At 38.9% G+C, this 144179-nt stretch overlaps 1 protein-coding gene and 2 long non-coding RNA genes across 4 annotated transcripts; 2 read left to right on the forward strand and 1 right to left on the reverse strand.

Annotated features, from left to right (window-relative positions):
* The first annotated feature begins 9367 nt into the window (after nt 1-9367).
* Nucleotides 9368-13523, forward strand: LOC125386686. Its single transcript, XR_007227045.1, has 2 exons — nt 9368-9722; nt 12797-13523. It is a non-coding gene; the product is annotated as an uncharacterized LOC125386686 (long non-coding RNA).
* Nucleotides 13524-15551: 2028 nt separating this feature from the next.
* On the forward strand, nt 15552-110227 carry LOC125386760 (GDP-D-glucose phosphorylase 1-like; the record flags this gene model as incomplete). Its single annotated transcript, XM_048413890.1, has 5 exons — nt 15552-15761; nt 18473-18753; nt 21560-21662; nt 109588-109869; nt 110180-110227. Coding segments are annotated over 5 exons (924 nt in total), but the record flags the coding sequence as incomplete, so codon positions are not given.
* LOC125386733 lies at nt 67172-70716 on the reverse strand. Of its 2 annotated transcripts, XR_007227124.1 has the most exons (3): nt 70268-70686; nt 69810-70135; nt 67172-69711 (listed from the first exon to the last, which is right to left on the reverse strand). It is a non-coding gene; the product is annotated as an uncharacterized LOC125386733 (long non-coding RNA). The 2 variants fall into 2 exon arrangements; XR_007227123.1 differs by having other exon boundaries at nt 67172-70135; nt 70268-70716.
* Nucleotides 110228-144179: the final 33952 nt, after the last annotated feature.

Here is a 144179-nt window from a genome sequence, read left to right on the forward strand (position 1 = left end):
ATTCCATAACAGGGAACCTAATATAGAACCCTGTAGGACACCCGGGTAAACTTTCCTCTTCACCGTCCCTCCGCTGTTACGGATTACAATCTTCCTGTCTTTCAGGTAGCTACCTAGAAGACATAAAAGCTTCCGGGGCATCCCTCTCGCTTCAGCCTCCAGCAGAATCTTATTCCAGTAAGAGCATTGAACACATTCTTAATATCCACCGCTGCAAGCACACATATCCGTTTTTTTCTTCTGAAGCTGTCCGCCAATTCAACTACCCGGCGCAGCGCGTCCACCGTGTTCTTCCTCTTGCAAAATCCAAACTGGTTTATATGGAAGGGGTCGAGCCCCAGCTTTTCCTTGGTCAAATTCTTGAAGGCATGTTCCTAGACTTTACTAAGTGTTGGCAACATACTGATCGACCGGTACAACGATAGTATTATGGGGTCCCTACCCGGTTTCCGGATAGGTACCACCTTCGTCACCTTCCATATCGCAGGTATCCTTTCACTGAGGTTTACTAGATTTCGTAAAATTTTAAAATAACTTTATTTAAATCGGCATCCTTCGAAGTATACCTAAAATTTTTTCGGTTACGCCTCGTCTTTCTCGTTTTAAAATCATGCAGGACATACGTATGGTCTGACGCTATCCACACATTTGCTATTTTCTCTCTCACGTATTTCTTGGCCAGTCTTCAATCCGTACTGATCACATCGATGAAACTCGTTCTCCCGTTCCTACGGAACGCATAGCTTTCCCTCATATTGATGGGTACGATACCATTCTTTACCAACATATTCATTGGACTCGTCTCCCAGCGATCAGTTCTCTAGCCGCCCCACGCAGTAGTCTTCGTGTTAAAATCGCCGGCGATCATCACTGAGGGATAACTCTTCCTGTTTGTCTGGATGATGATCTCCATTTCCCTTAAGTATTCGTAAAATTCTTCTGGTTTGACATTGGGGGAATAATACCCCGAAAGCAATGCACGTCGTTAACAGTAATGCTCACTAGTCCGTTGCTGGTTGTCACAGTACTTTCATCTGGATGTTTTCCTCTGAACAGGATCACCCACAACGATGCATCACCTTTGTTATCGTTACACCAGTAAGCCTTCTGTTGATAAAGCTCAGTGATAAGGACCACGTCGACTTTAGTTTTGCAGACATACTGATACATTAGCTCTTGGGCCAACCTACACCTATTCAAACTTTAAATTAGGATTATTATCTTCTAAGTCTATTTCCTCCTCTCATCGTATCCTTCACCGCTGGACATGCCAGTGATCCTGTTATATGTCTCAGGTTGTCTCTTCTCTCTGCCGCGCAGATCGCACATCTTGGCTCTTTGCTGCAGCCGTTTATAGCGTGATCCCTATCGTCACACCTCCGACATAGCTCCCTCCTTGTACTCAGTACCGTACACATTATGCCCCAGCATGTGACATCTATAGCATCTGAGGACATTCGGGATAACTCTGGCTGTTGCTATTGTCAATCCTGTCCTAATCCTGATGGTGGATTTCTCACGTGGAATGCTATTCACTGGAGCTACCACCATCGCCTGCTGGGTTCTCAGCGATTTTATCTGAATTCATATTTCCTCCTTGATGTCCAGCTCGGTGTCCTCGGTCAGCTCCTCCCTGGTAGCAATGGGATCTATATTTTTTATCTCAATGTCTCCCTACTTGATATTTCCATGTCCTTCTTCATGGCCGTCTTCAGTTTCACTGCAACCTCGTGCGCCGGTACCTTATTATTAATTTCAATCAAGATGTGCCCTGCCCTCGTCTTCCTCACACCAGTTGTTTCCTTGAGTACTGTAAAGATATAGAAGGGATTCGGAAATACAAATAATTTCCTTTATTTAGCACACAACAGTTATACATATATCTTAGACCTCGAAATCCTACTCGCACGCACGCTTGTTGTCAACCAATTCTTCCAGATACTTCTAACGACTTACTATTGTCTTTTGTCCCAACTAAGGCCTGGACGCTCTTCGACGCTTACACACACATTCACATGTACAGTGTAAATGTATCATGTTCCTAACACGCCTCCTTACATTTATACTGTACACTTAATCGTATTTACATGCTTTGAGAAATTATGTAACAGAAACTTTAACACTTATTGCTCTATTTACATTTCTCTTAGTTTACATTCATCCATGACCTAAACCTTTCGAATTTCTCTCTACACAGTGCCTTCGTAAAAATATCCGCAGTATTTTCGTCTGTACTTACTTTAAGTATGTTTATCTTGTTCTCCTTTAAGCACTCGTGAACATAGTGATAATGAACTTTAATGTGTTTAGAATTTTTTGTAAAATTTCCATGCTTTGCTATACTTACCACTTCAGAGTTATCCTCATAAATTTGTACAGGGTTATCGTCTAAATTTACATTGATGATTTTCATAATTTCCCTAATAGACATTAATTCATTCGCCGCTTCCGGTAGAGTTACATACTCTGCATAGGTCGAGGCTTTTGTCACACACCTTTGTTTTTTAGACTTCCAACCGATTACATTTCCATACAATCTAATTACATATCCAGAGTCGATTTCCTATCTAAATGATCTCCTGCCCAATCAGCGTCCACATAACAATCTATCGTTTCACATTTTTCATTCCTTTTATAATCTAATCTTAAATCTCTAGTCCGGTACAAATATTTCAATATTCGCAAAGCATATTTAAAATGTATCTCATTACAATAATCTTGAAATCTACTCAAATAATTCACACTACAACTTATATCGGGTCTGGTATTTACACTAATATACAACAATGTGCCAATTAAATTTTTGTATCCAATATCCTCTCTATTTATCTCAGCTTTTTCAATTTCTAGCTTGGTCTCCATAGGTGTACAGTACAATTTGCCATTTTGTAACTTATATTTGTTTGCTAATGATTCAATGTATTTCTTTTGGCTTAATCTCATTTCATTTTTCAAATAATCATACTCTATATTTATTCCGAGATATTCTTTGACTTCACCTAAATCTTTCATTTCAAATCTATTAGTTAATAACTTCTTTACACTTTGTATCTTCCTTTTGTTTTTACTACAAATTAGCAAATCGTCTACATACATTAACAAATAAACAACATTTTCTCCCTCTCCACGTGTATATAGACACAACTCTATGTTATTCTTCTTAAAACCTAATCTCGTCACATACCTATCAAAACACTCATACCAGTCCCTTGGACTTTCTTTTAACTCTTAAAGCGCTTTCGATAGTTTACAAACTCTATTCGTTCCGTCCGTATATCCCTTTGGTTAATTTACATATATCTCCGAGGTTACTTCACCATTTAAAAAAGCAGTTTCTATATCCATTTGCTCAATAATTAATCCATTTTGACAACAATATGATAGCAATATCTTAAAAGTCTGATTACTCGCTACTGAGGAATATATGTCATCGGCTACGTTTCTTTGTTGGAATCCTCTTACCACTAATCTAGCCTTAGACCTGTCATCTGATTTTCTCGTATAAACCCATTTTACATCTAATACTTCTTTGCCTTTTATCCTTTCTACCAATTTTCAAGTTTTATTCTCATAAAGACATTCTATTTCCTTATCCATAGCTTGTTTCCAATCTTCGCTATTTTCACAACAAATCGCCTCCTCAAATGTACAAGGGATATCTACTCTACAATAATTTGCATGGATTTCACTAATGTTTTCTTTTTCTGGATACCTTACTGGATTTCTCTTATTACGTGTAGATCTCCTACGGATGTTTAAGCTTCCAGGACTGTTATCATTTTCATCTTCCCTACTTTCTAACTCTTCCTTATTCACGCTTACCAATAAATCATTATCCTCAATGTCATCGTTATCTTTATCGAATGAATTCTCCATAAAACCGACACATTTTGTGTCTGTTTCTATGACCTCTACACGTCTAGCTACTGTTATTTTCCCACCTAATAACACTCTGTAACCTACTTCACTATATCTTAACAAAATTCCCATGTCTGCCTTCTTATCCCATTTAGAAACTGAGGTGGTATGTCGTGATAGGTGCAGAAGGAATACTCCGATGTTCAACAAAAAGTTTATTACTTATAACAATCAACGAGTCAACAATTCATACGATTCACACTTAACGATTAACCATCGAGAGTTTATAATCGCGTGTCTCGGCTTGTGTTTGCGTCGCTATGATACTGAACCTTTCGCACTTCGCGGCTGGAGGCAGAATGACTCCTTGTTCGAAACCGAACGGATTCTTTTCTTAGTTGCCCTTCGATATCCCTACTACACACGCGTTTATTAGATGTACCGCGGCGGTTGCCGCGCGTGCATTCTTCCAAACATTCGGCGGAAGAACCATAGGAATATCGATGACACATTAGGCGCGTCGGCCTTACGCTTTGAAGATATAGCGCTTTGTGTCGCGAAGCCGTTGGAAAGTTCCGTGCTCGTGCGCCGCCACAAAACTCTTTTTTGTTCTGATCTTCTTACAAAAACTTTACTTCCATATAGATGTAGATTTTCAACACTTGGTTTTCTCCCGAAGAATATTTCAAAAGGTATCTTTCTCTCTATAGTATTTACCAGTATTCGATTTTTCAAGTATACCGCTGTACAAACTATTTTCGGCCAGTACCTTTTATATACTTTCGCTTCCGCTAACAAGCAACGTGCCATGTCTATCACTGTTCTATTATACCTTTCCGCTGTCCCGTTTAATTCATGTAGGTAGGTTGGGCAATTATTTATTCTGATACCTTTATCTCTAGCAAATTTATAAATTCGATTATTTAAATGTTCTTCTCCATTATTGCATCTCAATATTTTTAACCTCTTGCTCGTTAAATTCTCGGCTTCATTTACAAGCTGTACGAAACAATCAAAGACCTCATCTTTTGATTTTATACAATAAATTCTAGCTATTTTACTATAATCATCGATAAATAAGATGAAATATTTCTCTTCATTGAATCCGTTAGTCTTAAAGGGACCGCACACGTCCGTATGAATAATTTCCATTATCTCCCTAGCCTTGGTTCGATTATTTTTGAATGGTAAATTATGCATTTTACTTTCTATGCACACCCTACATTTCAAAAATTCCTTTTCAAATTCATTCGGTATACCAGTCACTAGCTGCTCCTTACCCAAAATATTTAAATATTTAAAATTTACGTGTCCTAGCATCCTATCCTATGCCATCTTTCCTTTTTACTCATACGTTCGGCACTGTTTGCTAAGTGCTCCTTCCCTTTCAATATACTTTTCATTCTATATGTTCCATTTTCTTTAACCGCTACCGCTGTAAGTTTATTGTACTCTTCTATTACTTTTGCAATATTTCCTTTTGAAATAACCGTGTTCTTATCATCTGTTAACTTGCCTAAACTAATCAAGTTTGCGGACATTTCTTTCGCATAAAAAACATTATTCATATTTATTTTATTTTGCTTTCCAAATGCTTCAAAATAGCTTATAACATTCCCTACTTTTGTTGCCTTTATCGATCTATTATCGCCTAAATATATGTCGGGTTGGCGTTAAGATTTGAGTTAGAGTTGAGGGCGTGAAACGAATCCCTATTGGCGCTAGACGTGATCATTATGCAATAGAGGAGATATTTACTAGTGCAAATATGACTATGATGGAATTAGACAAGTAATCGCGATAATTAGATACTCGAGAAGCTAATGACAATGATTCTAGGCTCACTAACGAATCCGCGGTCAAGGGGATGACGAACTCTACTTTTCTTCAGCGTCTAAGTTGTACTCAATGTTAATGCACGAGGCAATCACTACGTATCTGAGAGTTACTTGAATCGTCTTTGCGATCGTACCGGAGAGTGGTTTTCCATCACGGTAACGCTGTCGAGGAAAACTATGACGGGTGTGCCCAAGGGCACGAAATCATCGGATTCGTGGAGAGAAGCCTTCATTCGGAAAGTGAGGGAAATTGGCGTTACTGTTGATTGGTCAATTTCCATGTTGGTGGTTAGGGAAGGGTGCTAGCCGCCCTTAAGAGAAAGTTCGAGAAGAGGAAGCGTCGTTGGTGAGAAAAATAGATTTCTCCTATTTTCTCGTAGTTGGGACGAGGACTGTTTGTCGGTTTGAAGGACTTTAGTTAAACAGATCTTAAGATTTATAGCAGGTCCTCGGGCTAGCTGAACATGTACTGTGGAGACGCGTCGACATCTGGTAATCATCTTACTCAAAGAATAGAGTCTGCGTGTGGCGAACCACGGGACAGAAATCGTTGAAATGCTTACCGTCGTGCCCCGTCCTAAGTATTTCTTTTAAGGAGAGCTATAGAGTTACTTCATGCCTTCGTTAGACAAAACGTTCATCCCTTGACCGCGACTACGTTCGGCGACTGGTTGTCGCCTCGAGCCCGAGCTCACTATCATAAATCTCAAATAAGTACAGTCGAATCGAATGACAACAGTTTCTTAATTCGGCTATGGTGAAATCTAAATTACAACACTAGGGGTCTTCCCAAAGTTCCGAAGGGAAGGTTCCAGTATTCTTTCATCTCCGACATATATATTTACCGGTTCTTTAAGGTCGATAGATTTATCAAAATAATTGACATTATTAATTATGTGATCTGTACAACCGCTACCTAATAGCCACATTATTTCATTAGCACTTATCTCGTTCACCTCACTGCTGTGTGCTGCGAGCGCTGTTGCTATTGGCATGTCGATTCGAGATTACTTCACGTTCCGCACGAGAGGCGAGAGACTCGTATTTCAATTATGATCGTTATTACAAAATTTATTAGCAACTGACAGAGTAACGATACAGAATGTTATAACAGAATAGAATAGAATGTCGAGTATTGACTTGGGAGGGTTTTTATATCAAGGGTTTGGTTCCTGTGGAGGGGTTATCGCTGGATGCCGATTACATTAGCATCCTATTACTGCTTAGTTATTGTTTCGATGGCTAAGGTATATGAGATATGATTATCCTATCGCTGTATTCCCGGGACCACCGTGACACTATCCATGTGCCTGTTTTTGAGTTACCATGCTCGCTCGTGCCGGTTGTTGATTGACGATGGAAATTTTCACATCGCCTGCTCGTATTGCCTTTGTTTCCTCTTCCTCTGCTGAGACCACGTGTTGACCCACGCCAAAAACTGTTACTGCTTCCCGCTTGGACGCCATTTTGACACTCTCTCGCAAAGTGTCCTACTCTTCCACATCTGAAGCATCCTTCCTTTTTTGCAGAAAAGGCGTTGGATTGCATTTCTCCTCGATTGGACTTATTTTTCTTCTCCGCTATTTCAATTTTATTTTTTACATACGCTACCGTTTGATTTTCTTCTTTCAATGCATCTATTATATCCGTTATGTAGCTGTATTCTTCGGGTAACGTATTCAGCATATAATTTAATTTTTCCCTCTCACTCACTTGTGCACCCGCACATTTTAATTCGTTTATTAATTTTTCGAAATCGCTAAAGAACGATGCTGAATCACTGTAGTTGTCAAGTCTTATCTTTTCCAATCTCCTTCTGCATACGATCTGTAGTGCCGTCGTCTCTTTCAAGTACATTTCATTGAACTTTTTCACTATCTCATACGCCGTTTTTTCTTCTCTAATATATTCCAATTGTCTATTTGTGATGGCACTGTAAATTATATTTATTGCCTTCAGATCCTTTTTGTCCCAGTCTTCACTGTCGGTTTCGGTCTTCACCCTAGTTGTGACAATCTCGCATTCTTTATACCTGAGAAACATCGTTATTCTTTGCTTCCACATACCGTAATCCTCACGATCGAATATAGGTATCATGATTTCCGATCATGATTCCGATAAATGATTCCTTATCTCTTACTCAAGCGTTCCTACGTGCTCGAAGTATATCTTTCCTCTTTGTAACCTTTGAAGGTTTCTTCCTTTACTGAAAACTCACTCGAACTAACTTTCAAGATTGAAAACCACGCACTAAATAACTTGCAAAACTATGAACCACGCTCTACTACCATGTAAAGATATAGGAGGAATTCGGAAATACAAATAAGTTCCTTTATTTAGCACGCAACAGTTATACATATATCTTACACTCTAAAGACGTAATCCTACTGGCACGTACGCTTGTTGTCAACCGACTCTTCCAGATACTTCTAACGACTGACTATTGTCTTTTGTCCCAACTAAGGTCTGGACGCCCTCTGACGCTTACACACACATTCACATGTATAGTGTAAATGTATCATGCTCTTAACAAGTACATCTTTCGCTCCCACTACCTCTCTGTAAGAATCTAACCAGTTAGCGTCCTGGCCAACTTTAACCAGGATCGCTTCGCTCTTTCCCCTTGCTACTATATCCCTTCTTTCATCCTTACCACTTTTATTTCTCAGTGCCTCCTCATCGGTCTTATCAGCTACACTCCTAATCCCTCTTCGCCTGACGATCGCCGTCCATTCACCCTCGCTTTCGGCATTTTGTCTGTTCCTACCACATGCCTCGGCATATGATAGCTTCTCTTGCCTCGGATTTCTCCTATTAGTCGTTCTTCTTTCTTTCAACGGCGATATTCCTTTCCCTTTTGCCGACTGGCCGACCTTGGTTTGAACGGCTGCCGACACGCCAGCGCGGTGTATTCACTCTTGTTCCTTAGGAGTCATCTGGGTGGGCACCATTCTCCTGTCACGACGTTCCCTTTTCATTTCGGCGTTGGTGTCGATCCAACGCCTCATATTCCTTATTTCCCTTGTATTATCAGCCTTCAACTTCTCCAGCGTCGGGTCACCCGACATTGGGCAGATCTACTTGTAGATAAGTAAGTTGAGTTACACTTGAATTGTGGACCAGTGAGTTCAGTTCGACTTGGACTTTGGAAAAAAGCACATTGGCCACCCCGTTGACCGTGGATTCGTTATTGGGCCTAAGATCATTGCCATTAGCATTTCGAATATATAATTACCACGGTTACTTGTCAAATTCTGTAATAATCATATTTGTACTAGTAAATATCTTTTCTATTGCGTAATAACCATGTCTAATCCAAATGAAGATTCGTTACACGCCCCTAACCCTAATGATAACTCGGCATGTATATAGGGAAAAATTGCTCAAAACGTTGATCCTGATGACATATTTCAAGGTCAGTGAAATCGATAAGTTCATCCACGTCGTAAATAATTGCCAATAATCCTTGTATAGAAGATATATTAATATTATGTTATTACTACTAATATTTCTTCTTTGCAATTTGATATGGTAGGTACAAATATCACTGCATATCATTTATAGCTATACATGATAGGTATATATAAGAGAAAACAATAAACATGCAATTGATAAACTTTTACAAATTTATCAGAAAGCAAAGCTGCAACGAAAAAACATTATCTTTAATTTTAACTCTATTTTTATTTCAAATATAACTAGTATGCTTTCTTAAAAATCGTCAATTACATAAGATTATAAAAATCGGCAATTTCAAAAATTCATACAGTTGCCTACGTATGTATGTGCGCAATGAGCACGATCCTACCTGAATCAGATCAATTAGTACGCTTACTTACGTCATGCTTTACTTTACGATTTCATTGTATCTCATCCACTTGGTACGGATAGTAATAGTACGTATAATTTGAGCTTTTTGTTTCAGCTGAAAATCGAATTCGAGGCCTGATTCTTTTCGAATTACATGCAGCCCACGCAGACCTTAGTAGGAGACATACAGAAATGGAGATTTTAGTGCCATTATTGGTAAGATGAAATATCAAATTTGACACATACTTAAATAATACTACATATTTAAATAATAATATATATGTCGATGATGAAAGGACACCGGAGCCTTCCCTTTAGAATTTTGGGAAAGTCCCTTAACACTTTAATCTAGATTCTACCATAGCCGTAATTAAGCAATTGTCGTCATTCAATCCGACTGTGTTTGTTCGGGATTTATGATAGTGAACTTGGGCTCGAGGCGATAACCAGTCGCCGAACGTAACCGCGGTCAAGGGATGAACGTTTTTACCTAACAAAGGTATGGAGTAATTCTATAGCTCTCCTTAAAAGAAATAGTTATAGCGGCACGCGACAGTAAACGCGTGTAAACGACAATTCTAACGGTTTCTGTCCTGTGGCTCGCCACACGCAGACCCTATTCTTCGGGTAAAATGATTACCAGATGTCGACGCATCTCTACAGTACATGTTCAGCTAGCCCGGCATCGGAGTGCGCCGGCTGTACGCCGGCGTGGTGCGATCGAGGCTCCTCTATGGAGCTCCAATCTGGGCAGAGGACCTGATAGCCAGCCGCCGCAGTCTTCTGAAGGTCAGGAGGTTGCAGAGGACGGCGGCCATCAGGGTAGTGAGGGGCTTCCACACCATTTTTGCGGCAGCAGCGGCGGTGCTCGCCGGGTTCCCCCCTTTCGAACTGCCGGCACTGAGGTGTCGCGAGATTTACCTTCACACTCGGGGTCTGTCGGACGAGGTCGATCCGGTGGGCGCCGACGTTGAGGGTCGGGCTCGACGGGCCCTGCTCGACAGATGGCGTGCTAGGCTCGGCATGAGAGCAGGCGCGCCGGGGCTAAGGGTCCTCGAGGCCGTCCTTCCAAACTGGGACGTTTGGTTGTACGGGGCCGGGGCCCCCTGACTTATAGGGTGACGCAGGTACTCGGGTGTCCGTGCGGATTTCCTCCACGTCAAAAAAAAAAGTTATCGCTTCTTTCAACCTCATTGAAGTGCTTTATTATTCTAATCATATCGAAATATTATATTCATAGTTGTCATTTCATTCTCAAGTTTTAAGATAATGTGAAAATTTTGAGACAACATTCTGAAAATCTGTATCTATGATGTTATCTTGCATACCGTCTGTTGCGAATTATCAACTAAAGAGCGACCGGCCAAGCCCAACCGATTGGTCGATATCGCGTACCTTGAATGACTTAATACTCAAGGTGGAGGAGGTTTAATAGATCGATTGTTAGTGTATAAAAGTAAAAGTAAAATTGTTGCATAAAAGTAAAGTTTGATGTTTTGAACACAGCAGTTGTAAGATCTTGTTGAGAGTGAAGTATTTCACCCGCACGGTACGACGCTCTGTTGGTGACTGTCCTAGTATGTCGCTGATTTCCCCCATCAGCCGTTGGGTCTCGTCCATGCATCGTGCCTTCCGGACCGGGGGTTTTCCCTGGGGTTTCTCCCTGACCTCTGAGTCATCAGATTTACAGCTCGAGGAGGATAGGTAATTCGAAATTTCTCAAAGAACGGATAGGTGCTATCCAAGGCATAAACGAACGGCCACTCGAAATCCCGAACACCGTTTCAAAGATCATATAAAGTTTTCGAAAACCTTGATCTCATCGTCTGTGATTTGAAAAGAAGCTAAAATAATTTCTGATAAGGCTAAGTAGGTGGCCTATTACTGCTCTTATAAACATGGATATGTAGCGACACATGAGTCATAGGACGATTCGAATCAGGAGTGACTTTTATTGTTGTACCTTAGAGTATCGACGCTGTTTTGATTTGCAAGGTTTAAGAATAAACAAAATAATTGGATAAAAACATTATCGCTGTTATGAATAATCGTCAACCGGAACCACATATGACCTTCTGTAAATCCATCGGACAATATAAATAGACGGACATCCCCTCTAGGGAAAGGAGTCTTTAGAGCGAATTAGTATAGCGAAGAATATAGCGAGCAGCATAGCGAGTCATACGGTAGAATCAAGTGAGCGATGGTTACGACCGACATGCACTATCTCTGTACTTGTACTTAAAATGATTTTAATATAATTAACTATTACATTTTTACTACTCGTCTCTTTAATAAACTAACACGTTAATACTTAAAGTACTTAAAATTTTGTCCACGTTGACTGCCGTTCGTTGCAAAGTTCGTTACAAAAAGTTGTATAGTACTCAATTGTTCGAGGATATTTGTCTACTTATTCGACTATTTCGTAACGAATGTTAGAAGCGTAGAATATTGTACTTATTAATCATTTTGAAGATACTGTCGTCGCACAGCAATTTTCTATAAAATTTTGGAGTATAACAACTTGTATGTACTATTTTTATAAACAAAATAACTGATAAATAATTGATCATTTTTAAGATCATGGATCCGCACGTGAAAAGTTACGTTGTCTGTGATAAGCTGTTGACTCATGGACTCAGAAAACTACTAGTCAAAAATAGTCAATAAGGAATTTTTGATAACATTACTAATCAGTAGATTCAACACTATTGGTCTTTGTTGAATATGTAGTATATTTGTATTGTACGTGCGAGGGAGAGGGAACGTAGAGCGAAAACACAAACAAGTATGTATCCCCTCCCTAGTATTAGAATACTAGAATATTAGAATATTTACATAACTCTGCTCGCCACATGGGCTACTCGCCGGAGGCCTAGGGCACGAGATTTCACACTGCACTTCTCTTTTTTCTCAACGGAGTTCTAGGCCATCATACAACGCTCACATATATACTATGGAGGGGATACATACTTGTGTATCGTTTCTCTCTACGTTCTCACGTCCTCACTCTCCACATACAATACAAATGTACCATATATGCAACGTACTTAATCTACAAAATACATTTTTTGTATTATCTTCGGTTGCCTTTGTTTCTATTTCTTTCGGTAATATACGCGTGTTCTAACAGTAATTATAGTTATAAGGGGCTGAAGCATTTTTTACATAATACGATAATTATACAATATTAACAGACAATTACATAAATTGTGAACAAAAATTTCTGCCATCATTTATTTGCACTTTACATTAACAAGTATTTGAAGGTTTGTTTCTTTTTGCAGCAGGAGTCAAAGAAGTATTTAGTTGATGGCTATCAATTACTGAAGTACGAACCAAAAGTTCTACCGGAAGGAAAAATAGCTCAACATGCAGAACAAAATTTACACGAAATAAATAAGCTCTTAAAACGATTCAATGTAACATAAACTTTATCAGTACGTAGTTTGCTAAGTAAGTTCTACGTTTGGGAGTAAATATTAAACGAAAAACAAAACTGTATATATACATAGCCTTCGTAAGCAACAAACATATCGAAATAAAATTGTTAAAAAAATTTTAATAAGTATAATTACAAGCGGTAGTTATCATGTATTAGCATTCTTTGATTGAGGAGTTCATTTTTAGCACATGTTAGAAAAATTAACACATGAATCAATGATATAATTTATATTAACGTTCTCTTAATTTGGTAAGTAATTTTAGAAACTTCTAACGAATCAACAATCTTAGTTCTTCTGAAAGGGATACGACGATAGAATAAATTCTCCACATGCTTTATATATATTTTGCCGGCAGCGAAAAATACTGAAAAAATACCGAATGTACAACAGAGAGGGATATAGTAGGGGTACAATACAGTACAGGGCGGAAACGATAGAAAAAGATTAAAAGTTTATGTATCAGGGAATATTACCGTTGCAACGACAAACCTTCTTTCTTTTCGGTTCCTTGTGAAAAAAGATTTTGCTACTGACGAACCTTTTTTGAATAAAGTGAGATCGAACATGATACAATTTGATTCATATTTATTTATCTAATTAATAATTCGTTCTTTCTAATATCGTTTCTGGTAAATTCAAAATAATTTCAATAAATAAATAAATTCAACAATATTATTATTATAAAATAATAATTTACTATTTTGTGTACAATTTATATAATTCATATTTAATTTATTATTTATTATTAATAATTTACTAATACTATTAATGAAATAGTAAAATAATATAACTATAATATATAATTATAATAATACAAAATTATATATACAAAATAATATATAACAATAATAAATAATTATATATTATATAATAAATAGTATATAATAATATACTAACATATATGTATAACTGATTTGCTTTATACATATATATCATATATGTATCATATATACACATATGTATGAGAGAGGAAATTTCCTCTGTGATATTATATAGATATATATAGAGTATAGCTATTTTGCACGTATCTACAAATTTTATATTGTTCTTTATGTAGGTTCCAAATTTATGTGGTAAAAAACAGAGTAATGCAAGTAAATTATGACTGGCAATACAAAAGAATTGTAATAAAAAATTGTTAATTTTTAACTCGCAAACATAGACCAGACAATATTCAGACTTTGCTATACTACATTAGAAAATGGAAGAGCATAAAGAAAGCAAATAAGATTCAGAAATGAAAGAAATAAAAGAAAACACAAAAACATCTAGAAGCACAGTGAAATATAGAAAATATATTTACCGTAGTGATTATTATTTGTAAATATAAAATAATTATTAGGAATTCAAGTGTCCTGCGACATTTGTGCGTGTTTGATGAATGAGTATATGGATGTCGCTGGCGTGCTGTTTGTAACATAGCGTTGATACACTTCTTGTTCTCTTTCCTTATTTATGGTTTTCCATTGATTTTTCGGTTCGGCATGCGTAGTCTAGGAAGTCGACCCTTGTGCGTGTTTTGTAACGAATAGACAATATAATCGACGTGCGCGTTTCCAAGTTTTAACAATGATTTTCATAATATCAGATAGTAAAAATAACAATGAAAAGGAAGTAGAAGAAAATTTAAATCAAAATATTCCCAAAGTTACAATGGAAAAAAATTGTTCTTTTATATTTTTCAACAAAAAGTTAAATCTAATACAAGATTTCATTAAAAATTAATAAAATTTCAAATTAACATCAGAATGAAAAAATTAATTCAGAGATCAAACATTAAAATAACAATTTTTTAAACTAATTATCTTTATTTACTTATACTTACTAGCTTTAATACCACCATGAGAAACTTTTAACAGAGATCAACAAATTCAATATGAAATACAAATTTTAAATGTAACTTAATGTCTTCTTTTAATTTCTTCTTTGTTAAATTTTGTACTATTAATTTTTTATTAATGTATTAACCCTTTGCACTCCTATGTCGAGTATGACTCAACATCAGTTTTTATTTCAGGAGCTACTTTGTCGAGTCTCACTCCACATTCTTTCAATTCCACCTTTTTTTGTGAAATGTGCGAAAGAAAACAAGGATTGCATCCTGGAAATTGTTTCAAGATACACTTAATACTTACATACATAATACATACACTTAAAAATTACAAAATACAACAATAGCGTGAATAAAACTGGTATTTCAATGATTTTGTTTCTTCCTTTATTTATTTAAATTGTCTTATTTTTTAGTTAAAGTAAATTTCAAATAAAGCACTTAAAAGCGTTAGGAGCTGCTGGTAACAAAATTGAAATAAAATTTGGAGTGCAAAGAGTTAAACATATTTTCTAATATAATAAAGATATCATGCCTTAATTCTTTAAAAAAGTCATATCATAACTTTCATGTAACTAGTGTTACAGTAATACAATGATATTGTTAATTAATAAGATCTTAATGTAAAAAAATTATGTAATACTATCATATTGTAGATTAAAATACCTAAGATAAAAGATAAAAAATAAATATTTAACCACATAGTTTATACCTAAAATAGGTGTGGTTAGTTGTGCTAAATGATTTCATATTATTTAAATCTACATAACAAAATCCGACACAGTGATATTCTACAATTCTTCTACTGAAGCAAATTGTGTTTGTAGTGAAGATATTAAAAAAGATGAGGAATCTAATTTTGATTTGGTTTTAAAAGAAAAGTGGATGGAAGCCCAGAAGAATGAAGTGTTTCGTTATATATTAAACATTCAAGATTCGAAAATATTGGAAGGCAAATATCACTTTTTAGTCCAGGTAATGTTATTAAATAATTAATTATAATAAATATTTGTTTAATTTATTTTTAAATATTTTTTAGTTGTTACAATTTTGTTTAAGTAATATAGTAATTTACAGGATAAAATATTTCACATGTTTTTATTGTTCACTTGTCATATGTGTAAATGTATGCTTTAATTTTACCATCCCTTGCATAAATATTCGTAAGATAATTTTCTGGTTCAAATTTTAATAATTACAAATATGTTTTGTGTATTAATGTCATTAATACCTATAAATCTTGTTACGTATGCTTATCTCTTAGTTTTAATACTTACAAGTACAGTTTGTTGATAACTTATAAAATAAAAATAAGCAGACAAAAGAAAAATATTTACAAAATCATTGACAATTTACAAAAATAAAAATGAAATAAATATTATGTAACTGTAATTATATCTAATAATATAATATAGATAATATTGTTTATTCTAGGAATTTTTATAAGAATAAAATTATATAAATTAATTTTATAGTGCAAAATCATATATAAAATAACAGTTAAAGAAGTAGCAATGAATATATCATATTTGTTATTATATTGCCAAGACAATATCAGGATTGTTTATTTATTAATCAATGTATTATACTTTTAGGAATTTATATGTATTAGTGAAATGAAATTATTTAATGTTTTTTGATTTATGATTGTGAGAATTATAATGTCTCTCTCCCCAATTGTATTTCAAAGAACTTATAATCCTTTAACACATTGGCATCAGAGCATTTAGAAACTCATCTATATATATCATTCAGGTTCTAGCAGAGGAATCCAAATGACATATATGTGAGTCATGGTGCTAATGTGTTAAGTTACTCTAGTATGACTTAGTTAATGTAACTATTTAACACAATGAAAAGAAAAAAATAATTATATCGATTCATATATATGTAAATTCATAATTAACAAATAACAAGGGAACTGCAAGACATTTGTATTACTGATTTAGTTAAAATTCTGCATATGGGAAGATCCTCACTCTGCAAAAGTATTCCATTATAAGGGCAAAGATCCAATATTTTTTGAAACATTAGTGATTGAAATTTTACTACTACGCTAAAATGTGATTCAACTGTGGTATTTAACAAACAATGCGATAGTATGATGGTAATCCGTTAAAGTCCTATGCTAAGATTCAGGATTCAATTCTTCTGTATACATATAATGTCTGTTTTTCAATATTTTTTTATTCTATCTTTTATTCTATTCTAGTTTTTATTCTATTTTGACATAAATGTTTCTTCTCTTCTTACCTTATTCTTATGATAAATAGCATTTTATATATACAATCATAAATATAACATTTATAAAGGAAACATAAATGTAATATTGTTTTTTCTGCATAGTAAATAAATTTGAAATACTGTAGTATTCAGTACTTTAATGTCCATAGAGTGCATGATATATTGTTAGAAAACTTGTAAGTAGAGGAGTTCAATGATGAAAGTTTTGGCTACCGCCAACCTCACATTCAGAAAACTTAATATTTGAGAAAAATTATATTGCGTGCCACAGTACATTTATTGGAGTATACAATTGCTGATTAACCAGTTAGCTGTTGTGCCTTCTTTGAAAACTTTGAAAATTGTGTACCTAAAATGTATCACAAAAAGTAAGCGATGAAGTATAATGGCCAAATACAGAGTATATGTGGCTGTTATAATATAGAATTAAGTTGTAATGAAATGACGGTTTTATTTTTTAATTTTATTACTGATATGAATCGCCATAACACAAAATATTGCCATTTTCTGACATGATGAGTATTCCCTGGTTAAACATGCCTCCATGCTATAAACGTTGCCTATTACTAAGTTGTTGTGACTAGCATCTCGTTAACATCTTTTTGCAAAAAAGATTAATATGTGTGCGTTGCCACAGTGCTGGTTGGCAAAATGAGTTGGTATTGATCTGGACAATAATGTGGTTACCTATGGTATGCCCGACCTACACAATTTTATCTATCTTCTCAGCATCGGACATTTATGGTGGCTGAGACTTTGTTGGAAGACTTCTGAACTCATTAGCTTGTACCTGTACCTGTATCTGTTTGCCAATAATGTACTTTATCTTCCAATGGGATGTTGCACCTTCATTTGTACATTTAGTCATTAACCAGATCTTGGAATACTTGTGTCTTGTGAATATGACTTCCATTAATTTAATCCATAGAAATTGTGGTTAAAAATTTGCAAAATATCTAAACATTGTAAGGAATAGAAAATTAGTAAAATAGCAGCTTTTATCTAAAGCTACTTTTATCTAAAAAGTATAGCCAGTGAACGGGGTCAAAAGAGTCTTACAACCGAATTTATGTAATGGTGTGCCATATAATAGTTTACCAAAAAAAAACATCTTATATCAAATTTCAACTTTTTTTCTCATCTAAAAAATAATTGATCTTATACCGATGAAGATAAAATAGTAATGTATATTAGATTGATTCTTATATGTACTGATATTTTCTATTCATAAGACATAGGCATTAAATGTCTAAAATATTTAATGATTCAAATTTTTATAAAAGTTTTATATGAACAATCCAATTATATATTGTCCTCTGACAAAACATACCATACAAACTTGTTTTAATCATTATATAAATTTTCTTTATTATTGGTAATCTTATAATAAATAATATTTACTTTTTTTAATATTTAATACTGACCATTTTTATTAATTTTAGCTAAATATTGATCGCGGTTATAAAAGAAGATCTCCAGAAAGTATTATTTCAATGAACCAACCTTTCAATGAGAAAGATTTTAACTTTACAAAACTTGTGTCAGAAGAACAAATAATGAATTTAAATAATACAGACAAAGATGATATAATTGCAATTAATGCTAGTCCGATTGAATACTGTCATTCTCTGCTGTTGCCACAAAGATGTAAACAATTACCTCAACTTGTAACAAAACATAGCTTAGTGAAAGCTGTTGAGTTGTTTTCCTTGAGTTTGTCTTCGTAAGTATATTCCACCTTTGAAGCAAAAATAACAGAAATTAAATCTTTAATTAATTTATAAATACATATGTTGATTGTTATAAAGTGCAATGTCAAAGGAAAGTTAATAAAACATACACAGTACTCTCATAAATTTCATTTTTCTTAATAATATTTATTAAGCATTATTCAGTTAATAAAATAAGATTATTGTAGTAATGCATTATGAGTAAAGAAGTAATTATTTTATGATTCTATTTTATTTTTGAAACTTTAATTGTTATAGCATAAAGCTTAATCAGTGATGCAATTCCAATTTAATAGGAAAAATAAAAATTTTGAAATTTTGGCATGATTTATTAACATTTTCTGACATTTAAAAATATTTACATTATAACTATTTACAATATCACATTGTTGTTTACAGTTTATAAGTATTTTCAATTAACCTTATTGTATCATTAAGCTTTTAACCTACAACGTCGTGTTAGAGACGTGGTATATCCTTCGGGCCAAACATAAACAACACGTGCACTTTGTACGTGAAACTTTGTATATTTGTTGGGATACATGCGACAAATGCTTTTTTTTCTTGTCCGCATTCGGAGGTGCAGTATATTTTCTTGAAAAATATTAGAAAGGTACCCCTAAAAATAACTTCAAAAAGAATGTTAAGCGTTGTTGAGGACATTGAAAGTTCTGCTAACATCGCAAAAAGTGATTTAATAGATATTTTAAATAGTGATAGTGACAGTAGTGATATTTCACTTTCTGTACGAGAACGTTGTAAGCGACTGGTTATCGAAGATGATACCGACGACGAAGATCACAGTAATCATCAACAACTAGAGCTATGGATTTGGAAAGAAGAAACTAATGTACCAAAAATTTGAAACTATACAGAGATTTGTGGTATAAAAGTGGCAACTTTGAGTAAGTTAGGTGAAAACAAAAAAGAAGTAGATGTTTTTAATATAATATTTGATAATATATTTTGGGAAAATATTGTTATGGAAATGAATCGATATGCAAATCAAATAATGAACAATGAAAATAAAAAACTAAAACTAGACGAAACTTGGTTTCCTGTAAACTGTGGTGGGATCAAAGTATATTTTGCACTATGTATAATAATGACTGAAGTTAAGAAACCAACAATACAAATAAATTGATCTAAGAGAGCAGTCACAGAAACTCCAATTTTCAGAAAAACGATGTCATTCAAAAGATTTCTGTAAATAACTAGATGTTTGCATTTTGCAGATAACAATTTGGCTAACAATACAGATAAATTATGTAAAATAAAACTTTTTTTAAACCTTTTTTTTGAATCAAAGATTTATAAGAAGTATATACAACGCAAGAGGACATTGTTACCAATGAATCATTGATGAATTATAAGGGACGCTTATCCTACAAACAATTTAATCCATTGGGAGGGACAAGATCCGGTATAAAATTTTATAAATTATGTGAGTCAAAATCGGGTTATTGCTATGATTTTAAAATATACATTAGTAGTGATAAAATAAATTCTAGTGACAGTGCATCCTAAAGTGTTGTCAAAGAACTAACTTGAATTTTCCGACTCCCCCCCCCCCCTCCTGCATTGTCCATTATAAATAAACCGACGCAACCAGAAACAGTTTAGTATCTGCGAGTATTTACGAGCATTTTTCTGTATCAACGAGCGATCCAAGTGTTATCACGAGTTATTTACCGAGTTACGGGACGAGTATTTATCCGCGATTTTATTTTGCGATTTATACTTTGTACTAACGACTTAGCGAATATGGGCTGTACATTAATTTATTATTTTAAATAAATTCGACGGTTACGACAACAAACGATAATTTGCAATAAATCTCATGGTCAAACATCCATATATACCTGTCCTCTACAGTTGTACGTTACTCATCAGAAGAACGGTGCGATTTGCACAACTTTGGTGCACTGCCGTTGGTTATAGCACGCGCTATTGGAACTTAAATCGCAAGGCAATGGATTAACTATCTTGGATTTGTGCAACATGCAACAATAAATGTCTTAACCGTTTGAGTCTCAGGGGTCGAAAAATCGCGAACAGCGCGCTAACGCTTGTCTTAATCGATTGCGAAGAGAAACAAGCGGCGCAATAACGCTCGTCATATTTGTTATTTTTCTGACATAGTTTATAAATATTTCAAGTTTTTGTAAAGATATAGAAAGGATTCGGAAATACAAATAATTCCCTTTATTTAGCACACAACAGTTATACATATATCTTAAACTCTAAAGACCTCGAAATCCTATTCGCACGCACGCTTGTTGTCAACCGACTCTTCCAGATACTTCTAACGACTGACTTTTGTCTTTTGTCCCAACTAAGGCCTGGACGTCCTCTGACGCTTACACACACATTCACATGTACAGTGTAAATGTATCATGTTCCTAACAGTTTTGTTCAATAAAAATTATTGAGAAGATAACAATGAAATACAGAATACCGTCAGTCGTCCGTAGCGTTCAAATGTACTGGGACCTTTCGACACAAAATCTAAACAGCGCGATCGCGCTGCTTGGGACGCAAACGGTTAAGTTTGTGATTTTATTGTTCAATAGAATCTAATTGTGAAATTCTGATCAAAGAAATAATATTACATATTTCAAAATCTAATCCATATTATATTTATACTTACAATAAAATAATATTTTTAATCTACTATCTTAAATAACCAAGAGCTTAAATATATTTGAATTTTTGATATGAGATCTACAGAGAATAAAAAAAATAATTGGAGTAAATAAATAACTAAAACTTAATAATTTGATAATATGTTGTTTGCAGATACATCAGGGTGGCTTTTAACAGTCTTTGTGCTTTTGCATCTGTGAACCATCTTCATTGGCATTTATACTACTTGAAATGGAGGATGTTACTGGAATATATTGTAACTATATTTTTATTCTTTTATTTCTTATATATATATATATCCCACTAGTCCAGTCGAATTACATCGAATTAAATTATATCCATTTCATTAAAAAATTCAAATTGTTGTCCTATCGTTTAATGTGTTCCTATTGATAATTGAGAATGAGAATCTGTTCAAGGTAAGAGATTATTTTCAACAATACACAATCAGAAGTGGTATAATTGTAAAAATCAGTCTCTTCTCTTACTTATTGGCATATATCTGGGGACTGAGTGGAGATAGAGGAAAATATTAAGAATGAATGTTATAGGTGATTAAATAAGCTATAAAATGAGTTGTGTTTTGTTAAGATAGCAGCACCAATTGAACTGCAATTTGGATAACAAATTATTATTATCACACAAGAATATCTGTGTGAAAAATTAATAACTTACCGTATTAACAAATTATAACATGTGTTACAAAGTTTTATTCTTTTTAAAAAAACAAATGAAAACTTTAAAATTCATAATTTTGAAATAAACTTATTTTCAGGGTGGTAAAAAGGTGTTTAAGTATACTTATACTTAATTATAATTATATATATTATATACTTGATTGAATGCTGAATGAGGGAGCCATTTTTTATTGATATTCTTGCTGTTTTTATATATATAGTGAATTGAGTAGTTGCTATGTCAAAGAATCAAACGATTGGAATAGGGCAGTCATCACGATAATCACGAGTATCAGGATATTATTATAAACTATGGGTGCTTAATAAGAATGTTATGTTGCTATGACAGAGGGGACACATGGTACTCTGTTACTTCCAATTGTATTGATTTCTTTGTGACTTAAACACTCATAAACAATTGAAACATTTAATTATAAATAAATGGAATAACTCTAGAAATAACTACTTAACAGGAATGGCATTTCTTGAATTAAAAAACATTTATTATTTCTTTATTAAAATTTCATAAATCAACAATTTCACATATCGTTTTTTTTTATTTTTTTTATAACTCGCGAAGCCAATTTTATTTACTAAATATTGTAATAATGATAATAATGCACACGGTGAGCAAGCTAAATTATACAGTTGTATGTACAAAGAAAATTTAAAAGAAAAGTTTTTAGTATTTATATGAACAAAATGATGAGTCAATAATCGTAGCTTTTGTATAAATCATTATTCGCTGTCATAAATAAAATGTGTACAATTATCATGGTTAGAGGAAATATAAGAAATTTTTTGACTATACAGTAGTACTACGTTTATCCAAACGACTCGAGAAACAAGATCATTTGGATAATAAAAGTTCACTCGCTACCTTTAACAGCTACTCTTATTATAGTAGGATAGTGGATACCGGAAGGTAGTGACTCTACCTCTCCATATGATTACTTATGTCTTGAAAACTATTTAACTCTTATTACTATTTATTTGTATAATGGCTGCGTGATATTCGTTTTATATCAGTTACTACAAAATAAATGAATAAATAAAATTTCAAATAAATGAAGAGGGTAATGAAGTCGATTTATAATGCTCAGGTCTGCCACGATATCTTAGCTTGGTGCTTTCGCTCGGAGTGAAGTTTTGGCTTGACTTTCAACGAGCTCTTATCGAATTTTTAATAGAACACTGGATAAGTAATGATGCTGCACTATACATAAGAAATAAAATTATTCATATAAATTGTAATAAATGCTATGAATATGAAGCTAATGCAGAACAAGTAGTGAAAACAATAAATTATAATTTAATAAATTTATATATGCTTGTGGTTTCCCTTCATATCAAGTTGAAATGAAGCAGCAAATTTGAAACGTGCAGTATATATCTAACGTTTAGAGTAATACTCATTAAAAATATCTTCAAACAAACCAGATGGGAAACTAAAGCATAAACGCAAAAGCATAAAAAATTGGCTAAAAACTGTAACATTTCTAGTTTTAGATTGTTGTGCAAAAAACTTCGACCCCAGATCCACAGAAAATCTATGGGAATTATTAAAAAGACGAATGTGTGATTCGTATGTTCCATCGCTATCATCGGTCACTCATTGAATTGCATAATAGAATTAATAGAAGCAATGCGAGCGAAAATGAGGAAGAACAAGAGGACTAAAGTGGTAGGATGCAGAATACTGGGAAACGAAAAGGCACTGACAACATGTCTTGGGAATGCTAAAAAAGTAAAACAAGTATGACATAAGAAGAGTATAAAAGTATAAAGAGCAGAAAAAGAAGAGTATAAAATATTATGCAAAGAAAAGAAGAACAAAGAAAAACAAAGGCAGAAATATGGGCATATGTTAATAAGAAGAGAAAGAAGAAAAGCAAGACAAGTGCTCATATAAAGATGGAAGAGTGGAAATAACATTTCAATGACCTATTATAAGATAAACAAGGGATATGCAGGAGAATTAGAAGAAAGGGAAATAGAGGATTAAATAGGAAGAATAAACAAGAGGAAAGCAGTAAGCAGAGACAAGATAAAAATGAAGCATGAATATATGGTGCAGGAGAAGCCAGAAGGAAACTAAAAGAAATAGTAAGAACAATCTGGAATGAAGAAGACCTCTCAAGAGATTGGAGAAAGGGAGAAATAACAGCCATAAATAAAAATGGTAGTAAACATGAAGTATATAACTACAGAGGGCTATTACTATTGAACACTGCGTATAAGGTTTATGCAATGATGTTAGAAGAAAAACTAACGAAAAAAGCAGATAAGGATTAACGTTATTACAAATCGATTTTCACTACGCCATGCCGTTGAAGATTATTCTCCGTATCACCATAAACGAAAACACAAAAGGTGAAAGAATAGAATGTGTAGAATCTATAAGAAAACCAAAAGATGAAGTGAATTATGTTTTTTCCGCTGGAATATCAATCAAGAAGTTATCATCCTAGATTATTCAATTCATCAATTGTTAAGAACGCCTCAAAAAGTGTAACCAAGGTAGGCCAATATAGAAATATATCACACTCACGATGGATGATGAGACTGCGACGTCATACATTGATACGAACTTAAACTTTATATTTCAAAATACCTACTTAAAAGAATCAGAAATCATCTCAAAAAAGGAAAATAAAGACTGAAAGTAAATCTAGTTTTGACATGGAAAGACTTTTGGAAATTCTTCAAAAACTAGATAATTATAAAAGAGAAGGAACGTACTTCGCTTTAAAGCAATTTCATGGGACTCAAAAAGCCACAGATTGGATGTTAAACTATGAAACAGAGTGGGAAAAATTCAAGATCCAAATTATGAGTAGAAAATCAAGTGCTTGAAGATGTATTTGGAGAAAATAGCACTGGAGTGGTATCAAACAAATCTGTTGAAGAACAAAGAATATAATTGGGAAGATTGGAGGACTTCATTTTTCAAAGTTTTCAGCAATAAAGTTTGGTCTTTATCACGATACGTGTATAATTTCAAATATATTTCAGGTTCGTTCGTTGATTACGCTAAAAAAAAAGAACGCTTAATATTTGAAAAAGAGAGGAAGACTATTGAAAACACAAGAATTGGTTTGATTGTTATGAGATTATCTATTCACATTAAGGATAGAATCGATAAAGAAACGATACTCAACAGATGATTTGATAAAAATTTTGGGACAGTATGAAGATAATTATCACAAAAAAATTCAATAACGAAGTTCAGATGAAAGGAAAAGAAATGCAGGAGATGAAGGTATGTCTTGATAGAAATTAAAATCTATCATTCGCGAAACTAGCTTTTGTGAATCACTGAATTTTCCTGGCCGATTCCATCCGGTAGAATTATGCAGGAACATAAACAAGAATGTTCAGAAGAATTTCAAACAGGTAAATTCACTTGAGATATTCGCATCCGAAAACAAGAAGTCAATAAGATTGGATGAGAATGAAAAAACTAAAAACCCCGGAGAAGTATATAAACCATTGATAAAACACCGAGTTAGAATCAATGATCAGAAAGATGTTAAAGGTGTTTATGACACTGGAGCCAATGCAAGTTCTATTAACCAAAAGATTGTTGATCAAATAAAAGCAGATCTAACCGAACATAAGAGTATTTTCAAAACTCAGTGGCAATGACTCACGAGTGTCCGGGCGAAACCGCGAATGAAGATAAATAAAATAGAAGAAATAATGGATGTTTTTGTGGTACGCAACGATAAGTTCACATACCACCTTGTCCTAAGGTTGGACGCCATAAAAAGTTCAAATTAATACAAGATAAGGATTTGAGAATTGCTCAAAAAGTTAAAAAAAATTGTTATAGAAAGATAGATCACAAAGAAGAAGAAATAATATCCGGGAAAAATAAAGAAAGAAAGAATGATCAGATGAGAAGAGAGATAAACTTCATTGAGTACATGGAGAATGATAAATTTGTTGACAACCTTGAACATTTAAACAGACCAGAGAAAAAAGAAGTGCTTTGTCTTATAGAGAAATACAGAGAGGTATTCGTTGTAGCGGCACATGATTTAGAGGACAAATCAAATCATGTTATTGTTCTGTGCCGGAGCATCAAGACCGTTAGAATACAAGTAACGTAAACTCCGGGCAGAACAATGTCGCCGCTACAGGCAACCGTCGGGTCAAGACAAATTCAAATTTTTCGACTCTCCTCCGACCAGTATAAATAAACAGACACGTTCGCGGGCGAGCAGAATATAGTACAGCATCGAGCGAATGTACACAGAAATCATCAGCACTAACGGGTATCTCCGCAATACTTGTATATTGTGTACGTAGAGCTATTTAAGGAGCAGAAATACATATAACAAGCTGTGACAGCAATAACTGCTTTTATCATTTCGCACTATCCTTAACGTGTTAAACCTCTACATTGGTGACCCTGACGTGATCGTCGTGACAGGCGTGATCGTCGTGATAGGCGTGATCGACGTGATATAAGTGAAAGAGGTGACTGTGATAGTGCCGCTGATAGACCAATCACTTTTTTTTGTGTGTGTGCCTAAGCATGACGAGCAATCCCGCCATTGCAGCCCATTCGCTGGTCCGCGTGCCTCCGGTAATGCCTAAGAACATGAGACTCTGGTTCAGCATACTGGAAGAGCAAATGAAGGCAGTGGATATAACAGACGATCGGGCGAAGTGTAGAGCCCTCGTCGGCTGCCACGAGCCGCAATACCTAGAGCAAATCGGGGATGTGTATTTGTCCCTACCAGCCGTCGGGCGGTAGGCCGACAAGCCTCAAGGCCGAACTAACGCGCGCCCTTGAGGAATCGAATGACGAGAAATTCAGAAGGTTGATGGAAAAGGAAGAGATCGGCGACAGGAAACCTTCGAAATTTTATCATGATTTCAAAAGACTTGCCGGTCCTCTTGCGTCAGCCAAGTTTATCCTCACTCTGTGGAAGAATCGCCTACCAACGCGGATCAGGTGCTTTCTGGCTGGAGTCGACGGCGACGACGTAGCTAGGATGTTGCGGATAGCTGACGAGGTACACGAGGATCTCAGAGGGCGACCGGCACGCACCTCGTTTGGCGACCGTTGTCGAGCAGCCGGCACAACCCGAGACAACAAGCGAACCCTGACTTTCCGTCGTCAACGCCCTGAGCGAACAAATATCTCAACTGCGAGCGGAAATGCGCACGTCGAAGCGCGAGCTTCGTCCTAGGCTGCGACCCGAAGCGGGAAGGCGTAACCGGCCGAGATCAAGAGAAAGACCGAGAGAGAGATCGGGAAACCTCGACTTCTGCTACTACCATCGAACGTTCGGAGACCGGGCGTACAAGTGCCAGTCTCCGTGCAAATGGATGCAGGGAAACGGGGCCCGCCGTCCGTAAAAGCGGCAGACGACGACGGCATGGGCTCCCGCCGCATTTTTGTCACCGACAAGGCGACGCTGACGTCCTTTCTCGTGGATACTGGGGCCGACATAAGCGTGTATCCCCGCAGCAAAATACACCCACCAACCAACGAACAGATGCGAATACGAACTGTTCGCGGCCAATGGGACGCGGATCCCGACGTACGGCACCATCGCCGTCACCCTCAACCTGTCCCTCAGAAGTGCATTCACATGGCGATTTGTGATAGCCAACGTCCAATCACCCATCATCGGTGTGGACTTTTTGAGCCACTATGGGTTGCTCGTGGACCCGCGAAACAACCTCTCATCGACACGAGGACTCAATTGACAGCAAGAGGATACACCGGCACGACGGATGGAGCGTCCGTAAGAAATATAGTCGGTGAATCAGTGTATCATCGACTTTTGATGGAGTTTCCCGACCTAACTCGTCCATCTATTTTCGGGCGTGAGAAGATACGTCACGGGGTAGTACACCACATCGAAACCACACCTGGCTCACCAGTCTACAGTAAACCCCGTCGCCTGGCCCCCGATCGCCTCAAAGAAGTCAAGATGGAAGGAGCATACGACTGCCGGCGGAATTTTTTTTACCAACAAGACAGCAGGCCACAGCGGAATACGCGAACCGGCTTAAAAAACGAATGGAAAAGGTCAGGCCGCAACCGGGCACGCGTCATGGCGAAAGGAAAATTTTCATTTTCAAAGAATTGGATTCCTCGCCTTACGTTTTCTTACGCCACGACGCGACGGGTGGCCCTTTACAGCCTCAATTCGATGGACTCTTCAAAGTTATAAAAAGGGACAAAAAAACTACGTTATAAAAATAAACAATCGCGACGAGCAGTTTCCATCGACCGTCTAAAACTCGCGTTCATTGTTCCGGATGATTTAGAAGATAGAGGCGTCGAATCTCGTAACATATTGATCTCCGTAGATCAAACGAACAGCCGCGATGGAAACGGCACAAACAGCAACGATCAAACCAGGGAAGAAAACACCAGGGACAGGTATGTTACGAGATCCGGACAAAGAGTCCGTTTTCCCGACTAGTATCAGGCAGAGTTTGGATAACAAAAAAACCCGCAAATTATCAGACACAGGATATATCCGCAACTTTTAAAATAACGACGACGAGGAGATACTCGGCCTAACTTAATAAAAACGCTAGCACTGGTAGGGGGGTAATGTAGCGGCACATGATTTAGAGGACAAATCAAATCATGTTATTGTTCTGTCCCGGAGCATCAAGACTGTTAGAATACAAGCAACGTAAACTCCGGGCAGAACAATGTCGCCGCTACAGGCAACCGTCGGGTCAGAACAAATTCAAATGTTTCGACTCTCCTCCGACCAGTATAAATAAACAGAATATAGTACAGCATCGAGCGAATATACACAGAAATCATCAGCATTAACGGGTATCTCCGCAATACTTGTATATTGTGTACGTAGGATTATTTAAGGATCAGAAATTCATATAACAAGCTGTGACAGCAATAACTGCTTTTATCATTTCGCACTATCCTTAACCTGTTAAACCTCTACACGTCAAACACAAATTTGACGTGAGAACTGTGAAACTCCATATATAAAAAAGACCATATAGGTGTTCGATTCCAGATCTATTGTAAATATTCTTAGAATGAACAGATTGTAAGTTTTTTGCATAAATTACATTGATGGCATCTTGGTTTTTTCTGAAACATTCGACCAGTATATCGGGCATATAGAGCTGTTGATGAGGGCTATTAAGAAATAAGGCTTTCACTTGAAACTGGCCAAATGTAATTTTGCAAAAAATTCAGTGAAATATGTTCGTCACATCATCGAAAATGGCGGTGTGCGACCAGGAAAAGATAACCTCAGAGCAATACGCGTATTTGAACGTCCAAAGAACAAAAGAAATGTAAGACAATTGATAGGAAAAATTAATTTTTATTATAGGTACGTAGAAGATGCTTACAAACTCTTGGGATCACTTCATTACTTACTGAGGAAAAATGTGGAATTTAGCTGGACTGAGAAATGTGGGAAGTCATTCCAAAAGCTTAAGAAATATCTCTAAGTTCGATTCTATCAATATATGATCAAAATCAAGAAATATTCATTTATACAGATACAAGTGGGGATCGGTTTAGGAGCTGTTTTGAAGCAACCCCGAGACAACGGAATATTACAGCCTATTGCTTACTTCTCAAGAAAATTGAAACTGACAGAATCGAAGAAGAAAGCGTTCCATCTCGAATGTCTTGTTATTAAAGAAGCGATTCTGTATTGGCAACATTGTTTAATCGGCAGAAACTTTACCGTTTTATCATTTTCATTGATTATTTTTGAAGCGTTACTGTTTATGATAATAAATAATTATTTACACAAAAGCTGAAAATATGGATTCACTTGAGCTGTGACTCAGCTTAGTTCTTTAGTGCATGTTATACTTACCGTCATAGCGCAAAATTGGTTTTCGAAATTGAAAAAATGCAAAAAATGCCATTCTTATTAAGTAATTACCGAAGAATCGAAATAAAATATCTTTGTTCTGGAATTATTCCACATGATTTAAAAAAGAAAACGTTTCTCTAGGACCAATTGGCTCTAAGATCAATCTAAAAAAGAATCGTCAATACTAAACAATTAAACAATAAAAGATGAAACATGTGCCATTTTAAAGTTTATTACTTGTATTATATGTGGATTGTTTTTCGTACTGATTGGATAGAAGAACGTTTGCAGAGTTGTTTGGAGTGTACAGTCCCGAGAACTTCAGCGTTGCGGGTGTCACATAGAAGACACAGAAAATCGCGAAATTAATAGATCACCGGTTGTCTCCTCACGTCGTAGTTCGAACTTTTCGCAAGGAAGGTAAAAATTTCGGACTTTAGATATGATAGTAAAATTTATTATATGAATCCAACAGAGTAACGGTTCAGAGTGTTATAATAAAAGCGTATTAAGTGCTGAATTTGGGAAGGTTTATATACTAAGGTTTGATTCCTCTGAAGGAGTTATCGTCGGGTGCCTAACAGACGTAGCTGTCCTGTTACTGTCTGGTTATTGTTTCGATGACTGTGGTATGCAGGATGTTTTGTCAGCCGTGGTTATCCTATTACTATCTATCTATTACTATACTATCCTATATGCTATATATTCAACATGCTTCTTTACATTTATATTTGTTACAATAGTAATGTATTGTAGTGTCGTGTACTATTATGATTAGTTTATTTATTATAAATGGATTAAACAGATGCTGATTAAATAGGAAACGATGGTTGTTCAACGTGAACTAATAACAACAACGTATTATAATTAAGACAACTAGATAATTAATTAGCAATTCTCCTTACCACGGATTCAACTCTCTCTCTCTTTCTCTTTATTTTGTTTAAATTTCAAACTATATATATTTATATATAAATTTTTATATAATATAAATATTTATATTAAAATTATAATTTATTTATATTTATAATTAATAATTATATGTTAATATATACTTATATATACGATAATTCATTTTTTCCAAAAAATAATGCATTTTTTCACAAAAATATTATATTTAAAAAAAAAATATTAAATATTTTTATAAAATATTATATTATATCATATTATATTATTATTATATAATACAATATAATATAATATATAATATGTATATATATTTAATATTTTTAACTTAAATAATAATAATAATAATAATAATAATATTTATATAAATAAACATAATAAATTAAATTTAAATCAATATATTTATACTCTATAATAAATTTAAAAATTTTTTATTTGAAATTGAACTAATATTAATCTAATTCTTTAAATAAATTATAAACGATAATAACATATTTCTAAAATTTTTTATTTTTAATAAATATTCATATTAATAAATTTATATACTTTTAATAATTTTTTAAATTTTATTATTAAATCAAAAAATAATTAATATATTTTTTAATAAACTATAAAAATTTTTAAAAATTTAAAATTATTAAAGAATATTTAAATCAACATTTATATAATAAGCTAAGTTTAAGCCTACAGTCCCTATAGCTCTCACCGTTCCTACATCTCTAAGAATTTCATCATCTTTCGCGGTGCCTAGAGTTCCTACAGTCCCTATAACTATCGCCGTTCCTATATCTCTCAGAGTTCCATCATCTTTCGCGGTGCCTAGAGTTCCTACAGTCCCTATAACTATCGCCGTTCCTATATCTCTCAGAGTTTCCTACAACTCTCAAGGTGCCTACACGGGCTAGAGTCTCCTACGGCTCTCGCAGTATCCAGAAGTCTGACAGCTCCTATAGCTCTCAAGGGCCTAGAGCTCCTAAAGCTCTCCTTCTCTCATCTAAGAACAATCCTTCTCTTCCTTATCTGTATCAACCCTTTGAGTGCTAAATACTCGCGGCCTATGCCGTCCGTACGGACGGCGCGCGTCTAGCACTGACGATCGCTGTGGACGGAATACTTTTTCGTTAGAGTGAACTCTGTTGATTGACTATTCAAAGCGCAAATCGTAATAAGTTATAGTAATCCTTTTGCACGAGATTAAATGATTCAAGAGCATTATTTTTTAGTTATTTTTAATTGTTTATTATAAACATTGAAATTTACAGTTAACTAGAATTTGGGTAATAAACTAGAAAACAATAAACTAGAAAACTAAATTTAGTAAATATAACACAAGTTAATAATTTAGTTGTGTGTGAAAAATTCAGTGCTTGAGAAAACTAAAAAAACCAGATGTAGAGTTTTCTTACAAGTGGTGACCACTTCAACAATAACGAGGCACTATTGGCATTTGTTTACTGCCGTAAGGAATGCATTTATATTTATTTCACACAAACGTAATAGTATTACTTCTGCGTAGGTGTTCGGAAAAATTGAAAAACCCATACATGCGTCCTTAGTCCATGCCGGGCACTTACAGAAAACGCATATATATATATGTCCTCAGTCCACACCGATAAATAAATAAAATTTATAGTTATTTTAAAAATATTTAAATCAACATTTATATAATAAGCTAAGTTTAAGCTAATAGGCTCATGCCCTATCGATAAATTTTTTAAATTTTTATATAAAACCATATTTCTTTCAAATAAATCAAAATAAATAAATAAATAAATATTTTTTAAATAAAGTATAACATAAACAATAATATTTTTTAGAATTTATAGTTATTTTAAAAATTTTATTATCAACATTTATATAATAAATTAAATATAAATTAATAAATCTATATTCTATTAATAAATTTTTTAAATTTTTATATATGTATATATAATTAATTATATATTAATATATATGTGGTATCTAAATGGGTCTTAGAGGAAAGGACAAGTAATGATGTTTTGATTTAATAAATAATATTCGAAGCAACGAAATGATTACAATGCTGTCGTACGTCTTATTTTCATACGCGGCTTTCGACTTCCTGATTCACACTCTCCGGCTTCTACGCTCGCTCGCTCTCGCTTCTCAACTCACACTGCACACCTATTCTATTTATTAAATTTATATTTAGATCAGAAATTTTTCCAAACTGAATAAAACTAAATAAATAAATTGAATATATAAATCTAAATAAACAATAAAAAAATAAAAATATAAATAAATATTTGCATCATCTAATTAATCTTATTAATAAAAAAATTTCACTTACTATATTTAAAGAAATTGGAGCACCTGAATTATAAATACATATTATAAATCACATTATTGATATTGAAGGTATTAAATTAATTAATTCTTTATTGATAAAAATATTTCGTCTATTAGTTTGTCTATAAATTATGTTAACTAAATAAAATAAACCAGAAGAAACTAACCCATGAGAAATCATTACTAATAAACCACCTAATAAACCAACCTTTAAACCCCTTAATATTCCTATAGATATAATTCCTATATGAATTACTGAAGATATAGCAATAATCAATTTTATATCAAATTGAAACAAACACATTCTTAAAATTAATATTCCAAATAAATTAATTATTATTAAATAATAAGATAAATTAATAAATTTATTTTTAAAAATTAAAATTAAACGTAATATTCCATATCTCTCTAATTTTAATATAACTGAAGCCAAAATTATTGATCTAAAAAATGAAGCTTCTACATGAGCTTTAATTAATTACCCATGAAATATATATATTGGAATTTTAACTAAAAAAGATATTAATAAATAAATAAAATTAAAATAATCAAATTTGAATTCTTTAATTTCTAATAAAAAAAAATCATTCTACACTGGTGTCACGTAAACTTGTGACTTAGATTATAAAAAAAGAAGGTTGAGCCGTAGCCCAGCTCTTAACATTCTGTTATCAAACTTTATTATAAATTCAATGATTACAATAGTTTTACATGAGTAGTATAATATTCTGAATCAGAGAAAGCTGAACAAGAACTGCCTGAGCTTGCTGAAGATTCGGCTTATATATGTTTTAGTTTGGGCATGTTGAGGGGCTCGGTGTAGGTTATGATGATGATGAAGTGGTGCCGTGTGCGAAAGAGTCCGAAGGTAGGGGAGAAAGTCTTATCTCTGACGTAGTTTAAGGTGTGGTCGATGTCACACACGCGTTTCAGCACTCTTCTTGTAGCACCACCTTTTTTACCACCATGCGTACGGAACACTTGCATTTTTCTGTTTTACAAAACGCTGCGCATGCACATACTCTCACAATAACTCATATTCATATGTATGTAAATACTACGCGGATAATCCAGTGTAGCACACAAAATTACGTATATCTCAATAGATAGTAAAATTTAATGTACCAATATAACAGAGTAACGGTTCAGAGTGTTATAACAGAGTGTCGATGAGGAATCTGTCTCTTTCTCTGTTTCTTCGTTGCAATACGATTGACAATAATCTTCAGGTAGTGGTGCAGTTGACTCTAGGTACGTTTTCTCCGGATTCTTCGTTGTTTGGTTTGGGACCTTTCCTTGGTTAGCGAATAGAAAATTTTTTTTCTAGAGCAGCAGATTTCGGCTACGTGTCCGATTCGTTGACACTTGGAACATTTATTTTCATGCGGTCACCTGATGGTTGGTTAGATGACTGAGTAAAAGTTCGTGATCGTGGATCGGTAGCATTTCGTTTCGATACTGGCGTAGTGCTGTTAGATTGGTTCTTTCGGCGGTTGGTAACACGATTTACTTCTCGTAACCATTGTCCTCTGTCGGCTGCTAGTCGTTGGGCGAGGTTCAGGTTTCTCGGATCGCTAGTAAATTGAGCAAATGTGTCTTAAGTGTTTCGCATTCTTCAATATCCATAGCTACGCGTCGTGCGGTTTTCGTTTTAAACCGCGTAATTTAATTCATTGAGCTGTTGTCGGAATCTGGAGTTGAAAGATTATACGCTTTCTGTTGCTCCTTGCTTTAAATTTTTCAATTTGTCCCAGCAGTTACTAATAGTGGTTGGTGCTGATACGTGTTGTCTTAAACACGAATATAAGTCTCCAAGCGAGTTAATATTCAGGTATCGTATTTTTTTCCGCTTTTTTTTCGTCGGTTATACTTTCGATGAGTATAAGGTCAAATAGTAGCTCTCTATCACTTGCACACTTTGTCATGGCTCTTACTTTCGGATTGATAGGATAAAGTCTTCCACAATTACGTCGTCTTGACCCCGTACTGTTTCAACAGTACGTATGACCTTTTCTGCTTGGACGCCTTGTTCTTCGTCGTAGCTGTTTCTTGGTCCAATTGTGACGTGACTAGTTTTACTTCGTAATCTTTGTAAAGCGTCTGATCCGTCAGTTTCGTCATCTGTTACGTTATCGGTAGCGGTTTCTAAAATGGATGGTCATCTGTGACTGGTCGGTTCCGGTGTCGTATTTCAATTCTATGGTTTTTGCAAGATTACTATTTCTTTGGAGCAGTTTCTATCGCTAGTTTCTGTAAATTGTTTCATACTTTCAATGATTTCATCGGTACTATTTCTAAAGCTTCTATACTCGTGAGTTAGGCTTTGAAATTGTTCAATCAAAGTAGCAATTAGTTCGCTTTGCTTTTCGGTACTTTTGTCAGTTGGATTCATGTTGAGAGGCATGACACTTTTAGCAGAAGAAGAATCGCTACCTTCGGAACGTATTTCGGCTCTACTGTTTACATAGTGTGCGAAAGCCAATTTACTATTCTTTTGACCAAGTAGGTGTCCGTGCTCCTTCGCTATAGAATCCGTGGAGTTTCCGTTGAAGTTTCCTCTTGCAATTGCACATTATCTTGACAACTATAATATTTAGAAGAATGTAGTTTTTTAAATTCGGGATTACTTAAAACGAAAATGATGTAATATCTGTTTCCCTTTTGAACGTTTTTTAAAGACGAAAGATAGGAACCAAATCTCTTGTGTCTTTTTCCATTTAACGATGTTATTAAAATTATTTTTATTGTTGCAAAATCATGTTATCTTGATTAATAAATTATTTCTATATAAAATATTGATCGTTAAACTTTGAAGTAAATTGAACTATATAAGAACATGATTTCAACACAACATGTGAATAAGAATAAAATAAATAAAAATAACAATTTTTACATATGCTGTAAGCTCAGTCCCAAGATATGAGTCAATGAGTAAAAAAGGATTCATTTTTACAATTATACTCTTAACACATTCGTCGTCCAGCGTGATTCGACTATGTTTCCTGCGGGGCCCAAATCCGACCGCCGATACGCAGAACGTAAATAGAGCGATAAGCGGGAATTTATTGTTTATCGCCTTCGATTCATTATAAAGAAAAGATTATTTAGTTTTGAAATGGAGAAAGCGATAAGCTTTCCAGCTAGAGTGTTCCGAGGGATCTCATGGCAGATATCTCAGATCTTTCATTTAGTCGAGAAGCATACTTGTAAGACGTACATCAGTGATTTTTTCATCTTCAAAATGTTCAGCAAACAACGTGAAAATACATTTGAAAGTGAGAAGAGTAGCGACGACGAAATAGCGAATTTTAGAAGAAAAGTTATAAATAGAATTTCATCGAGTTCGGACTCGGATATTGAGGAAGCATTTGCAGGCGAAGACATCAAAGACATGTTGGAAGAACTTGCCATAGACGAAGAAGAGAAATTCAACTCTATTGATAATTCATTGAACAATATTCAATGGAATGAATTCGCTAACAGGCAACAGACGTTTCCGTTCACCGGAAAAAGCGGACTTCTGATGGATTTGCCGTTTGACATTAGCGCAAATAAGTGCTTTCGTTATTCGTTGATGAAAAAGTGCTAAGCCTTTTAGTTACAGAGACTAATAGATATGTAGAATAAAAATTACATCAACATGAAGTGATCGATCAAACTCGACATAGGAGACGGAAACCCACCACTTCCAAAGAAATTATAAAATTTATCGAACTAATGGTTTGGATGGGTCTAGTACAGACACCGCTTGTTACATAATGTAATCGTTTTGAATTGCTATTAGCAAAAAAGTTTTACCACTCATAAACATATTGATAGACAGTTACAAACAAATTTTTTCACCAGGCAATATTATAGTCAACGAGACAATGGTTCCTTGGAGGGGACGACTAACATTCCGGCAGTACATACCGACGAAATCACATAAGTATGATATAAAACTATACAAACTGTGTTTCACCGAAGGTTACACATGGTCTGCAAAAGTATATTCTAGACGAGAAATCACCGGAAGTAAGCAAGTTAGCATGGCTGAAAACGTCTGCATTGAACTTGCAGCTGAATTGCTAAATGAAGGACGAGCTTTGTCCGTCAACAACTTTTATACGAGCTATCAGTTAGCAGTGAAATTTTTAAAGTTTAGGATGCATGTCGTTGGAACTGTACGGCACAAAAAAATATATGCCCAATGTATTTTCGAGCTATCGCGGGGAGACGCGGTCGTTAGAATACGCGTCAACGGGAGTCGTAAATTCCTGTTACGATTAGAATAATCGACACCACGAATAGTTCGATCCCCGTATTTCGGTTAGGATAACTCTGAGAGATATAGGAACGGTGAGAGTTATAGGGACTGTAGGAACTCTAGGCACCGCGAAAGATGATGAAATTCTTAGAGATGTAGGAACGGTGAGAGCTATAGGGACTGTAGGAACTCTAGGCACCGCGAAAGATGATGGAACTCTTAGAGATGTAGGAACGGTGAGAGCTATAGGGACTGTAGGAACTCTAGGCACCGCGAAAGATGATGGAACTCTTAGAGATGTAGGAACGGTGAGAGCTATAGGGACTGTAGGAACTCTAGGCACCGCGAAAGATGATGGAACTCTTAGAAATGTAGGAACGGTGAGAGTTATAGGGACTGTAGGAACTCTAGGCACCGCGAAAGATGATGAAATTCCTAGAGATGTAGGAACGGTGAGAGCTATAGGGACTGTAGGAACTCTAGGCATCGCGAAAGATGATGGAACTCTTGAGATGTAGGAACGGTGAGAGTTATAGGGATTGCAGGAACTCTAGTCACCGTGAGAGATAATGTAACTCTCAAGTTTATTCTGATGTGAATACGGAGGAAAGCTCGGTATGGGTGTGCCCAAGTGGGGAGACGTTCGAAATGTTGGAATATTAACAACAAAATATGCACCCATTATGATTTCAAGCACGAATTCTACATATCATGGATGTCTTCCGAAACAGAAACCTTTGGTGGTAATTGTATGTAGTATCGTGGACAAAAGGCCTAAGATATCTGCCGAATCGTAAACAATGTTGCGAGAGCCGCGGCATCGTCGGATACATCAATGTGTCGTCGGTCCTTTTTAAGTGGATAGTTTCGTGGAAAGGGCCCGCGTGACCCTGGCCACGCGCGTTTTGGGACACGTGTCTCGAACGACGGGAAAAGACAAAAGAGACGTTAAAGTTAGTATTAGTTGAGAAGCCGGAGAGAACGGATGCAAAAGGTGTGCAGAGTGTGAATTGAGAAGCGAGAGCGAGCGAGTGTAGAAGCCGAAGAGTGTGAATCGGGAAGTCGAAAGCCGCGTCTGAAAATAAGACGTACGACAGCATTGTAATTATTTCGTTGCTTCGAATATTATTAATTAAATCAAAACATCATTACTTGTCCTTTCCTCTAAGACCCATTAAGATACTACATAATTTTGGGGGCTCGAGCCGGGATCTAGAGCGCTAAGTGACAAGTGAAAGTGATATTTCGGAACGATGAGTGACTACAATGCAGGAGAAGCAGATTTGACTGACGAGCAGGTGGCTCAGATGCGAATACCTGAGTTAAAAGACGAGCTGAGAAAACGACGGCTGAGATTAGCGGGCAGAAAGCGCGAGCTGGTAACGCGATTGCTGGCTGCGGTACGCTTAGAGCGGGAACACTGTGCACGAGAAGAAGACGACGACGACGATGATGTTTTAGAAGACGGCGACGACGATGATGTTTTAGAAGACGACGATGACGATGAGATGGGCGTGATTGGGGACCGTTTAGACGGCAACGGTCCAGGGAATCACGATCTCAGTAGTCAAGACGGCGGAGTTTGGGTGACTCCAGTGGTAAGACGACGAAGGCAAGACGAGCCTAAGTGCACGGTGTTAACGTTTGAAGACGTAAAAGACTCGTTAGGAAAATTCAGCGGAGATGACCTACCGAATGTGAGCCAATGGATAAGGGATTTCGAGGAAATGGCGGAAGTGTGTGGCTGGTCGGACATCCACATGGTGGTTTTCGCCAGGAAGCTTCTCACAGGCTCTGCTCAAGCTTTCGCACGCCAAGAACGATGCACGAAGTCCTGGGCGAAGTTTAAAAAGGCGTTGGCAGATGAATTCCCAGACATAGTGAGTGACCGGGAGGTACATCAAGAATTAGCACATAGAACGAAAAGAACAGACGAGAGTCTGCTTCAGTATATGTATAATATGCGTGAGATTGCGGGACAAGGAAGAGTCGATACACAGTCGGTAATCGACTATATTATCCAGGGTATTCCCGATGAGGTCGCGAATAAAGCCATACTATACGGGGCCAGGAATATGCAGCAGCTGAAGGAACGCTTCAAGCGGTATGAAGCGATGAAAAGTGAGATGAGGGCGAAAACAAAATTTGGGGAATGCAAGGACGATGAAGCGGAACGATCAGCAATACGGAAGCAGTCGAGGCAAACGAGGAGTGATCCCAAAAGGTGCTTCAATTGCGGCGGTGACGGTCACTTAAGTGTTACGTGTCCAAAGAAAGAGAAAGGTGTGAAGTGCTTTAGCTGCAACGAATTTGGACATGTTGCGGCGAAGTGTACTGCACGACCAAAGGAGACTTACGTCATCTCGAGGCCCGAGATGAAGGAGTACGTGAAAGAAGTGTCGATAGATGACTGTAAGATTACATCGTTAGTAGATACGGGTAGTGATCTCACGTTCATACGATCAGACGAGTATGCGAGGTTAGGATCACCACCGCTAGGAAATTGTAAACTTAAGTTTGATGGTTTGGGTTCCGCTGACAATGAGACCTCGGGTGAATTTACGAAGGTAATGACAGCCGACGGGCAGGCTGACGGTCACGAAGACGCGTCGGATATATTGAGGGTCAACGTGATAGAACAGTTTGACGAGATAGATGTAGCGCACATAGAGGAACCTCACTACCGTGAAGCGATTCGCGATATCGTTAGGGGGTATAAGCCAGAGAAGACGCGGGATGTCGGGATAACCGCGAAAATCGTGTTGAAAAGCGACAAACCCATAGTACAAAGACCGCGAAGACTGGCGCCGTCTGAGAAAAGAGAAATAGACGACTTGGTGAAGTTGCGAAAAACGAAGGCGATTTTAAGTGTCAGGTATGCCATAGGCCGGGCAAAAATATGGAGTACGCGGATACCCCGAGTAGAAATTCACTGCCGGGTGCTGTGTATGTGGCTGAGTGTGAGGACGAGCTGATTGCACGGTTGAGAAGCGCACAGAAGAAGGGCATTGAAGTCCGTAAGATTTTAGATGCCGCAACGTGTAGTCAGGCCGATAGATATGTAACCAGAAGATTAATCGACGAAGAGTGGGGCGTGAATTTGTAAAAACAGCGTCGTGAGTTACGTGAGGACGCGAAAAGGAAGATCGCTGCGACGCAAGAAGAAAACAAAAGGAATTTCGACAAAAGACGGAAGAGTGCGAAGCAGTACCTAAGGGGAGATCTGGTAGCCATTAAGAGAACTCAATTTGGCCCAGGTTTAAAATTCGGGGGAAAATTTTTAGGTCCGTACCGGGTATTGCGAACAATGTGGAATGACCGATACATGGTGGAGAAAGTAGGGGAGCATGAGGGGCCTACGCACACGTCGGCGACCGCCGACTTCATGAAGCCCTTGGGTCCTCAACGCCGAAGACGACGCATCCGACGATAGCGAAATTGAAGACCACATCTGAGGGCAGATGTTATTGCAGGATGGCCGAATGTAGTATCGTGGACAAAAGGCCTAAGATATCTGCCGAATCGTAAACAATGTCGCGAGAGCCGCGGCATCGTCGGGTACATCAATGTGTCGTCGATCCTTTTTAAGTGGATAGTTTCGTGGAAAGGACCCGCGTGACCCTGGCCACGCGCGTTTCGGGACACGTGTCTCGAACGACGGGAAAAGACAAAAGAGACGTTAAAGTTAGTATTAGTTGAGAAGCCGGAGAGAACGGATGCAAAAGGTGTGCAGAGTGTGAATTGAGAAGCGAGAGCGAGCGAGTGTAGAAGCCGAAGAGTGTGAATCGGGAAGTCGAAAGCCGCGTCTGAAAATAAGACGTACGACAGCATTGTAATTATTTCGTTGCTTCGAATATTATTAATTAAATCAAAACATCATTACTTGTCCTTTCCTCTAAGACCCATTAAGATACTACATGTATATAATAATGGAAAAACTGGTATCGATAGAAGTGACCAGGTGGTCTCATATGCCACTACGATATGAAACAGCATCAAGTGGTATCGGAAATTAGCACCACATTTACTCTTAGGAACAACTATAGCAAATGCTCATATTGTGTACCAAACAGCAACAAAAAAAAAAGAAAAAAAAAGAAAAAAATACCGATAAGAAAATTTCGGGAAATTCTCGTTTCCGAATGGTTCAATGTGTTCTCAGAAAATAGTGTGTCCGGCAACCATCGGAAGAAAACGAAGAAGGTGCCCCACCATTTGGTGATACGAAAGAATCAGGAGGGCAAGCCTATAAGAAGGATGTGCACCCTATGTTACAAGAAGAAGAAGCAAACTGTCTCACGCGAAGAAGCGACAAAAAACATAAAAAAAACTACAACCCAAAATCATCCCAAATGTGTTTGGAATGTTTTAACGAATACCATGCGATATAGCATAATGTAATATTTTATCCAGAATATAAATTAATAAAATGTATGGTATAATGTGTTTTTAATATTTTTATGTTGTATATCCTATATGTAATATCCTATATTTAATTAACTCGAACAAAAAGAGCGTCACCCATACTTTGGTGACGGGGCCCCTACGAAAGTATAACCGTCATGTAGATATGGGTGATGTGGCGACGAACGTGTTAATCGTTTATTGTTGAAAATCATTTATTATCTGGATCACGTTCACATTCATAATCATAATTAGGGTTGTATTAAGCAATAAGATATTTATTAACAGTTTTTTATGATTCATGTCTGTATTTGATTCGATTGGATTAATGTAAATATTACCGTGTTTTAAGCCGTGTACTTCTCAATACGCGGGTATTGAAATACGCGGCTACACATATATCAAAATACAGGGATACAGGGATCATAATATCTATATATGCATCCGTGTACTGAGATTCACGAATACACGTATCGAAATGTATAGTTTCACGTGTATTAACCCGTACCTCATGTTTTATTTTATAATTAAATGTCAGAATATTTAGATATGTAAATTTTTTATGAGATTTAATTTATTAGGTTGCAGGTAAAAATAAGAAACATGGTTTTGGTTAATAAAGTTTAGTTTATTAACTTCTTATTTTCAAATAAGAAAACTGAAGTATTAAAATTTTGTGAAAGTAAACGGCTCCTTCCCCCCCTTTTTTTTTCTTTTTGTTACAATATTTCCAGCATACAAAAAACTCCGTTTCGATATCGCCGAGGTTGCTGGAATTGTTAAATATTTCTTGGTAAGTTCGGAAATTGTTGGATACTTGTTTGCCTTAGCTTTCTACCATTCAAATGGATTTAAATCGAAGCGTATTTGTGGCTCGATCATATATATTTCAATTTGAATATAAACATCATTGTTATCGATGACCTCGTCTTATAAAAGTTCTAGAGCAGATTCTTCATGTGCCTTTGCTGCACTTACTTGTTGAATATATAGTACATTGGTATTGTACGTGCGAGAGTAAGGAAACGTAGAGTGAACACACACGTATGTGTATGAGCGTCACATGATAACCAGAACTGTTGGGTAAGGGCGATGGGTTTTTGTTAGTGCTATAAACCTCCTGCGAGAACGATATCTTAAGAAGAGCAACACTAATAGAGTAGAAGTGTTCAAGGCAAGATCCAAATATGATACAGTGCTGAAAAACTAAAATTAATATATCTTAACATGGCAACAGAGCATGGTTAATGGTTCTGTTGATTTTGTTGGTTGGTTTGTTCGGGGGATTTAATCAGTGAATGAGTTTCATTAAGTGAATAAAAGTTCGAGACGTTTATGGAAAAGATCACGACACCAAAGGTTAAGTAAGAAAACAATAGGAAGATTTCGAACACGCGGGAACGTTTGAGAATAATCAAAAAAGAAAAAAAAATAAAATGGAAAGGAAGGAAATCACGATACCGGTGTTTGATGGAGAGGATTACAATATGTAGAAGAAAACAATTACCATGTTTCTGAAGCTTAAAAAATGTGATACTGTCGTAATTAGAAAAAAGACTAGTACAGATAATGCAGACTGGGGGAAAAATGATTTGAAGGCAATAAATATAACTTACATCTCAAATAAGCAATTAGAATTTATTAGTGAAGAACAAACGGCATATGGAATAATGAAAAAGTTAGACGAGATGTATTTGAAGGAATTTACAGCGCTACAAATTGTGTGCAGAAATAGAGTGGAAAAATAAGGCTTGATAAGCTAGTAAATGTATGAAAAAATGCGGGTGCACAAGTGAAAGAAAAGGAAAAACTGATTTACTTGCTAAACATCTTATCCGAAGCATATAGCTATATGGGAGATTTGGTTGATGCCTTGAAGAAAGAAGATGAAACAGTAGCGTATGTGAAAAATAAAATCGAAATAGCTGAAATGCAAAATAAATTTGATCATGGAGAAAGAAGAACTAACGCATTTGCTGCAAAAAAAGGAGGATGATTCAAATGTGGGGAAGCAGGGCATTTTGTGAGAGAATGTCAGAATGGCGTCCAAGCGGGAGGCAATAACGGTTACCTACATGTCAGGCATGTTTTTGGGTACCTTTTCGCGACAGTTTCCTGGGATTGTTATATACCATCTCTGGTCTGTGCGCACGCGGGATTGTACCACGTTGACACGTTTAGCGAACCTGTGTTGCTGAGTAATGCCATGGCCTCCGTGATATTTTCGGACGCACGTATAGGTGGTCTAGGGGATAATGACGATCAAGCAATCCGTGTGAACCAGAGTGTGGCCACTTTTGCTCATTTGTGTGAGATGCGAGGTCTAAACCTGAAGACGGCATTCGCGGATGCTTCGAAGAGATATATTGCCGAAAGTTTGCGCGACCGCTGCGACGGCGACGGAGATAGAAAAGTTTTTATGTTGGTTGCCGTCTGATTTGGGAACAGTCACTCCGGAGATAGCGGACGATATTAACGTTCTCGTCCTGGCTGCTTTTTGAGATGAATGGTGAAACACTTCCATCTGTTCAGCACTCGCAGTAGATTTGCACCCATTAATGACCTTAGTTCCATCGGAGATTATGGCGGTGGAACAGTCTTTACCGCTGGTTTTCCCGAAAGTGACAAACGTAGATCTGGCAATGGCCCGGTTGCCGGAATATTTAGTTGGTTAAGATTTCCACACAAATTTCGTAAATGCTATGATAGAATTCAGGTATTCAACCCTTTTGACTGACTCATTTAACCCGAAAGAATATGATTTTTATATTTCGTTCATCGGTGATAATTCTTTAAAAATTAGTTTAGATGTTATTCGTCAGTTAGGGGAAAAATCCTTTAACATCATTAAGAGATGGTTAGTCAAAGAATATACAAAAAAGTATAATTTTGGTTTTGTAAAAGATAAGTATGTAAAATTTGATGACAAAATCCACATTTTGATACCGACTGTAGATATGTTCTAGTTTCGCGTAAAACTGAGATCATGTTAAATCAGCAGATTTCGAATAATATTAGGGGTGTTGATGTGACATCTGTTCCGTTGCCCAATATAACTTGGGTTAATGGACCGCCTGGGTGTGATAAGCCCATTTGATAAATCAGTTTATCGTTCCGGTTTTTTCTAGGACGAATGATATTATCTTGACCATGACGAAGAAGGGCGCGAAAGAAATACGAGATAAATTAGCGAGGAGATATCCAACTGTCTCGGAGAAAATTTGGTTGCGTGACGTTAGGACCGTCGCGTCGGTATTGGTTAACGGAGTAAAAGAGGAGTACTCTCGTGTGTTTATCGACGAGGCGTTAATGATGCACACTGGAACAATAAGATTCTTAAATGCCTTAACATGTGCGGGGGAGGTGTACATGATCGGTGACGTGAACCAGAGCAAGAGCCAGATTCCTCATTGATACTCTGTTATAACACTCTGAACACAGCTACATACATATGAGTATGAGTTTGTGTGAGAGTATGTGCGTGCGTAGCGTCTTGTAAAACAGAAGAATGCAACTGTTTCGTACGCGTGGTGGTACAAAAGATGGTGCGACAAAAAGAATGCTGAGACGCGTGCAATGTGTATCTACAAATATCTTATAAAGCACATATTAAATAAATTTTTTTTTATTTATTAGAATATTTACAATCAATTCTCGTTGAGAATTTTCAGTAACTTAGTTTGGCGTGATACAATGACATGGATTATAATAGCTTTATATTGTTGATTCTAGTAGAAACTAAGGATTTAATCTAGAGGGTATTATCTTTTTAGTCTGCGGATCTGGTCCGTCGTGTCCAGTAGTTGGGTGACTAGTGGGTTGTGGTGGTTGTTGACTCTTGTGATATATCAGCTTCTGGAATTGTGTATTTCATCTTTGACTGTAGGTATCTTGAGGTCACGGTGGATTGCTTCGTTGGTAACGTACCAAGGTGCATCAATTAGGGATCTTAGGGTTTTCGATTGGAAGCGTTGGAGTATTTCAATGTTGGAGTTACTTGCTGTTCCCCATAGTTGGATTCCGTAGGTCCAGACAGGTTTTATTACGGCCTTGTAGAGGGTTATTTTGTTCTGCCATTAGGTGTATTCTCGATGATAGTTGAACTGACTGTTACTATCACGGGGGAATGATCAGAGGAGAGATCAGCCGAGGAATTGATTTGGACGTGTCTTGACGAGATATTTTTAGTTATGAGGAAATCAAGGAGATCGGGTATTTTGTTTGTGTCGGTGGGCCAGTGTGTGAGTTCGTATGTGGTAAGGTAGTTGAGGTTGTTGGTTATTATGCTGTTGAGGAGGTTTTTGCCTCTTACTGTAACCAGTCTGCTGCCCCATTGGGTGTGTTTAGCGTTGTAGTCTCCTCCGGCTATGTATCTATTGCCCAGGGTGTCCAGGAAGTTGTCGAAGTCTTCTTTGGCGATGGAGTGTCTGGGAGGGCAGTATACAGCTGAAGTGGTGATTGTACCATGACAGTCTTCTATTGCTACGTTTGTTGCTTGGAGGTAGTCTTTCTGGAATGGTGGAAGTTCGTAGTGCTTAATGTTTGATTTGATTATGATTCGGGTGCCGCCGTGGGCCTTTCCGCTGGGGTGTTGGGTGTGGTAGAAGTTGTAGCCGTGTATTTTGAGGTAGTTTTTGTCGGTGAAGTGGGTTTCGGATATGAGCATCACATCGATTTGCTGTTGTTTTAAGAATAGTTCTAGTTTAAATTTGTGCTGAGCTATACCGTTGGCGTTCCACAGAGCTATTCGCATTGGTTTTATTTTACTTCTGTGCGTATGAATTTGTCCATGAAGAGTGTGAGTAGTGACAGCAAGTTGTTAATTTGCTCAGTTTGCTTCTCGATAAGTTTTTCGAATTTGGTGAAGTTGTCTGTGTTTTGTGGGGTGGGAATTCTATTTTCTGTGTGTACACTGTGTGTTTTTGAGTTGTTTACGTTTCCTTGTGTTGCCTGCGCATAGGATACTGATGGTGAGGTGAGTTTTTGGGGTTTAGATTCTTGTATGGTTATGTCCTTGGGTCTCAGTTTTGGATACTTAATATTATGTAGAGTTTATAGGCTGAGCATCCTTTGTAGTTCGCAGGATGCTCTCCCTGACAGTGGATGCACTTCGCGGGGGTTTCTGGGGATTTAGCGCATTGGTCAGTGGGATGACTACCTGCTAATTTTACGCACCGGAAGTTATCGTTGCAGTATTTCTGCGTGTGGCCGTACCTTTGGCACCTTTTGCATTGTACTATTTCTTTCTTTACAAGAGGTGGCTCGAACTTAACTATGGAGTTCATCAGCCGGTTGATGTTGTAGATTTCTTTGTTGTTTGCTTTTTGTTTTAAATCTATGAAAAATAGTGATAGTGGATTTTTTGAGATTCTATGTTTAATGTTGCTTATGTTTGTTACCTCATGGCCAAGATTTTGAAGTTCGAACTTTAGTTCATCTAGGTCGACTAAGTGGTGGATGTTGCGTAGCACCACTCGAAATGGTCTTTCTTGCTTGAGTTGGTAAGTGTGGAAGTTGGCATTCAGGTTTTTTAGCAACTTCGTTAGTTTCCTGTATGCGTCAGGGTTGGCTGGCAGGATTTTAATGCTGTTATTGCTGATTTTCAGTTTATATTCGTCCTTGCCGACTTCTTTTTGGATTGTCTTTGTCATAGATTGGATGTCAATGACATCATCGATAAAGATTGGCGGGGGAGGGGGGTTTTTTGTGTATGTTGTTTATTTACCTCTGTGGTTGTGTCCATGGCGACCTCAGCCTCCAGTATCGCGAACCTGTTGTGGATAGTCACTTGGTTGGCTGGCGGGTTGGCTTGCCTTTTGCTCACATTGCCCCTGCTGGCTTCGAGTTTGCGTTTTTTCGTTTGAGGGTCGTTTGCAAGATGGGGTGTATTGCCCCTTTGCCACGGGGGAGGAAGAGCAGCGTTGTTGTAAATACGCTCCGTAGCTCCCGTTAGGGGTGATTGGGCCATCGTCGATCTAGTTAATTCAATGTGAAATGACTAGTCGAGAGGCTGTGATTTCGATCAGAGCTTAGTGGCGTTGAATTTTTCACTTTTCACTGGCACGTTTGCGAACGCTTGGCTTGGTTTGTTGGACTCGCTTTCGACAGATGGGCGTCACGTGTTGTTTTGTGAACTTCGCAGGGTATATAAGAATCCCATGTCTGCGGTCCCTTTTATCTAGCGCAAAATTCGTTTGACTAATTTCCACTGATACTCGTTTGGATTCTCTAAGTGTCTCGACGCTATTGCACGCTAATGTCTGGCCTACTTACGGTTTGTTAAAATATTAAGTTTTGTTGGGAATATGATACATTTACACTGTACATGTGAATGTGTGTGTAATCGTCAGAGGACGTCCGGGTCTTGATTGAGACAAAAGACAAGAGCAGTGGTTAGAAGTATCTGGAAGAGTCGGTTGACAACAAGCGTGCGTGCGAGTAGCATTTTGAGGTCTTAAGAGTATAAGATATATGTGTAACAGTTGTGTGCTAAGTAAAGGGAATTATATGTATTTCCGAATCCATTCTATATCTTTTCAAGTTTCCTACGGCTTCTCTGTATGGTGCGTTACAATCATTATTGTCTATGTTATTTTTGCTCCAATTAGTCTCGATAGGTGTAGAAACACTGTTTGATGAATGAGAAAATGAATGATGAATATTGAAAAATGAAAAATGAATATTGAACCATCTTTTAATCTATTAATTTCAAGTCCAAGAAAACTCTTTACTTCTTTCGAACTCATAATTTTGAATTCTTTATTTAAATCACTGAAAAATTTATCGATTAGAGATTTGTCTGAAGCTGCTACCAATCCATTGTCTACGTATATGGTCATCAGCATTAATTTGTCATCTTCTGTATAAATATAAAAACAAGGATCTGCGTTACTCTGATAGAATTTTACAACATCTTGGAGACTGCTTTAAGCCATATAGACTTTTTAGTAATTTATAAACGCGATTCGTAACCATCATCATAACCTTTAGGTTGTTTCATATAGATGTCTTCTTTCAGACTTCCATATAAAAATGCGGTTTTAATGTCAAACTGTTCAAAGTGTAAATTATTTTTGGCAGCAATACCGAGCATTAATCTAATTGTGTCAAACCGAGCAACGGGACTATAGGTTTCCTTATAATCTATGCCTTCTTTCTGTGAATACCGTTTTATTACAAGTCGCGCTCTGTATCGTTCCTAATTGTCCGGATTTATCTTTACCGTTAAAACCCACCTATTACTAAGTATCTTTTGATCTTTTGGTTTTTCTACAAGAATCCACGTCTTATTTTCGTAGTGCGATTTCATTTCATCATTCATAACCGTTTCCCATAACTCTTTCTTTTCAGATCTCATCGCTTCGTTAAAATCCACCGGTAATTTTTCCGCTACGTACGTTACTGGGCTACCATAAAAATCGGTTCGTTTGATCTTACCTCTATCTCTCAATTGTCTCACATTCTCGCTAGTTATAAAAGGTTGTTTTTCAGGTTCACTCTCTGCACTTTCGTACTTACATGCTCTATCGCTCTGTGCATACACATCTTCGCGTTCCACAATTTTCGGTAAACTTAAATTAACACATTTTCCAGTTTCTAGTTCGGGCTTAAATATTACGTCACGGCTCAATATTACATTTCTTACGGTCGGCACGTACACTCGATAGCCTCGTCCGTCATCTAGATAGCCTACCAAATATCCTTTGTTAGCCTTTTTGTCCAATTTTCTTCTCTTTTCCGCAGGTATGTGTGCAAAGCACTCAGTACCAAAAACCCTAAACTTTTCTACATCTGGCGGTTTCCCGTACCACAGTTCATATGGTGTTTTCTTGTCTTGTCTTGTCGGCTCGGTCTTATTTATGACATGCACTGCAGTGTTCATGGCTTCGGCCCATAAAAACAGCGGTAGATTAGATTTCGAATATAACATCGACCGTCCTGCTTCTACTATTGTTCTATTTTCTCTTTCTGCGACGCCATTCTGTTCAGGAGTGTATGGGACGTTAATCGTATGTTTAATTCCCTGACTTCTTAAAAATTCTTTAACCTCTTTATTTTTGAATTCTTTCCCTCCATCACTATGAATTTCCTTGATCTTATCATTGAATTGTTTTTCGACTTCTAGGCAAAAAGTTCTTAACTTTTCGATTACTTCTGACTTATGTCGTAAGAAGTAAATCTTTGTGAATTTAGAAAAATCATCTTTAAACGCAAGAAAATACAATTTCTTGCCTAATGACTCGACTTCCATAGGTCCACATACATCCGTATAAATAATTTCGCGAGGTTTAGTCGCACGCTTGATTTTCTCGTGAAAACTCGATCTATGATGTTTCCCGTACGCGCAACCTTCACAGAAAAAGTTACTATCCTCTACAACTTTTATATTCGAATTCTTTAAAAAATCCTTAACGTGTCTGATGTTTCGATGACATAGCCGTTCGTGCCATAACTGCAGTGTGTCCGCGTTTGACTCCGCTCTATTGCTAAGATTACAAACTGACGGTATGATAACTCGCATATCGACCTTATATAAATTTCCGATAACAGAACCCCTTGCTATTATTTTCTGATTCTGTAAAAACATACAGTTTATCCCTTCCCTTAAGATACAGAAATCTATGCCTCTTCTTGTGACGGATCTAATGGAAAATAGATTTCTTTTCATACCTGGTACATACAAGACATCGTTCATTGTACATGCTACCCATTTGCCGTCCACAAAAGTCTCTACCTTGATTTTTCCTTTGCCGTACGCATCCATGAACGGTACCATCGCCGATTTCTATCTTCACCGTGTTATCGAATTTTTCGAAGACGCTAAACCATTCTTGTCGTCCTGTCATGTGATTCGTAGCTCCTGAGTCGATTATCCAAGCATCATGGTTTGCCACTTGTATCATTGAGGTGCTTCCTAATAGACCAATTCCGCTGTGATCTCGATTTTCATTTCTGGGTTCCTAGTTGTCTCTACTGTTGTTTCCTTTCTTATTTTTAAACCAATTTTTGTTATTATTTCCTTTTCCATTTGCATGTAAAGCATCTAAAACAATCCTTCTTTAGATGGCCACCTTTTCCACAGTTGAAACAGCTTGGTCCTTGTTTCTCGTATTCAGGTTTGCTTGACTGCTTCTGCTGTTCCCTTTTGTAATTGTTGCCTTTTGTTACCAGAGCCACCGATGTTTCCTGGTCGTCTTTTTTCCATGTGATTTCTTCCGCCATCAACCTGGTACTAAGCCTGTCTAAGGTCTTCTTTTCTTCTTCCACCGAATCCCACGCACTGTGAAAATGGTCAAATTTGTTCGGTAACACCGATAAAATGCGTGTTATCAGCATTTTCTCGCCAATTTCGCTCCCAAGAGCTTTCATCTTCGCCGCTATCAATTCCAACTTTGATAAGTTGTAAGATACATTTTCAGATTCTTCCTATTTAAAATTGAAGAAATGCTTCTGGACCATACTTAGATTCTCATCCGACTTCATGTCATATACTGTATTCAACTTTTTCCACATTTCATGTGCTGTTGTGCAACATAAAAGAAGATCCAACGGTTTCCTTCCTACTGAGGTCACAATTAATTTTCTCGCTAACCGATTAGCCTTAAAAAATTTTCTACGGGCGATTTCTTTCTCCGCATTGTTACCTGGATGACACAGATTCCCTTCACACATGTTGATCAGGTCATCTTCCTCCAAAAGTGTATGCATGACAAAACGCCACTGGAGTCAGTTTTCTGCGTGTGCCCGTATCTTTGGCACCTTTTGCATTGCACTATCTCCTTTTTGATTTGCGGTGGTTCGAATTTTACGATGGCGTTCATTAGGCGACTGGTGTTGTATATTTCCTTGTTGTTGGGTTTCTGTTTTAGGTCAATAAAGAATAGGGATAACGGGTCTTTCGTGACTCTATGCCTTATGTTGCTGACATTGATGACTTCGTGGCCGAGTTTAGATAGTTCGGTTTTTAGGTCGTCGATGTCTGCGGAGTGGTGGATGTTTCGTAGCACCACCCGAAAAGGTCTTTCTTCTTTGAGTTGGTAGGTGTGGAAATTGGCGTTCAGGGCCCTAAGTGTTTTGGTGAGTTTCCTGTAGGCTTCTGGATTTGTCGGCAGGATTTTGACTTGGTTGTTGGTAATCTTCAGGTTGTAGTCCTCCTTGGAGATATCTCTCTCTAAGGACTTGATCATTGTCTGGATGTCGATGACATCATTGACAAATATTGGTGGGGGAGGGGGGCTTCTCTATGCTTGTTGGTTTGGTGGCGGGCCTGCGATTTCCATGGCGTCGTTTGCGGAATCTAGTATTGCGAACCTATTGTGGGTGTTGATTTGTGTTGTTTGCTGTTGGTTTGAGTTTGTGTTTGGTGATTCAATTTTGCGTGTTTTCGCCTTATTGGCGTCGTTGGCGCGTGGGGGTAATTTCATCGATTTTTCTTTTGTTTTTTCCACATATTAATAAATCATCTACGAATAGAATTAAGTATATAACATCATCGTTCTCATACTTCATATACAGACAATAATTATTCTCACTTCTTTGAAAACCTAATTTTTTTATATACTCGTCGAAACATTCATACCAAACTCTTGAACTTTCACACAATCCATATAACGCCTTTGATAGTTTACATACTTTCCCGTTTTTATCGTTGTAACCCATAGGTTGTTTTACAAATACTTCCGATTTTATAGTTCCGTTTAGGAATGCTGTTTCTACATCCATTTGCATAATCATCAAACCACATTGACAACAATAAGATAGTAATAACTTCAGCGTTTGCATTTTTGCTACTGGAGAGCATAAATCTTCCAGTATTTCCTTTTGTTGGAAGCCTCGAACAACTAGTCGCGCTTTCTTACTATTATCGGATTTATTCGTATATACCCATTTCAAATCTAATACCTTTTTCTCTTTTGGTTTCTCTACTAATTGCCAGGTTTTATTTTTGACTAAACTATTTATTTCTCGATCCATTGCTTCCTTCCATGATCTGCTATCATCTCCACATAAAGCTTCTTCATAGGTTTGAGGACTGTCTGCGCTAACTACATTCACATAAATGAAATATGAGCTCGTTTGGCCATATCTTTGAGGTTTCTTTGTTTCCCGTCCTGACCTTCTCAAATTATTTTCTATGTCCTCAAGTTTTTCTTCTGATTCGTTATTTAAGTTTCTCTCCTTTTTTATTACAACCTGCGCGACCTTTTTGTTACTTGTTTCACATTCATGAATTTCGTTTATATCCGAATATTCGTCAAAATCCCTTTCCGTTTCATTATCTGATTTATCCTTTCCTTGAAATCCTACTAAACTTTCATTTTCACCTATAAATTCTACGTGTCTTGCAATTATAATTTTATTATTAACTAAGATTCCATATCTAACGTTTTCATAACCTACAAGTATTCCAATATCTGCCTTTTTGTCCCACTTCGAATTTCTTTTAATTTCAGGTATTCTTACGAAAACTCTACTTCCGTACAATCCTAAATTATTTATATTCGGTTTCCTTCTTAACAATATTTCGACTGGTGTTTTACTTTCATACATTTTCGAAATGGTTCTATTTTTTAAGTACGCCGCGGTTCTATCTTGTTGAAGTGGTCACCGCTTCTAGGAAAACTCCACATCTGGTCTTTTTAGTTTTCTCAAGCGCTGAAGCCATCGACAGTACATAGACAAAAGAATAGCAGGGAGGCAGACCATAAACAGTAGACAGGCGACGTTGGCTTCGGGGTTTTCAGTTATAAAGTAACACTGCTAGCGTGCGGATCTGGACCAGCTCAAATTGTATTTCTGTATTTCACTATTAAATCAAATATATATTTTGTATCTTACACTTTATCCACGCGTTTTTCTCTCTTTATATACCGAATAACCTCAACAGGTTATGGGCCCAGGGCTGTAAAGTGTAAGATAGTAACGCGAAGTGAATAAATTGTCAAAGTATTGTGCTTAGTAAAGTAAGTGATAGTGCTAAAATGGAATCAGCAAGTGCGAAGATGTTACGTGGCGGAGAAAACTGACTCCAGTGGCGTTTTGTCATGCATACACTTTTGGAGGAAGATGACCTGATCAACATGTGTGAAGGGAATCTGTGTCATCCAGGTAACAATGCGGAGAAAGAAATCGCCCGTAGAAAATTTTTTAAGGCTAATCGGTTAGCGAGAAAATTAATTGTGACCTCAGTAGGAAGGAAACCGTTGGATCTTCTTTTATGTTGCACAACAGCACATGAAATGTGGAAAAAGTTGAATACAGTATATGACATGAAGTCGGATGAGAATCTAAGTATGGTCCAGAAGCATTTCTTCAATTTTAAATAGGAAGAATCTGAAAATGTATCTTACAACTTATCAAAGTTGGAATTGATAGCGGCGAAGATGAAAGCTCTTGGGAGCGAAATTGGCGAGAAAATGCTGATAACACGCATTTTATCGGTGTTACCGAACAAATTTGACCATTTTCACAGTGCGTGGGATTCGGTGGAAGAAGAAAAGAAGACCTTAGACAGGCTTAGTACCAGGTTGATGGCGGAAGAAATCACATGGAAGAAAGATGACCAGGAAACATCGGTGGCTCTGGTAACAAAAGGCAACAATTACAAAAGGGAACAGCAGAAGCAGTCAAGCAAACCTGAATACGAGAAACAAGGACCAAGCTGTTTCAACTGTGGAAAAGGTGGCCATCTAAAGAAGGATTGTTTTAGATGCTTTACATGCAAATGGAAAAGGGCATACCAACAAAAATTGGTTTAAAAATAAGAAAGGAAACAACAGTAGAGACAACTAGGAACCCAGAAATGAAAATCGAGATCACAGCGGAATTGGTCTATTAGGAAGCACCTCAACGATACAAGTGGCAAACCATGATGCTTGGATAATCGACTCAGGAGCTACGAATCACATGACAGGACGACAAGAATGGTTTAGCGTCTTCGAAAAATTCGATAACACGGTGAAGATAGAAATCGGCGATGGTACCGTTCATGGATGCGTACGGCAAAGGAAAAATCAAGGTAGAGACTTTTGTGGACGGCAAATGGGTAGCATGTACAATGAACGATGTCTTGTATGTACCAGGTATGAAAAGAAATCTATTTTCCATTAGATCCGTCACAAGAAGAGGCATAGATTTCTGTATCTTAAGGGAAGGGATAAACTGTATGTTTTTACAGAATCAGAAAATAATAGCAAGGGGTTCTGTTATCGGAAATTTATATAAGGTCGATGTGCGAGTTATCATACCGTCAGTTTGTAATCTTAGCAATAGAGCGGAGTCAAACGCGGACACACTGCAGTTATGGCACGAACGGCTATGTCATCGAAACATCAGACACGTTAAGGATTTTTTAAAGAATTCGAATATAAAAGTTGTAGAGGATAGTAACTTTTTCTGTGAAGGTTGCGCGTACGGGAAACATCATAGATCGAGTTTTCACGAGAAAATCAAGCGTGCGACTAAACCTCGCGAAATTATTTATACGGATGTATGTGGACCTATGGAAGTCGAGTCATTAGGCAAGAAATTGTATTTTCTTGCGTTTAAAGATGATTTTTCTAAATTCACAAAGATTTACTTCTTACGACATAAGTCAGAAGTAATCGAAAAGTTAAGAACTTTTTGCCTAGAAGTCGAAAAACAATTCAATGATAAGATCAAGGAAATTCATAGTGATGGAGGGAAAGAATTCAAAAATAAAGAGGTTAAAGAATTTTTAAGAAGTCAGGGAATTAAACATACGATTAACGTCCCATACACTCCTGAACAGAATGGCGTCGCAGAAAGAGAAAATAGAACAATAGTAGAAGCAGGACGGTCGATGTTATATTCGAAATCTAATCTACCGCTGTTTTTATGGGCCGAAGCCATGAACACTGCAGTGCATGTCATAAATAAGACCGGGCCGACAAGACAAGACAAGAAAACACCATATGAACTGTGGTACGGGAAACCGCCAGATATAGAAAAGTTTAGGGTTTTTGGTACTGAGTGCTTTGCACACATACCTGCGGAAAAGAGAAGAAAATTGGACAAAAAGGCTAACAAAGGATATTTGGTAGGCTATCTAGATGACGGACGAGGCTATCGAGTGTACGTGCCGACCGTAAGAAATGTAATATTGAGCCGTGACGTAATATTTAAGCCCGAACTAGAAACTGGAAAATGTGTTAATTTAAGTTTACCGAAAATTGTGGAACGCGAAGATGTGTATGCACAGAGCGATAGAGCATGTAAGTACGAAAGTGCAGAGAGTGAACCTGAAAAACAACCTTTTATAACTAGCGAGAATGTGAGACAATTGAGAGATAGAGGTAAGATCAAACGAACCGATTTTTATGGTAGCCCAGTAACGTACGTAGCGGAAAAATTACCGGTGGATTTTAACGAAGCGATGAGATCTGAAAAGAAAGAGTTATGGGAAACGGTTATGAATGATGAAATGAAATCGCACTACGAAAATAAAACGTGGATTCTTGTAGAAAAACCAAAAGATCAAAAGATACTTAGTAATAGGTGGGTTTTAACGGTAAAGCTAAATCCGGACAATTAGGAACGATACAGAGCGCGACTTGTAATAAAACGGTATTCACAGAAAGAAGGCATAGATTATAAGGAAACCTATAGTCCCGTTGCTCGGTTTGACACAATTAGATTAATGCTCGGTATTGCTGCCAAAAATAATTTACACTTTGAACAGTTTGACATTAAAACCGCATTTTTATATGGAAGTCTGAAAGAAGACATCTATATGAAACAACCTAAAGGTTATGATGATGGTTACGAATCGCGTTTATAAATTACTAAAAAGTCTATATGGCTTAAAGCAGTCTCCAAGATGTGTTAAAATTCTATCAGAGTAACGCAGATCCTTGTTTTTATATTTATACAGAAGATGACAAATTAATGCTGATGACCATATACGTAGACAATGGATTGGTAGCAGCTTCAGACAAATCTCTAATCGATAAATTTTTCAGTGATTTAAATAAAGAATTCAAAATTATGAGTTCGAAAGAAGTAAAGAGTTTTCTTGGACTTGAAATTAATAGATTACAAAATGGTTCAATATTCATTCATCAGAGCAGGTATATCGAAAGAATGTTAGAAAAATTTAATATGAATGGGGCAAACAGTGTTTCTACACCTATCGAGACTAATTGGAGCGAAAGTAACATAGACAATAATGAGTGTAATGCACCATACAGAGAAGCCGTAGGAAACTTAATGTTTTTACGAACCATAAGTAGGCCAGATATCAGTTTTGCAATAAATATAGCGTCGAGACATTTAGAGAATCCAAACGAGTATCAGTGGAAATTAGTCAAACGAATTTTGCGCTAGATAAAAGGGACCGCAGACATGGGATTCTTATATACAAAGCAGGCGGTCTGGAAACCTTTAGCGATGCTGACTATGCAGGCGACAAAGAAACAAGAAAGTCGACATCAGGCGTTGTATGTAAGTATGCGAATGCGGCCATTACATGGCAATGTGAGCGAAAACAATGTGTAGCTCTATCCACAACAGAAGCTGAGTATGTCAGTGCAGTCTCAGGAGCGAAAGAAATTATGTGGCTAAAGAAAATATTTTTTGAACGTAAAATAGAGATCTTTAAGTATATGCTACGTATAGACAATACTAGTGCCGTAAAATTAATTAAGATTCCAGAATTCCACCAAAGACGTAAGCATATTGACGTAAGATATTATTTCTTGCGAGATTTATACAATAGAGGCGAAATTGATGTAACATATGTAACAAGCGAAGAGCAACTGGCAGATATATGTACAAAGGCGTTGTCAAAACCAAGATTTGAATATTTAAGACAAAAGTTAGGTTTGAAAAATAAAAAAGATGTTAAGAGGTAATTGTTTATAGAGATGTAGAGTTTTTAGGGAGGGTGTCGAAGTGACTATCACTTCTAAAAAAAAAACTCTACATGATCTGTTTAGTCTTCTCGTAATTTGTTTTTAGTAATAAATTAATTTGAATGGAAAAGAGAAAGGCAGCTGGAAAATGTATTTGTGAAGACATTGACAAAATCAAGGTTCAGATATTTACGACGAGAGTTAGAAAAATATTAAGATATAATTGTTTGTAGGGATGTAGAGTTTTGGGGAGGGTGTTGAAGTGGTCGCCACTTCTAGGAAAACTCCACATCTCGTCTTTTTAGCTTTCTCAAGCGCTGAAGCCATCGACAGTATATAGACAAAAGAATAGCAGGGAGGCAAACCATAAACAGTAGACAGGCGACATTGGCTTCGGGGTTTTCAGTTGTAAAGTACCATTGCTAGCGTGCGGATCTGGACCAGCTCAAATTTTATTTCTGTATTTCACTATTAAATCAAATATATATTTTGTATTTTACACTTTATCCACGCGTTCTCTCTTTATATAACGAATAACCTCAACATAACTATTTCCGGCCAATATTTAATATTTAGTTTTGAATTATGTAATAAGCATCTAGCGGAATTCATGATTGTTCTATTGTAGCGCTCAGCTGTTCCATTTAACTCGTGAACATAAGGTGGGCATCATATTCTGGAAAAATAGAAAAAGTTAAATGCTTCAACTGTAACGGAAACCACCCAGCCAGCTATAAAGGATGTGAAGTAAGAAAACAATTACAACGTAAACTGTTCCCGCCCCTACGAAGCAGGACAAGCACTAACACACAAACCCATCAGGACAGCACAAAACCAGAAATAATACCGAATACAGAGCAAGCAATAAACACCAAACCTATCAGCACCAACACCATTGGTGGTCTAAGCTATGCTCAAGTAACCAGCCAACCAACACATACACACAACCAATACCACAGCAATAGTAACAATGACACTGCAGAAATCAAAGAACTGCTCAAACAATCCATAAAGAACACCGAAATGCTAACCAGAATGATAAGCGAACAAAACGCAGTACTCAAACAGCAAACCCAACAAATCACAGTCATGCTACAACTAATTACAAACGTGCTAAGCAAAAAATAAAAACGGACACTCTAAAAATAGCAGCCTGGAACTCAAACGGCCTACAACAACGGGCCCTCGAAACTAAAACATTCATATACAATAATAATATAAACATACTACTTGTCTCAGAAACACACTTCACTACAAAAAGCTACTTGCAAATACCATACTATACCATGTATGATACCAAACACCCCTCAGGAAAAGCTCACGGAGGGACAGCAGTGATAGTCAGAAACGATATCAAACATTATCTACACAGCCAAGTTAACAAAGAATATTTACAAGCAACCACTGTGACAGTTCAAACTAGCAGCAACTACTTCCAGTTGTCAGCAGTATATGTGCCTCCGCGACACAAAATAACAACACAAATGTGGGAAGAATACTTCCAGGACCTAGGGGACAAGTACATCGCAGCGGGAGACTACAACTCAAAGCACACGCTTTGGGGGTCAAGAAACATTACACCTCGAGGCAGAACAGTGGAAAAATACATTAGAAATAATCACCTGAATATATTATCCACAGGAACACCGACACATTGGCCGACTGACCTGAACAAAAAACCAGATCTTCTGGACTTTGCAGTTACAAGGGGACTAAACACAAATAAACTAAAAATAACACCCAACCTCGAGCTCAGCTCCGATCATACACCCATAATAATTGAATACAGAAACAAACCAATTCACTATAGCAAACCAGAAACACTATGCAATAAAACCACCAAATGGCAAACTTTCAAAGAAATAATAGAAAGCAAAATAAACTGCAACATCCCGTTAAAAACTCCTGAACACATAGAACAGGCAGTAGCAACATTGACAGCAACTATTCAGGAAGCAGCAAGGACAACCACTATTCCCGAACCAACCAGCAGACAAACAATAACAATCCCGCAAGAAATACTCGACAAAATCAAAGAAAAAAGAAAAGCAAAAGCAAAATGGCAAAAATACAGAACCCGAGAAAACAAAAAGCACTTAAACAAACTTGCAAAGGAAATAAAAAACAAAATAAAGGAGCACAACGATAACGAATTCGCAAAGTTCATAGGGACACTCTCCACACACGAGAACACCAACTATTCACTATGGAAAGCCACGAAAAAAATAAGGAAGCCAATAATACCCGTCCCGGCAATCAGAAAAGCAGATAACACATGGGCAAGAAGCAACGAAGAACAAGCTGAAGAATTCTCCAACCACCTCTGCAACACATTCACACCACACATTATCAACAACAGCAACCTCAAAAGACATACGGAGGAGGATCCGCAAACCACTACTACCACATCCGACAAGGAATACACCATACCTAAAACATCGGCACAAGAAATTAGAAACATAATTGATAAAACAAAAAACAACAAAGCGCCAGGAATCGACCTAATCAATGCTAAATCTTGAAAAACCTTCCGCCAAAAGCAATAAGGCTAATGACAATAATATTCAATGCAATTCTAAGAATTCAATACTTCCCCAAACCATGGAAATTAGCACAAATCGAAATGTTACATAATCCAGGCAAAGACCCGCACCAAACTGCATCTTACAGACCAATATCACTGCTTCCAGTATTTTCCAAAATACTGGAAAAAATAATATATTGCCGGATAAAAACAATAATAGAGACAAAAAAACTAATACCGGATCACCAATTTGGTTTCAGAAACAAACACTCCACGATAGAGCAAATACACAGGCTTATAAACGAAATAATAGTAGCACTAGAAAACAAGGAATACTGCACAGCCCTCTTTATAGACATAGAGAAAGCATTCGATAAAATTAACCATGAAAGTCTACTACAAACAATTAGGAAACAATTCCCGGAGCAAATACACCACTTAATAAAATCCTACCTAAGCAGCAGAACCTTCGTAATAAAAATCAAGGACACACATTCTCAAGTTAAAGACATCAAGGCCGGGGTACCACAAGGAAGCGTCCTAGGCCCAATACTATACACATTATACACGGCGAACATACCAACAACTACCAACAGCACAGTATTGACATTCGCGGACGACACAACTATACTAGTCAGGCATACTAACCCAGAAACGGCAGTCAAAATACTACAAGAACATATCGTAAAAATAGAAAATTGGCTAAAAGAAAAACAAATAAAAGCAAACCCCAATAAATGCAACCATATTACATTCACGCTACGGAAAAAGATACCACCAAACATCCTATTGAACGGCACGCATATAACGCAAACAAAGCATGTCAAATACCTAGGACTCCACTTAGATCAAAAACTCACCTGGAAACTACACATCAAATCAATAGTAGAAAAAATACAGAAAACAAGAAGACAAATGCATTGGCTAACAAGCCGAAAATCCAAACTAAGCACAGAAAACAAGTTAAAAATATATAAAACGATCATAAAACCAATCTGGACGTACGGAATACCACTATGGGGGACGACAGCAATGAGCCATATAAACAAAATAGAGGTAATACAGGCTAAAATCCTCAGAACAATAGTAAACGGACCATGGTACGTCAGAAACGAAGATATACGAAGGGACCTGGGAATGCCAACGGTCAAGGAAGAAATTAGCAGATACTCCGAGAAATACAAATTAAGAATAGCAACACACATAAACCGGCTAGCTGCGGAAACATACTAAACCATAAATATGGACAGAAGACTAAAAAGGAAGCACCCAGCAGACCTTATAAAGGACATAACCTAAGAAACACGAGGATGGTACCCCGCTGGGGTAGCCACCAACATGCTAATTTAACCGTTAAAAAATTCCACCAAATGTCCAAATTGGACAAATTGTGAATTTTAATAAATAAATGAAAAAAAAACGAAGTATACCAGTCTTTAACAAAGCGAAAGAAATCGTAATTGCAACTAAGACAGGGTTTACGCATGTACATCCAAATCAAAGAAGTACCATACGGTCTTACTAAAGGGTCTAAACAATAGTTTCTTCGAGACAAAGATACTCGCAGAGTTACAAGCACTACAGATGTCCGACGTACAATTGACAAAATATTGGTACTTCTCAATAAAAAGATCAATAGAAAACAATGAATTGCTTCCAAATTACATAATCCAAGTATCCCCACAAAGCAATATTAGTTACTTACTAAAATTGAACCGTCTAATTTACTTTAGGGTAAATTGGATAAAGTCAGAAAAAATGACATAACGCAATGTCACAAATGCAAACTGCACGGAGCCGCACGGTCCAAGCGAGTGCCGAATCAAAAAGGAAGACACGGTAAACAAAGGCAAAGTGTACTGCGTGAACCGTAAAAACTGCGGATACATCCTTTGTATGGAGGATGCCCAAAATTCTATGCAAACCTTTCAAAAAACTTTGCGAAAATATCATCAAATGCAAAGAATCAAAAACAAACGCGTTGCTCAAATAAGCCGCAAATTCATCCCGTAGCCAAAGTTCTCAGCCATCCTAAGACAAGGAATAAGCCGAAACCAAGTCTCTGAAAAACCAATCACATCGAACAAATTTATTACCACGCGTAATGCAAAATCCAAATCCAATTAAAACCATATCCGTAACAAACCATACCGTAATAAACTTATCGAAGATTTCAAAAAAAGCATATTCAAAGCCCTAAATGAACAACAAACACAATTGAACTAAAACAATCATTAAAAACGCACGAAGAATGGATTGACTCTTGCCCAAAAGAAGGCTCATACCTAAACATATGCCTTGGAGACACACAATTACAATTCCCTAATTTACGGGCAAATAACAGGCTCAAAACTATAGACTACGAATGCGACCATAATGCTCCCGTATTACAGATAAATAAAAATACATCTAACTTCCTAACCCTAGAAACACAGAGTGACGAACCCAGGTGCGAGTACAAAAAAATAAACTAGAAAAAATTACAAAATCAGCTCGAAAAGTACTGCGACCTAAGTATCCACAACAATGTCAACCTAACCAAGAGGCAAATCGTCTCATTTATAGACAAAATAGAAAAACTTATACAAACCGCTCTTCAAGAATCCGTACTAAAAATAAAGTAAGAAAGTCGGCTTTCGAGCCCTATACCTATAATAAAAAAAAAAAAAAAAAAAAAAAAATTACGAGACAAAAGCTTGATACCATCCAATATTAACAATCTAAAATAAAACTATTCCTACGATCAAAAAGAAGATTTAGAATAATTAAAGTACCTTTTGCACAAAATAAAGTTGTGTCAAAACAAGAATTCGCAAACATTATAAATCAACAGTGGGCAAACAAAATAAAAAATATCTCTAAAAAGGACTCTGCTAGCATGTCCCACAGAGGAATCAAATTTTTACATCAAAAGAATCAAACTCTACCCCATCTCTCAAATTGCCTTCAGACGAGAATGATTCCATTATGCGCGGTATGAACGTTAGCTGAAATAAGTGATTTATTTGCTTTTAATGTACAAAAAAAGAATATTAGAAAAAATGTATGCAAGAATGAGTGTTATATATGGTATTAGTCATGTAATACTATAACATTTCTATTTCCTCATGTTTAGATTATAGATTATTGAAAATAGATTATTAAGGGAAGTAAAAAGGATTGGAAAAACAAAAAGGTGTTTTGTTTTTCACCACGCGGAGTTACCAAGCGGTCACCTATTTAAGTACTATCCGTGCCTGGCGCTGCTTAACTTTCGTGATCGGATGAGAACGAGTGCTTTTTTTCTATATAACATTTATTGACCAGTAGATGAGTATTACATTTGTATGTTGTTCACAATAAACAATGGACTTCGAGTGCGGGCTGGCTTAGGCAAAAGTACCGATACGTGACGATACGACATAACCATACAATGTTTTGTGTCGGAATTACAGTTTTTACCGGTTGCAGTTTACCAGTTTGAACCGGCGTCCTTGATCGATAGTTATTTTCGAAGGTACGCCGAAACAAGCTATTCGTGTAGAGAGGAGAACCGAGGCAAGGGTTGTCGCTTCCATATCAACGATGGAAATGGCTTCGGGCCAACGCGAAAAACGGTCGATACACGTTAAACAATATCGATATCCTTGTGAATATTGCATCGCGATAAAGTATGTGTGTATGTGCTCGAACCGGCCTGCAGAAGTTTCGAACGTTCTGACAGGTGAGAATAAGTGCCTGGTGACATTGCATCGTTGACACGGGATACATTGTCGTGCCCAAGTCCGGTAATCTTTATTTACGGACGGCCAAATGAAACGTGACGTCACCAATTTTTGCGTGGCACGTATCCCTGGATGGGAAAGTCCGTGGAGCGAATTAAATGCGTCGCGCTTCAAGGATTTCGGTACGTACGGTCTTACAATGTCGTCTGATATGTGGCAGGATATTTCTGCGTCGTGATCAGGAAAGCGTATCTTCATTAACCGTAACGCGGTTGTACCGGAGTTGACGATGTCGCTTAGTTCGTTGTCGTTTTCTTACGCGGCGGCGAGAGTTTAATGATTCACTGACTTTCCTATCGCTTCGATGCGGAACAGAGCGTCGGCTACGTTGTTATCTAGACCCTTTATGTAACGTATGTCGGTGGTGAATTGACCGATGTAGTCTAGATATCGAAATTGTCGGGGCGAATATTTTTCTAGTTTTTGTCTGAACGCGTAGGTAAGAGGTTTGTGGTCGGTATATACTACGAAGTTTCTGCCCTCTAAAGTGTGTCGAAAGTGTTTGATTGCGCTGTATATTGCGAGTAGTTCGCGATCGTACGCGCTATATTTTTGCCGAGCGGGGGTCAAAGATATCGTTGCGAACCTTAGCGGATGCAATTTACAGGTTTGCAGTTAACAGATCATTAAGCGGTTTAAGTGTTTTTGTGGCCTCCGGTATGAAACGTCGGTAGAACGTTCCGTGTTCCGCAGACACCCGTGGCCAGGATCACGTGGGCCTTTTCTACGAAACTATTCACTTGAAAGGACCTACGACACATTGATGGACCCGACGACGCCTCGGCTCTCGCGACATTGTTTATGGTTCGACCGATATCTTAGGCCTTTTTCTCCACGATACTACATACATATCCCAAATAGAGTATCGACGTCTTTAAAAAAGAGCATTTAGCGAAGTTAAAAGTGTTGAGGATATTCGGTATATAAAGAGAGAAAAACGCGTGGATAAAGTGTAAGATACAAAGTATATATTTGACTTAATAATGAAATACAGGAATACAATTTGAGCTGGTCCAGATCCGCACGCTAGCAGTGTTACTTTATAACTGAAAACCCCGAAGCCAACATCGCCTGTCTACTGTTTATGGTCTGCCTCCCTGCTATTCTTTTGTCTATATACTGTCGATGGCTTCAGCGCTTGAGAAAGCTAAAAAGACGAGATGTGGAGTTTTCCTAGAAGTGGCGACCACATCAACAAAAAGAAAATCCGGCGTTTACGAGGGCATTTAATACGATGTCCAATCTTTCTAAAACTTGATCTATCGAGCCGGCAATAGTTAGGTTGTCATCCATATAAACAACAACATATGAATAAGCGATGTCGCCTAAGGCATTGAGAATGGCCCTCTGAAAAACGGACGATGCATTTTTTTCAGTCCAAACGGCATCGTTATGTATTCATATTGTCCGTCGGGGGTAACGAACGCTGTGTACTCCGTCGAATTAGGATGAATGGGGATTTGGTGAAACCCGGTGGTCATGTCTAGGCTAATAAGATATCTCGCCTGTTGCAGTCTTGCGATTTGATCCGGAGTAAGAGGCAGGGGATACCGATCCGCGACCGTATTTTTATTTAACTCTCGAAAGTCTACACACAATCTATCTGAGCCGTCTTTCTTCTTCACGAGTAACATAGGGTTCGCGTACGATGAATTGCTAGGCCTTACAATGTTGGCTTTAATTAGTTCGCCTATAATCTCACGTACTATTCTTCGCTCTTCTTCACTAAGTCTGTAAGGGCTTCTCTGTACGGTGACGTTAGGATCAATTAACCGTATTTCCAACGTGCCCGTACTTACGCGAGTGCGTGGGAAACCCGTAATGAAAGAATTTTTGAATTTTTCGAAAACGGATATTAATCGACTTTTATCGTTACTAATTACATCAATGTCGATCATGTTAATATCGATCTCATCTTCCGTAGTTTTACTACAGGCATTAATTATCTTTGGTTTACTGATAACGAGGCTATTTTGCGTAATATGTACGTCAAAACCTTGGCTTAAAATCTCGCGACCAATCATGATATCATGTTTTAAATAGCTTATCGGTCAGGACGTGAAAAGTTATCTCCAATGCAAAACCGTTAATACATATAGTGGACAAAATCTGAGATGTACTCTTAACACATGTATTCCCTATTCTTCGCATTACTATTATATCGGTCGTTCTTTTGCCGGAAAATTTCGAGGCTGCGGATTCCTTAATCAATGAACATTCGGCTCCAGAATCGAAGTAAAATGGGAACGACTCACCCAGATGACTTAATCTATCAGTTGGGGCCTCCACCACACAGGAGTCAACCCGGCGCTCATCCTTGGAAGTACGGTTTCCTTTCCGCAACACTGGGCAATTAGGCGTGATATGCTGCTCCTCGTTACACTTGTAGCAGGACACCTTCGACGATGTGGCCGATCGGTTTTTCTCTGTACTTCTCCGCCTCCGATTTTGTCCTCTTTCGGCACTCGGGTGCTTTATATCCATAGTTACGACAGTGGTAGCACCTATTCCGGGAGTCAAAAGGCTTATATCTTTTAGCTTCAGGACCCGCTGAGGAGTTGTCTGACGAAGACGCCGGCCTCTTCTTCGCGTAGTAGAAAGCTCCCATTTCATTCAGGAATTGATCTTCAGTCTTGATATCGCTTGAAGTGTTATCCGTTCAATACGCTGGTCTAGTGAAGCCAATTGAAAAACGACGGAGGCGTTGATTACCTCAGCCAAAGTTAAATTTTCCCACTTCGCCTTCAGGAAGGAACGGATACGAATGCCGAAAGCTCCCGTGGTTTCGTCCTTCAGTGGGGTTTTTCATTGGACATCTTCATTAGTACTGAGGTAGCTGTTTCTTTGCCACCAAAACGTGGAATAAAAATGACCTTACCTTTGACCAGGTAACATCTTGAGCAACAGGTACTTGCGAAAGCCATTGTGTTGCAGAACCTTCTAGAGCAGAAAATAACGCACTGCCCCGTAAAGGATTTTCTTCCAAGATCAGATTAACAACCGCGCAACATGCAGCTGGATCGGAACCCGCGATACCAGGATTAAAGCGCGGAAGCGATAAATTTTTAGTTTCCTCACTCGATTTTTGCACTAGCGTCTGAACTAACTCACGCAAGATGGCTATATGCTGTTGCATAGTTAACTGCCCTGATCCCACATCTGATGTCGGGTTGCAGTTAGGATTAGGGTTAGGGGTGTTCAATGAATCTTCACTGGAATTAGCCATCGATGCGGTAGAACAAAGGTACAGTTTATTAACACAAGTAGAGATATTACAGCGTTGGTAGTTAACCACAACGTCTAGGTACTCGCGACACTAATGACAATGGCCTCAGGTTCGATAACGAATCCGCGGTCAACGGGATGACGAACTTTACTCTTCGTTAGCGTCTAAGTTGTACTCGAGGTTAATGCATGGAGCAATCAGTACGTATAAGACGTACTGACGATACTGTATCCGAGGAAAGTAGGTGTGGGCGTGTCTGAGGACACGGATCTATCGGATTTGTTGATGTTAATTTTGGTTAAGGAAGTGAGGGCAGTAGACACCGTCTCCGATTGGATAATAAGACGGTTGGTGGACCAGGAAGGGTTTCAACCGCCCTCGTGAGAAAGTTGCCAACGGAATATACCAGAAGTGAGGAAAACGGACTTTCCGTAGTAAACAATAAACGTAAAAGGAAATGTAAGACAAGAGATACTCGCTTGGTCTGAGGGACCTTAACTATGAAAATTGCAAGACCCCTGGTGAGTACTTAAGACTATTGAGGGTACGCGTCAAGGATGTGCAGACATCTGGGTGCCATCCTGCCCGCGGTGTGTGGCCTGGTCTCTGATGTGAATTGATGTGAATTGACGGTGTCGTCGGCGTAGCACGCCAATGCCGAGTCCGGGGGAAGCACCGCGTCGTACGCGATGTTCCACAGCAACGGACCCAACACAGAATCCTGCAGGACCCCGCGCAGTACACCGCCCTACCTGCCATCCCCCCGCCGCGAACGGTGTAGACGATACTCCGGTCCCGGTGGAACGCCCGGACCACACGCCGCAGGTACGCGGGTACCCAATGAAACTCGAGGGCCCGACATATCTTGTTCCAGGGGATGCTGTTGAAAGCGTTGACCACGTTCAGCGACACGGCCAATGCCACGCAACCACGCTGTTCGACCCCCTCGACCAAGGAACGGACACGGGCGACAGCGTCGGCCGTAGACCGCCCCCTCCGAAAGCCAAACTAGCTGTCGTGCAGTCCGAGAACACTTCCAGACAAATGCGACTCGAGGCGGGCAGCTACCACTCTCTCCAGTAGCTTGCCAGCCTCGTCCAAAAGGCATACCGGCCGAAAGACGGAAGGCGAGTACGAAGACCGTCCCGGCTTCGGCAGCAGGACCATCCGTCCCTCCTTCCACAAGACGGGGAATTCGCCCCGAGACAGGCATCTGTCGAACAGACGTATTAATCTCAGGGCAAGACCCCGGCGACGTCCTTCCACAGGCGGGCTGGGACTCCGTCGGGACCCGGAGCTTTCCGCGCTCCGAGCCTCCCTACAGCCTAGGTCAATTCTTCCTCGCTAACCCTCGATTCCGGGCTCCAACTTCCGGCGGTTGACGCTCCTGCTCCTCCTCATCGGTGAACCTGCCATCTTCCTCGTTCGCCGCTCCCGGGAACAGAGTGCCGACAACCTCTTCCATGAACCGAAGGTCCATGCTCTCCGTTGCGGAAGGCGCCCATGGACGGAAATTGTTCAATACCATCTTGTAAGGGCGCCCCCAGGGACGGCGGGATCTGGTGAACCGGCGCCGAGCGCGGATTCACGCCTCGCGGAGACGAGCGATCTCCTCGGGTCACCAGTACACCAGGAGTTAAGTGTATTGGTTTCTGAAACAAAATGGTTTTGTCGTTTAGTCGGATTTTGTCATTGGATATTGAATAGTTATACTTCCCTAAACATGGTAGCCCAATGATTCCGTCTTCGATAATAGGGAAGTTGTCCGATACTATGTGAAAGATGTGATCCTGTCCAAAAATTCGTTTCGTTACGTATTCGTTCGTTTCGTATTTGTCTCGTCCCATAGAAAATTTTTGTTTAGGTCCTGGATACTGGCGTGTTAGGCTATCTATATATGCCTTATCAATAGGGGATCGTATGCCGGGCCACGTGGCCCAGCCATGCCGATGTTATATCGACTTCGTAGAATATGCTTAAAAACTTACGAATTAATAAATTTCTCAACTACGATGTGTGCAACCAAAAGTGCAACGATTGTGCTAACATTAGCTTTGGCATATATTCAGTCAAACAAATAGGCTAGGCGAGCTGTGAAAAGTCGAGGTTAGGTTTCTAAAAAAGTCTATAGAGTTCTTAATACAATGTGGTTATAATTTTGACCAGCAATAGTGGCGACGGTCCTTTAGAACTAAGAAGGAGTAGGAAAGGGTTAATACCAACGTAGAAAGATATTGTGATAGTATACTTTGCTATGTCCGGTGTTCGTAACTCTCTATAGGGACAAATAGGTTTAAAACAAAATTATAAATCAAAGGTGGATGTTATAGGTTCTTTATTAAATATGAGATGGTAATCCATGCAATGAGTTTAACTTGTGTCGCATTTAAGAAAGTGATTATGCGAAAAGCAGGGTAGACGCAGGGTGTGGCCATTACCGTCACAGAAGGTAGAGTGGTATTAAGTTAAATTAAGTTAGGCAAATATTATGTGTGAGAGCAGAGTGGTTGATTGTTGTGTTAAATCCTCCACCTGGAAGAAAAAGTATTAGTGATAGTTGTATGTATGTGATTTGTGTATGTGATAAGCCCGAAACAACAAGTTATTAGTGTAATAATTATCTTGTATACTAGCTGTCGGAGCAGGATACGTTCTCTTCATTATAAGTAAAAGCAACTAGTGTCTGAATGTGTTCACGAGCCCTTTGGGTGTAATACAATCAAATGAGGAGACTCTCCATCGGAAAGGGAAAAGTCTGGGATACATAGAAGCGTGTGGTCATATGACGCAACTCAAGGAGAGGAAACATCTGTAGAACTGATCTTGGATAGAAGGCCAGATTAATTATAGCACTATAATTATAGCCAATAAACTAAATTCTAGTGCCTTTCTCCTGGCACAAGCGCTCTTGATTGTGTCGTAGCAGGATAGCTTATAAAAATTGCTCGTCGCAAACCTAAAACGAGGAAAAGTTCATAATTGATATATGACAATCTGGATATCTAACATCTGAATTCGATGCCACTTTTGGGCATAATTGTTCTTATGATGAGAAGGCAATAGTCCATAATAAGCAAATATTATTTACTAAGGTTTTGTGCCTATAAGGCAAGCTGTCACACGGTTGAGGTTATGCAGTAACCAGGGGCATCGTGCTCATTTTTTCAAATCAATAAAGGCCGATGAACAAACTTATCAACTAGCTGTAGTGCAAGTTAAGATTCTCCTCGACGAATAGTGATAGTGACTTTGCGAGGTAAATATTTACCCTCCGCGGACAGCGCATCGTCAGCGGGCATGAATCGGTGGGTTTTTCTAATCGAGGCGAAGAAGGAGAGCACAGGTCACGGTGAATTTTTACAAATATCCGGATATTACTGTGAATATTTTATTATTTTTTAAAAAACTCGTAAACCGTAACTGCGATGTGAAACGTGCGGTGATCACCGGGCGCCGCCATTACGCCAGTGACGCGCCGCCATTACACTCGTGGCACGTGGCGGGCCGACCGAAGCATAGAGCACACGGTCGCAAGATCGACGACTCGTATCGATGCGGATATCAATGAGTCACGGAGTGCACGATGCATAGAGTCGAACTCGATGGCAAAACCGATGCAATAATGGAGAATATAAACACTTAATTTAAATGTAAATTAAGTAGCTAATATCGAACGTAGATGAAAGAAAGTAGATCTGCACACACATAATCGACACGCGCACGGATAAAAAAAAAATATAAATTAAAGTTATAAAGTTAGGACTTGATTCGTAAAAGGATAATTACGAATAAAAGTTAGATTTAATTATACCAACAAATTGTTAATAACAATTAGTAAGATTGATCGTAAGATAATAATTACGAGTTAAAGTTAGAATAATTATAACTAAACAATTACTAAGACCAAAGTTAGATTTAAACCAATAAGTAATTGTTAGCAGTACTACGAGTAAAGTTAGAACTGATAATAACCGTCTAATTAGTAAAACTGAAAGTGAGAATGATAAAAATAAAATTAAGGTTATAAAGTTAGATTCGTTAAAATAAATTACGAATTGCTAGTATTATAGTTAGTACCTAATTATTGAGACCAACTAGAATTAAAATTAACTATAAGTATTCGATTGGCGATTTCACGACGACACTGGCAAGTTTATTTGGATACGAATTGTATACATTCGGAAGGATATAGTGTGATTATACGACGACCGGCTACGTCAACGGACATTTCCCTTTTGTACAAAAAACAATATGGATAAGTTAAATAAGGTAAATAAACTTACTTACGGCTCAGGGGGTTTCGGAGTCTCCAGGCCCCGTCGGTGATTCGAGTAGCGTCACAGGCATTTGTCCGACATTTCGGCCGGTGTGTCTAGCTCCGAGGTGCTGGCTGCTTCGTCCCTCGTTGCCATCGGCTGGCTCCTGGCCAGGCTTCTCGTTGTCTTGCACGCGCCCTCCTCCACTGGGGACTTTCTCATATATCTGGTGATCTTGTCACCTTTCAAGATTTTTTCCTTGGCGATTCGGGTCGCCTTTTCGGTGGGTGGTGTCTTTTCCTTGAATGCCTGCATTGGCATCTCGACATCCTCGATGGTTCCCGCGATGTCTTCATCAAATTCGAGGTATCTTCTTGTGGTTTTCTTGCACATCTTTTCCTCTGTGGCAACTGCGGGTGTTTCTTGGTCCCCGGTCGTATTTACCGAACGAGGGGTGACCCTGGAATCGACCTTCCCCTCGCCGTTCGTCCAGTCGCTAGGTGACCATCGGGTCGAGCCTGGGACGCTACTCGAATCACCGACGGAACCTGGTGGCTCCGAAACCCCCTGAGCCGTAAGTAAGTTTATTTACCTTATTTAACTTATCCATATTGTTTTTTTTATATAAAAGGGAAATGTCCGTTGACGTAGCCGGTCGTCGTATAATCACACTGTATCCTTCCGAATGTATACAATTCGTATCCAAATAAACTTGCCAGTGTCGTCGTAAAATCGCCAATCGAATACTTATAGTTAATTTTAATTCTAATTGGTCTCTAATTAGGTACCCGCCAGTTGGAGGTGTGTGCTTGTGGCGTTTTCAGAGTTGATATTGTTTCCTCCCTTCTGAGTTTCCCTGTGACTGTTCTATATGCGATGCCCCAAGATTCCCTGTTATCTTCTTTGGTAAAGAAATCCTGCCAACTTTGGACTTTTGTTCTTGATATCATCCGCTGATACTCCTTTCGGGTTTCCCTGTACCGCAGCTTCTCTTGTTCCCTCGTTGCGAGGTCCTTGACCCCTTGGTATCTTCTTCTCGCCTGGTAGGTGCTCCTTTTTGCTCTGGTGAGTTCGGGCGTCCACCAGGGTACTGACCTGTAGTGCCACTTCTTCTTTTGAATGGCGGCATCGCAGGCTCTTATCAAGGTTACCTGGAGGTGCCCGGCCATTCGCTCGACGTCCTCAGCCCGCTGGAGGGTTATTTCTTTGAGTGTCTCTGTTCCCTCCATGACAGCTCTCTGAAATTCCTCCCAGCTGGTCTTCTACGTATTGTATCTTCTTTCCTGAAGCTGCGGCATGGTAGTTCTCTTCCCGAAATCGAGGAGCGTCTGCAGTATGCTATGGTATGGTATTTTCCCTTCGAAGCTGTATAGTTCTTGTATTAACAGGATATCGTCACCATCAGCATCCATCCTGATGCTGATCTCGTAGGGAACTGTTTTGGATCGCTGAATGTTATGCTGCAGGATCCATATTCCCCCTTTTCTCCCATGTCCTCTTCTGTCTCTGTTTCCTGTTTCACTCATACTGTGTGCGTGAAACAAGTACTTCCAGTGCTTTCTTATACTTCGGGCAGTTCACGCTGGAGGCTGCGTGATCGCCCTTCTTCCCTGCCTTCCTGCAGTTTACGCAGCTGGCGTCTTTGTTTTTGCTTGTGCACTCTTTCGTGCTATGCCCGCTTGCTGCGCAGTGTGCGCAGATTTCGTAGTCGACGCGGCAGTATTTTGCCACGTGCCCATAGCCTTGGCATTTGTAGCATCGGCTGGTAGCGATATAGTCCCTCGCCTTGCATGCGTGCCATGCTATAAGTACTTTCCCAGTTAGGAGCTTTCCCTTACCTGGGGGGGGGGGTACTTTCATTAACCAGTTGGTTTCCTCGGCATCCTTGCGACCCGTCCTGAAGCAGAACTTGATGGCCGCAATGTCTTCTTCGTTGAGCCTGTCTTGATTATGTTTCCTCATGCAGACCAGTATCTCCTTTTCCGGGATTGCCCTCGGGACGTCGTAGGCAATTATCCGGGGGAGTCTCCTCTGTGGCGTGCTGGCTTTTAGGCCGGCCTCTTTCAGTTTTGTATTCTCCGTGAAGGCCTTTATGCCCCCCCGGTTCGCCGTTTCCACAACTAGGCCGTTACCGCCGACCTTTCTTACTGCGGTAACTTGTATCCCCTTCTTGCGCGGGTTTACCAGCGCGAAGTCCGCTTCCTTCGCTTCTTCGCTGGTTTTTATCTCTCCCTCTTTGTCCTCGGGGCGGATTATAATGACGTTTCTCGGCGGCTTTACCACCAACTGTCCGATCTTCGTGTTGATCACTCGAACCTTTTCCGCGTACGTGGGCTGCTTCGGTTCGGCCTTCGCGGTTTTCTTGACGGCTGTTTCCAGCCGCTTGCTGACTTGCTGTGACTTGTTCACTGCGCTTAGTATTTGTTTGTCCTTGACCGAGCCTGTGCATTGCTCCAGTTTGCCGGTCAGGTAGCTGTTGTGGAGCAGGAGTTCCTCAACGATTCCTCTCATGTCTTTGAAGTACCGCATAATAGTTGCGGTCTGTTCCGTGTTGACCTTTTTACTGGGGTCAAGGCAGAAGGCTAGTACCTTCTTTTCAATGTCCCCGGCTTGCACTCTTATGTCTGATATCGACCGAGTTGTATCACGTGCCGGTCGGGTTTCCTCCTTGGATTCTTTCTCTTTCTCCTCCTCCTCCGCCCTTTTCCTCTTCTTCATTTCTGGGCTTTTACTCCGCGGTGAACCTTCTGGCTTTTATGTCCTGAGTGGCTGCAGGACTACCCTTGCCTTCGTGGTGGGTGGCGTCTGTCCTCTTGACGTCATTTTGACTATTAGCGGCGATCCACCAGCGGCGTATTGCTTCTTCCACGCAGACATTTCCCCCTCCTTAGCTTCGCTTTGCTCCGCTAAAGCGTAAGGCTCTGGTGGGGCTTTTAAGTTGAATGATGCCCGCATCTTCGTTCCGATTCGAGGAGCTCAGTGGCGCTGTGAAACGGCTGAAGAAGGGGAAATGTCCAGACCCCGACCTGATCGAGGTAGAAACAATCCAACGGGCCTGGGGTGGAATACACCAGGAGCTCCTAAGGCTCATGAACGGCTGCCTCGCCTGCGGGATCTTCCCTAAATGGTGAAAGATTGGAAATGTTATCACCATCCTCAAAGGACCGGATCGGGACAGAAGCGACCCCAAGTCCTATAGGCCAATCTGCCTGCTCTCCATGATAGGCAAATTGCTGGAAAGGCTAATGATCACCAGGATGGGGCCCATCCTCTATGACCGCGCGTTATCCTCGAATAGACAATACGGATTTCGCCCCGGGAGATCGAGGGTGGATGCGATCACCAAGTTCCGGGAGAAAGTCGAGCAAATGAGCGATAAGAAATACGTCGTCGCAATCACGCTCGACATATCAGGAGCTTTCGATAACGTTTGGTGGACGAACATACTGCACGAACTGAAAAGAAGAGGCTGCCCCGACAACCTGTACTGGCTAACAAGGAGCTACTTCTCGGACAGAACTGTGCAGATCGTTGGGAAAAACGAATAGTGTGTAAGCCCATTACGAAAGGATACCCGCAGGGATCGGTACTGTGTCCAAGCTTCTGGAACCTTGTACCAGGTATGTAAATATGAATACGGAATTTTTGTATAGAAAATACACGTTTATTGTATGGAAATGATTAAAAATATTTTATTCGAAGTATTGCCCATCGCTAGCTATACATTTTTCCCACCTGTCTGGCAATTGGTGGATGCCACGCCAAAAAATACTGTCGCTATTTTGAGGCAAACCAGTCATCGAGCCATTTTCGTACATCTTTGTAAGAAATGAAGTGCTGGTCAGAAAGTGCGTGTCCCATCGATGCAAATAAATGGTAATCGGACGGAGCCAAGTCTGGTGAGTAAGCCGCGTGTGAAAGTATTTCCCAACTGAACGCTTCGACCGTTTCCTTGACCGGTTTTGCTGTATGTGATGGTGCAATATCATGAAGAAAAATTACATTGTGTTGCCTTTTTTGATATTCTGGTCGTCTTTCACGCAAAGCTTGATTCAAATCGATCATTTGTTGTCAGTAGCGCTCAATATTAACGGTTTCGCCAGGTTTTAACAGCTCATAATAAATTACACCCTTCTAATCCCACCAAACACGTTCTTCGTTTCTCACGGCAAAGTTGCCACTTCTGAATTTTTTAAACCACTCAAAGCACTGTGATTTACCAAGAGCATGCTCACCGTAAGCTTCGACAAGCATTCGATGCGATTCTGCAGCAGTTTTCTTCAAATGGTAACAGAAAATCAATGCTCTCCGCAAATCCTAGTTTCCAGGCACAAAATTCGACATGTTCAACGCTATTACAAACTATGCTGTTGTATGAAACTTGTATTGTTCTGAGTCGAAAATGTTTGTGAGATGTCAACAAAGACTTTTGGCATCAATGACGCAGTTCAGTGATAACTACATTATCAGCTAGGGCCAACTATAGGCAAATTCCGGTTTCATACTTACAGACCTGATATTCGATGACCTGCTTGCCGAGCTAACGGAAAGCGAGACAGAGTGCGAACCTATCGCGTACGCGGACGACATAATGATGCTGGTCGCCGGTAACGCGAGGAGCGAGCTTCAGGAAAAAGGGCAGGAGGTAGTTACCCGAATCTCTGCCTGGTGCACCGGGAAGAAATTAGCGTTATCGGCACGGAGGACCGAGATGCTGCTTGTCAAAGGCAAACTGGACGCGGAGAGACCACCAATCATTAAGATCAGCAGCAGTAATGTAAGGATGGAACAAGCGATCAAATACCTGGGAGTGCATCTCGAAGGAGGCCTAAAAATATACAGGCACGTACAAGAAATAACCGGTAAGTGCCAAAAACTTTTCAGCAGCCTCGCGAGAGTGGCCAAGGCAAAATGGGGACACGGACACGCGGCCATGCGTACCCTGTATAAAGTGCTGTACGAGCCGATCGATAACCACATACGCCGCAGCCGGTTGGAGTGATCTGCGGAAGGGGAAAGCGAGGAGTAAGTTGATAAGGTTACAGAGGATGGCGCTTCTCCAAGTTACCAAGGCCTATAGAACAACGTCAACCGAGGCACTACAGGTCATCACTGGAGTCATACCCATCGACCTCCTAGTTGAAACCAGGGCGAGACTCCACAACAAGAAAAAAGGACGCGACGAAGTGCGCGGCGAAAGAACCATCGTCGGAGAGGCGATAGAGAAGTGGCAAGAACGCTGGCGAACAACATCGAAGGGCAGGACGACCTTCGAGTACTTCGACAGTGTCAAGGACAGACATGAGAACCGCTGGGTAAGACCCGACCACTACACGACACAGTTCATTAGTGGCCACGGGGACTTCAACAGCAAACTCAAGTCATTCAGTCTCAGAGAAGTGGACACATGCAAATGCGGCAGAACAGAAACCCTCATCACATCCTAGGGGACTGTCCAATCTTCAACGAAGAAAGGCAAGAATTCCGGAACGCAATAGGAGAACTCGATCTGCGCTGGCCGGAAGAAAAGTGGGATTTCGTAACAAAGGACGTATACCCCCACTTCCGTCAGTTCACAAGGAAAGTACTCCAAGCAAAGGAATAGAAGAGAAGGAGAGCCCTACGAGAGATGGGAGGCGCATCGCAGCTAGGACGACCCCCAGAAAGAAGATCGACACAACTGGAGGAGCAAACAGGCCGGCCTCCAAGTCGAAGTCCAAGGCTGGCTCGGCGGGTGCCCGAACAAAGAAGGGAAGAAGAAGAAGAAAGCAACGCAGAGGGACCCACCACAATGACGGCACCTGAAAGCGGAGAGACTAATATCAACAACAACAGCAAAGGCAACAGCAACAGCAACAACGACAACCACAATAACAACGAAGAAGAAGACGGCAATACCCAATAGAAGAGGAGAGGGATTAAGAAGAAGAAGAAAACAGCGAAGAGGAAGAAAACCTGCAAAACAACTCAGGACCCAAGACAGGACAATACACAAAAGTACTGGGAACGGAGATGAGAATTAAGAAGAAGAGGAGAGGACAACCAGTACGAGTCGGAGAGGCGACCTGTGACCGTCAGTGCAGGCGGTACTCATGCAAATGAGTGCAGAGACGGTGCAGGGACAATTGGTTGCAAAGCCAACCTGCTGGGATCGAATTACATGCTGGCAGTTCCGGCCTCTTCGTGGCCCCCGCTGGTAACGGTGCTGTGCGATGCGTGCATCGCTCGGCGCCGGCTAAGCGAGCTGCCACCCGAAAGGGTAGGTTCAATGTGTCCAATGACCCGAAAGGAGAGAGCAGGGTTTTTCCAAGTCGCGCGCCGACCACCTATGCGCGCCGTTCCCCGGGCATTGGACGTCAGAAAGTAGGATATAATTAACATCTGATTGCGAAGCCAGTATGAGTGCTATACTCCAGGAATGGCGTGGTCGGCCCAAATGTTTGAGCCCTAACCGCTCAAACTACTTGTCCCTTCAGTGGCGTTGTCGATGGTGATAGGCATTTGGGTTTGTCTGTTTGCATGGGCTGCGCTTGTGATGTTGTCTTTTTCATCAGTTCGAGGGGAGGGGGGTGATTGTCCGTACGTCATTGCTCATGTTTCTGGTTTCCGGTGTTGTATCCAGGGACGTAGGTTGTCTGTTTGGTTTGTTTCTTAACATTTTATTTTCTTTTTTTATGCTTTCCACAATCGTATTTTTAGTTTCTGTTTTTTTCGTTAATATTGATTTTGGATGGCCCTGCAGTTGCGATAAGCTGGGTTCTTGTGATTGTAGGACTTCAAATCTATTTTTTGTTGGTATTACCGTTGGCTGGGAGCTTCTTGTTTGCTTCATGTTTTCGTTTTTTTCACAGTACGCTTCTTGTGTATCGGTTTCTTCTTCGTTTATACTTTCTTGGCTGTTGTACTTTTTATTCCTGCTTACCAGATTTGGTGGCGGGTTGAGTTTCCGCGTCTTTTGTGCGGCAGGTCTTATGCTACTGCTACTGTCTTTGGTTGTCTTTTGATTTTGTATCTTCCTCTTAACCCCCTGTTTTGTTGGGTTTATGGCGGGTTCCGCCTCCTTGATTTCAATTTCATTCTCTTTCTCTTCTATTTTTTTGTTTTTGCTTTTACCGAGGGTAATACGAGCACTATTTTACACTGTTTTACTTCACACTGTTAGTCTTCGATGAGATCTCGTGGTGGTCTACCTTCAACAGTACATCCAACTGATTCACATGTACCTAATATTTCTTTAACAGTACCACTAAGGTTCTTTGCCGTAGATCTCGGTCTCATCGACCGAGCAATGAAAACGATATCATCAAATGATAGATTCTCATTATGTCTTATATTCTTCTGCCTTTTTCGGTCCCTGGGTGGCTCCTTCAAAGCCTTAATAATTATCGATGCAGCAGAGGGAACCAGAGGGGGGGGTCACGTCCCGCGACTCGCACGTTCCGTAGCGCGAAAGAAAAATCGATAATTTCTTCAAATCAAGTCTATTTGAAACCATGTTTACAGTATTTGAAGTGAAAGACGGTTAAAGCCGCTAAAAGCTGTATCTAGCGAAAACTTATCTAACCATGTTTCTATAACGATATTAAGACAACTTAAATTGTGAACAAAGTCGGTAGTTGAACAAACGTTGAGGGACTTCCGAAACATTTTCAAAAGAAAGACGACGATGTTTTTTTAACTTCGACGGATATAAATGTAGCGACTCAGAGAAGTCATGATGAGAATATTTCCGTGCGTTAATCGAATGAGAATATTTTCCGTTCGTTAATCGAGTGAGATTCTTTACCGTTTGTCTATTGAGCATATTAATTAATTACCGTTTGTCAACCGATTAATTACCATTGTCTATCAAAGAGTTAGTTGTCGTTTTGTCTATCGAGGAGTTAATTATTATTTTGTCTATCGAATAGTTAGTTATTATTTTGTTAACCGAAGAATCATCATTTTGTCAACCGAAGAATTTTGTATCCGTCAGTCTGTCAGTCAATTTTCAATATCGAAATCAAGTAAGATTTGAATAAATCATTACATATTGTTAATTTACTTTTAAACAACTTTAATCCTCTCCCATGCCAGTATTCTCGCACATAGCAGGTTAGCCGAAAGTGGAGCTTATTGCCAGTTGCATTAAACGTCAGTTAACGCTACCTTCTCGTCGGCAACTAAATAGAACGTAACAAATATTTTTTGGTGACAACGGTGGGATACGCTCCACAGAGGATTAAATTTCTTACGAGTATTGACAAAATATAAACAGAAAACATGTCGACCGCATGAAACTCACGGTATGAGGACGCGCTCCTGACATTGTTAGAAAATTTGAACGCGTTGGATGAAAAATTTCGCGTAATAACCGATCTCGACCTAGCACTTGGTAAATTAGAGGAAAAAATGGGTATGAGTAGGGTAACAAAGGAAATTAAGATACCTGTATCATCGTCGATAACATCGCGAGAGACAAAACCGGGAATAAAGAAAAGTAAGTCGAACGATGACATTGATTCTAATGCAAATTTAAGCCCAACATTATCTAATGATGAGTTGCAAGCATTGAAAAACGATAAAGAACTTAGGAGAAAGAAGATAAAGACTTCGAGTGTATCTACAAATGCTAGCTGCCCAACGCCCTCTGAACTTAATCTAGATGTCAGGAAAAGAGCAAGAGAAGCAATAACCTAGGAAGAAAAATGCATAGATGAATACTTAGATAGAAGTCTAAGTCAAAAGAGGGATACTGATCATTTGAAACAATCAAAGGTTTCTGATACAAGGAAGTTAGAAGATTCAAGCTCATTCCAAATGAATTCCCAATACAAACACTATTCCGCTGCTATGATAAAGGATAATCTTACTGTAAATAAGAAGAGGACGCACGACACCACAGACAGGATCATGAGTGAGAAATCATCCGAGTTCTCAACCAATACCAAACTAATACCAAGTTCTCAACTAATACCAAAGAACTTTCCGAAGAGACAGAAATTAGAAAACGTGTATCAAGTAAAAAGGATTTGAAAAGTGTTAATAGAGACGTTACCTACGAAAAGTTGTATCAGGTTCACGATACATATAATGATAATAATTATATACATAATAGTACGGATTCTTGTAGGGCGTTTTGTATATGTTTTTCTGTTTCGTCTATGAACGAGTCGATTCGTCTGTCTGTTAGGTTGACACTGTTGTAGATTTTTAGGTCGCAGTTCTGTTCGAGCAGGTTTTGGAACATTTTCCAGTCTGTCTTTTTGTAGTTGTACCTGGGTGTTTCGGTCTGCGTTTCGAGTGTTAGGTAGTCGGATGTGCTTTTGCTTATCTGAAATAGTATGGCGTTATGGTCGCTGTCGTAGTCTATGGTTTTGAGAGTGTTATTTGGTCGTAAGTTTTGGAATTTTATTCGGGCGTCTGCTAGGCATATGTCTAGGTAGGAGCGTCCTTTTGGGTAAGAGGGTAGCTCGGAGCTATAGAGGTTTTTTTTTTGTAGAAAATGCTTTTATTGTCAGGCCAGGTTCTGACGGAGTTTCCTCTCGTGTTGTTTATTTCGTTTTTTCAGCTGGTATGTTTGGCATTAAGGTCACCGGCTATTATGTAGTAGTTTTCCTGTTTGTCGAGCTGTAAAAGTTGGAAGAGGTTGTCGAATTCGTCATTAAATTGTTTCTGGTTTCCGTAGGCTGCGTAGGCTGCGGAGATAAATAAGTTTTCCTTATTGTTTATTTTTATTTTTATGATCGTCGTCTCTAGGATTTTGAAGTTTGTTATTTTGTCGTTTTGTATTGTTTTGAACTTCAGGGGGTTTTTTATTAGGATTGCCGTTGCTCCTCCTTGGGTAGCGTTTGGTCTGTCATGTCTTATTATAGAGTAGTTTTTGTATTGTACTTTATGTCTATAGTTCAGTTTGGTTTCTGAGATAAGTACTATGTCGGGGGTTTCTTTCTTAATTAGTGTTAGCATGCTGTATCTTTTTTGGTTTGAGATTAGTGAGTTGGCGTTTATTGAGATGATTTTCAGATGTTTAACTTTTATCTGGTTTATTTTTTGCTGTGATTGGTGGACGGGTGGGTTTTGGCTAATCTTCGTCTATATTTTCGATGATGTTGAAGATGGAATCGATTCTTTCTTCATGTGTATTTAATGCTATTTTTATTTCGTTTAGTTGTGTTTGTTGGTCACTTAGAGCTTTTAGAATGCTTTTTTTGAAGTCTTCAATGACATTTATTATGCTTATTTGGGGTGAGTATATCGTTGGGTTGGGGTTTTGTTTGACTCGTGCCGCTATAATTGTTACTTGTGGGCTTGTCTCGTTTATACTTGTTCCTTGTTTTACTATGTCCGCGAACTTTATCTCGGGGACGTACTTACGGCTTATTTGGGCGATTCTTTCGGTTTTTGTTGTTTTTGCTTTGGTGATTTTTTCATTAATCTTTTTACGTAGTTCGGCGAGTTTTGGGCATCCTTTGTATGATGCGGGATGCCCGAAGTTTTTGCAGTTTACGCAGTAGATTTTTTCTTTGCTTACTGCGACTTCTTTTTTTATCTTGCACTCGCCTGGTCCGTGCGGCTCAGTGCATTTTACACAGCGGTAGTTTAGGTTACAGTTTTGTGCTGTGTGGCCTATTCGCTGGCATTTGTAGCACTGCGTGATGTCGTTTTTTTTTATTTTTTCCCATGCTATTTTCAGGTAGTTTAGTCTGTTTATTTTTAGTAGATTCCCAATGTTGCTATCGGGGGATACTTGAATTATATAGATTGGGAGCAATATATTGTTCTCCCTTGATTTTCTTGGTGAGAATCGAGACACTTTAGTGAAGTTCTTCTATTTTCAGGGCTTTTAGGTCTTCTAGTATTTCTGCTTCTGTGTAGCTGTTTCCTAGCCCTTTTAGTAGGTACGTGTGGGGTTTTTGAGATTTTGGAGTATATGTGAAATGGGCCGTGTTGGCTGCGGTCAGTATTTTTTTTGCATTAGCGTAATCATTTAGGTTTTGAAGATAAAGCACGTGCTTACCTGCATGGATTCTTTTGATATGGAAATTCTTGATTTTGAGGGAGTTTTCCATGAGTGCTATTGTGTCTTTCGGGTCTTGTAATGTTATGTTGATGGGGGGCGGCCTGGCCCCTTTTGCCGATGTGGGGGGGTCTGCCTGGTCTTCAGCGGGGTGGCTGGGTGGCAGGCCCTTATGCGTTTGGTTTTTCAGTAATGTTGAAGGTTGTGGTGTTTTTTTCGGCGGAGCGGGGGGGGGGGGGGGTGCTTGTCCGGGCGGTATAGCTTTTGCTCGTGGTTATTGGTGACGTGTCCAGGGGAGTGGGCTGTCTGGTTGCCTTTTTCCTTAATACGTCGTTTTTTTTAATGTTTTCGATATTGGTTTCATGCGGTTGCGGTGTGCAGGGGTCTTGAGCTTGGAGGGCTTCGAATCTGTTTTTTAATGTGATTGCCATTGGTTGAGGTTTTGGGCTTCTTTTTTGCTTCATATTTTCGTTTTTTTCGTCGTGCTCTTCTTGTGAATCGCTTTCTTCTCCTTTTAAATTTTCTTGTTTTGAGTTTATTTTGTTCCTGCATACCAGGTTTGGAGGCGGATTGAGTTTCCGCGTCTTTTGTGCAGCAGTTCTTATGCTGCTATCTTTAGTTATTTGTTGTTTTTCTATCTTTCTTTTGATTCCTTTTTTTGTCGGGCTTATGGCGGATTCCGCCTCCTTGGTTTCGATTTCATTCCTTTCTTTTTCTATTTTTATATTGTTTGTAGAGTGGTTGATGTTATCACTATTTTTTCACTGTTTAGCACTCTTTTTGTTTTTCTTTTTTTTTTTTGCTCTCTCACTGTCCACTGTACACTGTATAGCTTGCCGCGCTCACTGTTAGGGCCTACGCCTGGTTATCCCTTAGGGCCGAGAGGTCCGGCCTGCTCGGAGGATCACGGTCAACTGCACGCAGACTTTGTCCTTCGGGTAAGATGATTGCCAGAATCCATGCAGGTAAGCACGTGCTTTATCTTCAAAACCTAAATGATTACGCTAATGCAAAAAAAATATTGACCGCAGCCAACACGGCCCATTTCACATATACTCCAAAATCTCAAAAACCCCACACGTACCTACTAAAAGGGCTAGGAAACAGCTACACAGAAGCAGAAATACTAGAAGACCTAAAAGCCCTGAAAATAGAAGAACTTCACTAAAGTGTCTCGATTCTCACCAAGAAAATCAAGGGAGAACAATATATTGCTCCCAATCTATATAATTCAAGTATCCCCCGATAGCAACATTGGGAATCTACTAAAAATAAACAGACTAAACTACCTGAAAATAGCATGGGAAAAAATAAAAAAAAAAAACGACATCACGCAGTGCTACAAATGCCAGCGAATAGGCCACACAGCACAAAACTGTAACCTAAACTACCGCTGTGTAAAATGCACTGAGCCGCACGGACCAGGCGAGTGCAAGATAAAAAAAGAAGTCGCAGTAAACAAAGAAAAAATCTACTGCGTAAACTGCAAAAACTTCGGGCATCCTGCATCATACAAAGGATGCCCAAAACTCGCCGAACTACGTAAAAAGATTAATGAAAAAATCACCAAAGCAAAAACAACAAAAACCGAAAGAATCGCCCAAATAAGCCGTAAGTGCGTCCCCGAGATAAAGTTCGCGGACATAGTAAAACAAGGAACAAGTATAAACGAGACAAGCCCACAAGTAACAATTATAGCGGCACGAGTCAAACAAAACCTCAACCCAACGATATACTCACCCCAAATAAGCATAATAAATGTCATTGAAGACTTCAAAAAAAGCATTCTAAAAGCACTAAGCGACCGATAGACACAGCTAAATGAAATAGAAAAAGCATTAAATACGCATGAAGAAAGAATCGGCTCCATCTTCAACATCATCGAAAATATAGACGAAGATTAGCCAAAACCCACTCGTCCACCAATCACAGCAAAAAACAAATCAGATAAAAGTTAAATATCTGAAAATTATCTCAATAAACGCCAACTCCCTAATCTCAAACCAAAAAAGGTACAGCATGCTAACACTAATTAAGAAAGAAACCCCCGACATAGTACTTATCTCAGAAAGAAAACTGAACTATAGACACAAAGTGCACAACAAAAACTACTCTACAATAAGACACGACAGACCAAACGCTACCCAAGGAGGAGGAACGGCAACCCTCATAAAAAACCCCCTGAAGTTCAAAACAATACAAAACGACAAAATAACAAACTTCAAAATCCTAGAGACGACGATCATAAAAATAAAAATAAACAATAAGGAAAACTTATTTATCTCCGCAGCCTACGCAGCCTACGGAAACCAGAAACAATTTAATGACGAATTCGACAATCTCTTCCAACTTTTACAGCTCGACAAACAGGAAAACTACTACATAATAGCCGGTGACCTTAACGCCAAACATACCAGCTGAAAAAACGAAATAAACAACACGAGAGGAAACTCCGTCAGAATCTGGCTAGACAATAAAAGCATTTTCTACAAAACAAACCTCTACAGCTCCGAGCTACCCGCTTACCCAAAAGGACGCTTCTACCTAGACATATGCCTAGCAGTCGCCCGAATAAAATTCCAAAACTTATGACCAAATAACACTCTTAAAACCATAGACTACGACAGCGACCATAACGCCATAGTATTTCACATAAGCTGGAACACATCTGACTACCTAACATTCGAAACATAGACCGAAACACCCAGGTACAACTACAAAAAGACAGACTGGAAAAAGTTCCAAAACCTACTCGAACAGAATTGCGACCTAAAAATCCATAACAATGTCAACCTAACAGACAGACAAATCGACTCGTTCATAGACGAAATAGAAAAACATATACAAAACGCCCTACTAGAATTCGTACCGACGTTAAAAAAAAGACTCCTGCTAGCCATATGTAAACTATAAATTAGAAAAACTACAACGAAATAAAAGCTACATACTATCTAAATTAAACAACCTAAGACACAACTACTCTTACGACAAAAGAGAAGACATAGAATTCCTAAAGTACCTGCTACACGAAATAAAATCACAACTAAAACAAGAATTCGCAAACTCTATAAATCAGTACTGGACAAATAAAATAAAAAATATCTCCAAAAAAGACTCTGCTAGCATGTTCCCGCAGATAAATCAAATTTTCAGACCAAAGGAACAAAACTCCATTCCGCCCCTCAAACTGCCACCAGAAAAAGCCTCCCTCATCCAAGAAGCAGGCATCGAGATACACAACACCAACAAAGACACCGAGGATAACTTCATAATATCAAAAACAACGGAAAAACTAGACATTATCGGCACCCACTTTGCCAAAACTCACACACAAAACGAACACATGGGCCGAGAACAATTAAACAGAATTATCATCGCCGAAACAAACAAACTAAAAAATAAAATAGAACAAGACATAGCGCTAAACAAAACAGTCTGCACATTCTCAAACGAAACCACATCGGACGACCCCAAACAGCCCGACCCAGAAATAAACTACTTTACAAACTTCAATCAACTAAGTACAATCTTCTGCACACTAAACGACAAAAAATCCGCCGGCTTCGGTGGCATCCCAAACATCTCGCTCAAACGCTTACCAAACAAGATAAAATGGTACTACACAGTACTGTTTAATAACGCACTAAACAACACGTACTTCCCCAAAAAATGGAAAAAAGCCAAACTCATAGCCATTACAAAAAAAAAAAAAAATACAGACGGTTCATCACCTGCAAACCTACGACCTATAAGCCTCCTTCTGCTTAAAAAAAATAAGGTAATAGCGGAAAATCAATTCGGCTTCCGTCACAAACACTCCACAATCCACGCAATAAACAAACTTACGTCGGATATCTGCTGGGCACTTAACGCAAATCAACGAGTAGCCGCCTGCCTAATAGACCTCGAAAAAGCCTTCGACACAGTCTGGATCCCAGGGCTCATTTATAAAGTGATTAAAAAGAACTTCCCCGAATACCTAATTAAAATAGTCTAGGACACGATAACAAACAAAACTTTTATAATGACCGACGGCTCGCACACTTCAAGCAAAGAATTCTCCATAGAGAACGGCCTGCAACAAGGAACAGTAAATTCCCCGCTACTCTTCTGCATCTACAATAACGACTTACTAAACCTCTTTAACCTCAACACATCCACACATAAACGCTCCATAGCCTTCGCGGATGACCTAATCATCTACGTAATAGGCCACAAAACCAAAACCATAAGAACAGAACTGCAAGAACTCTTTAACAAAATCAGCGATTACTATCACACATGGAAACTAAAAATTAACGCAAGCAAATGCGAAATCATTCTATTCAGACCCATGACAAGCAAAATCGGTCCAGCAGAAAGGGAACACGTCAGGAAATTCCATCTAAAAGAAAAAGCAAACGAAGAGAACCTCATACCACACAAAAATTGCGTAAAATACCTAGGAGTAAATATAGATGAAAAACTAAACTACAAGCAACTCACATCGAAATCCAACTCTCCAAAGCCAGCAAAGCTTTTTGGAATACAAAAAGGCTGTTTTATTCCAGATATCTCGATAGCAAAGTAAAAATCATGTGCTACCAAACGCTAATAAGACCCATTATAACCTACGGCTATCCAATATGGTACAACATACCAGCGTCAGTAATGGAAAAAATTCGCATATTCGAAAGAAAATGCACCAGAGCTTGCCTGAGCATTTACAGAACAGAACACAGCGGATACAGAAAATAGGTAAAAAACAAAAAAATATACGACTTAGCCAACATCCACCGCATCGACTGTCACATCCTAAAACTAACAAGAAACCACTTCGCGCAAGCCGCGAAGATCAAAGAAAACAGCCTAATCTTCGGCTGCTTATTCCCAAACGACGCATACTCCAAAGACACTCTGTTAACAGGCTACATCCCCCCCCCCCCGAACCTAGACGAAAGAAACTATCTCCAAGACCAAAACAACATCCCTATAATTTACCATATGCAAAGGAAAATAAGAATGAAATCTATACAATACGAGGAGAACCTAATTGGCCGTACTGCAGACACTAGGTGGAGATACAACATGGCACTCCCCCAAAAGGATACAGAAGACAAACACAGAAAAAACACAAAAAAATATTGGTGGATACGGAACCCATAACAAAAAACAACAAGATAAAGAGCCACAGAACGGCAACGCTCACCAAATAAAGTGTAAATATGTAAATATGTAAATAGATAAACAAATATTATACTAATCCCACAGAACACCCCTCCCATCCCTCCCTAATAGGCTAGCGAACTGTCCTGTTTTTGCGTCCAGGCTTTCAGGACATAAATTAAAATATCGTACATTGGCACAGCGCAACAGCGGCTTAAATTTAAGGCACAATAATAAACTTAAAATAAAAAAAAAAAAGTAATAATGCATGGCTACGTTTATTCTGGAAAAAAAATATGTAAAAAAAATATGTAAAAAACCTGGAATTAATAAACAAAAATAAAAAAAAGCAATGGTTAACGCCTTAGGTTGCGAACGTTCGGAACCCGAGTTCGAATCCCGGCGACCGGAGTCCGATTTTATTTCCACGTACCAAGAAAACGGAGGAAAAATCAGCAGTATCCCGGCAGCGACATCTACAGCCCCCAGTGACAATTACAGCGGACCAGACCCAACAACTATAACTCACTCACGGCCACCTCAACATATTTTTAATTTTTAAATTTAATAGTAATGAATTTATTAAAATTATAATTGATAATAAGCAAATCATACATAATAAAAAGATAAATAAATCAATTAATAGGTATCATTTGTGGAATTCGTTAGAAGTAAATTTTAATTACTCTAATTGATTTAAAAGATCAATTCTTAATTTCAGACATTTAATGATAGAAAAATAATAAGTTAAATTATTAATTTTAGAATGACAATCTAATGTTATTTAATTAACTAATTTTTCATATTAATTTTTTTTAATCCGATTTGAAAATAATTCATAAGAAGTTCTTTCTAATATAATTGGTATAAAACTATGATTTATTCCACAAATTTCAGAGCGTTGACCAAAATAAATTCCAGGACGAATACAAAATATGTTTAGTTGATTAATTCTATCAGGAATTGCATCAACTTTAATTCCTAATGAAGGGATTGTTCATAAGTGAATTACATTTGTAGAAGATACATTTATACGTATTGAAATTTTAAATGGAATAATTAATCGATTATCATTTTCTAAAAGTCGAAATTGATTTATTGATTCACAATTTAATATATATGAATCAAATTCATAGTTATTAAATTCTGGATATTCATAAGATCAATATCATTGATGACAAATAGATTTAATAGAAAAATAAGGATTTATGATTTCATCAATATAATATAAAATTTTTAGTGATGGAAAACGAATAATTATTAAAATAATTATAGGAGTTAAAGTTCAAATAATTTCAATAGTATGATTTTTTAATAAATTTAAGTTTAAGAAATTATTTAATGTAAAATCTATAAGGAAAAATGTAGTTAAAGTAATAATAATAATAATTATTATTATAGTTAAATTATGAAATGAAATAAGATTATCTGAATAAACAGAATTTGAGTCTTGAAATATAAATATATTTCATGTAGAAATTTTTAATAAGTAAGTTTATTTGAAATTTAAGTTCAATTCAAAGTTAATGTTTTATTAAAATATATATATGTCGGAGATGAAAAAACACCGGAACCTTCCCTTTGGAACTTTGGGAAGACCCCTAGTATTGTAATTTAGATTTCACCATAGCCGTATTAAGAAACTGTTGTCATTCGATCCGACTGTATTTATTTGAGATTTATGATGCTCGTGAAGAAAAAAAACGGCTTAGATAGACTGTCCGTGGACTTCCGAGCGCTAAATAAGAATACGGTCGCAGATCGGTATCCTCTACCCCTTATCGCAGATCAAATCGCGAGATTGCAGAACGCGAAATACTTCATTAGCCTGGATATGGCCAGCGGGTTTCACCAGATTCCCATACATCCCAATTCAACGGTGTATAATGCGTTCGTTACACCCGACCGACAATATGAGTATGTAACGATGCCGTTTGGATTGAAAAGTTGCAATCGGTAACAACAAGAAATTCCCGTCCATGTAGATAGTGACGGAAATGCTTGACGGCGTTTACGACTGCCAACGTCTCTAGCTCGTAGGAATGATATCTAGATTCCGTAGGGGTAGTTCTTTTACTGCAGTACTCGATCACTCTATTCTTACCTTCGACTTTATGCATCAAGATCGCCCCGTAACCCTCCGAACTAGCGTCAGTATGTAGCTCAATGGGGTAATTAGGGTCGAATATCATCAGTACCGGCGCGTCTGTCAGGACGGAAACTATCTGTTGCCTGATTTTCTCGTGCCTATCTGACCATGTTATGTTTTTGCTACCTGAGGTGAGCGCATACAGGGGTTTCATCGTCTGTGAGAACTTGGGGACGAACTTACGGAAGTAGGAAGCTAACCCAATAAACTGTCTGAGCTGAGTGACCGTCGTTGGCGCAGGTAAGGAACTTAAGGCGTGTATTTTACCCGGGTTGGGGCGAACTTCCCCGTTATGAATCACGTACCCCAAATAAAGTACCGACGTCCTCAAGAAGGAACACTTCGCGAAATTGAACGAAAATCCGGCTTTCACAAGGGTATCCAATACATTGTTCAGTCTTTCTAAAGCTTGGTCTACAGAGTCGGCAATAATTAGGACGTCATCCAAGTAGACAACGACGTAGGAATACGCAAGGTCGCCCAGGGCATTGAAAATGGCCCTCTGAAAAACGGACGGTGCATTTTTCAATCCGAACGGCATCGTTACGTACTCGTACTGCCCGTCGGGTGTAACGAACGCCGTGTATTCCACCGAATTGGGGTGTATAGGAATTTGGTGGAACCCGCTGGCCATGTCCAGGCTAATGAAGTATTTCGCCGTGTGTAACCTCGCGATTTGATCCGCGATAAGGGGTGGGGGGTACCGATCCGCGACCGTATTCTTATTTAACGCTCGAAAATCTACGCACAATCTATCCGAACCGTCCTTTTTCTTCACGAGTAGCATAGGGCTCGCGAACGGCGAATTGCTAGGTCTTATAATGTTAGCTCTGAGTAGTTCGCTGATTCGCGCTCGTACGATTCTCCGCTCTTCCTCGCTAAGTCTATAGGGGCTTCTTTGGACGGTGATGTTAGGGTCGATCAACCGTATTTCTAATTGGCCCGTATTTACGCGGGTACGTGGGAAACCCGTGATGAACGAGTTTTTGAATCTGTCGAGAATGGAAATCAATCGGTCTTTATCGTCGCCGAGTAGCTCGGTGTCTACATCATTGAGATCGATCGCAGGTTCGGCGATATTATTATAGACATTAACCGTTTTCGACTTACAAATATCGAGGCTATTGCGCGTCATGTATACGTCGAAGCCTTGGCTTAAAATTTCGCAACCAATAATGATATCGTGTTTTAAGTAATTGTCAGCAAGGACGTGAAAAATTATCTTCAGTGTAAGACCGCTGATACATACGGCGGACAGAATTTGGGTCGTACTCTTAACGCAAGTGTTCCCAATTCCTCGCATTACTACTATCTCGGTTGTTCTCTTGCCGGAAAATTTTGAAGCTATCGATTCTTTGATTAATGAGCATTCAGCTCCGGAATCAAAGCAAAACAGGAACGACTCACCCTGGTGACTTAATTTACCGGTCGGGGCCTCCACCACGCAGAAGTTAACCTGGCGCTCCTCTTTCGTAGCAGGGTTTCCTCTACGTAAGGTCGGGCAGTTGGGCGCGATGTGGCCCTCCTCGTTACACCTGTAGCAGGACACCTTCGAAGACGTGGCAGCCTGGTTTTCCCCTGGTTTTCGATTGCGTTTCTCCGCCTCCAGTCTTGTCCTCCCGCGGCACTCAGATGCTTTATGTCCGTGTCTACCACAGTGGTAGCACTTGTGTCGGGAGTCAGAAGGCTTATGCCGTTTAGCTTCGGGACCCGTGGAGGAGCTACTTACTGAAGACGCCGGCCTCTTCACCGAATCGTAGAGCACTGTCATTTCGCTTGTGAACTGGTCCTCGGTCTTGATATCGCTTGTGAGTGCTATCCGTAAGACGCGCTGGTCCTGTGAACCTATATGGAGGAGCACGGCAGCGTTGACTATCTCGTCCTTGGTACACCTTTCCTACCTCGCCATCAGGAAGAAACGTAAACGGCTACTGTAATCTCCCAGGGTTTCACCCTCCAGTCGTGCTCCATTTTTCATCTTCCATAGCGCCGTGGCAACTGTTTCTTTCCCACCATAGCGTATAAGGAAACGGTCTTTAAACTTTGGCCAAGAGGAAACTTGAGTAGCAGGTACTTGCGTAAGCCACTGCGCTGCCGAGCTTTCTAGAGCGGCACTCAAGGCACAAAGTAGCGCACTGCCTTGCAAAGGTTTTTCTTCCATGATCACGTCAACAGTCGCACACCATGCGGCTGGGTCGGAACCCAAGCTTCCGGGGTTAAAACGTGGAAGCGGTGCGGTCGTAAATGTTTCACTCGGTCTTTGCTCTCGCGACTGAGTCATCTGGCGCATGATGCCCATAAGTTGTTCCATCGTTACGTATGGCCCTGATCCCACTTCTGATGTCGGATTGAAGTCAGGATTAAGGAGATGGGCGTTTAATGAATTTTCATTAGAATTAGCCATTGTCGTGATACAACGAAGAGTTTATTAGCACAGGCTTATTAACAAGATTAAGCACTCGTAGCACTAGTGATAATGACCTTAGGTTCGAAACGAATCCGCGGTCACAGGATGATAAACGTATGTTCTCGCACAGTTCAAGTCTAACTCTTTGTTAACTAGATGTGAGGTATTCACTGGTTGTAAGGTGGCACTGTCATTCGTCGATGAGATCGTACGAAAGAATGAATCTCCGTCTCGACGATGCCGTCGAGGAGAACTATAATGGGTGTGTCTAAGGACATGAGATCCTCGGATTCGTCAACGAAAGCTTTCGTTCCAAAGGTGAGGGAAATGAGCGCTGTCGCTAATTGGTCGATCTCCATATCGGCGTTTTGAAAGAGATGCTGGCCGCCCTTAAGGGGAGGTTGTTGACGGGGGCATCGTTCGTGGAAGATAGGCTTCTCCTATCTTCCCGTAGTTGTGACAACGACTGTTTGTCTAAATGAAGAACTTTGCTTGACTAAATCTTAAGATTTATTGCGGGTCCTCACGTTAGCTAAACATACTGCAGAGGTATATTGACATCTGGAGATCATCTTACCCGAAGGATAGGATCTGCGTGTGGCGAGCCACGGAACAGAAACCTTTGAAATATTTACTGCCACGTGTCGCTACGGCTATTTCTTTTAAGGAGAGGTATAGAGTTACTCTGTGCCTTTGTTAGATAAAACGTTCATCCCTTTGACCGCGGCTACGTTCGGCGACTAATTGTCGCCTCGAGCCCAAGGTCATGATCATAAATCTCGAACAATCGGAGCGACATTTGTTTATGCTAAGTTACAAAGTTACGGTATTCCCGCGAATCCAAGGAGGGGTTCCGATATTCTTTCATCTCCGGCATATATATATATAATTAGTATAAGAAAAATTTTAACTTCCACTAATAAATTTACAATTTATTTCTTTTTCAGACATAATACTTTAATATTTAAATATAAAGATTTTAAGTTAATTTCTAAAACTATTAATCTTCAAAACTAAAAATATAAAATAACTTTATAAATCTTAATAAAAAAATGGTTAATATCAACTGTATTTTCGAGCTATCGCGGGGAGACGCGGTCGTTAGAATACGCGTCAACGGGAGTCGTAAATTCCCGCTACAATTAGAATAATCGACATCACGAATAGTTCGATCACCGTATTTCGGTTAGGATAATAGGGGTAGTTGTGGTATAACACTGTGATTCACAGAGTTAGAAAAAATATATATTTTTCCAACGATTTATACAATCACACAAAATAATAACGTCGTTACATAAGATACCGATAGCGAAGAGAAGGATTATTCTTAGAAGAGAGAGTTCGCGACTGATTAGTCGATTGACTGTATAAAGAAGATTGACCGGGTGACCGCATGAGTAAGACTGACTCTTTGCTCTCGTGCAATTGCGGAGGAAAGCTCGTGTGGGTGTGGTTTTTTGGGTGAAGAAAACGGATTCGTTGCTCACACTTTTCGTTCGTGAAGTGAGGGCAATGATCTGCGATATCCATTGGTTAGTCGATGTTGATGAGTGATGAGAGGGGACGGAACCTCCTACTACTGTTGCCAGTTTGATGCCTTTGTTTTTTGGGAAACCCGACTTTTCCGTTAGGCATTTCCATCTTACGTTAGGCCACTACCCGCTTTCTCCGGAATTCTTAAGAGCGCGTAATAAACCCAAGGACCTTTCTAAAAAACCAGCTGAAAACACTTCTAGAATTAGAAAGTCTTTTCTGGCAAACAGATGTGCTTAGACCATGTGTGCGAACAATGCAGCTAGAATTGCAACTTTATGGTGAGTCCTTGGGCCTATGGAGTGTTCGAAGGACGACACGTAGACCATTGGTTGGCAAGCCGCGCGGGATGGCGTGCAGATGTGTTGCGCGGCGGAACATCAACTAACCACAAAAATATTGGAATAATATATTTTATTTTCGCTATTTGATCAGGAATAATTGGTTCATTTGTAAGTTTATTAATTCGAACAGAATTAAGTCATCCAGGTATACGAATTAATAGTGATCAAATTTATAATTCTTTAGTTACAAGACATGCATTTTTAATAATTTCTTTTATAGTTATACCATTTATAATTGGAGGATTTGGTAATTATTTAATCCCATTAATATTAGGTTCACCTGATACAGCTTTCCCACGCATAAATAATATTAGATTTTGACTTTTACCTCCATCATTATTTATGTTATTATTAAGAAATATATTTACACCTAATGTAGGTACAGGATGAACTGTATATCCACCTTTATCTTCATATCTATTTCATTCATCACCATCAGTTGATATTGCAATTATTTCCTTACACATAACAGGTATTTCTTCTATTAGTGGATCATTAAATTTTATTGTAACTATTATAATAATAAAAAATTTTTCATTAAATTATTATCAAATTAATTTATTTTCATGATCAATGTGTATTACAGTTATGTTATTAATTTTATCTTTACCAGTATTAGCTGGAGCTATTACTATACTATTATTTGTTGAGAAATGCTCAGTTGGTATGACCGCTAGTTACTAAAAGGTTACTAGGGTCATGTTGGTACGACTCCTGACGACGCTCTTTTGTCTTAGGAGTCGACCGCGTGTTATTTGCTAAGACGCATCCCGAGTGATTAGACGCTTGCTGTGTGATTTGGCGTTTTGTATAAGAAAGAAAATAAAAGGTGTGATAACCAATCCGAGTGGATCAGCTTGATTATCAACCCCAACCTATATAAAATAACAGGTTATGGGCCCAGGGCAGTAAACTGCGGCAAGAGAGACATATATTTTTGAGTTTTCAATTTTTTTTGTGAAATTATCCGAGGAGAAAGCACACTATGTCCGACCAAGAAAGCATGGCCGATGTGGACAAGGAGATGAATCCAATCTTGAAGAAAGGAAATTACGAGTACTGGAGAACAATGACGGAAGCTTCGTTGGTCTTTCTGGGCTGCTGGGATGCCGTACAGCCAGGATTTACGCCAGCGGAAATGATGAAGCCAGAATGCATAAAGATGGACAACAAAGCACGTGCGTATATTTTCCGGCATGTACGCCGCCAATACCTTGGGGATATCAGAACCCTGAAAACAGCAAGAGAGTGCTGGAAGGCATTAGACGATATCCACGGGAGATCCACGTCGATGGACATTGTATTATGCATGCGAGAACTAGGAACAATGGAGAAGACCCCTAGCATGGATGTGTCCGAGTATTGCGGGAGAATACAAGATCTATGCGACAAATTATCCAGCGTTTTTTTTTTTTTTTTAATTTATTTCTTGAAATTCACAATTTGTCCAATTTGGACATTTGATGGAATTTTTTAACAGTTAAATTAGCATGTTGGTGGCTACCCCTAGCGGGGAACCATCCTCGTGTTTGCTAGGTTATGTCCTTTATAAGGTCTGCTGGGTGCTTCCTTTTTAGTCTTCTGTCCATGTTTATGGTTTTGTACGTTTCCGCAGCTAGCCGGTTTGGGGGTGTTGCTATTCTTGATTTGTATTTTTCTGAGTATCTGCTAATTTCTTCCTTGACCGTTGGGATTCCCAGATCCCTGCATAGTACTCATTTCTAACATACCATGGGGCGTTTACTATTGTTCTAAGGATTTTAGCCTGTATAACCTCTATTTTGTTTATATGGCTGATTGCTGCCATCCCCCATAATGGTATTCCGTACGCCCTGATTGGTTTTATGATCGTTTTATATATTTTCAATTTATTTTCTATGCTTAATTTGGATTTTCGGCTTGTTAGCCAATGCATTTGTCTCCTTGTTTTCTGTATTTTTTCTACTATTGATTTGACATGTAGTTTCCATGTGAGTTGTGTATCTAAGTGGAGTCCTAGGTATTTGACATGCTGTGTTTGTGTTATATGCGTGTCGTTCAGGAGGATGTTTGATGGTATCCTTTTTCGTAGCGTGAATGTAATATGGTTGCATTTATTGGGGTTTGCTTTTATTTGTTTTTCTTGTAGCCACTTTTCTATTTTTGTGATATGTTCTTGTAGTAATTTAACTGCCGTTTCTGGGTTACTATGCCTGACTAGTATAGCTGTGTCGTCCGTGAATGTCAGTACTTTACTATTGGTAGTTGTTGGTATGTTAGCCGTGTATAATGTGTATAGTATTGGGCCTAGGACGCTTCCTTGTGGTACCCCGGCCTTGATGTCTTTAACTTGAGAATATGTGTCCTTGATTTTTATTACGAAGGTTCTGCTGCTTAGGTAGGATTTTATTAATTGGTGTATTTGCTCCGGGAATTGTTTCCTAATTGTTTGTAGTAGACTTTCATGGTTAATTTTATCGAATGCTTTCTCTATGTCTATAAAGAGGGCTGTGCAGTATCCCTTGTTTTCTAGTGCTACTATTATTTCGTTTATAAGCCTGTGCATTTGCTCTATCGTGGAGTGTTTGTTTCTGAAACCAAATTGGTGATCCGGTATTAGTTTTTTTTGTCTCTACTATTGTTTTTATCTGGCAATATATTATTTTTCCAGTATTTTGGAAAATATTGGAAGCAGTGATATTGGTCTGTAAGATGCAGTTTGGTGCGGGTCTTTGCCTGGTTTATGTAACATTTTGATCTGTGCTAATTTCCATGGTTTGGGGAAGTATTGAATTCTTAGAATTGCATTGAATATTATTGTCATTAGTCTTATTGCTTTTGGCGGAAGGTTTTTCAAGATTTAGCATTGATTAGGTCGATTCCTGGCGCTTTGTTGTTTTTTGTTTTATCAATTATGTTTCTAATTTCTTGTGTTGATGTTTTAGGTATGGTGTATTCCTTGTCGGATGTGGTAGTAGTGGTTTGCGGATCCTCCTCCGTATGTCTTTTGAGGTTGCTGTTGTTGATAATGTGTGGTGTGAATGTGTTGCAGAGGTGGTTGGAGAATTCTTCAGCTTGTTCTTCGTTGCTTCTTGCCTATGTGTTATCTGCTTTTCTGATTACTGGGACGGGTATTATTGGCTTCCGTATTTTTTTTCGTGGCTTTCCATAGTGAGTAGTTGGTGTTCTCGTGTGTGGAGAGTGTACCTATGAACTTTGCGAATTCGTTATCGTTGTGCTCCTTTATTTTGTTTTTTTATTTCCTTTGCAAGTTTGTTTAAGTGTTTTTTGTTTTCTCGAGTTCTGTATTTTTGCCATTTTGCTTTTGCTTTTCTGTTTTCTCTAATTTTGTCGAGTATTTCTTGCGGGATTGTTATTGTTTGTCTGCTGGTTGGTTCGGGAATAGTGGTTGTCCTTGCTGCTTCCTGAATAGTTGCTGTCAATGTTGCTACTGCCTGTTCTATGTGTTCAGGAGTTTTTAACGGGATGTTGCAGTTTATTTTGCTTTCTATTATTTCTTTGAAAGTTTGCCATTTGGTGGTTTTATTGCATAGTGTTTCTGGTTTGCTATAGAGTATTGGTTTGTTTCTGTATTCAATTATTATGGGTTTATGATCGGAGCTGAGCTCGAGGTTGGGTGTTATTTTTAGTTTATTTGTGTTTAGTTCCCTTGTAACTGCAAAGTCCAGAAGATCTGGTTTTTTGTTCAGGTCAGTCTGCCAATATGTTGGTGTTCCTGTGGATAATATATTGAGGTTATTATTTCTAATGTATTTTTCCAGTGTTCTGCCTCGAGGTGTAGGTCTTGACCCCCATAGCGTGTGCTTTGAGTTGTAGTCTCCCCCTGCGATTTACTTGTCCCCTAGGTCCTGGAAGTATTCTTCCCACATTTGTGATGTTATTTTGTGTCACGGAGGCACATATACTGCTGACAACTGGAAGTAGTTGTTGCTAGTTTGAACTGTAACGGTGGTTGCTTGTAAATATTCTTTGTTAACTTGGCTGTGTAGATAATGTTTGATATCGTTTCTGACTATCACTACTGTCCCTCCGTGAGCTTTTCCTGAGGGGTGTTTGGTATCATATATGGTGTAGTATGGTATTTTCAAGTAGCTTTTTGTAGTGAAGTGTGTTTCTGAGACAAGTAGTATGTCTATATTGTTATTGTATATGAATGTTTTAATTTCGAGGGCCCGTTGTTGTAGGCCGTTTGAGTTCCAGGCTGCTATTTTTAGAGTGTCCGTTTTTATTTTTTGCTTAGCACGTTTGTAATTAGTTGTAGCATGACTGTGATTTGTTGGGTTTGCTGTTTGAGTACTGCGTTTTGTTCGCTTATCATTCTGGTTAGCATTTCGGTGTTCTTTATGGATTGTTTGAGCAGTTCTTTGATTTCTGCAGTGTCATTGTTACTATTGCTGTGGTATTGGTTGTCTGTATGTGTCGATTGGCTGGTTACTTGAGCGTAGCTTAGACTGCCAATGGTGTTGGTGCTGATGGGTTTGGTGTTTGTTGCTTGCTCTGTATTTGGTGTTATTTCGGGTTTTGTGCTGTCCTGTTGGGCTTGTATGTTAGTGATTGTCCTGCTTCGTAGGGGCGGGAACAGTTTGCGTTTTAATTGTTTCTTAGCTTCGCAACCTTTATAACTGGCTGGGTGTTTTCCGTTGCAGTTGTAGCATCTAACCTCCTCTATTTTTCCCGTGGATGGGCAGTGTATCGTAAGATGATTTTTTGCGCATTTAACGCATGCCGGGCTTCTATTGCAATAGTTTTTTGTGCGGCCGTATTGCTGGCACCTTATGCATTGTGGGATATCTTTTTTATGTCTAAGTGGCTCCTCTTTTACTACTGTGTTTAGTAATTTTTCTATATCGTATATGTCTTTGTTGTTGTTTCTAGGTTCTAGTTCGACTAGGAATAGCAGTAATGGTTGTTTGGTATCGTGTTTGTTAATGGTATTAATTGTCCTTACCTGGTGTCCGGTTTTTTGCAAGTTCTTCGCTTATTTTTTCGGTATTTGGTTTTGGGTGTAATCCCCTGATTACTGCTTTGTAGCTGTTGTCGGTTTTGAGCTAAAAGATGTGATACGCTGCGTTTTTTTCCTTTAGTGATCTTGTCACTTTTCTGAATATTTCCGGGGTGTTGGTTTGCACTTTCACCTGGTCTATTTTTATCTGTTTGATAACATAGTTATCTTTCCCTGCAGTGTTATTTAGTAGTTCAATGAGGGGGTCAATTATTTTCGCATCAATGTATATCGGTGGTGGTTTAGGAATGCGGTTTGTCGGACTTTCCGTTGCGTCCGTTGCTGCCTCTTCTGGTAGTGCGCGGAATGGATTATGCAATTTGATATCTTAAAATCATTGTTTCTTTTCCAGTGTTTCAGTTTTCCACGCGCTTGCGAACGGGGTTACCTTGCGTTTTTTGCTGGAAGTTGCCACCGTCCAGCTTTCTTCGTGGTGTATTGGTACGTTTTCCTCTCCGTCAGATTGTGTTGTTTCCATGATATCGTCTTTTTTCTCTACATATGTAGAGTCTGTAGCTCTATTTATAAAATATGTGTCTCCTGCGTTGATTATTTTTATTGGTGGAATCTGCATGATTCCACGTTTTGTCAATGGGCGTTTACTTTGTCGCTTTCTCTTCCCTCTTGCCGCACTTTCACTGGAGCACTGTTGCGCACGTCCGTTTAGGTCGCCTGCCCAGGCGGAACTGAGTAGTAAACCTGATTACAAATATCTTATACGCATATTGTTTTTCTATTCGGTTTGTCTCTTTGGAATAACATAACTGTATGTTTGACCTTCGTAACCTCAGATCGTGAGTTATTAAATACAAACAATGCAGGAGTTACAACAGTTAGTTACCGCTTAGCACTTGTAAACAGTGGACATTAGTTTATGACGATCTGTATAAAATCTGAATATGAGTACAGTTTTTGAACATTTTGATTCTGGAGTGTCAAAATCATTGTTTAGTGTACCTTTTATTGCTTAAAATTCGTTTAGGTGGAAACAGATTATGGATAAATCAAAGAATTTACTTGAATACGAAAGAGAACAAATTGTACGGTTGCGAAAGCAAAGTGAAACCTTCACGGAAATGGCAAATATAGCGAACAGGTCAGAAACGGCTTGTAAGTAAGCTGGGTATAAATTTTTAAAAGCAGATATGTATTGGGATCAACCGAAAAACAGAAGATCGCGGAAAACAACGCCGAATATGGATCAACGGATTCATCGATTAAGCTAAAAGGATCGTTTTCGTGGTGCAAATAATATTGCTGCGGAGATAAACCATAATAACGATACACAAATTCGTGCTAGAACTGTTAGAAGAAGATTAGAAGACTTTAACTTAAGAGGACGAAAACCCCAAAAGAAGCCACTGCTGAGTTCTAGGAATCGAAAAAGACGACTTACCTTTGCTACAGCTCATAAGCATTGGACAAGTGATGATTGGCAGAAGGTATTGTTTTCAGACGAATCGAAATTCAATCCTTCTGACGGGATACGGTATATTAGACGTCGAATTGACGGAAATTTGAAATTTGGCGTTTTAAACACTCTTAAACGTGGTGGCGGGAACGTTGTGGTGTGGGCGTGTTTTTCTCGAGGCGGCCCTGGTCCGATATGTCGTATTGATGGAATTAAAACAATACTCTACGAGGAGAACTTAAATGGACAGACTGTAGACATTAGGTGGAGATACAACATGGCCCTCTCCCAAAATGACACAGAATACAATCACAGAAAAAACATAAAAAAATATTGCTGGATACCGGAACCATAATAAAAAAAAAAAAATAACAAGAGAAAGAGCCACAAAACGGCAACGCTCAAATCTCTCTCCGTGTAAAATAGTGTAATTATTGTAAAGATTGTAAATATTCTAAATATTTCTACAGGATACCCCTTCCTTCTCCTCAGCCACAGCCCACAGCCCCTCCGAAACCAAAAGTAGAAGTGTCCTGTTTTTGCGACCAGGTTTTCAGGACAGGAATAGGAAGAAAATAACAATATCGTATATAAGCACCACCCCATAGCGACTTAAATCTAATTTAAAAATAGTAAGCTAACAAATGTAATTTCGACACACAAAACATTGTATGGCTATCTCCGTTGGCTCGTACCGTCACGTATCGGTACTTTTGCCTAAACCACCCCACAACCAAAGTTCATTGTTTATTGTGGACAACACACCAATGTAATACTCATCTACTGGTCAATAAACGTTATAAAAAAAAAAGTTATAAAAAAAGCACTCGTTCTCGTACGATCACGAAAGTTAAGCAGCGCCGGGCACGGATAGTACCTGGATATGCGACCGCCTGGGAACTCTGTATGGTGTTGGCCCTTTTTGTTATTTTTCCAATCTTTTTTTTTTCTTTTTTTTTGATAATCTATTTTTAATCAGTTCTGCCTGAGCAGCCGAGTTAAACGGACGTGCGAAACAGTGCTTCAGTGAAAGTGCGGCAAGAGGGAAAATGCAGATTCCACCAATAAAAATTACAAGTAAAGGCAAAACATACTATGTAAACAGAGCCACAGATTCTACCAACAATAGACAACCAATAAACGGAGAACACGGAAATACAGATACAAACGAAACAAACATGGAAATAACACAAGACAATGACGAGAACAATGAACCAACACACCATGACGAAAGCTGAAAGGTGGCAACTTCTAACAAAAAACGAAAAGTAACATCGTGCACAAGCGGCAGGAAAGCTTGAATAGCAGATAAACAACAATAGCTACAAGAAATCACGCTCCGTAACTCATTTAGCGCACTGCCAGAAGAGACAGTAACAGACCCAACTAAAAAATCAACAACCCGCATCGCTAAACCACCGCCAATCTACATTGATGCTAAAATAATAAACCCCCTCATTGAGCTACTAAACAACACGGCAGAGAAAGAAAACTACACTATAAAACAGATAAAAGTAGACCAGGTCAAAGTTCAAACCAACACTCCAGAAACATTTAGAAAAGTGACAAAAACACTAAAGGAGAAAAACGCAGGGTATCACACTTACCAGCTCAAAGCCGACAAAAGTTACAAAATAGTAATCAGGGGATTACACCCAAAAACAAACACCGACAACATAAGCGAGGAACTAGCAAAAATCTGACACCAGGTAAGATCAATAAACAACATAACCAGATACGATACTAAACAGCCATTACCGCTATTTTTAATAAAGCTAGAATCTAAAAACAGCAACAAATATATATAAGAAATTTAAAAAGTTCTAAACACAATAGTAACAGTGGAGCTACCTAGACATAAAAAAAATATAGCGCAATGCATACGGTGTCAGCAATATGGAACATAAAAAGTTACTACAATAGAAACCCGGCGCGTGTCAATTGCACAGAAACGCACCTAACAATAAACTGTCCATACGTAGGAAAAATAAACGAAGTAAAATGCTTCAACTGCAATGGAAACCACCCAGCTAGTTACAAAGGTTGGGTAGTCAGAAAACAACTTCAACGCAAACTGTTTCCGCCGCTACGAAATAAGACAGTACAAAAACTGAGACAACAGCAAATTCACAGCACGCAATGAACATTAACCACAATAACACTAACACCTTTAGTAGCCGAAACTATGCGCAAGTAATCAACCAATCGCCATCTTCTGACAACCAAAATCACAACAACATCAGCAACGACACTACAGAAATCAAGGAACTACTCAAACAATCCATCAAAAACACCGAAATGCTAACCAGACTGATAAGCGAACAAAACGCAGTTCTCAGACAGCAAACGCAACAAATCACAGTCATGCTACAACTGTTTATAAACATGCTGAGCAAAAAATAAAAACGGACACGTTGAAAATAGCAGCCTGGAACTCAAACGGCCTACAACAACGGGCCCTAGAAACTTAAACATTCCTGTATAACAACAATATCGACATATTACTTGTTTCAAACATACACTTCACTCCAAAAAGTTACATAAAAATATCATACTACACCATACATGATACTAAACATCCCTCAGGAAAAGCACACGGAGGGACGGCAGTAATAATAAGAAACGATATCAAACACCATTTACACAGCTAAGATAATAAGGAATATATACGAGCAACCACCGTTACAGTTCAAACTAGCAGCAACTACTTCCAGTTGCCAGCAGTATATGTATTTCCGCAACACAAAATAACATCACAAATGTGAGAGGAGTACTTCCAACACTTAGCGAACAAGTACATCGCAGCGGGAGACTACAACTTAAAACACACGTTATGGGGATCAAGACCTACACCTCGAGGTAGAACCCTGGAAAAATACATTAGAAATAATAACCTCAATATATTATCCACAGGAACACCAACATATTGGCCGACTGACCTGAACAAAAAACCAGATCTTCTGGACTTTGCAGTTACAAGGGAACTAAACACAAATAAACTAAAAATAACACCCAACCTCGAGCTCAGCTCCGATCATAGACCCATAATAATTGAATACAGAAACAAACCAATACTCTATAGCAAACCAGAAACACTATGCAATAAAACCACCAAATGGCAAACTTTCATAGAAATAATAGAAAGCAAAATAAACTGCAACATCCCGTTAAAAACTCCTGAACAGATAGAACAGGCAGTAGCATCATTGACAGCAACTATTCAAGAAGCAGCAAGGACAACCACTACACCCGAATCAACCAGCAGACAAACAAAAACAATTCCGCAAGAAATACTCGAAAAAATGAGAGAAAAAAGAAAGATGGACGCAAAATGCCAAAACATAGAACTCGAGAAAACAAGAAAACACCTAAACAAACTTGCAAAGGAATAAAAAATAAAAGAGCACAACAATAACGAATTCGCAAAGTTTATAGAGACACTCTCTGCACACAAGAATTCCAACTACTCTCTATGGAAAGCCAGTCCCAGCAACTAGAAAAGCATATAGCACATGGGCAAGAAGCAACGAAAAACAAGCTGAAGAATTCTCCAACCACCTTTGCAGCACATTTACACCACACAATATCAATAACAGCAACCTCAAATGCCATACGGATGAGAATGCGCAAACCACTAGTACCTCAACTGACAAGGAATACATCATACCTAAAACAACAGCACAAGAAATTAGAAACATAATCCATAAAAAAAAAAAAAAACAACAAAGCACCAGGAGTCGACCTAACAATGGCAAAAGCTAGAAAAACCTTCCGCCAAAAGCGATAAGATTGATGACAATAATATTTCAATGCAATACTAAGAATCCAATGCTTTCCCTAACCATGGAAAGCCATGGAAACCAGGTAACCAAAATGTTACCTAAACCAGGCAAAGACCCATACCAAACTGCATGTTACAGACCAATATCACTGATTCCAGTATTTTCCAAAATACTGGAAAAAATAATATATTGCCGGATAAAAACAATAATAGAGACAAAAAAACTAATACCGGATCACCAATTTGGTTTCCGAAACAAACACTCCACGATAGAGCAAATGCACAGGCTTATAAACGAAATAATAGTAGCACTAGAAAACAAGGAATACTGCACAGTCCTCTTTATAAACATAGAGAAAGCATTCGATAAAATTAACCATGAAAGTCTACTACAAACAATTAGGAAACAATTCCCGGAGCAAATACACCAATTAATAAAATCCTACCTAAGCAGCAGAACCTTCGTAATAAAAATCAAGGACACATATTCTCAAGTTAAAGACATCAAGGCCGGGGTACCACAAGGAAGCGTCCTAGGCCCAATACTATACACGTTATACACGGCGAACATACCAACAACTTCCAACAGCACAGTATTGACATTCGCGGACGACACAGCTATACTAGTCAGGCATACTAACCCAGAAACGGCAGTCAAAATACTACAAGAACATATCGTAAAAATAGAAAATTGGCTAAAAGAAAAACAAATAAAAGCAAACCCCAATAAATGCAACCATATTACATTCACGCTACGGAAAAAGATACCACCAAACATCCTATTGAACGGCACGCATATAACGCAAACAAAGCATGTCAAATACCTAGGACTCCACTTAGATCAAAAACTCACCTGGAAACTACACATCAAATCAATAGTAGAAAAAATACAGAAAACAAGAAGACAAATGCATTGGCTAACAAGCCGAAAATCCAAACTAAGCACAGAAAACAAGTTAAAAATATATAAAACGATCATAAAATCAATCTGGACGTACGGAATACCATTATGGGGGACGGCAGCAATGAGCCATATAAACAAAATAGAGGTAATACAGGCTAAAATCTTCAGAACAATAGTAAACGCCCCATGGTATGTTAGAAATGAGTACTATGCAGGGATCTGGGAATCCCAACGGTCAAGGAAGAAATTAGCAGATACTCAGAAAAATACAAATCAAGAATAGCAGCACACCTAAACCGGCTAGCAGCGGGAACGATCAACGCTTTAGATATGGAAAGGAAACACCCAGCAGACCTCACAAAGGTTATAACCTATCAGACGCGAGGATGGTACCCCGCTGGTGGTCACCCACATGGAAATAATACCGCTCAAAAATTCTTCCAAATGTCCAGATGGACAAATTGAAAATATAAAGAAATAAATGAAAAGAAAATATATTTTTAATAATCTACAATCTAAGCGTCGAAAAAAATAAATGTTTTGGTATTACACGACTATTAACTCACATTATATCGTTCTCTCATAGACGTACAAATAAATTGGCACATGTTTTAAAACTAAAAGAAGTCATGTTTCTTGATGTGCAAAAATTTTATTATAACGGATTGATATCGAAAATTGTTTTTCTATATTTTCGACTTTGAGTACACAGGGAACCACCATTTGGCTCGTACCACCGAATAGGGTACCCAAGTGCTAGCCCATTCAATCGATTGTCCTTTCACGTGTATGCGTACTCGACGAAACTTCAGCGTCCATTTTTTCAAAAACGTAAAACACGTGAAAACAAAAGACATGTAAACAAAAAATTTAATAACGAATCCTCTACATTCATAGAAACACTCCCTGCGCACGAGAATACCATCTACTTTCTATGAAAAGCGACGAACAAAATAAAGGAACCAATAAAACTAATCCCAGCAATCAGAAAAACAGACAACAGATGGGCTAGAAGCATCGAAGAGTAAGCTTCACAATTCTCCAACCACTATTGTAACACATTTGCTCCATATAATACTAACAACAGTAAAACCAAATGTCATTCAGACGAAGACGCGCAAAATAATAGTACTCCAACTAACAAGCACTACACCATACCTAATACAACAGCACAAGAAATTTGAATCATAATCGAGAATACAAAAAACAATAAAGCACCAGGAGTCGACCTAATCAATGGTAAACTCCTGAAAAACCTTAAAGCAATACGTTTAATCGCAATAATATTCAATGCAATTTTAAGAATCCAATACTTTGCTAATCTATGAAAGCTAGTAGAGATCATAATGTTACCTAAGCCAGGCAAAGACCCACACCAAACTGCATCCTACAGACCAATATTATTACTTCCTGTGTTGTCCAAAATACTAGACACAATAATATACGATCGGCTAAAACCAACAATAGAGGAAAAAGAAATTAATATCAGATCACCAATTTGGATTCAGAAACAAACACTCTACGATGGAGCAAATTTTACTAACAATAGAAAAGAAACAATACTGTACAGCCATGCCATTCATGGGAGCATTGCCATTGAGAAAGCATTTGACAAAGCGAACCATGAATCGCATCTGCCACGCTGTTGATCGTTCAAGATGACGCTGAAGAATAACAGTTTGCTTCTTTTTACCGAGTAGTTTATGACACTATTGGTCATTGAAGAGTTTTCGGGTCTAGACTCTTAGGTCTCGCTCAGCAGTGTCATAAATCCTTACCTATTCAGTAGTCTTGAACAGTATATTTGCATTTTTTTACATATTAATGAAATTTCATTGTAGTATGTATGTATAAAACTTGTGTAAAAAGATGATACTTTTTATGAAAGAATGAAAGATGAAAGTATTTTAACGTGTAAGAAGCAAAAAAATGTCTTATTCAAAGAGTATTCAAACTAAGAGTATTCATTTAATTCATTCAATACAAATTGTCTTACTTCTATGGGAGAAAGAAAGACTTTTAGTATTACGTTATTGATAAGTTTAAAAAATATACATAACCTTAATATTTTCATAGAAACAATAACATTTCAAAAATTTATTCACCCTATCGTAGCATGTATATGAAATAATTAATTATTTTCCTTTTCTGTCAATCTCACAAATCTGTTATCTATAAAAAAAGAGCATTAAGAATATCGGGAACACCTTGTATACTACCTGGTATCATTTTAAGTTAAAATATTTCCTTTTTCCTTAAATTGTTTAAAATATTGTATCTCATGAATTTATTTAGGTACTTCGTAGAAGAAAAGTTTGGTTCAAAATTTGTTGAATCCAGATCTCCACCTTTTCATAAATCCTTTGAAGAAACTAGTTCAATCACGCCTATATTTTTCATTCTCTCTCCAGGCGTTGATCCGTTGAAGGTAAGAAATTTATTCAATAACTACAAACATTCTTTACGCATAGCAGATCTGTTAATTTTTTTTATTTACATAACGTCACATCGGCTTATTAGTTATTAGCAACTATATAGTGTTGTGTTATCAATCGAGACAAAAATCCAGTAGTTTGTTTGTAGTCTACTGGGATAGTTTCCAAAAGCTTATCAAGATTCGTCTGGATGAGCTGTTTAAAAGTTTCTCAGCTTTAATCAATGAAATATTTATCGCAGGAAAGGAAAACAAAATTTGACTGAAGATTCGTAAAAATCTTTTGTGTTCTTTTTTGTTAAGTTCTTCGCGCCTCCAAGGTTCTGGGCTAAGTATCGTGCAGTCCCTTACAATCTGCTTACTAAAAGGCATCACTACTTTCCCCACTCCGTAACAAGATCCTTTAAACGAATTATACTCTTTATTCTTCTTCCCATTCGCAACGAGACGCGTGCAACCGCGAAGTTAAAATACGACTCTGCGACTACAAAGTATATGAAAACATACATATATATACGTGCTATGCACACGTGCGAAATAGTCGAATAGCGCGCGATTAAACGTCATTTTGCTGTTAGAATATCAGGAGGCCTTACTGAGAATTATTTATTTATTTATTTATTTATTCATTTATTTATTTAATGTATAGCACTATTAACTTATAATAATAATATATATAATGTATAATATTGTATGCAATATATAACGCTATATAGGGTGAAACTGTAGAAACGTTATCGACCCTCGGATTTCTATGATTTTTGCATATAATGTAGAAATATTTTGAACAACTTTTACCTATATACTATACTGTACATAAAGAGTGAATTTGTTTAGTTTTCAATATATTGGCAAGAAACTACCGGCTCAATTATAGTGTATTTCTGCCTATAGATGTTCATCGTGACACAGTATGCATCGGTCTGGTTGCCAGTCGCCGGTCACTTATTTTCTGTTTATTAACAATTATTTCATTATTTAACATTTGAATTCAATACATTGAAGATATTCACTTTTAATTGAGCTATGAGTTACGAGTTATAACAGACTCTTGTAGCCTCGCATGTGTACATTGTGCACGAAGCCTTTAAACTCGCCCGATCGTCGTTTTCAAAGAGAAGATAAGTAACCGACAATCGGCAACCAAACTAAAGCATACGCTGTCACGGTTGCACAACTGCAGATGCAGAATTCACTGTAATGATATTGATAGTTTTTCTTCTGTCACTTCTTGTATAGGAAAAGATTATTTAAAATATCGATTTCTACAACATATTCAAAAACATCGAAATCGATGAATAGTTAATGTTTCTGCAGTTCCACCTATCAAATCATATTCTCTTCAACGCTATTCAATTTTTATTCGAAAGATTTTGCTATAAAGTAAGTAATTTTCTAATAGTTTGGAATGATGAAGTTAGATGCTTCATCCTATTTAGCGTAGATTATCATACATTCAAAGCAATAGCTTTCTGTTTGTTCATTAATATGGCATTACTTAGTTTTTATCTAATTGGGAAATGTAAACATTTTCTAATGTAATTTCAATATAAGAGCTAATGGAATTTTAAGATCACTTTTCAAAAGAACGGTTCCTTTGCGACCCATGGTTCCTTGCAGATATTACGTGATCCATTAGATATCCATTACGCGATGCAATAAAAAAATTTGGCTTTGAAATTCTGTTGTACGGTATCTTTTTTTAATAAATCTCCACTGATCTGAAGATATAGGATCATCTACAAAAGTCATGAGATATAATTCTTAAATACCCTGAACAACCAATAACCTCTAACCAAACTGCACAACATTTAATAATTTTTTTTTAATGCAATATAATTGTAATACCTTCTTACTCTTCTCATTTCCTATACTCCGTTGCTTTCGGTGACATATCTTTTGTTTACCAGTTTATAACCTGAATCGAAGATAATTAAAATTAAGAATTATCGATACCTAATAAATTATACAAGAACATGTTACGAAAATCAACGTAATCATATCGAATATGTATTTAGAATAACGACAACGATAAAATTTCAGGACGTTGAAAAACTGAGAATGCAATTGAGTTTCACTTTTGGAGGAAGAAATTTCCATAATGTGTCACTGGATCAAGGTCAAGAACCCATTGCTGAAGAAACCATAGAACTTTCAGAGAACGAAGGCCACTGGGTAAGTTTGCAAAATGTCCATTTGGTGAGGAAATGGTTGCCTGCATTAGAAAAAAAGATGGAACAATGCTCGAAGAATCCGCATGATGATTATCGATTGTTCATCAGAGCGGAACCCAGTCCTGATCGTCATGAATCAATAACACCTCAGGTAATAAATAATTATATAATTTAAAAAAGCAAAAGAAAATATGCATTCTAAATTAAGCTAACATGTGCTAATTCTATTCTTTAACCTTCCGTCGGTAATATGGTTTTCCACTACCGCGGTCGGCATTACAGGTTTTTCAGTAACTGGCCTAATTTCTTACTGTTTTTTTGCTTTAAAAAAATCTAAGAAAATTCTGAGATACCTAGTATAGTTCCTAATTTACTATATAAATGATACTTTAGCCAATAAGTAGATAATATCGATAAGGAACACTAATTACTAAATGTAGGGTTCGTTAAATTGTACACAGGGTATACTGAAATCAGCCATAAAGATCACAAACGAAGCACCATCTGAAATTCAAGCAAACATCCATAAAGCATAAACATCCATAACTTTAGCCAGCAAACTTTGGAGTCCTGCGGCAAGGAAACCGAATTCAAAGCAATAGTATTCGCACTTTGTTATTATCACGCTGTACTTGCAGAACGTAGAAAATTTGGAGCGCAAGAATGAAATAGGGTAAGTGACTTTAAATCTTAATGGATCATAACGTTATATTAGAAATTATGGATCGAAGATTTGTAAATGTTGAAACATTGAGAGAATGCAAAAAAACAATGTTTACGATATCTTGTGTGAATAACTTGAAATTAATACTCTTTAACAGATCTTTTATTAATCATAAGACATATTTCGAATATATCTTTCAACGGTGGTATAATTTAAAACGTACTGTAACTGTCTTCTTTGTAACCTGCAATTAAATTAGGCAAAGCTACTAATAAGATAAAGCATTCCATTTTAATAGTGATAATATTAGCAAAGTTCGTAAATTATATTCTTTGATAATTGTTTTTTTTTTAGTCAATATATGTTTTAATAATAAATTATTAAATAATTTAGAACGTAACTAAGCAGAAATAGCAATTAAACAAATTTCTCCGTTACTATGTTGATAATCGTTGTTAAAATATCACATTTACATATATATATGTCGTATATGAGGGGACATCGGAGCCTTTCTATTGGAATTTTTGGGAAGATCCCCAATATTTTAGTCTAAACTATTTTGTATAGCTCTACTTATATCGTAAGATTTAGAAATAGTTGTTATGATTCAATCCTATTATGTTTGCCCGAGATTTGTGGCGGTGGGCTTGGGCTCGAGGTGACACGGCTGGTCGCCGAACGTGGCCGCGATCACAGGATAAACGTTTTTACCTAACAGAGAAGTGCCAATATTGTGGGACACATGTTGTATTAACAATCAAACCCCGGGCAGGAGCAATGTCAGCTCTACGCGGGTCTGCCTAGCAACGGCAGCTGGAATTTTGTTGATATCCCCGGGCAATACGCAACGAACAAACGCTATCGTAAGGAGAGGAAAATTCCCATCAGTCTATTATTCTTGCGATCATCTTGGAGAGTTGAACACGTCGTCTTTACGTGCATTATTATACCGAGCGTTACAGAAAACGTTACTTTGAGTTACCCCGTTGACCGTGGATTCGTTATTGAACCTAAGAACATTGTCACTAACATCTCGAGTGTTTAATCAGCACGGTTATTTGTCAAACTTTGTAAAAATCAATATTCATACCAGTAAATATAATCTCTACTGTACAACAACGATGGCCAGTCCGAATGAAGATTCGTTACACGCCCCTGAACCGAACGTTAACCCGACATCAGAAGTGGGATCAATGCCGGTTATAACAATGCAAGAGCATATGACTATCATGCGCGAGATAATTCACACGCTAGTGCAAAAACCGAGTGCGGAACCTAAAAATTTATCACTACCGCGTTTTAACCCTGAAATCGCGGGCTCCGATTCAGCTACATGGTGCGCAGTTGTTAATCTGATCATGAACGAAGCTCCTTTACAAGGCAGTGCGTTACTTTCTGCTTTGAGTTGTGCTTTAGAAGGTTCTGGAGCGCAATAGCTTACGCAAGTACTGGTTGGTGGAGATATTACCTGGTCAAAATTTAAAGAACTTTTTATCGCGCGTTTTGGTGGCAAAGAGACAGCAACCTCAGCGCTAATGAAGATGTCCAATGAAAAACCACTGAAGCACGAAACCACGGGAGCTTTCGGCATTCGTCTCCGTTCCTTCCTGAAGGCAAGGTGGAAAAATTTAACTTTGGCTGAGGTAATCAACGCCTCCGTCCTTTTTCAATTGGCTTCACAAGATCAGCGTATTGAACGAATAGCACCTACGAATGATATCAAGATCGAGGATCAATTTTTAAATGAAATGCGAGCTTTCTCTTACGCGAAGAAGAGGCCGGCGCCTTCGTCAGACAATTCATCAGTGGGTCCTGTAGCTAAACGACATAAGCCTTCTGACAACCGTATTAAGTGCCTCTGGTGTGGAAACCACGGACATAAAATAGTGGAGTGCCGTAAAAGAATAAAATTTGAGCAGCAGAAGAACATACGAAACCCAGAAGGAAATCGACCAGCCGCATTGTCAAAGGTGTCTTGTTTCAAGTGCCATGAGGAGGGTCATATCGAGCCTAATTGCTCGTTATTGCGGAAGGAAAAAAAGACAAGAGTAGCACACCGAAAGTAAACTATAATTCCAATAACGAGCGTCGAGTCGACTTTTGCGTAGCGAAAGCTTCAATTGGTAAATTAAGTCATCTGGGTGAGTCGTTTCCATTTTACTTCGATTCTGGAGCCGAGTGTTCGCTGACTAAAGAATTCGTAGCCTTGAAATTTTCCGGCAAAAGAATGACTGACATAGTAATAATGCGATGAATAGGAGATACTTCTATTAAATGTACATCACAAATTTTGTCCATTCTACGTATTAGTGGTTTTACATTGGAGATAATTTTTCATGTCCTTGCAGATAGTTATTTAAAGTATGATATAATGATTGGTCGTGAAATTTTAAGTCAAGGTTTTTACGTAAATATCACACAGAACAACATCGTTATTTGTAAAACAAAAACAATTAATGCATGTAACAAATTCGCTGAAAACGAGATCAATATTAATGAGGTCGACACTGATGTAATTGGTAATGATAAAAGCCGATTAATTTCTGTTCTCGAAAAATTCAAAGATTCACTCATTACGGGTTTCCCACGTGCTCGCGTAAATACAGGTCAGTTAGAAATACGGTTAATTGATCCTAACGTCATTGTACAGAGAAGTCCTTATAGACTTAGCGAGGGAGAACGAAGAATCGTACGTGAGAGAATAAACAAATTAATCGAAGCAAAAATTATAAGACCTAGTAATTCACCATTCGCGAGCTCTATGTTACTCGTGAAAAAGAAAGACGGTTCAGATAAACTATGTGTGGCTTTCCGGGAGCTAAATAAAAATACGATCGCGGATCGGTATTCCCTACCCCTTATTGCGGATCAAATCGCGAGATTGCAAAAGGCGAGGTACTTTATTAGCTTGGACATGGCCAATGGGTTTCATCAAATTCCCATTCATCCTGATTCGACGGAGTATACAGCGTTCGTTACCCCCGACGGACAATATGAATACATAACGATGCCGTTTGGACTGAAAAAAATGCATCGTCCGTTTTTCAGAGGGCCATTCTCAATGCCTTAGGCGACATCGCTTATTCATACGTTGTTGTTTATATGGATGACGTCCTAATTATTGCCGGCTCGATAGATCAAGTTTTAGAAAGATTGGACATCGTATTAAATGCCCTCGTAAACGCCGGATTTTCTTTTAACTTCGTTAAATGGTCTTTTCTAAAGACGTCGATACTCTATTTAGGATATGTAATTCATAACGTAGAAGTTCGTCCCAACCCGGGTAAAATACAAGCCTTGAGTTCTTTACCCGCACCAGCGACCGTCACACAACTTAGGCAGTTCATAGTCTTAGCCTCTTATTTCAGAAAATTCATTCGTAAATTTTCACAGACAATGAAACCCCTGTATGCGCCCACTTCAGGTAGCAAAACCATAAATTGGACGGTTAAACACGAAAAGATAAGGCAAAAAGTAATTTCTATCCTGGCCGATGCGCCGGTATTAATGATATTTGGCCCTAATTATCCTATAGAATTACATACTGACGCTAGTTCGGATGGATATGGGGCTGTTTTAATGCAGAAAGTAAAAGATAGAAAACAGAGTAGTAGAGTACTATAGTAAAAGAACTAGTCCTGCGGAATCCAGGTACCATTCGTAGGAATTAGAGACGTTAGCAGTTGTAAACGCTGTTAAACATTTTCGTCACTATTTGCATGGACAAGAATTCCTTGTCGTTACTAATTGTAATTCTTTGAAGGCATCCGGTAATAAGGTGAGTCTAAATGACAGGGATCACAGGTGGTGGGCTTACCTACAAACGTTTAGTTTTAACATTATATATCGAGAAGGTAAACGAATGGCTCACGTAGATTTCTTTTCGCGGAATCCCATGGATATTGATTATACCAAAATTAACAAAATTAAAGAGAAAGAAATTAATCTGGCTGAAATCTCGGAAGATTGGCTATTAGCGGAACAACGTGGTGATCCTCAAATTTCGGAAATCGTTATTAAATTGCAAAATGATGATCTCGCGAAAGATATCGCAAATACATACGAATTACGATCTGATACCCTTTATCGTAGAATACAAAGAAAAAGCACAACTCTCTGTTTGCCTATTGTCCCAAGAGATTTTAGATGGTCTGTTATTAATCATGTGCACCAGTCAATTATGTACTTAGGTTGGGATAAAACGCTTGAGAAGCTGTACGAGTATTACTGGTTCGAAGGAATGGCGAAATATGTTCGTAAATTCGTAGAGAACTGTCATGCTTGTCAAGTTTCGAAAGCTAGTTCAGGTAAAATACAAGCTGAATTACATCCTATACCTAAGACCAGCGTACCTTGGCGTACAGTTCACATGGGCATAACGGGCAAGCTAAGCGCTAAAAGTGACTCGAAGGAATATATCATTGTTTTGGTCGATGCTTTCACTAAATTTGTATACCTGCATCATAGATAGATTTTACCTGCGTAAAATAGATTCCCTTAATACAATTAAGGCGCTTAAGTCTATATTAAGCTTAAGCGCTATATTTTTATTCGGGAGTCCTAGCCGGATAATAGCGCATCAAGGAAGATGTTTTACCGGTAAAGAATTCTAAGATTTCTGTCAAAATCAACAAATTAAGCTCCACTTAATAGCAACCGGTGCTAGTAGAGCCAATGGGCAGGTAGAACGCATTATGGGTACGTTGAAAAATATGTTTACAACGGTAGAATCGCCCGGGTAGTCATGGCAAGACACGATTGGCGAAATACAATTGGCTTTGAATTGCACCATCAATCGTGTGACTGGATCGAGTTCGTTGGAATTGCTAATTGATAGAACAGCAATACTCTACGATTTATCACTGTCTGACAATGTTGAAGAAAGAGAAATAAATATCTCCGATGTAAGACAGCAGGCCGTACAGAACATAGAGATTAACGCCCAATACGATAAAAAAAGATTCGACAAAACGAAAGCTAAAGTGGTTAAGTTTAATCTTGGTGATTTTGTTTTACGCAAAAATGAGGAGAGAAACCAAACCAAATTAAATCCAAAATTCAGGGGTCCATTTGTAATAGCAGAGATTTTGGAAGGAGATAGATATGTTTTAAAAACATTGGATGGTAAACGAACATACAAATACAGTCATGATAGGTTGAGAAAAATGTCAGATAGTTGCATTCCTGCTGAGTTAGATGTCTGTAGTGATGACGATGGCAGTGACAATGACAATATGAATACACCGATCCCAGGGGATCATTAGCACTATGAACACAATACTATCATTCAGTATTTCCACACACAAGCCTAGTGCGATGATGTACTAGCACACAAGCCTAGTACGACAGTGTACTAGCATTCAGTATCTCCACACACACGTCTACTGCGACAATGCACTGACATTCAGTGTCTTCACACACACCCAGTATGGTAATATGACCCAACAAACTGAGATTCATCCATATACGAAATCGAAAATGATCTGTCATGTCATTACGGTTTGACTGGTAATTCACAGAATGCAACTAGCACTTTGAATACTAATCATAATGTTACTGATTGTTGTTTTTCGTTTTTTTGCTATTGGACATTCGATCAGAGTTTTTGTTGCTGCACTGGACCCTTGGCTTGTTAGGACATTTGGTTAAATTGTAAATAATGTCCTAGCAACCGCGGCTGGAATTTTGTTGATATCCCCGGGCAATATGCAACGAACAAACGCTATCGTAAGGAGAGGAAAATTCCCATCGATCTATTATTATTGCGATCGTCTTTGAGAGTTGAACACGTCGTCTTTACGTGCATTATTATACCGAGCGTTACAGAAAACGTTACTTTGAGTTACCCCGTTGACCGTGGATTCGTTATTGAATCTAAGAACATTGTCACTAACATCTCGAGTGTTTAATCAGCACGGTTATTTGTCAAACTTTGTAAAAATCAATATTCATACCAGTAAATATAATCTCTACTGTACAACAACGATGGCCAGTCCGAATGAAGATTCGTTACACGCCCATGAACCGAACGTTAACCCGACATATATATAATTTATGTATGTATAATGTATGTGTATTGTATACATATATATGTATACTATAATATATGTATATATAAAATTTATGTATAACGTTCAGAGATAAGTAATTATTAATATAATTAGATGTAGTAACTTAATGGGTCTAGAGGTAGGACAAGTAAAGACGCTTTATTTGTTAACAAGTTGGTATAGTTTGTGTATTTAATAACGATGAATATAATAATAAAGAGTGACAGATTATTCAGTGATAAACAATGTCAACGTGTTCGTTCGGCTTAGCGGCTTTATACATCCGACCTCTCGACGTGTGCTCTTAAAATCTTCAATAAGGACTATCCTTCTTAGATCATTTCTTGGTCTTCTCCGGGAGACGACCCCCACTACGCTCGGATCACGCCAGCGTTTGCGCCTATGATCACATATGCCGCATTCTTTTGAAACAGGCAGCCGAAATCGACGTTTCTGGAAGTCGCTGCTTGGATGCGCTCGTCGATACACTGTATGTCCCTCGTCCGGAAGACAAGGCGATCCGCCTGCGACATTGTATGACCGCGAGCGACGGCCAGAAACACGACCTATGCTAAAACCTCGCAGCATAACAGAACGTACATCTCCCTCTTTTCGATACTATATAAATATGATATTAGCAATGATTTTCGGCAATTTTTTCAAACAACACTTTCCGTAGAATAATTTTCTGATTAGTACAATGTGATTTATTCTCATTCAAAATATGTTTAAACAAATTTATATAATTATAATAAGCTTATAAGTTATATACTAAATTTACACATATATGTATGTTCAAAAAACCATTTTCTTTAGTGTCCTATCCATTCAACTTCGATGATCTAGCAATCAGCGTATCTGTATTATTTAATTAGCTGGAAAATAGTATCAAAGTACCTTGGGAGGATCTTCGTTACTTATTTGGAGAAATAATGTATGGAGGCCACATAACAGATGATTGGGATAGAAGACTATGCAAGACATATTTAGTAGAATATTTGAAAACGAAATTAGTTGAAGGTATATATGGTAATTCACAATTATATTTCCAACATATTCGGTATATTAAATCTTTTTAAATACAATTTTTTCTATAAAATTTTAAGTTTGTACATTCTTTATTGGTCTCTTCTTACAATAATCAAAACTTTTTAATAGTGAAACAAAATATGATTTATATCAATGTATTTGCTTTAGGGATGCATATAATTCTTTACTATTTAATGATTACTATTCGTTTTCTTTTTTTATTTTGTATATATTTGAGGTGTTGGTAGTACGTGTAGAGTGCCAAAGAAATACTCGGCGTTTTGTTTAACGGTATATTTATTCTCGCTTAACGGCTTTGTTACAAGTTTCGACTCGCGACTTGAGCGAACGACAATTTGTTCACGTTTCTCGATTTCGACTGCTCAACCACGCTTCTCGGTCACTACTCATCTCTCAATCCATTTCGTTTCTTTTTGTCACCTCTCAATATCGATGGCTCATCAGGCCTGTCGACACTTACGCTTCGTAGCGATCTTGCTTATGTTTTGTCGGTCTCTCGTAAACAGTCTGTTGTCACGTAAAATAAAAAAAGGAAATCTCAGATGAAAAGAAAAATAAAATGTGAAAAAAATAAAAAGAAAATTTATTTTTGAACACTTAGTTTACACTAATTACGATTTGGTTCTGAGCTCCAGCCGTGACTTTCCAAGAGTGAAGCTCTTACAATTTGACTTTCGATGGGATCTGTTTCTTTTTTCCTTGTTACCCGTCAATATCCCCACTATCCACGCGTTTGTTAGGTGTCCGCGACCGTTGTCACGCACGCCTTCTTCTAGAACGATCGGCGGAAGGACCGTTGGGATATCGATGGCTCATTAGGCACTTCGGCGATATACATTTCCGCCGAATGCCGCCACATCTTTATCTCCATCATCAGTCCATCGAATTTGAAGGATGCCGGTCGTGACATACCCCCCTGGTTAGATCGTAATAGAATGGAATTATTGGTTTTTTAAGATCGTAATAGAATGGAATCATTTTTAAATGTAAATCAAAGGATATGTTTACACCCTTTTTTTTCGTCCGATCTTGATATGGTTATTTCCACACAATAGATCACATATTTTGTCTGATCGCGCTATCAAGGGTTTTTGAAGGATTTGCGAGGAAGTGTATTTGCAACAAAGTACTGAGATCGCTATGAGTTGATTTTCTGCATGTAATGGTACAAAGTTATTTTGTTAATCTTAAATATAGTAACTGCACAATATTTGATAGTGTTCGAGAAGCTAATGATTTCAGCGGTGCAATTGTCACGTAAAATAAAAAACAGGGGGCTCGAACGAAAAGAAAAAATTAAGGTAACAAAAAAAAAAACAAGAGAATTTATTTCTTGTATTCTGAATTTACACTGACTGCGACTTTGTTCTGAGCTCCAGCCGTGACTTTCCAAGACTGAAGCTCTTACAATTTGACTTTTGGTGGCATCTGTTTCTTCTTTGTTTGTCATCCCTCAATATCCCCACTACCCTGTAGGCGTACGTGACCGTTGTCACGCTTCTAGGACATTCGGCGGAAGGACCGTTAGGATACAGATGACTCATTAGGCACTTCGGCGATATACATTGTCGCCAAGCCCGCCACATCTCTATCTCCATCATCGGTCCATCGGATTTGAAGTATGCCGGTCGTGACATACCCCCCAGTTTAGATTGATCTTGGTCCTCTAAGATCGTAATAGAATTGGTTGGATTTGTTTATAAATCGTAATTCCTATCCTGTGAATTTAAGACAACTAACCAAGGGTATTGTTACTAGTGCTAGGGTCAGCATTATCCTGGAAAAAGTACGTTTTCAATCGGTTACCATGTATCTTTTTCTTAATATTGTCGATAGATATAATGTAGTAAGGAGTTTTCACATCATTGATTCTATAGGGTCCTAACCATTCAATGTCCAACTTATCTCTTTTATGGTCATTGTGAATTAAAACAAAGTCTCCTTTCCTAAACACGGTCTGAGTTTTAACAATCTTTCTTTCCTGGTCTCGCTTGTAGCGTTGCTTATTTTGAATAAGTGTTTTGTGAGCTGTTTCCCAATATTTATTTAACTGTTTTTGCCAAAGTGAGTACATATCGTCATAGGTAAATGTGGGGAATTTGGATATTGCGGAAGATAAGTTCGCTTTTCGCCCAAAAGTCAATTCGAAGGGGGAGAATCCTGTTCCTTCATGTTTTGCAGTGTTGTATCCTAAACAAATGAAATTAAGTACTTCGTCCCATTCTTTGTCATTGTCGTGTAACGCAGTACGAATTAAATCTTTAACCGAGGCATGTGTTCTTTCGAGGGATCCGTTACTCTGTGGGTGAAATGAAGTTGTTTTGACGTGTTTAATTTTAAAGGCCTCTTCGAATTTCGTCATTAAATCGCTAACAAAATTTTGTCCTTGGTCTGTCAGAATCGTCTTTGGTGCCGAAAATATGTAAATATAGTGCTCAATGAGTGCGTTAATTATAGATTCAGTTCGTTGCGTTTTAAGGGGAACAAGGATCAGATATTTCGTAAGTTCGTCGTGAATTGAAAGTATATATTGATTTCCGCGTTTGGTTTTCGTCATCGGTCCTATGATGTCCATAGCGATTTTGTCGTTAGGGTGAAGTGGTGTGTCTGAGATCTGTGGGGATTCTTTGGGTCTGATACGTGTTAGTTTCTCCTTTTGACATGTGTCGCATGTCTTCACAAAGTTTTCTACTCTTTCAAAAAGGCCGGGGATTTTGAATTTATCCTTAATCCGTTGATACGTTTTCTGTATCCCTAAATGTCCTACGGTGTCGTTATGGTTTTCCTTTATTGTTTGTAGTATTTCGCTTTCGTCTAGTTTTAAGATGGGGTTGGGCGCATAAGTAATTTCCTTGTATGTGTCGTTAAAGTATATTAGCATGAGTTTAATCTGTGTTTTCTCTAATTCAGTGAAATCGTTATTTCCTATGCCGATTTTTGTTGTATTTTTAAGGATTTTGTAAAGTTTTCTGATCCAAAGTGTCTCGTCGTATTCTCCTAAATCTTTTCGAGTTAATTGGTAAAATGTTTGATCATTCGGTTTAATTTCTAAGAGTTTCGGGTTCTCGTTGTTGTTCTTCCATTCGTTGAATGAATTAGTGTGGTCAATTAATAGGTCGAGATTAACTATTTCGTTGCGAGTTACCGCGTGAACCCTAGATAAGGCGTCTGCAGCTGTATTATCTTTACCCTTTGTGTATTCGATTTCATAGTTGTATTCTTCGAGTCTAAGTCTCCAACGAATCAGTCGACTAGAGGGGTCTTTGCAATTGTGTAGCCACTTAAGGGCTTGGTGGTCGGTTCGAATAATGAAGCGTCGTCCTAACAAGTATTGCCTAAGTCTTTTCACGGCCCATACGATGGCCAAGAGTTCCTTTTCTGTCGTGGTATAGTTTTGTTCGGGTGGGTTTAGTGTCCTTGAAATGTAACAGCAAGGATGACCGTCTTGTGACAGTATTGCTCCTAGTCCTTCGTTACTTGCGTCGGTGGTTAGGGTAAAGGTTTTGTTAAAGTCCGGATAAGCTAGTATTGGGGAATTACAGAGTTTGTCCTTTAAAGTATCAAAGCTAGTCTGGTGTTTGTCAGTCCAATGGAATGGTGTGTCCTTTTTTGTTAAGTCTGTAAGGCTTTTCGCGATTTTAGAAAAATTCCGAATAAATTTGCGGTAATAACCTGCTAAACCTAAGAATGATTTAACGTCCGTGGCATTGCGGGGTAATCGAAAGTTTTTTACAGCGTCTAATTTCTTGGAGTTTGGTTTAACTCCTTCGGCTGAAACTACGTGGCCTAAGTATTCTAGTTCCGGTTTTACGAATTCGCACTTATCCGGTTGCAATTTAAGTCCTAATTCTCTGAGTCTCTGAAATACTATCGCGAGGTTTTCATTATGGTCTTGAATCGTTTTTCCGAATATCACTATGTCGTCCAAATAAACAAGGCAATATTTTCCTACAAGTCCAGTTAAGGCTCTGTCCATTAATCTTTGAAAAGTAGCGGGTGCGTTTTTAAGACCGAATGGCATTCGATCGAACTGAAAGTGGCCTTGCGGTGTCGAAAAAGCGGTATATTTTTTGGATTTCTCGTTCATTGGAATTTGATGAAATCCTGAGGATAAATCAAGCGCCGAAAAGAATTTCGCGTTTCCTAGTTGTGTCAAAATGTCGTCTATGTCAGGTAAAGGATAAGCGTCTTGTTCCGTGAGTTCATTTAGTTTCCTAAAATCAATGACTATCCTCCATTTCTGTTTTCCTGAGGCGTCTAATTTTTTCGGAACTACCCATACCGCAGAGTTATAAGGGGAATCTGATTCTTCTGTAATATTTTTCTTTAACATGTCTCCTATTTGTCGCGAAATTTCGTCTCGATGACATTCCGGTGGTCTATACGATCGTGTGTTAATGATTTTATCTTTGGTTAATGAAATTGTGTGCTGGGTTAAATTAGTACAGGGCAAAAGGTCGGTTTCTAAATTAAAGATGTCAACGTAGTGGAGAATAATCTTTTCTATGGATTCGCGGATTGGCTTTTCAATGTGATCTGTTCTCACTAGGCTTTTTAGTTTTGATACGTTGGAAACATCATGAGAATTTTGAATATTATTAGAAATTTCAATGTTTTGCTCACCAGTGTTGATAAAACATACTTTAGTCGGTTTGCCTTCCAGATAGATTGTTTGAACTCTGTTTTCTCCAGGAGTTAATTGTATTGGTTTCTGAAATAAAATGATTTTGTCATTTAGTCGGATTCTGTCATTGGATATTGAATAGTTATACTTCTCTAAACATGGTAGCCCAATGATTCCGTCTTCGATGATTGGGAAGTTGTCCGGTACTATGTGAAAGATGTGGTCTTGTCCAAAAATTCGTTTCGTTACGTATTCGTTCGTTTCGTATTTGTCTCGTCCCATAGAAAATTTTTGTCTAGGCTCTATTTGTATCGCGTTGACAGTTTTGTTACGTTTCACTAGGTTTATCCCTGCTCCTGTGTCGACCAGAAATACTCGCTCTGTGGTTCGGGTTGACAAAGGTATTGTGAGTAATCTTCCTGTGGTGATGTTGACTCGTATGTTTCGCGCGGTTCGTCTATACTCTGGTTCGATGTTACTTCTCGTGTTTCGTCCCTTTCCTGGACTGCTTGAATTCTTGCGGGTGGTCGGTCGTACTGGCTCGGTTGTAGAAAATTTTGGCATTTGTTGGCCATGTGTCCCAGCTTTCCGCATTTGAAACACTTCATTTGCGCGCGTTCAGCGGGTGGCCTATTCTCTACTCGGTCAAATGTGGTAGGTTTCTGAGCTACTAGTGCGTTAGGCGATCTAGATAGTGTATTAGATCGTCTTACCTGCATTGATTGATTGTTGAGGCGATTACTAGCGGAAGGCAAGCGACTACTTGACCAATTGGCTTGCCGTTCTTCTCGTGAATAGCGTTCTAAGTCGGCTGCTTTCTTTTCAGCTTCTTCAAGATTCACGGGTTCAATGATTAATAATGTTCGGCCTATGTCGCACCTGAGTCCCTTTAGGTACACACGGACAATCTTCTTTGTAGTTTCTTCGATCATTAGCTTGCATAGAAATGGTTGTGGGTACTCGTTGGTTACTGCGTACAGTAAACGGTTGAGTATTCTTCTGAACCGAATATTAAAACTCTGCACTGATTCTTCTCGTCCCTGTCTCAACTCTTTTAATTGTTCCCGATATTCTTCCGAAGTCACTTGAGCTGCCACATTGTTCCTCAGTGCGTTGTACAGATCACTATAGCACTCAATGGGGATGTTGCGGATACTTTGAGCTGCTTTTCCTACTATGTTTTCTACCTTTATTGCTTTTAGCAATAAATCTTGCTCCATGCAACGGTCTTTCATACTGCTCACTTCTTTGATAAATTCTTCCACACCTACATCATCGTCTCCGTTGAACATTGGAATACAAGGTATTGCATCCTTAATTCGCAGAGTGGAAAGAGCGTGTGGAAAATAGCCTCTTTCTTCAACCTCGGGTTGTTCGGTGTCGATGTGCGCAGGTGGGATGCCTGGAATCGTTAACCCGGTCGGTTCGCGTGCCCTAACCGTACTCCCGATGCGATTAATCGCCGTCGATTCACTTTCGTTGCCTTCAGTAATGATGGAACCAGAATCATCGGTCGCAAGGGATCCGAACCCAGTCCATAGCTCTGCGACGGTTCTCCCAAGACTTCCGAATTCTGTTACCCAGTATCTATTTGTTTCGTCACTTTGCATAGACAAACGTAATATATCCTCTTGTAAACGGGCAATACTCTCTTCCTGTTTTTGAATGCTATCCAATATTGTTCGCAACGTTGGATCCGTTGAGGTAGAAGTTTGAGATTCGTTTGTCTTAGACATCTTCCTGCCTTCGGGCGAAGATGAGTCTTGGCTACTGAAGCTAGATTTTCTTTCACGGTAACGTACGAAGGAATCCAGTTTACCTTCCTTTGTCACTTCACTCGGTTCGTGATAGTTACTTCGTTGTTGCGGATAACCGTAGTCCCAAATAATTCTATCTTCCGTAGATGATGAATGTCTTTTGGTTTCCGAACAAACACTTTTCACTATCCTGGCAGTAATCGCCAAAAATGTCACGTAAAATAAAAAGCAGGAGACTTGGACGAAAAGAAAAAAATTAAGGTAACAAAAAAACAAGAGAATTTATTTCTTGTATTCTGAATTTACACTGACTGCGATTTTGTTCTGAGCTCCAGCCGTGACTTTCCAAGACTGAAGCTCTTACAATTTGACTTTTGGTGGCATCTGTTTCTTCTTTGTTTGTCATCCCTCAATATCCCCACTACCGTGTAGGCGTACGTGACCGTTGTCACGCTTCTAGGACATTCGGTGGAAGGACCGTTAGGATACAGATGACTCATTAGGCACTTCGGCGATATACATTGTCGCCAAGCCCGCCACATCTCTATCTCCATCATCGGTCCATCGGATTTGAAGTATGCCGGTCGTGACACACTCATCGTATGATATAATTCTACAATGATTTCTTTCATTACGATATATTTAAAAATATTTTATATAACATACAATTTGGAAATTAGGTTCCAAAAACACATGTGGCGGCACACGAGCACGGAACTTTCCAACGGCTTCGCGACACAAAGCGCTATATCTTAAAAGCGTAAGGCCGACGCGCCTAATGTGCCATCGATATTCCTATGGTTCTTCCGCCGAATGTTTGGAAGAATGCACGCGCGGCAACCGCCGCGGTACATCTAATAAACGCGTGTGTAGTAGGGATATCGAAGGGCAACTAAGAAAAGAATCCGTTCGGTTTCGAACAAGGAGTCATTCTGCCTCCAGCCGCGAAGTGCGAAAGGTTCAGTATCATAGCGACGCAAACACAAGCCGAGACACGCGATTATAAACTCTCGATGGTTAATCGTTAAGTGTGAATCGTATGAATTGTTGACTCGTTGATTGTTATAAGTAATAAACTTTTTGTTGAACATCGGAGTATTCCTTCTGCACCTATCACGACATACCACCTCACACATATAAGAAACATTCGGTATTTGCACAAAAGTCGAAACTCAAGTGTTGCAGTTATAGGGAGGTAGAGACTGTTCTAAAAACTGAGATCTTCGATATGCTCAACGTAGAAGAGGATAACGCGAGTTTTCGTTTTCTTTTTCTCTTTTTTTTATTTATTATTTGTATTCACAATTTGTCCAATTTGGACATTTGGTAGAATTTTTTAACAGTTATATTAACAGTTATATTAACATGTAAACCATCCTCGGTTTCGCTAGGTCATATCATTTGTGAGGTCTGCTGGGTGCTTCCTTTTTAGCCTTCTATCCATGTTTATGGTTTTGAACGTTTCCGCTGCTAGCCGGTTTGGCTAAACGCGTTTTTTTTTTTATTTATTAGAATATTTGCAATCAATTCTCGTTGAGAATTTTCAGTAACTTAATTTGGCGTGATACAATGGCATGGATTATAATAGTTTTATATTGTAATAGTTTTATATTGCTGGTTTCATATATTGGTTTACCGGGTTTGGGGATGAGAGTGATAAGTGAGATTTTCCACGCCTTAGGAAAGTGTTCAAGGCGGAGGATGGCGTTAAAGATTGATGCGATGAGTGCAATCCCTTTTATGGGAAGTTCCTTGATTGCTTTATTTCCTATTAGGTCGTGACCTGCTGCTTTCTTGGGGTTTAGGCGACTGATTGCTTCTATGATCTCTGCAGAAGTGAAGGGTTGAATAGGAGGGGACATTTGGAAGGGAGTGAGCAGGTATTCGGTGACGTCCGCTGCAGCTATGGAGGAATGGGGTTGGAATACTTCAGTCAAGTGTTTGGCAAATAGGTTGGCTTTTTCTATAGGGCTACGCGCCCATCCACCCTGCGGACGGCGGATTGGAGGTATTATTTGTGGGGGGCGCGTGAGTTTCCTGGAGGCTTTCCATAGTGAGTAGTTTGAGTCGGCTGTGGGGGACAGGCTGGTGAGATATTTGTGAAAACGGTCATTATTGTAGTTTTCTTTGGTTTTGGATAGTTTTCTAGTTGCGTTGTTTAGTTTGCGTTTGTCCTCCGGTGTTCTATAGGTCTGCCATATCCTTCTTAGTCTACGTTTTTCTGCTATTTTTTTTAATATGTACTGGGGATATTCGTGTTTGCTGATGGACGTTTTTGCCGGTGTGGAGAAGCGGATAGCGTTTATTATGCTCGTGTTTAGGTATTCTGTGGCTGCTTCGATTTCTTCATTGGTTTTTAGTGAAGTTGAGGCTGAAGTTGTGTGTGTAAAGACTTCTCTAAAGAGCTGCCAGTTGGTGTGTTGGTTATGAATAGAGCCATTAGGTGTATTCTCGATGATAGTTGAACTGACTGTTACTATCACGGGGGAGTGATCAGAGGAGAGATCAGCCGAGGAATTGATTTGGACGTGTCTTGACGAGATATTTTTAGTTATGAGGAAATCAGGGAGATCGGGTATTTTGTTTGTGTCGGTGGGCCAGTATGTGGGTTCGTATGTGGTAAGGTAGTTGAGGTTGTTGGTTATTATGCTGTTGAGGAGGTTTTTGCCTCTTACTGTAATCAGTCTGCTACCCCATTGGGTGTGTTTAGCATTGTAGTCTCCTCCGGCTATGAATCTATTGCCCAGGGTGTCCAGGAAGTAGTCGAAGTCTTCTTTGGCGATGGAGTGTCTGGGAGGGCAGTATACAGCTGACGTGGTGATTGTACCATGACAGTCTTCTATTGCTACGTTTGTTGCTTGGAGGTAGTCTTTCTGGAATGGTTCGTAGTGCTTAATGTTTGATTTGATTATGATTCCGGTGCCGCCGTGGGCCTTTCCGCTGGAAGTTAATCGTATGTTTAATACCCTGACTTCTTACAAATTCTTTAACCTCTTTATTTTTGAATTCTTTCCCTCCATCACTATGAATTTCTTTGATCTTATCATTGAATTGATTTTCGACTTCTAGGCAAAAAGTTCTTAACTTTTCGATTACTTCTGACTTATGTCGTAAGAAGTAAATCTTTGCGAATTTGGAAAAATCATCTTCAAACGCAAGAAAATACAATTTCTTGCCTAATGACTCGACTTCCATAGGTCCACATACATCCGTATAAATAATTTCGCGAGGTTTAGTCGCACGCTTGATTTTCTCGTGAAAACTCGATCTATGATGTTTCCCGTATTGCGCAACCTTCACAGAAAAAGTTACTATCCTCTACAACTTTTATATTCGAATTCTTTAAAAAATCCTTAACGTGTCTGATGTTTCGATGACATGGCCGTTTGTGCCATAACTGCAGTGTGTCCGCGTTTGACTCCGCTCTATTGCTAAGATTACAAACTGACGGTATGATAACTCGCATATCGACCTTATATAAATTTCCGATAACAGAACCCCTTACTATTATTTTCCAATTTTGTAAAAACATACAGTTTATCCCTTCCCTTAAAATACAGAAATCAATGCCTCTTCTTGTTCTTTTATATAGGTTGGGGTTGATAATCAAGCTGATCCACTCGGATTGGTTATCACACCTTTTATTTTCTCTCTTGTACAAAACACCAAATCACACAGCAAACGTCTAATCTCTCCCAATGCGTCTTAGCAATTAACACGTGGTCGACTCCTAAGACAAAAGAGCGTCGTGAGGAGTCGTACCAACATAACCCTAGTAACCTTTTAGTAACTAGCGGTCATACCAACTGAGCATTTCTCAACACTCCCCTTTGATCGCTAGTTTCCAAAAGCCCCATAGCTTTGATAAAATACTGGGTCTTAACTTTATTTAACCCTTTGGTAAGAATGTCGGCAACATTCTCAGAACTAGATATGTAGATATAATCCAGTATCCCTTTCGACACGCAGTTCTTAACATAAAAGTAACGCACTTGAACATGTTTAGAACTCTCGGCCACTACTTCATCCTTGGACCATGAGATCGCTCCAATGTTGTCACAAAAAATTTTGCATGGACGCGGACAATATGACGATTGACCTAACTCCCTTAATAATAAGGACATCCACACAGTCTCTCTAGCTGCCTCTTGCATCGCTACAAACTCTGCCTCGCATGTCGATTGAGATATGATTGGTTGTTTCTTCGACAACCAAGACACCGCCCCACCAGCAAGTATAAAAACATAACCGCTTCTAGACTTCCTATCTATTGCACAGCCTGCAAAGTCTGAATCACAAAACACCTTTAGAGGTTGCCCTGTCCTTTGGTATACTAACTTTAAGTCTTTAGTTTTCAACAGGTACCTAAAAACACGTTTCACTGCCTTCCAGTCAGACACCGTCGGATTCGCACATCTTTGGCTTAATTTTCATATTGCACACGCGACATCAGGACGGCTTACTGTAGCGATGTACATTATATGCCCCACAGCCTGTTCGTACAACTTATTGTCTATTGGTTCACTATCCACAATGTCTAGACCAGCCTCGCACTCCTTAGCTAGTGGTGTAGACACTCCAACCTCTTGAGTAATGTCAAACAGCTCCAACATTTGACTTATCTGCATGGATTGGTCGAACACCACGGTAGTGCTGTTTGGCTTACTCAAGTGGATGGATAGGAATTGAGTATCGCTTCCTAGCATCCTCACATCTAGTTTCTCCTTAATCCTAGCTTTGAACGTGTGAATCATAGCCTCCGTACCGAATACGAGGATATCATCCACATACACAGCCACAATGAGATCCTTGGATGTATTCACATACATGCATGGATCACTCACACATGGGTTCAGATTCATATCTCTCAAGATACAATTTATATACTTAAACCACACTCTCCCCGCTTGCTTCAAACCATATAAACTCTTTTTAAGCTTACACACATACTGAGTTCTATCCTTCCCCGGAACCTTGTAGAAATCAGGTTGCTCCATATATATGTCCTCGTCCAAAGGACTGTTTAGATACGCACACTCCACATCAATGTGTTCGTAACACCACTCATTCTCCGCACACAGAGCAAGCAATATCCTTAGTGTCCTACGCTTTACTATTGGGCTAAAGGTTTCGGAATAGTCTATCCAGGCCTTTGCCAGAATCCTTGGGCTACAAGTCTAGCTTTATGCCTATCTGGGTCTCTTTTCATGACTAGCACCCACCTACAATCTATCACATTTCTATCTAAAGGTCTCTTCACTATATCCCACACATCTTTGTTCGCTAGATTTTCTAACTCCTTCGCAATTGCATCTGTCCACTTTTGAGCATCTGGCCCCTTTAGAGCATCGTGCACATTCACTGACTCACATGAACCTTGCTTTCTACAAGCTGTCGCAACACAGGCACAACTATTGCACGTCTTTGGTTTGTGCAACCTCGCTGATCTCCTAGGTACGATTGGTGCACTCACAACTTCTTGCTGACTGTTTTCATTTGTTAGGCTATCCAGGAAGTAGTCACTGTGTCCCTCATCGTTTTCACCGTCGCTTTGAGTCTCTATATCGGTTGTATTACCTCCTCCTTGGAGTTCGAAGTCTTCGACGTCCCATATCCATTCGGTGAATCTCCTTTTGATATTCCTTGCATCCACTTTCATACGCTTATAGGGGAATACGTTTTCCTCGAACCTGACATGACAAGAAATTATTACCCTTTTGGTCTTCGGTAGGTAGATTCTACATCCCTTGACCTGTCTGTCATAACCTACAAATATCCCTTCATCTGCCCTGCTGTCGAATTTACCTTCACCTGGGCTTTTTAGGTACCAGACCCTGCATCCGAATACCCTTAGCCTATCGATCTCCCCTTGGATGTCGCATCCCTTACCTTTCCACAGTTCTAGTGGGATCTTATCTCCGATAGCAGTGGATGGGCATAGGTTCCTGATATGGCATGCAGTGTTCACCGCTTCCCTCCCACAGATAGTCAGGGAGCCCTGATTGGATTAGTAGGCATCTAGACATCTCGACCGATGTCCTGTTCGCCCGTTCTGAAACTCCATTTTGCTCAGGGTTCCTCGGAACGGTCTTTCTGTGCAAGATACCTCTCTCCTTTAAATAGTTCTCAACGTCAACCCCTGTATACTCTCCTCCGTTATCTGTCTGAAGGGCACAGATTCTCGATTGATGTAGGGCTTCTACTTCCATCTGGTATTCCTTGAAGCACCTGAATACCTCGCTCTTCCTACTGATGATCCTAACGTACATGTACCTGGAGAAATCATCTATGAACGTTGCAAAATAATTACCTCCACCTAACGGTCTGCACTGGGCTCTGCCACTGACATCGCTGTGTACGATTTCTAGAGGACGTTGGCACATGTTGTGGGCTATCTTCGGGAATGGCACCTTTGTCATCTTTCCTTTTACGCAGACTCCACATAGCTCGTCTTGTCTCTTGGACTCCTCCTTCACACTTTCTATGGGAATCTTTCTCATTGCATTTCCATGCAAGTGACCCAATGTCTCGTGCCACGACGTGGTACCCTTGTATGCCCTTGCCTCAATGACCTCAATGTCTCCTTCATCCTGGCTAGCTTTCTCCTGATCATGCTCCACGGAGAGGCCTGCCATGTGCTCCTCCGCAGGTATTGTCTCCAGATAGTATACGTCGTCTCCAACCTTTGAGTTGAATACGACATCTCCGTCATCGTGTGTTCCAATGGCTTCATCCCTAGTGCACACCGTGGTGACGCCCTTTTTTGCTAGTTGTCTAACCGAAATTAGATTTACGTCTAGCTCGGGCACCCATAGAGCGTTGGATAGGGATAGCATCCAGCCACCACAGGACTCCGCCATCCTTACGATGATTGTTCCCCTTCCCTTGACTTCCAAGTACCCCTTGCCGATTCTGATCTGTCCCGTCGCGGGCGTGAATTCTACGAATCGGTGTCTGTCCGGTGTCATGTGGTTTGAGGCGCCTGAGTCCAGGTAACTTATCATCCCCCTACTCATATGGCTGATCGAAGACAAAGCCAGAGTCGATATAAGTCCCTTAGACCTTGGCCTTTCTTCCGATCCTCTATCCCTCCTTTTCTCCTTCTGGTTCCTTTCCTCCTTGTCTCCCTGTTGGTCTCGGCATTGATACGATATGTGACCCATTTTGCCACATATGTAGCACTTCTGATCATGTGCGTCCTTTGTCTTCGGCCTGGCGCCATCTTTGTGCTGCTTGGACTTCCCTTGTTTCCGGGTCGCCATTGCGCTGCCCCTTTCGGACGATCCTTCCGCCGCATCGAGTCTCCTCTCCTCGAGTAATAAATCAGATTTTACAACACTCGCGCTCAGATCCTTATCGATTCTCGATGTTCTGAGATAGGTTGAGTAATCTGGGTCCGCCACGAGGCCGGCTAAGAGAAAACACGCCCTAACGTGGTCTTCGATTTTTATACCTACGCTGGATAATTTGTCGCATAGATCTTGTATCCTCCCGCAATACTCGGACACGTCCATGCTAGGGGTCTTCTCCATTGTTCCTAGTTCTCGCATGCATAATACAATGTCCATAGCCGTGGATCTCCCGTGGATATTTTCTAATGCCTTCCAGCACTCCCTTGCTGTTTTCCGGGTCCTGATATCCCCAAGGTATTGGGGGCGTACATGCCGGAAAATATACGCACGTGCTTTGCTGTCCATCTTTATACATTCTGGCTTCATCATTTCCGCTGGCGTAAATCCTGGCTGTACGGCATCCCAGCAGCCCAGAAAAACCAACGAAGCTTCCGTCATTGTTCTCCAGTATTCGTAATTTCCTTTCCTCAAGATTGGGTTCATCTCCCTGTCCACATCGGCCATGCTTTCTTGGTCGGACATAGTGTGCTTTCTCCTCGGATAATTTCACACAAAAAATTCAAAACTCAAAAATATATATCTCTCCTGCCGCAGTTTACTGCTCTGGGGCCATAACCTGTTCTTTTATATAGGTTGGGGTTGATAATCAAGCTGATCCACTCGGATTGGTTATCACACCTTTTATTTTCTCTCTTGTACAAAACACCAAATCACACAGCAAACGTCTAATCTCTCCCAATGCGTCTTAGCAATTAACACGTGGTCGACTCCTAAGACAAAAGAGCGTCGTGAGTAGTCGTACCAACATAACCCTAGTAACCTTTTAGTAACTAGCGGTCATACCAACTGAGCATCTCTCAACACTTCTTGTGACGTATCTAATGGAAAATAGATTTCTTTTCATATCTGGTACATACAAGACATCGTTCATTGTACATGCTACCCATTTGCCGTCCACAAAAGTCTCTACCTTGATTTTTCCTTTGCCGTACGCATCCATGAACGTACCATCGCCGATTTCTATCTTCACCGTGTTATCGAATTTTTCGAAGATGCTGAACTATTCTCGTAGTCCTGTCATGTGATTCGTAGCTCCTGAGTCGATTATCCAAGCATCATGGTTTGCCACTTGTATCGTTGAGGTGCTTCCTAATCGACCAATTCCGCTGTGATCTCGATTTTCATTTCTGGGTTCCTGGTTGTCTCTGCTGTTGTTTCCTTTCTTATTTTTGAAGCAATTTTTGCTGGTGTGGCCTTTCCTTTTGCATGTAAAACATCTAAAGCAATCCTTCTTTAGATGGCCAACTTCTCCACAGTTGAAACAGCTTGGTCCTTGCTTCTCGTATTCAGGTTTGCTTGACTGCTTCTGCTGTTCCCTTTTGTTAGCAGAGCCACCGACGTTTCCTGGTCGTCTTTCTTCCATGTGATTTCTTCCGCCATCAACCTGGTACTAAGCCTGTCTAAGGTCTTCTTTTCTTCTTCCACCGAATCCCACGCACTGTGAAAATGGTCAAATTTGTTCGGTAACACCGATAAAATGCGTGTTATCAGCATTTTCTCGCCAATTTCGCTCCCAAGAGCTTTCATCTTCGCCGCTATCAATTCCAACTTTGATAAGTTGTAAGATACAATTTCAGATTCTTCCCATTTAAAATTGAAGAACTGCTTGTGGGCCATATTTAGATTCTCATCCGACTTCATGTCATATACTGTATTCAACTTTTTCCACATTTCATGTGCTGTTGTGCAACATAAAAGAAGATCCAACGGTTTCCTTCCTACTGAGGTCACAATTAATTTTCTCGCTAACCGATTAGCCTTCAAAAATTTTCCACGGGCGATTTCTTTCTCCGCATTGTTACCTGGATGACACAGATTCCCATCACACATGTTGATCCGGTCGTCATCTTCCTCCAAAAGTGTACGCATGACAAAACGCCACTGGAGCCAGTTTTCTTCGGCACGTAACATCTCGATCTTCGCACTTGCTTATTCCATTTTAGCACTATCACTTACTTTACTAAGCACAATACTTTGACAATTTATTCACTTCGCGTTGCTATCTTACACTTTACAGCCCTGGGCTCATAACCTGTTGAGGTTATTCGGTATATAAAGAGAGAAAAACGCGTGGATAAAGTGTAAGATACAAAATATATTTGATTTAATAGTGAAATACAGAAATACAATTTGAGCTGGTCCAGATTCACACGCTAGCAGTGGTACTTTATAACTGAAAACCCCGAAGCCAACGTCGCCTGTCTACTGTTTATGGTCTGCCTCCCTGCTATTCTTTTGTCTATATACCGTCGATGTCTTCAGCGTTTGAGAAAGCTAAAAAGACCAGATGTGGAGTTTTCCTAGAAGTGGTGACCACTTCAACAACCCCTACTTTTTCCTCCATCGATTTCATCGTCGCCACTATTATTGTGTTTTTGTACCCCCACCCTTATCATATGTGTTCTTTCTACTCCCGCCCCTACTTTCATTTTTTCTCTTATGAACTCCTTTACTGTTCCTTCATTGCTTCCTTCGTTCCAGTCTATTCCTTTGATTACTATGTTCCTTCTTTTCTCTCTCTCTATTTCTCTCTCTGCTCTATCCTCCTCTTCGATTCTTCTGATTCTGCCCAACAGTTCCTCCTCTTCCCTTTCACTCTCTCTCTCTCTCTCTTTCACTTCTTTCTCTTTCCTCTTTCATTTTCCTCTTCATCTCCTCCACTTGCTTTTCAAACATCCGTTTTATTTCCTTTATCATTGCCTCGAATCCTCATTCCATTTTCTCCATTTTTTCCATCATTACCTCTATTCCTCTCTCCCTGTTTGGTGTCTCTTTTTCTGACAAGCTGTATTTATCCAATGCGTTTTTGAAATCTGCCTTATCTCCCGCTTTACCCGTGTTCCTTAGTCTTTCTCTGTTTATCGCCATCTGTCGTTTGCCTACCTTACTTTGTTTGCCGCGCTTCTGTCTTCCTAACCTCTTCTCCTCCAGTTTTTCTAATTTGTATCTCTCTCGTTCCTGACTTCTTTTCGCTTTTCTTTCACTTTCTCCTCGTATGCTCCCCCTTTATTCTCCCTTCTTCGTGTCACTTTGTGCTTCCTTCTCCCTTTTCCCTTCACACTTCACTTTTTCCATAGAGCTCTCCGTCCGCGTGTTACCCTCGCCCCGATCCAAACCGAAAGTCACGGTGTTCGTTAGTTATTGCGTAAGTCAGTTTGTTAAGCACTCGTTGGAATCTAATATTGAATAATTGAACTGACTCGTCTCTTCCTCGTCTTAGTTCCCTGATCTGCTCTGCATATTCGTCAAACGTCACTGAGGCTGCTACGTTCTGTCACAATGCGTCGAACAGATCGGTATAGTTCTCGATTCGTATATTTCGAATGCTTTGTGCTGCTTTGCCTATTATTTTCTCGACCGTAATGGCCTTTAGTAACAATTCTTCTTCCGAACAAAGGCTTCCCATTGATCGGATTTCTGTTATAAAATCTTCGATGCCTATGTCGTCACCGTTAAGTATTGGGATATATCTCACTGCTTTTTCTGCTGTCAGAAGTTGCTGGTGTGCGTTTCTTGGTTGCATTTGCAAGTCGTCATCGCATCCTATCTCTGGCGCCGACGGCCGGGTGCGTCGAGATGTATTATCGCGGACTGATTCGAAGTCCTCTGTCATTATCGCGACTTGGCTGCCATCTAGTCATACCTTTAATTCGACTACTACGCGTCCCAATATCTCGATTTCTTTTGCCCGTTGTTTGTATTCTTCGTTCGTTTGTCGGGCTATATTGTCCATGCGTCTTTGCGCTTCAAAATGGTTTTGCAAGTGTTCTTGCTGTTTGTTTAGTTTGTTTAGCATTTCGATAATTTGTCCCAGTTTGTCATCGTCTCTACCGGTGGATGCCCTATCTTTCGACAACATCCTGAATATTTCGAACTGTTCTTCTAAGTCTTGCTCAAAGCTAGTCTATCTCTACATGTAGAAAATGAGTCGATTGATGAATTGATTTGTTAGCTTCCGTAAATGGTTCCAGTTCTAAAGGTCTTCTGGATTCGTGGACTGTGAATGTGTCGTCAAGTCTGACCATAGTCCAAGTTAGTCCTTCCCGTATTTTGCCGAGCGGCGTATTTTTTGGCGGCGAAATCGCGTACGCAAGCGCGGTTATCGTCGCGATCAACGATATTTATTGTTTCTCAGCGTGCCTATTTGCACTTGTATATGGGTAATCCGGTCGTCCAAGCCGTTGATGGCGGCGGACACAGGGTCGCTTGTTGCCGCATTTTGTACATGCGTCTCGATAACGGCTGTTATGCTGGACGCGGGCTGGCTATTCCGTGAATAGGCTTCCTCTACATTGTCAGCTGGTTCTACATTAGTATCGTCGACCGCAGCCAGGACTTCCCGGATTCGATCTGGTAGTCGATTCCTCTAAAGCGTGAGGATGAATTGGTCCGACGCAAATGGACTGGCGAGTTTTTTCAGGTCATGGTAGAATTGGGACAGCTTCCTGTCGGCTACATCACTTCGCTTTCCACCAACCTTGTTACTCTCTCACTGTCTGACTCGGCCAGGATGCGAGTAAGCTTGTCCTTGAGTTTGTCATATTATCCAATGGCTGGGAGATTCAACGTTATGTCCTCGATTCGCTTCAGGTACTCGCTTGAGATCCAGGCTCGAGACATGGATAGCACTATGTACTGGGGCATTATTGGAGGCATGCGGAAAACTTGACTGGTTGTAATTACTTTATTGTTGTTTGCCACTTCACTAGTACACTTAGAATCGCTATTCGTTATATTGTCGCTCCAAACGCATGTGAATTGCATCACAAGGTCTTAATGACCTGCGTTATATTGTCGCCCCAAACGCATGTGGACCTCTCCGCCAAATGTTATGGTCATAATGTCAACGATCTTCTGATATCGGGGTACTCATATCGTCACGGTCACTGTTCCTGCCATCACTACAGACATCCAATTCAGTAGGAATACAACTACCTGGCATTTTTCTCAATATATCGTGACTGGATTTATATGATTGTTTACTGTCTAATGTTTTCAAAATATACCTATCTGCTTCCAAAATCTCCGCTATTACAAATGGACCCTTAAATTTTGGATCTAATTTAGTTTCTTCTTTCTTCATTTTTGCGTAATACAAAATCACCGAGACTATATCTAACCACTTTAGCTTTAGTTTTGTCAAATCTATCTTTATCGTATTTAGCACTAATTTCTATATTTTTTATTGCCTGTCGTCTTACATCGGAGATATCTATTTCTGTTTCTTCAATATTATCGAGTAGTAACAAATCGTACGGCCTTGTTGTTCTACCGATTAACAGTTCCAATCGGCTCGATTTAGTCACGCGGTTGGTGTTGCAATTCAAAGCCAATTGTATTTCTGTTTCTGTGCTATCCTGTTGCGCGTGAAAGTTAATATGTGTCCTGTTTCGAAGCGGCGGAAACAGTTTACGTTTTTTTTCTTTTTAATTTATTATTTGAATTCACAATTTGTTCAATTTGGACATTTGGTAGAATTTCTTTTAACAGTTATATTATCATTCCCGCAGGGAGGGCTCGCTTATGCGAGCCTATGGGGGCTGGCAAACCCACGTTCCCGCAGCCAGGGGGACCGTCGGGACAAGCGTCCCGCTTACGTGAGTCCCTATGTACTCCGCAGGGAAGGTCGCCGGGAATGTAAGGCGTCTAATTACGGTTACATTCTCCCTACGTGGCCTTGGGTAGTAGCGCACCCACGATCCTGATGCCAAGGATGGGACCATCGGGATAAGTTCCCGGGTACAAAAGTACCTTGAGCCCCCCGCTGACGTGAGTCCCATCTGGAACTGCCGAGCACGGTTAGCAGCTTGCCGGCCGGCAGTGATGTGGCCGTACATCCATACGGTAGTCCCACCAACGACTAAGGTTGGTACCACGGACGGTCGAGTTACAGCCCGGAGGGAGTAGCGACCCCTCTGCTCGGCCAATTAATGGGTATGGACTAGTGGTGGCGGTGGTTGATGGCCAAAATGCTGACAAGAGGGCCGATTTAAGGTGATGGCTCCACCGAATGGCCTTCGGTGGGTGAGCAGCGTCCCACCTGCTCTGGAACCGTCCTGGTGAGACGGGAGGGCTTAGAATGTGTCCCATTCGACCTGAGACGAGCGACAGCCCCTGCAAGCTTAGCTAATCCAGGGAGCAAGGTACTGGATGCTTTGCGCGATGGTTGGGCGTAATCTCCAACCCCTGTGGTCCTAGGGGGCCCGGATACTGTGTGGAATTATATCCGAGGAAAGCACCCGTTACCAAAAAACAATACTAGTTATATTAACATGTAGGTGGTTATCCCCAGCGGGGTACCATGCTCGCGTTTGCTAGGTAAAATGCAGTTTGGTGTGGGTCTTTGCCTGGTTAGGTAACATTTTGATCTGTGCTAATTTCCATGGTTTGGGGAAGTATTGAATTCTTAGAATTGCATTGAATATTATTGTCATTAGTCTTATCGCTTTTGGCGGAAGGTTTTTCAAGAATTTGCCATTGATTAGGTCGATTCCTGGCGCTTTGTTGTTTTTTGTTTTATCAATTATGTTTCTAATTTCTTGTGTTGATGTTTTAGGTATGGTGTATTCCTTGTCGGATGTGGTAGTAGTGGTTTGCGGATCCTCCTCCGTATGTCTTTTGAGGTTGCTGTTGTTGATAATGTGTGGTGTGAATGTGTTGCAGAGGTGGTTGGAGAATTCTTCAGCTTGTTCTTCGTTGCTTCTTGCCTATGTGTTATCTGCTTTTCTGATTACTGGGACGGGTATTATTGGCTTCCGTATTTTTTTCGTGGCTTTCCATAGTGAGTAGTTGGTGTTCTCGTGTGTGGAGAGTGTACCTATGAACTTTGCGAATTCGTTATCGTTGTGCTCCTTTATTTTGTTTTCTTATTTCCTTTGCAAGTTTGTTTAAGTGTTTTTTGTTTTCTCGGGTTCTGTATTTTTGCCATTTTGCTTTTGCTTTTCTTTTTTCTTTGATTTTGTCGAGTATTTCTTGCGGGATTGTTATTGTTTGTCTGCTGGTTGGTTCGGGAATAGTGGTTGTCCTTGCTGCTTCCTGAATAGTTGCTGTCAATGTTGCTACTGCCTGTTCTATGTGTTCAGGAGTTTTTAACGGGATGTTGCAGTTTATTTTGCTTTCTATTATTTCTTTGAAAGTTTGCCATTTGGTGGTTTTATTGCATAGTGTTTCTGGTTTGCTATAGTGAATTGGTTTGTTTCTGTATTCAATTATTATGGGTGTATGATCGGAGCTGAGCTCGAGGTTAGGTGTTATTTTTAGTTTATTTGTGTTTAGTCCCCTTGTAACTGCAAAGTGTTCCAGTGTTCTGCCTCGAGGTGTAATGTTTCTTGACCCCCAAAGCGTGTGCTATGAGTTGTAGTCTCCCGTTGCGATGTACTTGTCCCCTAGGTCCTGGAAGTATTCTTCCCACATTTGTGTTGTTATTTTGTGTCGCGGAGGCACATATTCTGCTGACAACTGGAAGTAGTTGCTGCTAGTTTGAACTGTCACAGTGGTTGCTTGTAAATATTCTTTGTTAACTTGGCTGTGTAGATAATGTTTGATATCGTTTCTGACTATCACTGCTGTCCCTCCGTGAGCTTTTCCTGAGGGGTGTTTGGTATCATTTATGGTGTAGTATGATATTTTCAAATAGCTTTTTGTAGTGAAGTGTGTTTCTGAGACAAGTAGTATGTCTATATTATTATTGTATATGAATGTTTTAGTTTCTATGGCCCGTTGTTGTAGGCCGTTTGAGTTCCAGACTGCTATTTTTAGAGTGTCCGTTTTTATTTTTTGCTTAGCACGTTTGTAATTAGTTGTAGCATGACTGTGATTTGTTGGGTTTGCTGTTTGAGTACTGCGTTTTGTTCACTTATCATTCTGGTTAGCATTTCGGTGTTCTTTGTGGATTGTTTGAGCAGTTCTTTGATTTCTGCAGTGTCATTGTTACTATTGCTGTGGTATTGGTTGTGTGTATGTGTTGGTTGGCTGGTTACTTGAGCATAGCTTAGACCACCAATGGTGTTGGTGCTGATAGGTTTGGTGTTTATTGCTTGCTCTGTATTCGGTATTATTTCTGGTTTTGTGCTGTCCTGATGGGTTTGTGTGTTAGTGCTTGTCCTGCTTCGTAGGGGCGGGAACAGTTTACGTTGTAATTGTTTTCTTACTTCACATCCTTTATAGCTGGCTGGGTGGTTTCCGTTACAGTTGAAGCATTTAACTTTTTCTATTTTTCCAGAATATGATGCCCACCTTATGTTCACGAGTTAAATGGAACAGTTGAGCGCTACAATAGAACAATCATGAATTCCGCTAGATGCTTATTACATAATTCAAAACTAAATATTAAATATTGGCCGGAAATAGTTATGTTGAGGTTATTCGTTATATAAAGAGAGAACGCGTGGATAAAGTGTAAAATACAAAATATATATTTGATTTAATAGTGAAATACAGAAATAAAATTTGAGCTGGTCCAGATCCGCACGCTAGCAATGGTACTTTACAACTGAAAACCCCGAAGCCAATGTCGCCTGTCTACTGTTTATGGTTTGCCTCCCTGCTATTCTTTTGTCTATATACTGTCGATGGCTTCAGCGCTTGAGAAAGCTAAAAAGACGAGATGTGGAGTTTTCCTAGAAGTGGCGACCACTTCAACACCCTCCCCAAAACTCTACATCCCTACAAACAATTATATCTTAATATTTTTCTAACTCTCGTCGTAAATATCTGAACCTTGATTTTGTCAATGTCTTCACAAATACATTTTCCAGCTGCCTTTCTCTTTTCCATTCAAATTAATTTATTACTAAAAACAAATTACGAGAAGACTAAACAGATCATGTAGAGTTTTTTTTTTAGAAGTGATAGTCACTTCGACACCCTCCCTAAAAACTCTACATCTCTATAAACAATTACCTCTTAACATCTTTTTTATTTTTCAAACCTAACTTTTGTCTTAAATATTCAAATCTTGGTTTTGACAACGCCTTTGTACATATATCTGCCAGTTGCTCTTCGTTTGTTACATATGTTTCATCAATTTCGCCTCTATTGTATAAATCTCGCAAGAAATAATATCTTACGTCAATATGCTTACGTCTTTGGTGGAATTCTGGAATCTTAATTAATTTTACGGCACTAGTATTGTCTATACGTAGCATATACTTAAAGATCTCTATTTTACGTTCAAAAAATATTTTCTTTAGCCACATAATTTCTTTCGCTCCTGAGACTGCACTGACATACTCAGCTTCTGTTGTGGATAGAGCTACACATTGTTTTCGCTCACATTGCCATGTAATGGCCGCATTCGCATACTTACATACAACGCCTGATGTCGACTTTCTTGTTTCTTTGTCGCCTGCATAGTCAGCATCGCTAAAGGTTTCCAGACCGCCTGCTTTGTATATAAGAATCCCATGTCTGCGGTCCCTTTTATCTAGCGCAAAATTCGTTTGACTAATTTCCACTGATACTCGTTTGGATTCTCTAAATGTCTCGACGCTATATTTATTGCAAAACTGATATCTGGCCTACTTATGGTTCGTAAAAACATTAAGTTTCCTACGGCTTCTCTGTATGGTGCATTACACTCATTATTGTCTATGTTACTTTCGCTCCAATTAGTCTCGATAGGTGTAGAAACACTGTTTGCCCCATTCATATTAAATTTTTCTAACATTCTTTCGATATACCTGCTCTGATGAATGAATATTGAACCATTTTGTAATCTATTAATTTCAAGTCCAAGAAAACTCTTTACTTCTTTCGAACTCATAATTTTGAATTCTTTATTTAAATCACTGAAAAATTTATCGATTAGAGATTTGTCTGAAGCTGCTACCAATCCATTGTCTACGTATATGGTCATCAGCATTAATTTGTCATCTTCTGTATAAATATAAAAACAAGGATCTGCGTTACTCTGATAGAATTTTACAACATCTTGGAGACTGCTTTAAGCCATATAGACTTTTTAGTAATTTATAAACGCGATTCGTAACCATCATCATAACCTTTAGGTTGTTTCATATAGATCTCTTCTTTCAGACTTCCATATAAAAATGCGGTTTTAATGTCAAACTGTTCAAAGTGTAAATTATTTTTGGCAGCAATACCGAGCATTAATCTAATTGTGTCAAACCGAGCAACGGGACTATAGGTTTCCTTATAATCTATGCCTTCTTTCTGTGAATACCGTTTTATTACAAGTCGCGCTCTGTATCGTTCCTAATTGTCCGGATTTAGCTTTACCGTTAAAACCCACCTATTACTAAGTATCTTTTGATCTTTTGGTTTTTCTACAAGAATCCACGTCTTATTTTCGTAGTGCGATTTCATTTCATCATTCATAACCGTTTCCCATAACTCTTTCTTTTCAGATCTCATCGCTTCGTTAAAATCCACCGGTAATTTTTCCGCTACGTACGTTACTGGGCTACCATAAAAATCGGTTCGTTTGATCTTACCTCTATCTCTCAATTGTCTCACATTCTCGCTAGTTATAAAAGGTTGTTTTTCAGGTTCACTCTCTGCACTTTCGTACTTACATGCTCTATCGCTCTGTGCATACACATCTTCGCGTTCCACAATTTTCGGTAAACTTAAATTAACACATTTTCCAGTTTCTAGTTCGGGCTTAAATATTACGTCACGGCTCAATATTACATTTCTTACGGTCGGCACGTACACTCGATAGCCTCGTCCGTCATCTAGATAGCCTACCAAATATCCTTTGTTAGCCTTTTTGTCCAATTTTCTTCTCTTTTCCGCAGGTATGTGTGCAAAGCACTCAGTACCAAAAACCCTAAACTTTTCTATATCTGGCGGTTTCCCGTACCACAGTTCATATGGTGTTTTCTTGTCTTGTCTTGTCGGCCCGGTCTTATTTATGACATGCACTGCAGTGTTCATGGCTTCGGCCCATAAAAACAGCGGTAGATTAGATTTCGAATATAACATCGACCGTCCTGCTTCTACTATTGTTCTATTTTCTCTTTCTGCGACGCCATTCTGTTCAGGAGTGTATGGGACGTTAATCGTATGTTTAATTCCCTGACTTCTTAAAAATTCTTTAACCTCTTTATTTTTGAATTCTTTCCCTCCATCACTATGAATTTCCTTGATCTTATCATTGAATTGTTTTTCGACTTCTAGGCAAAAAGTTCTTAACTTTTCGATTACTTCTGACTTATGTCGTAAGAAGTAAATCTTTGTGAATTTAGAAAAATCATCTTTAAACGCAAGAAAATACAATTTCTTGCCTAATGACTCGACTTCCATAGGTCCACATACATCCGTATAAATAATTTCGCGAGGTTTAGTCGCACGCTTGATTTTCTCGTGAAAACTCGATCTATGATGTTTCCCGTACGCGCAACCTTCACAGAAAAAGTTACTATCCTCTACAACTTTTATATTCGAATTCTTTAAAAAATCCTTAACGTGTCTGATGTTTCGATGACATAGCCGTTCGTGCCATAACTGCAGTGTGTCCGCGTTTGACTCCGCTCTATTGCTAAGATTACAAACTGACGGTATGATAACTCGCACATCGACCTTATATAAATTTCCGATAACAGAACCCCTTGCTATTATTTTCTGATTCTGTAAAAACATACAGTTTATCCCTTCCCTTAAGATACAGAAATCTATGCCTCTTCTTGTGACGGATCTAATGGAAAATAGATTTCTTTTCATACCTGGTACATACAAGACATCGTTCATTGTACATGCTACCCATTTGCCGTCCACAAAAGTCTCTACCTTGATTTTTCCTTTGCCGTACGCATCCATGAACGGTACCATCGCCGATTTCTATCTTCACCGTGTTATCGAATTTTTCGAAGACGCTAAACCATTCTTGTCGTCCTGTCATGTGATTCGTAGCTCCTGAGTCGATTATCCAAGCATCATGGTTTGCCACTTGTATCGTTGAGGTGCTTCCTAATAGACCAATTCCGCTGTGATCTCGATTTTCATTTCTGGGTTCCTAGTTGTCTCTACTGTTGTTTCCTTTCTTATTTTTAAACCAATTTTTGTTGGTATGCCCTTTTCCATTTGCATGTGAAGCATCTAAAACAATCCTTCTTTAGATGGCCACCTTTTCCACAGTTGAAACAGCTTGGTCCTTGTTTCTCGTATTCAGGTTTGCTTGACTGCTTCTGCTGTTCCCTTTTGTAATTGTTGCCTTTTGTTACCAGAGCCACCGATGTTTCCTGGTCATCTTTCTTCCATGTGATTTCTTCCGCCATCAACCTGGTACTAAGCCTGTCTAAGGTCTTCTTTTCTTCTTCCACCGAATCCCACGCACTGTGAAAATGGTCAAATTTGTTCGGTAACACCGATAAAATGCGTGTTATCAGCATTTTCTCGCCAATTTCGCTCCCAAGAGCTTTCATCTTCGCCGCTATCAATTCCAACTTTGATAAGTTGTAAGATACATTTTCAGATTCTTCCTATTTAAAATTGAAGAAATGCTTCTGGACCATACTTAGATTCTCATCCGACTTCATGTCATATACTGTATTCAACTTTTTCCACATTTCATGTGCTGTTGTGCAACATAAAAGAAGATCCAACGGTTTCCTTCCTACTGAGGTCACAATTAATTTTCTCGCTAACCGATTAGCCTTAAAAAATTTTCTACGGGCGATTTCTTTCTCCGCATTGTTACCTGGATGACACAGATTCCCTTCACACATGTTGATCAGGTCATCTTCCTCCAAAAGTGTATGCATGACAAAACGCCACTGGAGTCAGTTTTCTCCGCCACGTAACATCTTCGCACTTGCTGATTCCATTTTAGCACTATCACTTACTTTACTAAGCACAATACTTTGACAATTTATTCACTTCGCGTTACTATCTTACACTTTACAGCCCTGGGCCCATAACCTGTTGAGGTTATTCGGTATAT

Source organism: Bombus terrestris, chromosome 17 (assembly GCF_910591885.1).
Source record: "Bombus terrestris chromosome 17, iyBomTerr1.2, whole genome shotgun sequence".
Taxonomy (NCBI): Eukaryota; Metazoa; Arthropoda; class Insecta; order Hymenoptera; family Apidae; genus Bombus; species Bombus terrestris.